Source organism: Nelumbo lutea, chromosome 6 (genome assembly GCF_056320005.1).
Source record: "Nelumbo lutea isolate HS-2025 chromosome 6, American lotus-T2T, whole genome shotgun sequence".
NCBI lineage: Eukaryota > Viridiplantae > Streptophyta > Magnoliopsida > Proteales > Nelumbonaceae > Nelumbo > Nelumbo lutea.
In genome coordinates, this window is record NC_142689.1 from 19423385 (window position 1) to 19552213 (window position 128829).

A 128829-nucleotide genomic window follows, 5' to 3' on the forward strand; every position below is an offset into this window, starting at 1 on the left:
AAGTTTGATTTTCTCAATCCGAACCTGGCCTACATTGTAATATGATGCACTTGGGTTGGGCTCAGACCCAAGCCGGGCTTGGGTTAGTCAATAAATCTACTCTAAGATTATATATATATATCTGTGTGTGTGTATGGTTGAATTGATCTCAAACTTCCCAAGGATTAGGCCTGGACCCGACCCAAAAAAAACCCGATTTCTTAAATCCAAACCAACCCAAGGACCAAAAATCCAAGCCCAGCCCATATAAAATTTTGAACTGGATTGATTCGGGCTCAGATTGGGTCTGCCCAAATTGCACCCCTAGCGAGTAGCCCAAATTGCACGGACGGTGTGAGGATTGAATCTGGTCTCCCTCCAATATTGGAGAGAGTTTCACATGCCAATTTTAATTGACGTTCAAAAGTTAATTTACATGCTGACGATACATAGGGTTTTTATGCAATTTCCAAGTCTATCCTTATCTCACTATGATCAGTACCGCTAATATTGAAGACCTAGAACCAAATCGATAATTTTTAGACCTGACGATACATAAGATTCAATAGTGTCTATAATTTCTAGACGTAGAACCAAATGGACAATTAAGTTTGACTCAATAGACCCACTATATTAAATAAATAAAATAAATAGATACATTTAATATATAATATGTATAAAATATATAATTTATTTAATATTATGTATACATATTACGTGTACATAACTTGGATTGGCTTTGAACCGGTTTGGGACAGGGCAGAATCGGTTCTAAACTGATAATAATTGAGACACGATATATATCGAGACCTGGAACTGACCCGTTGGATTGGAATCAAAACCGACCCAATCGATTTAGGCCCGTCGGGTTGAACTCAACCCATTGACAGCCCTAGAGATTACTCAATTATATGAATCACACTTAAAAAAAAAGCTGAAAAGACATGGTACCAAAAGAGTTTTTGGCTATCAAAACCCACTCCTAAATTTTGATAAATATCATCTCATTAGAGAAAATCTATGGTGCAGGAAAAACATGCTATTAGAAGAGTTTTTGACCAATCAAAAGCCATCCATGAATTTTGATAAATAACCCCTAATTGACTACCATGTTCATGATATCAATTGATTGATCCAAAAGTTTTTAGATATGATATTTTTCTGATACCATTGATTGACCATAAGATTTTTTTGCTATCATGTGTTTCTCGTATCATAGTTGAACCCAGTAAACTTTAACGGGAAACACAAATACAGTAACAGCTTTAATAACATTTGAGAAGGACCAGGACTATATACTTCTTAGGTTCACATATGCTGTGACCCTCTTACCATGGCTTCATGTTTCAACACTTTGTTCCCATGTAAGGCAAGTTAGTGATGAAAATTAAAGATAAAGTTTACCTCTTATAAATTTTTATTGGTTTTCTGGTTTTATTTATCAAAATCTCTTCCTATAAAAATAATGTTCTTTATATTTTGATAGATTCCTACACTAAAAATTTATAAAAAAAATCTATACTACTAAAAAGACATGATACCAAAATACAGCAACATAAAACCACTCATCTTAAGCCATACTGCAGTTAACTTTATCAATAAACAAAATAAATAACATTCCCTTTACCCCTTCATAGTTCAAACAATCTTTACACATCGAGATTAAGGGGGCTCAGAGCGTATTTTCAAAAATAGCTGTACACATATTGCAATAATAGTAAAAATGATTCAAAGAGCAGCGTGCATCATCAAACCACCTAGAAACTAAACAAATTCACTGGTTACACTCACTCCTGTAAAGCCAAATCTATTTGCAAATTAACCTGACTCAAGCATGTAAAACCAGCTTTTCTATGCAATGCTGGTCACCACGCAATAGTGACAACAAAAGATCCAAATGGCTGCTAACACAACACAACTGATTAAGACACATCTACTTCGAATGCTTACTTCTGTATTACAATTGTCCAGATTAGCGATTTGCCCCGCTCATCGGCTCATGTGCGTCAATCGCTCCCGAAACCATGTTTCTGGGCTTTGTGTTAAGTTCCCGTTTGACCCCATTGGGTCTGGGATTTAGGGATCCAACTTGGGTGGGCCTAACCTAAGCCTGGACCAATTTAGCCTATAATTTTACACGGTTTGGGTTTCAATATTTAGCCCTCAAGCTCGGCTTGGGCCCAAAACTGACATTTTCTTTGTTTAATTTTTTGGGCTGTGTCTGGGCCTAGCCATTAGGTAGTCCGAGGCCAGCCTATACCCGGTCCAAAGCTTAGCTTGATTATACACTTACATACATAGATTTCATACATGTATAAACACATATAGGTCAATTTTCATTATGGGCTGATTTACCAACTGAAACCTGACCTGGACCCAAATGCATTAAATTTCCTTGCAGGTTGAGCCCAGATTAGGCATATTAGGCTTGAGTTTGAGCTCAGACACTAGATTCAATTCTTAAAATTGGGCCTGAATTGATCTTAAAGCTAGCCCAGCCCACCCGACTTGCACCACTACTGGGATTGGATATTTACATGTGGTCGAAGAGTTTTGGCTACTCTTTATTTTTCTCCACTGAAGGTAGGAAAACCAAGATATTCTGAGGCCCAACCCTGTCATTGATTATCTTGTCATCCTGATTCTTGCATGTGATTTTACATGCAAGTGCAACAACTATTGGAGCACATAGATGACCACTCCAACGATGTTATTTAAACTATTTCTTTGAATTAATTATGCACAAGGATAAGCACTTTCTTCTCAACAATAACATATGGGAATAAAAGGAAAATAAGCAAGGCATTTTAATCAAACTTCTTATTCCCACTTTGTTATAAGGACGGAGAAATCAACTGCAAGCGTTTATTCACAATCTTTGTGGAAAAAGAAAATCAACTCCACCTAGCCATTGCCATCTCTCTTGAAACCTAGTTTTTATTTTGATCATTTTCTCCAATTTTTTTTTTCTATATTTCTTTTTATTATTACTAGTAAATGTGTACGTGGGAGATTGTTATGAAAATGATTAAAGTATGAAGAATTAAAAAGATTTCAAGACTTATGTAATATCATATATTCACAATGGCTAGTTAAGTGTGGTCATTTTCTCTGTTACTCAACAAAATGATTTTATCCTGTTTCCCCTTACGGATAAGGACTGAAAATTTTGTACATCAAATAAGAAACAGGTGGGCATCATATCACTCTAAAAGAAGGCAACTGCACTCTTTGCTGAATTAAAGACAGACCCGGAGAAGGGAGGAGGAGATTTCAGCACTATATGAAGATCCATTATTTTGCCCTCAAATATCTAGATGAAAAATGCAGATTCCAACTTCACAGGTAGGTATGGTTTTTGTTGTCAAGAATGTACATGGCAATATGGAATCTGTCTATACATATTCCAACTCCAAAAGTGGAGGTAGTGGAGGTACAGTACATATACCTATTCATGTCTAGAAATCTGACTTGGGAAGAAAAACAACAAGAACTAAGGGTTCTTAAATGAATTTTATTGTAAATTAAAATAAGTGCAATTAAATCATTTTAGAATGTAACTCTACTGTGAAAAAAGAGAGATTTTGGCTTGTAAGCTTAGCCTTGTAATGTGAATAAAGAAGGTTTTCATCATCTTATATATCCTTTGGTTAATCAATTACAAAGAAGCAATTTAATCCAAATAAAACAGTTTAAAAGGCAGTTTGTTTTGATCAAGTGAAAACATTTCAGATAAAAAGAGCAATAGTGCAAACACAACCTAATAGGACCAACATTTGGAGAAAGAAATGATATGTGCAGAAATGTAAATTAAACAAATTCGGATTCAAAAAATGATATGTACAGAATATATTTCATTAAATTGCCCTTCTCATCAACAAAATTATGCCCATCAAAGAACTCAACGAACTGAATAACATCCTCCAGCCTCCTCTTGAAATCAATGTATGCTTGAGAATATCGCTGATGCTTCTGACTGCAAAATCATTTCAATAACATCTGTTAAGTGCACTTTCCCTAATACATCTGTTAAGGGTTGGTGTTCACCATGTGGGAGTAGATTTTGATTGATTTCAAAAATAAAATTAAGCACATTGATAAACATCCTCAAAATATTAAAAAATCATAAAAAATGCATCCATGACCAAAGTAAAGCAGAAATCAAACAATAATGCCCTGAAATGAAGTTAAATTAAATCCAAGTATAACGTAGAAAGAGTTAAGTGTGTTGGTAACTACATTACATCCTTAACTGGAACCACTTGCCAGAATTCAACGTTTCAGGTTCATATATATATGGATATCAAATAGTACTGGTAAATCTACAAAGCCATAAAAAAATCACAACTTTGTGTTCTCGGTTCATGCACACAACTGAATGTATGTTTTATACATAGAGGCATGATAACTAATATAATGCCATTCAATTAGGTTCATAGGCCCTTTCCTTTCTACCAGGATGAAGTCTACAACTTCATTCTCAGTTATCTATAGACTTTGTCTATTGGTAGTCTCTGTTGAGTGTTGGAGGCAAGTCTCTACCAGGCATATCTCTCACTTGGTAACGGTTTCCACCTTGCATGCCTCCCATGTGCATGTTTGGTGCATAGCTATTCTAAAAATCTCTGTTTGGCATTTCCCTGCTCTAGTAAGGCATACCTCCACTGTCAGGTTGTGAAAGCCTCTAGGCGGCAAGCTTCCCATGTTGTTGGGCACATTGGAGTACCTTGCATTCGGGGCCATACCTCCCATATTTGGCATGGTTTTCTACACCAGTGGCTTTCCTCCCATATCAGGCATAGGGTTCTGAGCTTCACGCAGTTAGGTGGCATACCTCCCATATTTGGCATGGGGTTTTGAGCATCACAGTTCTTGGAAATCACGGTTTTGCATATTTTCTCTTCTCCTCTCAAATTTACGGGGTTTGCCATTGCACCTACATCTCTCATTTTCCCGTGCATTATTTCTTACCCACTCCTTATGTTAATCCCAAACACTGTATAAGAAATAATCAACAGTATGTTAATCCCAAATAGCAAACCCCTAACACCATCCATCTCCTAGTTGCGGAAAATTAAGTTAGAAAAATTGCGAATGACAAGGAACCAGAGTGATACACTTTTAATTTTACCATTGACTTATTATTGGTAGAATCCAATTATCAGGAAGGCCGGAAAAGACAATACCAAAAGCTATGGGTTTAGCAAATCTGTCTGTTTCCTAGAAAATTCAAACACGATGGTAATCAACTTACACTGCCTTTATCTCTCTACTGTTATGGATGTTGTTCTCAAATGTTGAAGGAGCATCCCAAAGATAAATATACAAGGATTACAAGTATAAGCATTTACTAATGTGTGAGAATATGCAATACTTCACAAATGCATGCATAAGGTACCTTGTTTCAGTTTTCCAGAACATGTCTTTCAATTGACTGACATATTTCCAAACTCAAAACAGGTGAAAATCAAACATGAAAGACAAAACAGTATCATACCAGAACCCACCGTACCTGATTTAGCGCGATCTGACTGCTCCCAACTGGAGGTGATCTGACTTTCAGACGGACGGTGGACTGAACTTGCAAGGATATCAGAGTATCCGGGGGTGCTAACCCGGCGAGGTCGCTCCGATGCTTAAGTTAGTAGGCTAGTAGCGAGCTAAAATGGCTTTGAAAATAGAGAGAGCTTGAGAGCAGGAAATCACGCATACCTTGCACCCCCGGGGGGTGAAGCATTTATATAATAGAGTTCTCGCGGGCTTCGCGGAGTAGCTCCGGAATCCTCGTCACAATGAGATCCGTTTCCGCGATAATGGGAGATAGTGCTGCCAACTTATAGGATTTATTGAGTCCACCCGAATTGGTCGGGGGAGATAAGGCTAGCTGTTACGCGGCGTGATCCCGTGAACTCCGGGAACCGTCGGAGGGATTTTCAGGATCCTCACAGTGGCACGTCGGTATCCCCGAGCTGACGCCTTTAAGTCCCAAACTGGACTGAATATTGAAGTGCCTTGGCATCGAAGTGTTCTTGTTGCGATCTGGTATCGAGGCGATCTCATTTCGGGGTGACCTTGTCTCGAGATTACTTTAGCCCGGGGTAGATGGGTAACCGAGATTGTTTTGCTGCGGATTGATCACGTTGAGCTATCATCTACTAGTCAGGCCGTGTCCACGTGTCCCCCTGTTACGAGGTCGGACCAAATCTCTGCATAAATTCAAGTAAAATGCTTAGTATTATATTGCAAATTCAAGCAAGAGCATACCCTTGAAAGAAAATCATGGCCTGCACCTCTTGCAGCCACTGTAAAACTGCAACTACTAAATCATTTTGGCCTGGACGAGGACAGAGAACAAAATTCACTCTAGGCATTATGGGGTTCTGCAATTTCGGTGTTCCTTACAATGTGAATGTGGCTTCATATAAGAAATGAAAGTTACATAGAACAATAGAATGAACATACCATAAATTAATTATTCTGAACTCTTGAATTTCTGTAACTTTGAAAGCTGTTAGCGTGAATAACACAAAGGTTGGTGTCTTCAAACAACACTACCAAATAAGCCTCCGCAGCCTCCTACAAGGCACCAACTGCGTTGCTCTAGAACCTCAGCTTAGTTTTGAAGTCCTGAGCGATCTCACGAATGAGCCTCTGGAATGAAAGCTTTCGTATCAAAAGCTCGATACTCTTCTAGTACTTCCTGATTTCCCTCAGAGCCACCATTCCCCAATGTGAATGCTCAAACGTCTTCGTCCACGATTGTGGTCCCAGAAAGCAATATTCATTGCAGTCAAAAGTTCAAAACCGAACGTGGGAGCGTCGAAGTGGAAACGTTGAAGGTGTCTACTATACTCAGGAGTTGCAAGTTATTCAGAAGTGGAATAGCTTGTGAGAGATGAAACCGTCTGAGTTTGTGGGAGAGAGAGGGTACTGAAGTGGGAGATAAATCCACTTGAACAAAAGGTAGTCAGAAGTGGAATAACTTCTGCTTCTGAGAGATGATACCATTCGAGTTTGTGGGAGATAGAACCTTGTTTTTTTAGTTTCTATTAGAATGGGAGTAAATTACATATATGCCTTCTGTATGCCCTTTCTATGCATAGACAGGTGAGGGTAGAAACTGTCCAATGAAAATTCTAGAATCTGAGGCTATTCGCTTTTCTAGAACTAATATAAATATAGATACATGACCCTAAAATGATGTCTCTGGTTTAGAAACGGATTGAACATTAGCTAAAGAGGTAAAATCACCCATGTATTTTATTTAATACCACCATCTAGCTGAAAATCAAATAGCCCAGACCTGGCCTGAATTTTGTTTACCTGGGCCCTGTGCAGAACTAGGCTAGCGAGTACCTAGCAGGGCTGGAGTGAGCTTCCTGAGTTTGTTCCCTTATTCCCCAAAAATTTGGCCTTATGACTTGCGAGATGATGCTTCCGGTCAAAATGCAAATATTTAGGAGACGAGAAGAGCTATGGGTTTCTCTACAAGGCATACCTAGGGTGCAGTCGTTCTGCTCCATAGGGATGACAAAGCAATAGAATTCACTACATATCTCTGGTGCCAGGAGACTGAATTTCTGTTTGTTAAGGATGAAATAAGCTTTATTTCTCTTCCCCTGTTAGCAGAATCTCTAGTTCTGAAACATTGCTATCTTAGGTGCCGTCAGGCAAATCATTTTAGGAAGATCTTGTGATAGTCTAGATGGTTAAAAGATGTAATGAGCTTTTGGGGTTTTTTTTTTAAAGATTTAAAGATTTAAATCATTTAATAAATATCCTAATTTGCCATATTCAACAGAGCTGTGAAGTAAAAGATTTTAGGGGCATAAAGCGCCATAATCAAAGTGCTGTGTAATAAAAGATTTTAGGTGCATAAAGAAAGGAAGCTTCAAATGAAGCTTTTAGGATTTTGACCATTTTGAGCTTCTATGAGCTTTTTAGGGCATACGAAAAGACTTATCAAACACCTCCTCAATTGTTAAGAAGCTAGGTGAGTGATCATGGATCCTTGACATGTTGTTTGCAGAAGAAAGATGGAATCAGCAGACAAATTCATTTTGATTCAATTGTATTACATTTATTCAATTCTGATGAATGTTTCTCTTTTACTTGTAGGGGAAGTAACTTTGCGGCTTACCGAGCAGCTCAAATGGGGTTTTCTTGTGATGGAGTTTTTTTTTTTTTGACTCAACCTAGTTTTGTTCTGTCTAGGCTTGCTTGAATTTTTGTTATCAATATGGAAACCAACATTTGAAATCAAGGAAACATTATTTATATAATTTCGTTTTAACCCCTTTTCTTATAAGATTCTTTTTTTTTTTTTAATAAGAACAGAAAGGTACTACACAAGCTCACAAGCCTGGGGCAGCACGTCCCTAGAAATCATAAGGTAAGTAAACTATAAATCCTTTGGGATAGAACCCGTATAGATAGATAAGGAATCTTAGTTGTTGGAGAACGCTTCTTTACAATTCTTACTTAAACTGCCTTTGTTTGCAGTGTAAAATGTCACTGTGGTTTAGTTTTGTCGGCATTTGAATGTAGTGTAAAATGTTGTTATCAGTTTGGTTTTATCAACGTTTGGATGGAGATTAGGTTTACATTCTAAATCGATGTAAAAGCTTATATCAATAATCACTTTTTTCGATGATCACTTTTTCAATAATTTAGAAAATTTCAAATAATTCAGTGTAAGAAAAACTCTTTCGATGGAGTTTTACATCAACAAGGTTTTCGCTGCAAACAAACACAACCTTAGAAACTGAAAGGGAGAAAGAACTAAGGAAATATTTATTTTATTCATTTCGTTCATCATTTTCTCAAACCTTTGACATCTTCTGTCGTTCGGCAATCCAGAAATCAGAACCGGGAAGCCTAAGTTTGAAAGTCAATTTATAGTACTTTAAAACCTCTTATATATGAAAGGGCCGCTGAAGCACACACAAATTGGTTGCAAGTTTCAACATCCGGAGGCCCTCGTCGTTAAGGCTATGAGACGACGGTCCAACTCAACTACCGAAACTGATTTGATTTAATAATCATACCTAGACCCTAGTGGTGTGTTGTGGACTTCCAAGTTCCGGCAGTGTACTATGTCTTGGTCTTATACGGCGGATCAGGTGGAGCAATACGAGGTCATATCGATGGAATTTGACCGTCCTTGTATTATTATTTTAATATTTATAGAATTGGACCTTTTTTATGTGTTCAAATTCACTGAAAAGAAACAAAGATGTAGTGGTCCATCCAAGGAGATATATATATATATATATGTGAAAATTCTCAATCATTGTACATTTGCTTGAGTAATGATTTGGTCCTTGAACTTTAAAATACAATAATCCAGTATTCAAATTTTCAAAATGTGACAATTTAGCATCTCAACTTTTAAAATGTGATAATCTAATATCTGTCGTTAATCAATTGTTAAGTGGCATTTGAAAATTTAAAAATATCCTTCAAATACCATCTAATTCTCTTTATCAACCATCCAAACATTGACAAAAAACTGAATAGTCCCAAATCCTAGCTTCATCTATTCAAAAAAGTTGGTAATTGTTTAGAAGAATCTAGAATTTGGGACTGTTCATTTTATTGTCATGTTTGAATGGTTGATAAAGAGAATTAGATGGCATTCTTAGGGCATTTTTTACTTTTCAAATGTCACTTAATGGCTGATTAACGGACTGTTTAACGATAAATACTGAATTGTCACATTTTGAAAATTCGAATACTGGATTGTCACATTTTGAAAATTCGAATACTGGATTGTCACATTTTAAAGTTTGGGAACCAAATTATCACTCGAGCATGACTGGTTCCCTTGTCACCAGGTCTGATCCAACTCTTTTTTAAACCAAGTAACCAAGTATTAATTAAAACATTTTCCTCATATGCTTATGCTTGGCTTAAAAAAATGTTGGATCAGACCTGGTGACCGGGGAATCGGTCATACATTGGCTCTGTATTCGGTTTTTGATCCCAATAATCAGGGTTTGGACCAAACAGTTGGACTATTTGACCAGTGGTCAAAGCGGTTTTATTTTCAGATTGATTTTTAAAACCATGAGAAAGAGTGTTTATGAAAAGGAAATAACACTTTGAAAAAATAGATGTACAAAAGCAAAGAGAAGAATCAGGTAGGCAGGGAGTAAAAACAGCTTGTTTCTGACTAACCATTTAAAGATGTGATTATTAATTATAAAAATTGGAGGGTGTAAAATTTCTCTGAATTATCTTTATACTCCAAAAGTCAGATCTTCTATGTAATGTTGATTGTTGAATGGTAGAATGGGCATTAGAATTCCCCTTCGTCATCCCGGATTAAAAGTATTCAATACATTGAAGTTTACATCTAATCTTGGAATGTTAACACGGATAGAAAGTTTGGAACTCAGCTAAGTAAGAGGAAATTATTCTCGAAAGAAATTAAAAGAAGTACTTTTCTTAATATATAGAGGGAGATGAGTAGGCTGTGGAGATGGGAAATAAATATATCTCTAACCAATGGTGGTCTGCCAAGGCAATTATTGGCATCATATTAAAAATTAGGGGTGTAAGTCTGGCCGGTTGGATTAGGTTTAAAGTCAATCCATGCCTAACCCTAAGAATAGAGTTCAAGGCCCAAATCTGAGGTCAAGCCTAACCTAACCAATTTGGATCCAGCCCGTATTCAAAATTGATGCGATCGAGTTGGGTTTGGGTGTGGATTGTGGAATGGAATTGGATTGGTCAATCAGCCATACTAAAATTTGACATATATGTCTTTATTTATGTACTAGTAAATATGTATATGTATTTGCACGTGACAGTATCTCCAAGACAAAATTAATTATAATTCATGAACAGTTTTTGAATAATTATAAGTGGACAGTTTTTGGAGTGAGAGTAAAAGACATATATGTACTCTTTATGCCCCTTGTATGCTGCTTAGATAAAGGGGTAGAAAATGTCTAATAAAAATTTCAGTAAAGAGGGACATTCGCTCTTTTATAAATAGTATAGTATATGTTTTCTGCTCAGTTCGAACTTGAAGCTTCCCTTATAAGGATTCAGCCATTCAGGAGCAGGAAGGGGTGCATATTATCTGTAAAAGTCTATTACCAAATTGCAGTGGATTCTGACCTGTAATATATATAAGTTCTACTATATTGCAGAAAACCACTTTTTCAGTATAATATTGAGTAATCCCAGAACTTACAGTGAGTATAATGGTTATTTCTTTTAATGAATATCTAGTCAATCTCTCTCTCTCTAAGCCAAAATGACGTATGACTATGACCGTTTCATGACAATTTTGTGAGGATGACAATCAAGCGAAAATAAGTCGTTTGATATAATTTTTCAAGTTTAATATTAATAAAAATAATATATTTAAAAATTTTTAAAAATAGATTAATTTTTTAAAAATAATATCAATAAAGAGCAAAAACACTGTTTATCTTCTTTTTCTTGCCATTTGTTTCCTAGAGCCATCGTCCGCCTGTCACCGTCTACTGCCGCCGGCCACCACCTGCCATCGCTGTTCATTGTCGCCTGCCGCCGCCACCTCTGTCTCCACCCATCTTCTGCAATGTTGTCGGAGGTGGGCGAAGGTGGTAGCATTGGACAGAGAAACCACCAGCGCTACCATTGCCACCTCTGCCTTTAACCACCTTCGACAGCGTTGCTGGAGGCGGAGGCGGTGGCTCTGGTAAACAAATGGAAAGAAGAAGAAGATGAACAGTATTTTTGTTCTTTATTGATATTATTTTTAAAAAAGTTAACCTATTTTTAATTTTTTTTAAATATATTACTTTTATTGATATTAAACTTCAAAAGTTGCCCTTATATGCTATTACCCCTATTTTTTTCTTTATTATGGTTAAAGAAATGATTTCAGCACCCACTGATGTATATAATACTGAAGAGAATTATTCCATATAGTTGGGATAAGGCTTGAATGATGATGATGATGATGATGTTCTATTAATTATCTAAAATAATATATTAATTCAGATATTTATCGAATCAAGTGAGTTAATATCCGAATTGGGTTTGATTATTGTGAAATTTCGAATCCATACTTGAGTTTGAAGATTTTTTTATTTACACTCCCACTCAATCGCCCACATAAGCAGCATAACTTTAAAGAAAAATTAGTGCAAACTTAATTCATTAGTAGAATTAATATCATAATTTTATAATAATTTTCCTTGGAAAAGAAACTCGGGGTCCATTATTTATAGAAAAAAAAAAGAAAAAAATTAGGCTCAGTTTGGAAAGAGTATAAATAAAAATATGTATTGTGTAAATACATACAAAGCAATACAAAATACAAGGTTTTGCACTATAAATATTTGTATTTACACTCCTTCCAAACTGAGCCTTAATGTCCATTTGGTTTGCAATCAGAATCAAAGCATGAATCAAAGTTGGTTAGAAATTTAGAATGGATTTTCATTCACTAGGGAGGGGAGGGAATGGCCATTCCCTCAAATGGGAGAATGTTATTCTATCAAGAATGTAAATCAGATTCTTGTTCTGCCCAACCAAATGATTAGGAGAATGTGAACCAGATTCTCATTCTGCCCAACCAAATAATCAGAATCTAAATGACTAATTCCAGACCCCACATTCCTACAAACCAAACAGACCTTTGATCTGAAGTGGTTAAGATAGAGAAAGGGTGTGCCTGGAATGTGCCCCAATTACCACTCACCAATAAAATAAGTTGGATTCCTTAATTGACTATGTCCAATACAAAGAGATAAGGGTTGACGTCTATTTGCATAGTTTCTCACAAGTATGACCGTAATGGTTGGATGGCCAGGTCAGGCATACCTAACCGGCCGCTATAAAATTAAAATCAATGATGCTGTGTGCTCGGGGCCGCTGGAAAACTGGGGGTGAATCGATCGATCCGTGAAGTAAAACATGGGCGACGAATTGAGTGAAAGGTGATCCATGCATGTTTGTTTATTCTTGACGATTTGTTACTTCACTTCACCCTCGTCACCTTTCAACGTTGGCTTACTCTCTCCTTCTTATCTTAATATCCTTTTCTGTTTATTTGTGAACATTGAACAAATACTCAAATTTCTTTTCTTTCCTTCTCTTTTGCAGTTTTGCGGCATCTAAAAGAAAAAGTCCACACGTTACACGTACCTTTATTGTTCTACTGAAAGAGTTCTGACCTTCTTACATGTACAAAGCTTGCAGAGTATACTTTCTGGTTGTGGTTGACAAGGAGCTCCATATATCACGAGATTCACGCTTACGCCAATCTTCTGTGTCTCGCTCTGCCCTCCAATAAACCCATCAGTTCCAGAACTCCAACAAGCCAAAAGCCCTTTATATCGACGAGGACCTTCTCCGGCTTTTGATCTCTAGCTATGAAAATCCTTTGCGATATTCATTAATTCCTTTCTTTTTCTAGTTTTCAATTTCAATCAAGTCCTTACTATTGCAGCTGGTAGCTGATCTGATCGGATCGTTGTGTGGTTGAAACTTGAAAGCATGAGAAACAAGGCAGCTGCAAGCAACGAGAGCAAGCTCATCCGCTGCATCAAGGCACCCCTTAGAATTCTTCGCAAGGCCAGGGATTTCTATGTCCGAAGCATGAATGATTGTGCCAACCGAGTCAGTTATGGTAGCGTCATGGGTTGCCCTACAGGAACAATCTCCACCCTGCCAAGGAGCTTCAGTGTGAACTCGTCCAGATCCAACGAAGACGACGACCTCCGTGAATTGATTCGGGTTGCCTCCAAGAGGAGCCTGGAGAATAAGATTGAGATGGAGCTCCAGCAACAGCAGCAGATGGCTAGAGGGGTACCCAGGAGTTTTAGCGTAGGAATTGGGCGAATCGATGAAGATAAGCCTTGTAATTTCGACGAAGACTTCAAGGTGAAGACTCATTTGTTGTATCCAAGAAGTAGAAGCTATGCTGTTACAAGGAGGCCTGGAGTCTTCGTTTAATGGCTAGTACAAAATTTGAATGTGCTAAAGACTCAAACATCAAGTAAATCCAAAAGGGTGCTACGGACACTTTTCTTGTGAAATACGCCTTTTAAAGAGAAAGAGATTCATGGAACAGAGATACTTCTTTGGTTGAGATTTATTTGCAGTTGAATTATTTGTTAATTGAGGTGCTTTTTTTCTCCACCTAAATTTATTCCTTTTGGAGATCAAACCGTATCTAATTCAAGAATCAAGCCTTTATTCGTAATGGGGTAATCCATCCCCCAACCCTGGTATAAGGTGCAGGCGGGATTCGATCCCAAGCCCAAAACTGTAGTGTGTACTAAGGTCAGTAAGGTGTTGTGTTGCTGTTGTATGGTTGAGGAATAGAAATTGAGAAAGATTTTCTACCTTAAACTTTATGAGAATTGCTATTTTTTACCTAAAACATCCAATTTAGTTTATTACACAAACAATCTGGATCTCCTACTCACAAAAATTGTATCCACACCTACCCATAATACACTAAATCTGTACATTGGGAACATCTCCCCATGATAACCCAACCTAGCAGATGAGAAGCCAGGAAATTCTGATGAAAGATGCTAGGAGAAGCGTTCCCCCCTCCCAGCACTAGTAATGATACATCGGCCACCTCAGTAATTTGGGCCGCCGAGAGCAATGAATCTGTTATATTGGAATTGCCAATTAGAGCTTTGAAAGACCATTTAAGAACTCATCAACCCTCAATTGTATTCCTCTATGAAACTAAAAATTAGTTCACAAGGACTGCGGATACCCTTGTAAATAGCGGGGTTTCATAACATGTTTGTTTTGGAGCCCACTGGTATTGCTGGTGGTACTATTATTATTGCGTGGGAAAGTGGAATTGTGGTCCAAATTATCTCCTCTCATGCAGAGAATCATTTACCATCATAGTTATTCCCAGCTTAAATGATACTTGGAGATGTAGCTCTCTTTACAGCGACCCTGACCGCAGAAATAGAAGGATGGTTTGGGGTACTATCCGTCAAATTTCCCAAAATGTTAACTACCCCTGGCTCATATGTGGCGATTTTAATGCCATTTCCAGCCTCTCCGAGAAGGATTGCGGGTTCACCTCTTACTCTTATGAAATACAGGATTTCAATGCCTTGATACATGACTATGCACTAATGGGTTTGGGGGTAGTTGGTTCTCCATTTACTTGGTGACGGCCTCAATTCAATGGTGTCAAAAGTACCCAGAAGCATTAATTTTCAATGAAATTACACATGGCTTAGACCACGGGCCTATCCCCAAGATGTGGCAAGGATATCATCCTTTCTATTTCCAAGCCATGTGGTTAGACCACCCATAGTCTCTCTCTGAAGCATGGAACAACAACCATTGTAGAAGACCTATCCAAGGAACTTACGTAGGTGAAAGACTAAGTATTTTCAGAGAAAAGGTCAAAATTTGGAACAGAACCACTTTCGGCTATCTCAAGGACAGGATCATGACCATTAAACAGGAAATCAAGAACCTCCAATCTCAAGACACGTACAACAACGACATGGAGAAGATGCTTCACGCTCAGCTCGCAAGAGAGTTGAAAAGAGAAGAAACATTATGGCAACAAAATTCAAAAATTCAGTGGTTGAAAGGAGATAACAACACCAAATTTTTTCATTTTTTTATACAACTACAATTATCAGAAGGTAGAGGAACATAATTCATTGCATTAAGAAACAAGATCAGCCATGGGTTTTACTCGGAGGGAGAAATTCAAAAGGTAATTGTTGACTACTTCATTGATTTGTTTACTTGGGCTAACCCAAATCTTGGCAATGGTATTCCACAAGGCCCTTGGACCTGATGCCTACCTTGTTATTTTCTTCCAACACTATTGGGCGACTATTGGTGAAGATTTTATCCATGAGTGAAAAAATTGGTTCCAAGAAAAGAAGATTCTAAAATCAGTTAATTTTTCAAGCACAAGTCTAATTCCCAAATTGTCCCTGCCCAGAGGATATGTCTCAATACAGGCCTATAAGCCTCATAAATGTGGCTTATTAGGTGTTTGCCAAATGCCTTGTGAATAGGCTGCGAGATTGTCTTCTTTAGATTATTGATCAAAGCCAGTATGCCTTTGTGAATAACTGTCTTATCATTGACAACATTATGTTGCCACACAAGGCGTTTCATTCCCTTCGTACTAGAACAAAAGGTAAACATTTCTTTATGGGAATTAAAATGGACCTAAACAAGGCATATGATTGCCTTGAATGGCAATGCATTGGGGAAGTGCTAGGAAAGTTAGGCCTGAATCAGCATTGGAGGGACCTAATTCACAATTGCTTGTCTTTAGTGGAGTTCACTTTCAATGTCCCCCTATATTTTCAACCTTGATGCCCAGGCTCTTTCATCAGCTATTTCAGAAGCAATCGAGGAGGGCTCTCTCACTCCCATGAAGATCAAAAGGTCTACTGTGCCCATTTCTCAACTCTATTATGTAGATGATTTTCTTTTTTTCTTTAAGCAGATATTCCAAATGCAGTAAAATTGAAATAGATCCTCACCAGATATAGTGAAGCCTCATGTCAGACCATCAACTTAAGCAGATCAGAGTTAATTTTCAGCCGAAACACCCCTCACAGATTCAGACATATCATTGAAGAATTCTGGGTATGAAAGTTTTCTCAGGTGTTTCAAAATACCTAGGACTCCCAACTCAGATTGAGAGAAATAAAACAGCTGTGTTTGCTAATATAGTGGACCGAACATGTGGTAAAGTCAAGGGTTGGAAGCGGGCTTCGCTCTCGTAGGCAGGGCGTGAAACTTTAATTAAAGCAGTGGCTACACTAACTCCTCTATTCACAATGAGCAACTTCAAAACCCCCCCTTAAGATCTATGAAAAATTAAATTCTCAAATGGCAAGTTTCTTCTGGGGCCAGAGGCTGGATGAGAATCGCATCCATTGGTTAAGTTGGGGTTCTCTTTATGCTGCAAAATCTAGAGGAGGCTTGGGTTTCAGACGGTTAAACCTCTTTAACTAGGCACTACTGGTGGCCCATCAGGTTGGCGTTTATTACAGGAAGAATCCTCAGCTTGGGTTGCTACGATCAAAAGCATATACTATCCCCACAATTCCCTCCTCTAGGATATACTATCCTCAGCTGGGGATGGACAAGTGCACTTTATGGACTCGAGGCCTTGTTCAGAGGGTAGGAAGTGGAAGAAAGGTTGACCCATGGACAGATCCTTGAGTTCCCAACTTGTCGGACTATAAAATTACTTCAATAAAGCCTCCAAATTGTAATGTCAACACCATTAAGGATCTGATTTTAGATGAGCCTAGACGCTAGAATACCCAATTGATCATATCTTTGTTTAGTAGAAGGGAGTGCTAGAATATCATTAATATTCCTCTAGGATTGAATGAACCAGAAGATAAACTCATCTTGAGGTTTACTTCTGATGGAAAGTATATTGTAAGATCTGGTTATCACTTGGCCTGGAATTCGGATGAAGAAAGAACTCCAAGTAGACAACAACTGGTGGCTTGTAATGATCACAGCGATCAAATCAAGATGTGGAAGCACTTGTGGAAGTTGAAAGCCCTAATGAAAATCAAAAACTTCATATGGCGTGCATGTCTAAATGCCTTGGCTGTTAACAAGTCTCTTCATCAAAGAAAATTAAAGACAGTAGCCTCTATCAAATTTGCTAGAATGCTGAAGAAGATGCTTTGCATTGCTTGGTGTTGTGTGATTCTGCTAAAGCAGTTTGGACTGCCTCCACAGTAAACATTAGACCTCAAAACTCTTGTGCAAGAAACTTCGGTGAGTGGCTACTTTGGATGGTTCAAGTAAATAGAGATGTGCCCATTAATGAAGAAGTTTGGTTACTCCAGGTGGCTATCCTATGTTGGAAATTTTGGACTGCAAGGAACAATTTTGTTTTCAAGAATTGCCGCCCCTGTCCAATCCAAACTTGTCGGCAAGTTAATGCACTCATGGTAGAATGTTTGGAAGTCTTTGGTGATGGGAACTCCTCCCCTGAGGCAGACATCTAATCGGCTCCACTATTGGAATCCACCTCCACTAGAGCGGATAAAGATTAATTGTGATGCTAGTTTTCACCCTCATTCATCGATAGCAACTGCAGTTTGTGTGGCATATGGGAAAAGATTGTCCTGCGACTTTGCTTTGCGCGCGAAAGCTCTAGCAATTAGGCTGGCTTGTGAGAAGATTAGTAGATACAACCTCTCGAGGGTAATCATAAAATCAGACTCCTTACAGGCTATTTCCTTCATCAATGATCCTGATATGGCCCGTTTTTCTCCCTTTGTTGCGATCTGGAGCGATACTATTAGCTTGACTCTTAATAGCTCTGCTATTTTTACCTATGTTAATTGTGAGGCAAATTCTCTAGCCCACGACCTAGCTTCCTCCTTGGCCTGGGATGTGGGTACCTCTGACAGTGTTTCTGTACTTCCTTATTAATGAGATCTTCTTAGTTACTAAAAAAAAAAAAAAGTGCCCAAATAACCAAATTGATGTATGCTTTTCTATTAATTACTTATCAAATTTCCTTGTAATTTATGGGTTATACAATAACGTTTTTTAAATGGAAGAAACTTTTCTATTTAATATTGTAACTATATCACTAGATCGATCGTTGATTCTATCCACCTCAAACTATAGAAAGATCACAAGCTTTTTTCATTTCTCTTTCATCCTTTATTCTTCACCACGTGGCAAAGGCAACAGTTCGCTACAAACAATACACCCAAGGCAAGAGAGCACTAAAGGAACCAGCGATCCGAACTCCCTACTAGGAGCCCAAACTCACTACTGGGAACCCGAACTCTCCCTTAGGCCCCAAGCACCTCACCGAGCTGTCCTGCCTTATAGCAGTTCGAAACACACCTCACCGAACTGGCCTGCCTCAAAACAGTTCGGGACACACCCCACCGAACTGGCCTGCCCAATGGCAATTCAGGACATACCTCCGAACTCGAGACTTCGCCTTGCTCACCACTCCAGCACTTCGCCTATAGGACGCCAAACCGAACAAACTGTACCATGCTTGACACCGAGAAGTTCGTACCCAGGGGCGACGCACCTGACTGACTTAGGATCTGACGCTTGACGGCCACACCTCAAACGGCCACCTACCATCGCCGCCTGACACCGCCATCTCCAGTTACAAAGACGGCCTGATAAGGAGCAGTGGCGGTTCTGTCCCAGCAGAAAGGATGACACCCAAACTGGCAGAAACAGAGATAATCATACCCGACCTAACAGAGGCCTCAGAGTGAGTGCACGAAGTGGTTATAAAAGGCCCCCTACCCCCAACAACAAGGTATGTGAACTTTGCATCATCTGGTATTTATCTTGCCTTTGGGAGAATACTAACTTGAGATTCGGAGTTATCTCATCGGTTTCCCCACGGAGTTCCCTCATCTTCTCCATTTCAGGCTCCCCGTTGCTCCAGCCAGAGGCAAAATCGTTGACAGCTAAGACCGGTCAGATTGCGCTCCATCAATTGGCGTCGTCTGTGGGAACGCTTCTAAAAGCCTCCCTCTAAATCTCTCTTACCTACTCTTCCAAAAAACTCCAACACCCATGGCTTCCTCCAACAATGTCGGACGTGGCACAGAAACGACCACCACCGGAGAGCAACTCCAAGTTCCCGTGGTGTGCATTGGGCAGTTCACCATCCCTCTTTCAGTGGATCGGATCCCCAGTTTGAATGTGCCACAAGCAGTGGCGCCCCTGAACCTTCTTCATTGAACACTCCTCTTCCACTCCCTATTGAGACAAACTTCGCTGAACCAACTGCTGTCCCACTGGCGACCCGCCAGAACCAGCTGGACGACCTAATGCAATGCATGTGAGCAATGCAAGACCAAATGCAACAATTCCAACAGCATCAGCTCCAGCAACACCAAGTCCTACACCACCTCTCCCAACACCATTATCAGTAGCAGTTCCCTCAGCTACCCCTAAACCACTCACTGTTTCCCCCCCCAGCACCCTGTCCCGAAGCCAGTTAAGGCCTCCCCTCAAGGTGGATGCCCTCACCGAGGAGAAGCTTCCCAACTCCATAACCCCCCTAACAACCAGGCCTCATCCCCAGGCCGAAAGCAAAGAAAAATCAACCCCGCCTCGCAGCTTGCAGGTGGGTCGGGAACCTCACCCACAAAGTCACACCGGCGCTCCAAGCCTGAGTTCCCACTCACGGAAAACCGGTTCAATGTCCTAGCAGCAGACCAACATTTCGGGCCCATCGAGCTCGGCAACACGAAGGCCAGCAGCGCCAGCACCAAGCCCGCTCAAAGAAGGCACCGGCGAAGTCGCCGAACTGCTACCCGTGTCTTACCTGAGCTCAAAGGCAAGGAAGAGATGAGCTTGGACGAGGTAAAAACTGTCCCAATTCTCTTAATTCCTTCCCCCTTTCATCAGAACTTCTGGCAGTCTCCATGCCTAGAGACTTCAAACTTCCATCTCTAGACAAGTATGATGGGTCATTTGACCCCAACGACCACGTCGATGCTTTCCAGTCACAAATGCACCTCACTAGGGCTGGTGAGTCATGCATGTGTGTGGCCTTTACCACCACCTTCAGGGGGGTGACCCGCACCTGGTACCGGAACCTAGCTCCCGGGTCAATAAGAAGTTGGGCCCAGTTCGTGCAGATCTTCACCGCACACTTTGTTACCAGCAAGCGGTGCCCCAAAACCGAGGAAAGTATCTTCGGGGTAATCCAGAGGGAAGGAGAATCCATCCGGAGCTACATCAAGCAGTTTAATGAAGCATGCTTACAGATACTGCAATTAGACCCCGCGGTACAGCTCGTGGTAGCCAAAAGAGGGGTAACGCACAAAGAGTTCAAATGGCATATGGTGGCCAGTCAGCCAGCAACCGTGGCCGATTTCTTCAAGCTCGCGCACAAGTTCATGATAACAGAGGAAGAAATCAACCAAAGAACCGAAGGCAGGGTCGAAAAAAGAAAAAGAGAAGGCGAGCCCTCCAACCCAGGCAACAGAAGAAGCCAGGCCCAAGAGGCAAAGCCAAGCCAGCCGTCCCGAGCTCCCTTAGTAGTTCAGACGGATTATACACCGTTGAACACAAGGCAGACTGAGATCTTGATGACGATCAAGGATGCCACCTCGCCTAAAGAGTAATCCAAACGAGAGAAATAAAAATATATACTGTAGTTTTCATAAAGATCACGATCATAGTACCGAACAATGTAATAATCTCCGAGACGAAATAGAGGGACTCATCCATCGCGGGTACTTGAGAAATTTTGTACATGACAATAATAATAAAGCAGGTCAACAAGGGGAGCACGGAAAGGATGCCCCCGATCCAGCAGCAGACCGACCGAAGCCTTGCAGCGACCTCCTCCAGAAGAGAGGCTAGTTCGGGGAACCATCCACATGATAGTGGGCGGTTCGGTGGTAGCAAGTTGCACTTCGGCTGCAGCACGGACGTTAGTTCGCGAGGCGGCCTGAGAAGAGCAGAATCCTCCAAAGAGGCCGAAGACGAAAGAACCAATCTTTTTCACAGAAGACGACGCGCGAGGTGTTCACTATCCCCACGATGATGCACTCGTCATAAAACTAAGGATCAGCGAATTCAAAGTCCGGCGCGTACTTGTGGACTCAGGCAGTTCGGTGGACATCCTCTTCTAATCGGCGTTCGACCAACTACAGTTGCAGAGAAGCAAGTTGAAGCCCGTGCACACTCCTCTGGTGGGCTTCAGCGGAGAGGAAGTCAGGCCCCTTGGGAAGATAACAGTACCTGTGGAAGTCGGCACATGGCCTTGCGCGGTAAGACTCAACCACGATTTCCTGGTGGTCGCGACCCCCTCCCCATACAACGCCATAATAGGGCGGCCAATTACGCATATTCTACGGGTAGTGGTCTCCACCTACTATCTGGCAATGAAGTTCCCCACGGACTTCGGTGTGAGGGTAGTGCGGGGCGACCAACTTGAGTCCCGCAAATGTTATGTTGCCGCCCTAAAGGGAACAACCAAGGCAGCCGACGACCTCGAACTTGAGCAACCTACGGAGCAGGGCGAGGAACGAGCTTCGCCCACTGAGGAAACGGTCGCGATCCTGACCTCGGCTACAGATCTGACGCGAACGCTACAGATCGGTGCTTCCGTCAAGGAGCCTCTATGAACTGAACTGGTGAGTTTCTTACTTCAAAATTTAGATATTTTTGCATGGTCCACAGCGGATATGCCCGGTATTGACCCTGGCCTTATAACTCACAAACTTAACACTGACCCTGTAGTCAAACCCATTAGACAAAAGAAACGCAACTTAGCCCCGGAGCGCTGGAGGGCGGTCGACGAAGAAGTCGAAAAGCTCCTCGTAGCGGACTTCATAAGGGAAGTTCATTACCCGAGCTGGGTAGCCAACCCAATGCTAGTGAAAAAAGCAAACGACAAGTGACGCATGTGCGTCAACTACACCAACCTGAACCGAGCTTGCCCAAAAGACTGCTTCCCCCTACCCCGAATTGACTGCCTAGTGGACGCGACCTCGGGACATGAGCTGCTAAGCTTTTTGGACGCCTACTCAAGCTACAACCTAATCAAGATGGACTAGTCCGACGACTAAAAAACCAGCTTCATAACCGAGTTCGGCCTGTACTGTTACAAGGTCATGCCCTTCGGACTAAAGAATGCTGGGGCAACCTTCCAAAGACTTGTAAATAAGCTTTTTCGACCCTTAATTGGCACGAAAATAGAATGTTATGTAGACGACATGGTCGTCAAAATACAATTCTCGCAGGAATTAATAAAAGACTTAGATTTTGTCTTCCAAATTCTGCGTCAATATAGAATGAGACTGAACCCAAACAAGTGTTTCTTCGGTGTCACCTCGGGTAGGTTTCTAGGGTACATTGTCAACCGGCGCGGTATTTAGGGCAACCTAGACAAGATAAAGGCCATCCTAGATATGAGACCACCCCGAAAAGTAAAAGAGGTTCAAAGGTTAAACGGCCGCATAGCCGCTTTGAGCCACTTCATGTCCAAATTGGCAGACCACTGTCTGCCTTTCTTTAAGGCAATCAAAGGCAAAGGGTTCGAATGGACCCGAGATTTCCAGCTCGCGTTCGTCGAGCTAAAGACCTACCTCGCCACTATGCCAACCTTAGCCATACCCGAGGAGGGCGAGGTCTTAGAAATGTACCTCTCGGCGAGCGACGAGGTGGTCAGTTCAGTACTAATAAAGGAAGTAGATCGGGTCCAGTGGCCCATCTATTATGTTAGTAAAATTCTACAGGGAGTAGAGACAAGATACCCGCAGAAAGAAAAAATAGTGTACGCACTAGTGATTTCAGCTCGAAAACTCCGCCCGTATTTCCAGGCTCACATCGTCGTCGTCTTGACTGACAAACCTCTGAGACAAGTCTTGCTCAAGCCCGAGGTTTCCGGTCGACTGACGAAGTGGGCCATTGAGCTCAGTGAGTATGACCTCCAGTACAAACCATGGATTGCCATTAAGGCCCAAGCCTTAGCAGATTTTATCGCCGAGTGCACATTCAGCCTCGAAGCCCCTGAGCAGATTGAGCCCGAGATCCCTAGTTCGGGTGAACCTGGAGCTCCCAAGCCAATAGAGTCTGAACCCCGTGAAGTGGCAGCCAGTGTGGCATCTCTCCTGGTTAGGCCAAGCGTGAACTGGGATGAGGAGCCCTGGATCCTTCACGTAGATGGCTCCTCGAACCAACAGGGCAGCGGGGCTGGAATAGTCTTATGTGGCCCGGGTGGCACAAAATTGGAATATGCACTATGCTTTGAGTTCGCGGCATCCAACAACAAGGCAGAGTATGAGGCACTGATAGCCGGGCTGAACCTAGTGCAAAAGGTAAGAGCAAAGCACATAGTCATCTGCAGTGATTCCCAGCTTGTGGTCAACCAAGTTACGGGCGAGTACGAAGCACGCGAGCTCTCCATGATCGCATACTTAGCGAAAGTAAAAGAGGCCTTGCTCAACTTCCAGTCACACTTCATTGTGTACATAGAGGACTTACCTCGGCCTAGTATTCTCGGTGGGGCAGAGGAGGTCGCTCTCGTCCTCGAAGCATAACCGAGCTGGATCGACCCACTCGCGAGCTTCTTGCTAGACAGAACCCTCCTTGCGGACCGCAATGCAGCCAAAAGGGTGCAGCACCAGACAGCCAAATACGTCATAAATGACGAACGGTTGTACCGACAGTCCTACACGCTCCCCTACTTGCGTTGCCTGCGACCTACCAAAGCCGAGCTCATACTCTGTGACACTCATGAAGGTCTGTGCAGCGGTCACCTGGGGGGCAGAGCACTCGCCCAAAAGGCACTTTAACAAGGATACTATTGGCCAACGATGAAGGTAGAGGCTGTCGAGCTCGTCAGAAAATGCGACAAGTGTCAGAAGCACGCCAATATCCACCATCAGCCTACTTCCGACCTCAAATACCTCACCAGCCCATGGCCCTTTACGCAATGGGGTATCGACCTCCTGGGGCCATTCTCGCTAGTAACAGGTGGGAGAAAGTTCGTAGTAGTGGCAGTAGATTATTTCACAAAGTGGATAGAAGCTGAACCTCTGGCAACAGTTACAGCCCGAAACATATAGAACTTCTTTTGGAAGAACATAGTATGTCGCTTCGGGCTATCTCGGATACTGATCTCCAACAACGGCAAGCAGTTCGAGGATATCAAGTTCCAAGAATGGTGCCAGAATATGGGAATTCGTCAGAACTTCACATCAGTCGCGCACCCGCAAGCAAACGGTCAGACAGAGGTAATGAACAAAGCCATCCTACGCGGACTGAAAGCACGTCCAGACCGAGCTAAAGGGTTATGGGCGGACGAGTTACCAAGTGTTTTATGGACTCACCGGACTACAGAAAAAACCCCCACGGGAGAGACCCCCTTCAACCTCACCTACGGCATTGAAGCGGTAATCCCAGCAGAAATCGAAGTACCTACACTACGACTAGAAACATATGATGATCAAACAAATGAAGACGAGTTACGAACCAACCTCGACCTACTGGACGAGGTAAGAGACCTCACGCACATCCGGACAGCGACCTATCAGCAGCAGGTAGCTCGGTACTACAACGCCAGAGTAAAGAAGTGAAGCTTCCGAGTCGGTGACCTAGTTCTCCGTGAGATTATGGTGCCCGAACCCGGCATGGGCAAACTTGGACCAAATTGGGAAGGGCCCTATAGAGTAAAGAGAGCGCTCGGGGGGGCATACGAGCTCGAAACCTTGGAAGGCAAACAAGTATCCCAAGCGTGGAACATCGTTAACTTAAGGCAATATTATCTATAGACCGCCAAGTGGATGAAATCGCTACAAGAGCCTAAGGGCCAGGATGCCGAGCTAACAAGAGGAACCTCGGCATAGGCAAGCAAAGAAAAGGGCATATTATCAGTTCGGCAAAATATCAGTCAAGACTAAAGTGAAGCAAAGACTAAGTATTAAACACGGAAACAGGTTACGCGAGTGCAATAACCCGGGCAAGAAACAGATCAGGCATATTATCAGTTTGGCAAAGTATCAGTTCGGGAAAAAGAACAACACTTAACCAAAAAGACCATCTATTCCATTGCAAGAAAATAAAGAGTACATTAAAAAAAAATTTACAAGCCCGGAGCTACTTCTTCCTCATCAGAAGGCACTTCAACGACACCCGAAGGTCCTGCCTTGCCCTTGGAATCCGGCTCGCCATCAGCAGCGTTGGTCATCTCTTGAGTTATACGCGAAGTGGATATGACACTAATATCGAGATCGGGGTACATGTTCCGGATCATCCACCGGCTCAGTTTGAATCCCCTTTTGTAAGAATCCACCATCAGGTCGTCAAAGTGCGGCGAGGCGATGTAGTCCTCAATGGCCTTTTTCTTGGCATCTTCGGTACCTTGGGAAAAGATCTGTGTTTTCTCCCTTATGTCCTCCTGAAGATATTCGACCTGATGCTGTAGGTCCAGCCTCAGGTCCGGCATATGCTTCACGACCACCCCCATGGCCTCGGCATCCCTCTGAGACATCGCCTGCCTGGCCATAGCAACACGAGCAGCCTCTTCAACAGCATAGCGGCCGCCTCAGCAGCTCAGGTATTCGCCTCGACGGCACGAAAAGCCTCTTCGACAACTCGCGCCTGCCTCGAGCTCCTCTCCACCTGGGCCGCTAAGGTGTGAATAGAAGAGATCACCTACCAAAAGGAACAAGTGATTAACAACAACAAGAAGTATGAAAACAAAGAGGACCGACAAGAAATTTGACTTACCACTATAGCATGAGTTACGGCACGACAGGCGATCTGGTTCAAGGGAAGATTGGTCCACACCGCGATCTCCTCGGGGAAAGTGGCCTCCCTACTCTTTTGAAGAGCATAGTTCGGTGATAGCATGCTCCTGAACTCCCCTTGAGCACCCGAGCCCGAGGGCCCAGCTTGCGTATGAGCGGACCCAGAGTAGGCAGGAGCACTAGAGTAGGCGGGAGCACCCATGTGAGTGGTCTCGGCGTAAGGGGCCCCTGCTGCTTCCTGCATTGAAAGAGCCACCTCGGGCTCCCTAGGCGGATCCTCCGAAGTGTGGTCTGGAACTTGAGGCTCCTCATCCTGGGGCAGCTCGGTACGAGTTCGCTTGGCGACCCGCTTCCTCCTCTTCATGCCTTGGAACAGGCGCCCCCCGCGAGTCCTCTCTGAGTCCATCACACCTGTAGAAAAGAGTTTGGCATCAGAAAAAACGAAGGAACAAAGCGAACAAGAAACCTCTGAGCAAGGAACCTACCTGAACTCAGGCCGGCCGCAATAAGCTTGGCCTCCGTTAGGTACTGATGGCATTTTAACCCTTGCCGTGCCCATTGCCGGAGGCCCTTCACCGTCTCTTTATCGAGAGTGACACCAGAATCAGGGGCAGCCTCCCCCTACCAGGTCTAAAAAGGCCACCCTTGTGCACTTCGCACCCCGAAGTAGTCCCGCTTCCACGTCGGGACCTTGTTGGGAAGTTCTTACAGAAGCTCAAAACCTAGGCGAGGAGACAGGTAATACGCCCGCCTACCCCGGGGAAGAGAACCGGCTTGTTTCTTGAGCATTAAAATGGAGGAGAATATCTCCAAGTCTAAAGGGAAGCCCTATTCGCAAAAAAAGGGAGGCTATCCCCACCAAGTTCCGAATAGAGTTCGGATGAAGTTGGCCAACAGTAACGCCGAAGTGGTTTATGACCTCGACGATAAGGGGGTGGAGCCCCTTGGGCGTCATGGTCGAAGGACCAAACCAATCTAGCATCCGACCTCGACGAGAGGTAGACGCCAAATTGCCCGAAGCGGCTTGGCCTACGGGTTCGAGGTCATCCTCAAGTTCCACCTCAGGATCACTAAGGCCATCGGGGGATGCGACTCGGTTCGTACAACCTACATCAGACATACTTGAAGAATCGTCTGAGCTATCCAAGCTAGACATCGAGAAGAAAAGGTGGATTCAGAAAAGTACTCACCTGAAAAAAGTTTTGAAGGCTCCGTAAACTAGAACAAAGCAAAAAACTTTGAAGGCAAAATAACAAGCCCAAACGCAATCTGAAAGGCCTAGACGCGAGCTCAAGAAGCAAAATGTAGAAGTGACAAATCTACTGGGGTCCCCTACTATTTATACCCACAGTAACCGAGAATCAACAGTGCAGATCAGAGCCAATCCAATGGCTCGCATTTGTGCTGACCGCACGTCCCCTAAGACCGAGACGTGATTGGCACACGTCTTTCTGAAATTGACGAAATGTCGGTGCACGTCTTTCTGAACTAACGATGCACGTCTTTCTGAAACCGACGATGCGCCGTGCACGCCTTTCTATAACTGACAACTGCCAGCGCACGTCCCCTCGCCTTTCAAACGGCAGCGGTGTGCTTTTTTCAAAATCAAAAGACCTGCCGTCACGTCTCCCAGCGGTGCGCTTTTTTGAAATTTGAAATAAGCGCTTGCCGCCACACCTGTCAGCATTTGTAAGTAGGTAGGCGCATCTCCCGCCTTTTGGGACACTCAAGAAAACCGAAGAACCCTGACAATGCACCTCGCGCTATCAAGATCCGAAGTACGGGACAAATCCACTTACCACCTCGCGAAAACTCCCCGCGCCAGGGCAGGACCCTTGGCACGAGGAGTGGGGGGCAATTAATGATGGAAGATTTGGCTCGACCATGTAATTACGCAACACGTGGCAAAGGCAACAACTCGCTACAAACAGCACGCCCAAGGCAAGAGCACTAAAGGAACCAGCGGTCCGAACTCCCTACTAGGAGCCTGAATTCACTGCTGGGAACCCGAACTCTCCCTTAGGCCCCAAGCACCTCACCAAGCTGGCCTACCTTATAGCAATTCGGTACACACCTCACCGAACTGGCCTACCTTAAAACAGTTCGGGACACACCCCATCGAACTGGCCTGCCTTAAAACAGTTTGGGACACACCCCACCAAACTGGCCTGCCTTAAAACAGTTTGGGACACACCCCACCGAACTGGCCTTCCCTATGGCAATTCAGGACATACCTGCAAACTCGAAACTTCGCCTCGGTCACCACTCCAGCATTTCGCCTCCATGACGCCAAACTGAACAAACCGTACCATGCCTGACACCGAGGAAGTTCGTACCCAGGGGCGGCACACCTGACTGACTTGGGATCTGACGCTTGACGGCCGCACCTCAAACGGCCACTTGCCACCGCCGCCTGAGACCGCCATCTCTAGTTACAGAGATGGCTCGACAAGGAGCAATGGCGGTTCTGTCCCAGCAAAAAAGATGACACTCGAACTGGCAGAAACAAAGATAATCATACCCGACCTGACAGAGGCCTCGGAGTGAGTGCGCGAAGTGGTTATAAAAGGCCCCCTACCCCCAACAATAAGGTATGTGAACTTTGCGCCATTTGGTATTTATCTTGCCTTTGAGAGAATACTAACTTGAGTGTCGGAGTTATCATATCGGGTTTCCCCTAGAATTCCCTCATCTTCTCCGTTTCAGACTCCCCGTTGCTCCAGTTAGAAGCAAAATCGTTGACAGCTAAGACCGACCGGATTGCACTCCATCAATTATTATTAAAAAAAAAAGCTAATGTATTTTTTTTCTAATCCTGCCTTTCTTCTTTCCGCTTACGATCTTATAGAACTATTTCCATTTCTCTTTTTGGGATTCTTGCATCTAAAACCCTACAACATTGGCCATGGTCGCACGATGCTATGCTTAATGCTTCTCGAGGCAGATTTTTTAGGGCAATAATCAGAATTTTTAGCATCGGTAGAATCTATGTCACTTTTTTTCTTATAGGTTTCCCTTAGGCCTTAGCACAAAGTGCGGGAGGCATCTCATTTTCTAAAGCATTGGCTCCCATTTTGCAAGAAATTTAGAGTGGAGCCGAGATCACCGGACGCTTATTTTTACACAACACCTGAACCACTTGATGCCATCTAGGTCAAGGAGTTCATATCTTTTTAGATTCCTCAACAAGGGACGAATATACAATTACATTGTTGAAATAGGAAAAGAAGGTAAGATTTCGACACAAGTTGTTTCCATTAACTGAACTCAGAGTGGACGAATATACATTTAGAGGCTCCCAGGCGGAATAAATGCCTCTCTAACACATTAAAGAAGGCAACTTCATTTCTTTGTTTATTGTTTATTGAGGCTCTTTGTTATGCTTCCTTTATTACAATTTTACCCCTCATATTTGGTGACTGTGATTCCCATAAAGGAAGACTTAAATCTTATTACTTGTTGGTCATGAATTATGGTCAAAGTGATTCAATCATATTTCCAAGTAAGCTCATGAATAAATCTAAAGTGGTTATTCAAGATTCATTAATTTGTAAATTTGTTCTTATTTGCCACTAAGAATTATTCAAGATTTTTCTCCTACTTAAACAATTGAACCTCTATTGGAAATTCCTTTTAATTTTTCATACTTTAATCATTATCATAACAACCTCACATGCACACTTACTAGTATATATATATATATATATATATATATAATGTTGCAATACACTTTGTTCACAAATTTATATTGATCAACTAAGCGGAAACACAATACTAAGCAAACACCTCCTAAGTTTCCAATAAAGAGAGATTCTTTTTATATCCTAATTACCACTATTAATTTTGTGTGCTAATTACTACTAAGGACCCGTTTGCTTTTCGGTAAGTTATTTACCCGGGTAAGTGCATTTACCCATGTTCTTTTATTTTTCAGGTAAATAATACAATAACCAATGTTTTAAAAACTGACCTAGAACCAGAACCATTCTCGCCACCGGTTTTCAAGTCAACAGTTCGATCGTTCGGTTCGAACGGATTACCTGTTCTAACAAAAAGATTAAAAAATAAATAAATAAATAATTAAAATAAAAATGGTCAAAAACCATTAAACGGGTCAAATGGGTCGATAGTTCAATCACCTGGGTCAATGGGTCATTCACCAATTCAATGGTTTTTGGTTGGGGATCGGGTTTAGGGTAAGACGTAACCAATTACCTGACTGGTTTCCTGTGCAAATGGTTTGACCGTCTGGATCAACAATCGTTCGAAAACATTAACAATAATTGTTTTATCCATAAAAAGTCTTTGTTAAAGGAGACATTTTTATCCCATCAAAGATTTGAGGTTTAGAGCCAATGGGATTTGGGAGAAGAAAAGAATCCGGATGAGTTGGTGTGACTTGTAAGGAGAAAACCCGGATTCTTTGGTAGAGTTTACACCAAGAATTGAGAAAACCCACACAAGAAACCACTTGAATCGGTTGATTGAAGAACCCAATTGCCATGCGCTACTGGTATATATTGATTATGGTAGGGGTCAGGATTCTTTGATACACCAGTAGCGCTTGGCAATTGGGTTCTTCAATCAACCGATTCAAGTGGTTTCCTGTGTGGGGAGTGGGGACTGATTACCGTTTATTCTATTTGCGATTGTTTAGGTTTTTTGTCAGAAAGCTGGGTCCTAACGTCTACCAACTCGTGGTAGATAAATGCGATATTTTCGCGAAAACCCTCTTTTTTTAATTTCAAAATCATAATTTTTAATATTTTTATAAATAAAAATAAAAAACTGAACTAAAAAATATAAATTAAATATAAAATAGTATATATTATATCTAAAATATAATTATACATTGTTCATCGATAAAATGTATATATATATATATATATATAAATATGGTGTGACTCATTCGGTTTTATATATGTACTTAAACCATAATTTTCAAATCTGCTATCTTTTCTCTTTTAAGTTTTAAACTTGTCTTCAAGTTTCCGATACATATACATAACCACTTCAAGTTTCGGGTGCAGACCAAGCCAAATGCAAGTTTGAGAACCCCTCAAACAAGACGGTTTTCCCAATTTTCTATAATAGCTAATTGGCTTCTCCAACTCGGACGAGGGGTGATCATGGGCCGGGGCTAGCCTGGGCTTAACTCCTGGGTTAAGGTCTACAGCCTGGGCCGGGTCAGGCGTTGGGTCAGAGTCACAAGATTAATAATATGTCAGTCATCCAATCTGGATGGAAAACCAAGCTTTTCTTAATTCAATAATTTATATATTTTATATCAGACCTAATTTAATTAAGATTTCATAAAAGAAGCCCATAAATTTCTACCACTTAAGTGGATTTCAAACAAAAAAAAAAAAAAGGAAAGAAAAGATGAGGTGACCTCCATCTAAATTTTGATCATGTTTATAACAATTAATTGACTTTCCTGCCAATTGAATGGTGACTCATGGGGATTCAGGGGTAAATTAAATACTAAAAAAAAATCGTATGGATATTAACACCAAACGAAATATACCATAATTGCAGCACCTGATTTTGGTTTTGGATATTGGGCAATTGACATATTACTATAACATTGTTTTGCTCCATATTACATCATGGTCTAATTCACTTTAGGGGTGATAATTTCAAACCCAACCCACTGAACCTATTCAGCTGGATCTCCTGCAAGATGGAACACCCCATTCAATTCAATAGAATTGCAATCAGGGTCTTTTTCTGTGCCGCTAGATTCAGTTTTCTCTCTAATAGCTTTAGCCTTAATTAAGCAACCCAACTTTGTCTATGTAAACATGGATCCAGTGCTGTCAGAATAGTGCAAGCTACAAGAACACTTGTCAGGATAAACTCGTTTGGTTTAGGGCATGTTTGCAGCATCTCAGGGAAGAACTCTAAAGCCTCAATTAAACAATCCACCCAAAGACAACCAATGAAGTTTTCAAAGAAGCCATCTTTACCAAAAACTGAAAACAAAATCATTGAACACAACCTTATTTACCTGTACAAGACCTGTACTCATTGTGCTCCAAGAGACTACATCTCTTTCCGGCATTGCATCAGACAATTCTTTAGGGTCCGTTTGGTTCGCAACCAGAATCGGAATTGGAATTGGAATGGTCCATTCCCGGCATCTGTTTGGTTCACTCAGGAATCGGAATTCTGATTCCTGATGTTTGGTTCAACTAGAAGCTAGAATCGAAATCAGCCAAAGTTTCCAATTCTGCCCCTGTTAAAAGAACCTCAAAAACGTTCACTAATTATATACTTTCAACATATACACATTGGGAATTCATGTAATTAAACCGTTTCTGTCATAAGAACTTCCATCTGATGACATGTTTAAAATCAAATCATCCTCGCTAGCAATTATGATTTATGAATTATATCTAATAAAACATGAACAAATTCATGGTAGTGCAACACAGTACCTAAATATTGCATCAAACAAGAACAGAACTCACGAAAACAAAATTGCCATGCCACTTGAATGATTTTCCATTGGAGAAGTGCATGTTTGCTATTAGGATGAGGACAGGGGCATAATGGAAGCCACTATCATCAAATAAGCCTTCAGTCGAGCCTAACCCCTAAAAGTTTGGCAGTGAGCTCCCATGCAACAATTGCAGCAGCATTTGCAGGAAATGCTCTTGCTAATGTGGGACCAATGCCAGTGTAGCATCCTTTAATTCCCTTCATCCTGTATATCTACAGAAACAGGCCTGATAAGAATGTGCCATAAGGTGGTTTGAACATCCAGGACTCTAGGGGGAGGAAAAGAACTACATATTACCGAGCTCAGTGTGCAAAATGGATTTCTACTAGAAGTTGAATTGGGTGCAGTCTGAATAACAGTCTTTGCCACATCAAAGGGTAGAACCACGGACCAGTACTGTCAAGAAGACCAAATATTGTGAAATCCAGTCTCATATGATTCTTATATGCATTAAGTTGTCAAGTACTTACTGCAACACCACCAAGCCCACCAGTGATTGTACAAATCCCTGCATCAATCAATATATTTGGCAGATGGCTATAGACAGATGAAGCAGAATTCACTTGCATGTACATGTAGTAACGTGTATACTCGTAAGTGCTGAAGAAGATCATATTTCCAACAGATTCTCTCAATAAAGTTGCAGTACCTCCACGAAATATACCCTTAAGCTGAGAATATAGATGACAATAAGTACCAATTACATCATTCTCCATGTTTCAAAGTAAACAGAGATATTATCTTACCCCCTCACTCTTTATTGTTTTAACAGCACAATCAAGAGGACTACTGTATTTGTCACATTTACCAACCAGCGAATCAGTCCCTTGAACTTGCATCCTACATGGAAGATCTCAATGTCACATGCAGAGATATGGCCAACAGACAATTGAAATACAGGAGGGCAGCAATTCACCTAAGCTGATTATAGCTCCGCCATAAGCTGCTGAAGGAATGATAAACTGAAGTTGTGGCTTACTGCTATTCAGTTCTCCCTTCACAAACAAGACATAGTACAAGTGTTTAACTAACCAGGGATTAAAATTAACTTTTGTAAGTAAAAATATATGCAACATCAACTAATGAGGTTATAGCCTGCAACAACTTGTTTCGGTGTTGAAAAAAATCATTGAACAGCATATTCAATCACTCTGACAGAGAAAAACCTGAAGTGATATTTTGGTTTGGGAATAAATGCCAAAAAGAATTGAACTTTCAACTGCCACTCCAATAAAAGAAGAAGTTGCACCTCGATATAGTCCTCTAACCTGTAAAATAACATAACCACACTTCATTATTTAGAATCAAAATTATGGAAAAGGTTTAGGTTTCTCAACTATATTACAAATTCACAGATACAAGTACTGTTTAGACCATCTGACCTGAATTGAACCACTAGATGCAGATGCACTAATAGCAAACACCCCCCCCCCCCCAAAAAAAATGAAAAGAAATAGATTCAGAGATATCAAATCAATGCAGTACAGCTTGTTTAAAATGAGATGGAACCCCCTTCTTAACAACAATACTGGTATTTTTCTCTATTAATGAATATCGTGGTAAATGTTTACAAAACTCTAATATGCTATTAGTTTTCTACCAAAAATAATAATAATAATAATATGCTATTAGCTAAACTTAGGAAGACAGCAGGAGAGGCAAAATGCTCACATCTTGGCAGGAAAATATCACTCAGTTGAATCTATCACCCACAAGATTTCTACTCAATTTCCATATAGAAGGTCTGCAGAGGACACTGGCAAAGTTACCTCATATGCTCAAGTTGACTAACAAGAACAGATAAAATGACTGCATATACACTGCTTGTTATCCCAATTGACTCAGATATCTCAAAATGAGTGAACACGTAGGAAGCGGATTGTGTAGTCAGTGACACAAGAGGAAGCATTATAACGATAACCAAGCCTCCAATTACCTGTCAAGGAAGAAATACAATTTTTAAATGTTACACTATCAGCTGGATGTTGCTGAAAATAACTTATCAGAAATCACTTAAAAATGAAAAGAAAGACAAAAAAAGAAAAGAAGAATAGTATACTATCTATGCTAGAAATAATAGTATTTCCCCTTCATTTCCTGTAAAAGGGAGCAATAAGAGCAGGTTGTGCTTCTATTTGCTAGTATTTAGACAGAGTTCTGTTTCACCTTTATAGATGCTAAGGTGCTTGGACCTTGCATGGGCACAACTTGAAGCAAGCTTCTGCCCTGGAAACCAAAAGACAAGTCATAAGGAAAGACAAATACCAACAGCATGTGAAATTGTATACTATCTATGCTGCATATACAAAGAGTTCAAGCCACAATAAGGAAAGACAAACCACTTTATTTGAGAATTTTCCTTTTTTCTGTTGCTTCTCCTGTGGATTGAATCGTAAGTACTTGTTAAATCCTGAATTCCTGAGTTTTATTGTAAGAGAATTCTAGTAAAATTTCAGCCTCAGTCTGGAGTGAAACAAAATTAACACATATCAAATAGTCAAGTTTAAGACAGCATGTACACATCATTATATTCGTACCATAATTTGACTATTGAATCATAGTTATACATCATTATCCATTAACAGCTTAGGGGTGATTGCTTGGTGGAATGGTAATATCATGAGTGAGAGAATATGAGATCAAGCCCAAGAGTGGTTGCTTAATGCAAAAGATGCTAGAGGCTAGGTCCATATCCAGCCCACCCCTCCCAAGGTCCCAGATAGCTGGGACCACAATTGGGCAACGGCTTTCCTCTATAAATCTAGCTACATCATTGTTTATTTTAAGCAACTTTACAGAAAATGATTTTATTACGGATCATCCCCCAAGCTTAGACCCTAAATTCCTCATTCCAAGAGATTAAAAGTTCCCATTAATTCTGTTAATACATGGATGGCAAAGAATATTTGTTTCCTTGGTGAACAGATGAACAATAGGAAAACTTAGTAGGAAAGCTTCAAAGGGAATGCTGTTACCAAACTACCAATATTTGACAAATATGGTGGTGCAGACAAGTGCTATACCCAGAATTCTCATGTATATTAAGAAGAAATATTTCAAATTACTCCGCATACAAAATAATTATTAACTATTATTATTATCTGGTCATCTCTGGTCCCCCTGTACAATGGCCTAAACAAGGTAAAGAATGGGGAGATCTGCAAGCTGTAGCAAGGGTGTAGATGGAAATACTGTCATTTGGAAAAAATCTTCAGATGATTCATGTATCTCTGGTCAGGATGAGTTTAGACTTGAATTGTGCATTGACTCTGATGACCCAAATTATGCCAAATTGCTATTTTTTTTGGAAATGCCAAATTCCTCACCGATTGCCTGGTGTAAAAAAACCGTTAATGGTAGCAGTGAAGTAGATCGATCCCAAAAATGAGTTAGTGAGAAATAAAAAAAGAAGGAAGAAAGAGGAAGAGGAGGAGAGGAAGAAGAAGATTCAATCAGCGGGCGGTTGATTTCGAAGGAGGAGGAGGATAATGGTTTAGCAGTGGTCTTGCCTCGCCGGAGGTTGGTTCGGCCTTCTGTTTGGCGATGGAGTTCTTCTTTTCAAAAAAATAAAAATAGATATTCATATCCGGAATGGGAATTGCATTCCCTGGGGAGGGGTCGAGAATGGCCATTCGCCCATACGAGGGATTTCCATTCCGCCTAGAATGGAAATGGGATTTCGATTCCGTCAAACCAAACATTTGGAATCGAAATGGATCATTCCGATTTCGATTCTGGACCCTTACTCCTGCGAACCAAATAGACCCCGAATCATGTCTCCGGATCTTGCATAGCCATCAATCATTAAATTTCAAGAAAAAAAAATGAAACCCACAATTGCTATCACATTAAAAGTTTTGAGACCCAAAATAAAAGCAGGAAAAGAACGCAATCCTTAATTAAGAAAGGTCCTAAAAAAAATGGGCATTGAATTTGTACCGCCGATTTGGAGTTCAGGGTATAACTCTGACTTTGGAACCATACAAGAAGTTACCGCCGTTGATTCCACGCCATTGGACGTTGGTTGCGCAGGGGTTTCGTCAGTGGTTGGCTCACTGACCAGGGCTAGAGCTCTGAATGAGAGAGCATGGGAGGGGAGTTCGACAGAGGCTTCCAAAGTGCAGTTTTTTGGTCTGTTAGTGTCGGGTTCAACCGGACGAATCGCCGTTAACGGCATTCACACGCTATTTCTAAAATAAATCGAAAGAGACGACGTGTTTGCCTCTGATTGGAGGGAGCCGATGCGTCTTTTTCATCGTCATCCATGTAATTTGGGATGTGTGGTCGTAGTTCTTTGCGGGGAGAGAAGGGGAGGTTAACTTATTGATGCATCAAAGTGAACTCAGGTCCAATGGCATCCATTGTCACCGCTGTTAACGGATGCGAGGTTGCTTTATCCTCTGCTGATGGAGGAGGATATGGCGCCAGGCCAGCAACATTGTTTAGAAGGAGAGGGTTTTTCTTATCTGTCATGTTTGCACCGTCGACGGCCGCTGTTGCAGCTCCCCAAGTCAACGACTCCAGGACTGAGCTTCTTCAAAGTAAATATGTTATCCTTACTAATTCCTTGTTTCTCTATTTCTGCTTCGTCATACTAACTAGCAACTCGCAATCTAAACATTATCAGGATATCTGAAGAAATCAAAGGAGAACAGGGCCAAAAATGAGAAAGAGGTAACCACGCTACTTCCTGTGATGGTTATCGTTTCTGTTGAATGTATAGGTTCTTTCAGTTGAAACAAGTAATTCATTGATGAACAACTGTGATGGTTATTGTTTCTGTATGTATGCGATCCCCTGTTAGTAGAGGCTGGATGATTATTACAAGCGAAACTACAAGGACTATTTCGAATTCTTGGAAGGGTCCATCAAGGCAAAGAAAGACAAACTCTCAGAAGCCGAGAAAGGAATTCTCGACTGGCTTCAGACCAACAAATGATTGCCGATTCCATCGTAGTGCGGCACTGGTGTCCTTCAAATCAAATTAAATGGTTTCCTCTTTCTCTTGTTCAGCTTTGAGGGAATGAAGAAGTAACTGGATATGCATTATTCTAGTTCTTTCCGTGCCCTCCTTATTGAAGGTCCTGGTGGGAAAACTCTTTTAGCTTGCTGAAAGTGTGGCACTGGTGCCTGTTACCATTCCTATTCTTCCAAGTGGGGTTTTGTATTACATATTAATAGTAAGTAAAATAGAACTTTATACTTGTGCAAACGGTAGACATAGCTTTAAATGTAACAAATATTAGGACTGAATTGCTGGATTTTCCTTTATTCGTTTTACCTCCCACCATCCAGAATTGAAAGCATAGACCATTCATTTTTTTTCGAAAAGCTCTTTCTTTTTCCTTGGTTTTTTGCTCTCAGCAGAAAAGATTTGGTCTTGAAAGATACCAAGAACAAACTAGACATAGAAGGAAATTTATGTTACTTATCTGAGAAATAAAAAAGAGAAAAGAGGATCCATCTTGAGAGTCATGAGGATGCATAGAAAAAGCTCAACGAATAGAATCATCAATAGTTGTCATGGTATTAATGCAAGTCTAGGTGATATGAGTGCCTATTTGGTTAGAACACCTGGCAAAATGATTCTACATTAACAATGCGTGGTTAATTTTAGCACACTTATATTAATATCTAAAAACCAACTTAGAGGCTGATGAGCCGTTTTTCCCTCTAGGCGGGACAGTCATTAGTTCAGCCATATGGGGTCAATGGGTCAAACCTGTGACATCATGACAAGGAAAATAAAGTCATACAAAAAACCTATAACCTGTTGAATGGATCACTGGATCATCTGTTTGGGTTGATGGGTCATTGACCAAGTGAATGATTTTATTCATATTGTGGTTAAAGGTCAGTCAGAACTGGAATTGTTATTGGGTCACCAGTTGACTAGCTGAGTCAATAATGGATTGAAAACATTAGTTTATCTAGGTTTTGTTTTGCAATGAAATAGCTTATTTTGGTTCCCTAATTGAAGTAGCAAGTAGCAAAAAATCAAAGTGATTTAACACGAAAGAGTCAAAAGTTAACAGTAAAATGAAAGCAACATCAACTGGAGCCAAGGCCACCTGTTGTGTTAGTCCAAGAGGGAGATATAGGGAGAATGTCTATGTATGACCTTATATGTGTTTATGAGTTAGACACCAATCAAAAACAGAATGTTTGTATTGACTATAATGGAAGAAAAACGAACAAAACAGAGGTATGGAATGGAGCTATACAGGGTGGGGAGATGTTGCTTTATTTTACTACTAAATGAGAGACGATACATTGTAAAATATACCTAAAGTTATGTCCAATACCCAGATCAGTTGACACTCTATTTTGGAATGATTGTGCTTTCATTAGCCGACAGATTTAGAGAGAAGTAGAAGAAGCAGCTTCTTGCAAAGATTAAACACAACACACTCCCATTGCTATCATGGTGGTGGTTCTTATTCTAAACCCGTTTTCTGGCTCTCCAAATAAAAAATTGGTCATTTGCAATTTCCCTTTACTATTAGAGCTGCAACTTTTAGAGGGTGTTCTTTTTTTGGATTTTGAGAGGAGGAAAGTTGGTCAATAGGATTTTGATTCTCATTGAACAAGAAACCCATGTTCATTTTTTAAATTTATGTGAAAACTAGTAAAAGTTTATTTTCTTAGGTATCACTTATCCGGATAAGTAATACCCATCTCCTAGGTAGATAGATTAACTTTCCCATCTAGGAAAAAATTGCTAATACTTGAATAGGATAAAAATATCCTTTTTAATAATAAAATTCTAATAGCTAAGATTATCATTACCTTATTTACATGAAAAATAAAAGAATATGGGTAAGTGACTTACCAAAAATCAAACGGGTTATTAATGGCCCGATTTCTCATTTGTACACTGCTCAGGCCCATTCAAATTATGACAACCTCAACCCGAGCCCACCCAAGTTGCATTCCTGTTTCACTTGTACCTTTATTTATACGATGCCACATAGCATAGTCTAGGTGATGCCTTCAATGATGTCATAAAATCTTGTTTTCGTGGGTGATTTGTTTCTTTCCTTCTAGGCTTCATTAATATTACAAACCAGGAAAATGCATGGAATGCCAGATCATCAAGCAGGTGTCGTGAGAGCGAAGCATCTAAAATCACTGAATATAACTTAAACATCATGGTTTTTAAAACTGAACCAGTCAGGGTCCGGTTATCGGTTCAAAGGATTTGATCGTTTGACCTAAATGGTTGGTTCGCTCTAACAAAAAAATAAATTGAAAAACGGTCAAAACCGTTCAAATGATTAACCGGCCGATTCAATGGTTTGCTGACCAAAATCAACGGTTTTGGGAAAAAAACGGTTTTGAGGAAAAATGGAACCGATCAAGTGACTGGTCTGGTTTTGAAAATCATGTTAAACATATAAGCCACTTCAACACTTTTGAAGGAAAAAGTTTATTTACTCAGGTAAGTGTAATTATTTGGGTAAGTGTTTTTGGGAAACATTACCTTGGTATATGTATTTTTCCATATTCTTTTATTTCCCAAATAAAAACAGGAAATGACCAATTTAACTATAAAAATCCATTATTAAAAGAGATGTTTTGTCCCATTCAAGTGTTGGAAACTTTCCCCCCAAGTGCGAAAGTTATTTACCCACATAGGAAATGAATAATCCGGGAAAATAAACTTTCCCTTATCCCTACATTAATCTGAAAAAAGAAACATGGGATTCTTGATCTATGGAAACCAAAACCTCATTAACCAATTTTTCCCCCTCTCAAAATCCAAAAAAAAGAACACCCCCTTAGATTACATTTAATGATACAATTTGATTCATAACTTTATCCCCAATCTTGACAGCCATTTTAATCTTGAGGTTAAAAGTTATCCAAAACCATAAACTCTTCTCTTCAATATCGACAGCCATTTTAATCGAGCTACATATCCCAAATGGGTGTCATGGCAACACAATCTGCGATATTCCCCAATTGGCATCGAACAGTTAATTAGAGCTGTAAATATGAAAGAACGAAATTCATCGATGCATGTTTGAGTTGTGTAAGGTATACCAGGACCTAATTCATTGATGTGGGCCATATAGTAGTATACCAACATTTGACTTTTGATCTAAGGCCATTTAATTGGCAAATCCAACTCTTAATAGAGGGGAATATTCATTTATCCTCACCTCACAAAATTTTATTTCTGAAAATAGTGTAGTGGGGTAATTGCTGCCAATACAAGGGGATATAGTGTTATAAATGGGGTATTGGAAGTTTTATATTGTTTTGCATAGGAAAAAGTTAAAATTTGTGGGGTGGGTTTCAGTGAGGTTCCCCTTAATATAAGGGATGGTTTCATACCATTGAAGACATTTCAAGTATGAATACCACTATATAAGTGCATTTTTAGTTTAATAATGTTTTGAGTTAAAATCAGGGTTTTCAAAACTGAACTGGACTGGATGGTCAGACTGGAAAAACCAGAAACCAGTCATTTGATCGGTTCTGTTTTTTCCTAAAACTGTTTTTTTTCTTAAAATCGTTGATTTTGGTCAATAAACCGTTGAACCAGTTGGTTAACTGTTCGAATGATATTGACCGTTTTTCAAAATTTTTTATTATTTTTTGCCAGAACGGGCCAATCGGTCGGATCAGACCATTGGAACCAGTAACCGGACTCCTGACCGATTCGGTCACCAGTTCGTTTTTAAAAACCATCGTTAAAAAATCTGTGCTATTAAATAGTATTCATGCCAGAGGCGTTTCAATAAATATTAATTTGATGTTTCCTGTTTTAAGAAGCAAAATCTCAACCTTGACTGTGCTAATATAGTGCTGACGTGTATGAAAACCACACGTTTTTCACCATGCAAAAATCAAGTAGTGTTTCAACTCAGAAGTTGTCCACATCATGGTTATGAGGTAGTTCGTTGGATTCCAAATGAATTCAAAGTGTGGTCAACATGAAATGAATTTAACTCATTAACTGTGAAAAGTAAATGGATTTCCTATTAGGAATAGAGGGGCATCTAGGTTAGATTGAAGTTCAATTTTGACACGGAAATGTGGATTAGCTTGTAGAGGTTATATATATATATATATATATATATATATATATATATATATATTTGGAATCGATGCCAATTTCTTAGATATCGGTGGTACATTATTGATTATTTTGGTGTTTGGCTGGCCAATATTTGAAGATTGATAAATTGGTCAAGAAAACAATGGTCAAAATTAAGTTGAAAAGAGAATTCAGCAAATTTGATAATTCCTCTTTTAAGGTCAGTTCTGATTATTTTTGGATGATCTGACATCTGCTGTGGATTGGGAGAGAGAGTTTCCATTGATTACGGATTTCTGCAAAAATTGTCGATTTCTGAAAACCAGCTGAGACGACAGCAATGGACACCGCATTGCTCAATAATGCAACATTTCTATGATTTTTTGCGCTAAGGACAAGGTAGGGTCCACTAATAAGACAGAAGTTGGATGTATCTTTCCTTCCACAGTCCCACGTTCCTCTCTCCGCGCGAGTTGTATGAATGAAGGCTGGATGGGGAATGAGTCGTTTATTAATTAGGGTAATTGGATGTATCTTTCCTTCCACAGTCCCACGTTCCTCTCTCCGCGCGAGTTGTATGAATGAAGGCTGGATGGGGAATGAGTCGTTTATTAATTAGGGTAAATCTCTTAAACACCCCTATTGTTTAGCTTAATGACACGTAGTATCCTTACTGTTTACCTATTCTCTTGCGGTACCTTTAAGTTTTCTGACAATTGTCGAATTTCTCCTCTGTTGTTATTCAACTGTTGGGTCCCGTTTACATATGATACTACATGATTGATACTTTTTTCCATAATTCCCAAACTACCCTTTTATAGTCGAAAATACTCTTTTGATTTTAGTTCGGGCTCGTTGGCTATGTCAACACTGAACCGATTGGACCTATCACCAACATTGGAACTAAGGCTCACCGACATCCAGTTGCCAATCACCGGCATTGATTGTCAGCGTCGACATCATCGGTGCAGTGGATTTTTCGTAGAGTAGGTTATCAGTCACTGGCGTCCTCTTACAAAACAGTGACCCCATGGATTGAAACCTGTTTTAACTTGTAGTGTCAGCAGCGGCGGCACCGTCGTTGGTGACCCCAAAAGGGTTTTGAAACCCACAGTGTGGGGGAGGAGAGAGAAGAATAGTAGTGGGATTTCGATTTCAAATAGATGTAGTCATTAACTATCATTTGTTCAAAGAAATGCCCAGCCCCCCACGGCACGCCCAACCCCCACCTAGCCCCCTAGCCCCCACCTAGCACGCCCAACCCGCCCAGCCCCTACCCGGCATGCCCAATCCCCCCAGCCCCCCGCCCCGTGCACGTCCAGCCCGCGTAGCCACCCAACCCCCACCTAGCATGCCTAGCCCACCCAACCCCCACCCAGCACGCCCAACCCGCGCAGCCCCCACCCCCCTTCCACCCCATATGCCCAGTCACCCGTATGTGACCTCTAATATGTTCTAATGATTGCAGGTACAACAACTGTGAGTGGGCACCATGAATGTGGTGTGTCCATGCAATGGAGAGTGTGTCATAGTCGTGGCTAGGCATGGAAAGCCTGAGAACGTTGAACGATAGTTTTATGGGTGACACTACTATGTATGTAAGTTATCAGTTAGATAATTTTGTTGTAGTTTTTCCAACATGGTCTATGTTTAATAACATGTATTTGTTGTAGTTTGCCCCCAATAAATAATGCAAATTTTTCTTATGTAAAGATGAAGCAATGATGTGTCCCTGTTGGGCTATGCCGAGTGTTCACATCAAAAAAGCTTAGTAGCCAAGGAAAACGGTTCTGGGTGTGCACAAAGCCTCAGGTAAGAAAAAAAAATGTTATTCCATAATTATTTTGTTCAATGACTTATGAAAATTCATTTTTTTTTGTAGGATGCAGGTGGTTGTAAATTCTTTTCATGGGTAACACTGGTGGATAGTGTAACTATGAAGGTAGATGATGGTTCAGGACTTTCTAGAATAAATGAAAGGTCATCTATGGACATTGGATGAAGTAGTAGCAGTTGTACAATCTGAAAAATGATAGTTTAGATAGGATGTTCGAATTTTGTGATAAGTTATTGAAGCGTATCAAGGACTAGTAGCAGTTGTACTCTCTCTCTCTCTCTCTCATATGTTTTATCAAACATTGAAGGTGTCTACTTAATCAAGTAGTTGTGAAAGATTCATGAACTAGTAGCACCTTTTTTCATATATAGATTGATTTCATAACTAGTTCTATAACATGCACAAAACCAATTCAACACTGTTAAACATGGCAAGTTGGTGGGCTAGACATGTACAGAATGTCTACTACAATGTATTTACCCCTGCATTGAAATTAATGCAAGGACTGTCAAATTTAGCATTCATGGGTGGGGCAATCATGTTTCTACTACAATTGTGTCATTGGTGGGCCAGTCAAGTTTCTGCTACAATGTAGAGCAACAACCTTTCCTCCTTGCTCAACTAAAGGAATAGCACCCGACCCAGTCAAATACATTAAATCAATATATTCAAAAATAGACTATCAGTTATGAAATCAGTCTATTCAAATTGTTCTCTCCACCCTATTAGTTATGAAATCGTGACCAAGTTAGACTATTAGTTATGAAATCAGTATTCAGTATATTCAAAGATAGACTATCAATTATGAAATCAGTCCATTTAGTTTGGGTTTCAACTAAATCAAACACCTGCATCCATATGCAAGATGATATGAAGAACCTGTATCAACTGAAGCAAACACTCACATCAAACCCAACTTGCATCCATATGCATTAGATCTAAGGAATTCAAATGAATTCCAAAGAATTCCAAAAAGTAAGAACTGTATCAACTGTATCAATACACAAGTTCTATAACCAGTAACAAGTCCATATGCTCTCTCCTACACCATTGTTCCAAAGTTCAAAATATAATCACTAACAAGTTTCGTGTCAAAATATATCAAAGTTCAAAAAAAAGTTGTGTTCCTTTGCCTCTCATGGTTGGGAGTATCTCAAATCCTGGCTACTCTGTTCCTCTACCTACACACACCAATTAGAATGAAAGTCGGTACAAATTTCAGCTGACATACTAAATTGTTATGATAAAACAAAAAAATGTCCTCACTTGTCTTCCTAATGAAACAATGTCTGGATGTTGCAAGTTCCCCGTGTCAACTCTACCACCTATACCTCCACTAATAGACCTTCCCCTCCCCCTCCCCCTTGTTCTACCACCCCTATCAGACATTCCACTTGCACTACCACTTGCTGCTCCTGATGATGAGCTAGCAACAACTTGTGTAGAAATAGCCCCTCTCTTGGGTGGCAAAACTTTCCTTCTTGCAGACTGGGTATGATCATGATCAGCAACATGCCTCTACCCTACACATCAAATACCCTAATTAGTACACAGTACACAAGTAAAATACCATTCATAACTTCATTTATGTTGAGTCTTGAGTGATTTTTTTACCATTGGAGTCTCTCTCTATTCATATTCGGAGGAAGGGCTCTACAATTCCTTTTGTTGTGCCCTGTTAAACCACAAATGGAACACCTGACTGTCTTCCATTCTAGTGGGGCTCGGTATAATGGGGTTGCTTCATCCTCTTCTCTTTTTCTCATGGTTGAGGGTCGACCTGGCCTCCTCCTCACTATGGGAGGTGTAACTGGGTGGTGTTGCACTTGTCGCCAGTATTTCTATCCTGGGAGAGCATGAATAAAATGATTGTACACCTGTTCATATGTTGCCTTGTGGAAGGCCTTGTCACATAGGTCCTCTACCCTACTTCTTGTAAAGGTAAGCACTGCAAGTAGATGAGCACATGGTAGGCCATTTATATCCCAAACCTTACATATACATGACATTAAATCCATCTTGGTGACATTTTCAACCAAGTCAGCTATAGTATTTGAAATCATATTGCCCTTATTGGAAAACCCTAACAGACTTGTTCAAACACAATAAGTAAGTACATATACAATGAACTGCTCAAGCCAAAAACACAAGTATATGAGAAATAAACATCACCTAGCTTCCCTTGTTCTCTTGTCAATGATTGAATGCACTTTAGGCAACAGATCATACCTAAGTACAGTGGATGCCTTGTGTTTATAGTAAATCTTCTGCATCCATTTTTTCCTTATGTCCTCCAGCATTTCAACAATCAGCATTGCTCTGGCCTCCTCAATCCACGCATTAAATGTCTCTGTCCAGTTGTTTGTTATCTCATTCGACTTAACTAATGGGTCAAACCCATGCTTGGACCATGTGTCGGGGGGATCCTACTAAGCCATTCAAATGCATCTCTGGACATTTGATTACTTCCATGTAATGAACAAAGTTAGACTGGGTATATGATTTCCTAGCAGCCCATACAACATCCTTCAATGGTTTTTCCTTGAATAGATTTTTGAAGTTGCTATATAGATGACGTAGACAGAACCCATGATTTGCACCAGGCATGCAACATGATACTGCTTCAACAATGCCCTACAAACAAACATCACATTTGTTAGTGCTATTTGTAATCAAAACAAAGGAAATTATGCATTAACTCAACCAAACAATATATATATATATACCTTTTGCCTATCCAACATAAATGTCCACCTGTGTGGGTCATCAATACCTAGAGCATCTCTTAACTCAACCAAGAACCATGTCCAACTGTCTCTGCTTTCAGCTTCCACCATAGAATATGCAATAGGAAAATTTTCATTATTGCCATCAATCCCTACAGCTGTGAGTATTATACCCCCTATTGCACCAGTTTTGGTGTGGCAACCATCCAGTTGAATTATCTTTCTGCAACCATCCAAGAACCATACCCCTTGGACTTGCAAGGCATATGAATACTCTCTTGGAAACCCCATATGTGTTTTCTTTTGAGTCAAGTGGGGCATGCAGTTTCACAACAGACCTAGGGTTGCTTGCAAGCAAGGTTGTACAGTACTGAGGGAGTATTGCATATGAATCTGCCAAGGATCCCCTGATCCTATCAACAACCTTAAGCTTGGCCCTATGTACTTTCCTCCATGTCACATCTATCACAAACATTCTTCTAATTTCAGACCTAAGCACACCCATGTATTTGTTGCCTCCCTATTTGTAGTCACCCTAATACAACTATGTGTATTGATGTAACCGTTTCTGGTCACATACCAATTTTTAGTGGTGTATCAATTTTTTTGGCTAAGTACCTCGTCATTTGACATGTTCCCAAGAGAGGATGGTGGAGCTCCCTGGTGTAGTGCAACCCGGTTGCCCTCTGCATGAGGTGATCTCCTCTCCTTTGTAGGCGGCGGGAGTTGAGGGACCTGTGAGAACTCCATCTTTTCCTCATCTTTGTAGGCGGCGGGAGTTGAGGAACCTGCGAGAATTGAATCAGAGGACCCGTGGGTATTTTCCCGGCGGGGACTCTCCGATGCTTAAATTAGCATTCTAATTGTAGGGAGCTTGGAGAGAAATGAGAGAGCTAGAGAGCAGAGATTACCTCGATTTTTTTCACTCTCTCCCCCTTGTCTTTGGGGGTCGGAGTCCTTATATAGTGGTGTCCTGTCAAATCAAGTGCAACAGCCTCTGTCAAGTCAGGCGTAACCGCCTCTGTCTCTCTACCACAGCCATTACTGCCAGAGCTGAGGTGGCAGGTGCAGGCGGCTGCTGCAGAGTATGGCTCTGCCAGTCAAGGGACAATTCTCAGGACTGGCAGGCACGGCGCCGCCTAGCGAGAGACGAGGGCGTAGGTCTCCGGATCTATCAGGTATGGTTGTCAGGCAGGAGATCTTCCTACGATACACCGAGCTGCCCCTAAGTGTCGAGCTGCCTATGCCAAACTACCTGTAAGCGCCAAGTTGCCCCTAAGTGGCGAGCTCTTCGAAAGACGCCAAGCTGCCTGCGGAGTGGCCAGCTACCTGTGGCGAGCTGCCCCTAGCTATACCGAGCTCCTCGAGCTATGCCAAGTGGCTTGTGGCGAGATTTGTCGAGCTGCCTGTGGCGACCCATGCCGAGCTCTGTAAGTGGCGAGCTCTGCCGAGCTACCCGAGCTTCCGGAACTGCCCAATTGTCAAGAGGCTGCACTTGGTTTGCATGAGGTGCCAGGTGTCACAATTTCACTGGAGGGCCAAATCTGCCCTCATCATGTATCATTGAGGGTCTTAACTATGAAGTTGCCTCCATCATGGCTAAGGGAGGCATGAATCTTCCAGCCACAGTCAACTACAGCGCACACTCCAATAAACCTACACTTCTCATTTTTCTTTCTTTTAATCTCTATACCCTCCACCACACAATATTGTCTTAGTGTTTGCTTAAACTCTTTCACATTGGGAAACTCCATACCAACCCGAAAATCTTGGTATGGAAAAGTCAAACTCCAGTGTATTGCCCCTCTCCCTTGGACTATCATAATCACTAGTAGGCTCATAGTCAGACAAATCAGCACTACCACCATCATGTACACCCTCGTTGCCATCATCCTCATCCAAACCCTCATGATCCCCACCATCATCATCTTCCCCACCATCTTCATCCGAATAATCATCACCATCATCTTCCTAGTAAGCATCACAATCATCATACAAACCCTTAAATTTCCCATCATCAACATCATGATGATCATCCAACCCCTCATCAATGCCATGGCTATGACCAGCAACATCATCATCATCAACTACATAACAATCAACATCATCATCATCATCTTGCATTTGTTCCTTTACCTTGCCACTGCACCCATCATCCATACTAATACACTTGGCTTCTGTATAAGTAACATATAATATTATCTTATGGAGGTCCCCATGGATAGCAAATATGTCCATCGCATCATTTTCACAACCAAGAACACCTAATGCTCCTCTAAATCCTAACTTGGTATCCTATAATTGATAGTTACAATGCTTCCAAGAGGTATAGCAACCAATGAACAAAAGTCATTCAAGATGTCTAGATAGCATATTCTATCACTATCCACATTATCCACATGTCCAACTTGACTATTTACGTATGATAACTTCTCATCTATGGACTTCCAATGGCCACCATAATTGATGATGAACATGTATCTACTCCCATCCATCACCTACATCATAGACAGGGATAACTATAGTTACAACATAAGCTACACAATAAGTACACAACAAGCTACACAATAAGATACACCCTAAAGACCATAACCTACAAAATAAGCTAACCACAACTGAAAACATAAGCTACACTATGAGCAAGAACAATTCCAATCATGGGACCTACACTTGAAACAATGTTTCATACATTGGTATTGACAGATTCATGCTGAAATAGTGTTTCAGACATTTTGTCAAGCACTTGGACCCACGTGTTGATCCCATGTGTATGAATTAAAGCAGACACATGGGTCCCAACACACCACATATACCCAAATCTGCGAGTGGTCCCCCAAAACCTCCAAGTGCCATTTTACCCAGATTTGTCAATGAATCTCTGTGAGTGGTCCCCAAAAACCTAGCTAAAAAACACATAAAAAGTTGGGTCATACCTCTGTGATGACAGAAAACGCAGGCTATCTTAGTGAAAGTTGTAAGAAAAATATTTGAATCCCATTGCAAAACGGTAAAAATTTGTAAGAAAAATATTCCAAGAGCAACTAGCTCAGAGAAATGACAAATGTCATCCCTCCCTCAAAAAAACAAGACTGAAATGCATGTTTTTCATACAAACCTATTGTGCACCGCCATACAACTTGCCGGATTTTGCAGCGGAAATCGTGGAAGATGACTGTGGTTCTTCTCCGCACAAACATTGATGTATTTTTCTCCAATGACGATGATAAGTAGTGTTCGGGTGAGAATAATACTTTAATCTCTCCCTCATTAAGGGAGGGCAAAAACATAATTTGAAAAATAGTGCAAAATGGGTTCGATATGAGTGAGAGTTAACGGAAGGGTAAAAACATAAAATCATCTTTTCTGTCCTGATTTAACGATAATGACAATTATCAGAAAACTTAAGGGTACCGCAAGACAATAGCTAAACAGTAAGGGTACCGCGTGTTATTAGGCCAAACAATAAGGGGGTGTTTAAGAGATTTACCCTATTAATTATTAGCTAGTAATTCCTACCTCCCATATGCCAATTGCTTGATTGAGTAGCAATTCCTCCCACTACATGTACTCAATCAAGCAATTAACCTTAGCCAAGTGTAACCTACATTTTAGCATGGTTTTTAAAATTGATCTAGTGATTGAACCGGTTAGGGGTTCAGTTATCGGGTAAAACGGTCTAATCATTCGAACCGAACGCTTGGCCCATTCTGACAGAAAAATATAAAAATAAAAGAAAATTCAAAAAAATAAAAATGGTCAAAGCCGTTCGAACGGTTAACCACCCGGTTTAGCGGTTCGCTGACCAAAATCAACGGTTTTGGGGGGAAATCCGGTTTTTGGGGAAAACAAAGACCGGTTCCTAGTTTTTCTGGTCCGACCGTCCAGTCTAGTATAGTTTTGAAAACCATGCATTTTAGGCCCCATTTGTTTTTTAAAAGGAGCAATTTTGTTCCATTAAGTGTTGGGTAACTTACCCACTTGAGAGATTGGATCACTTACACACGTAAATTGAAAAAAAAAAAAAAATAGAACATACAAAGACCCTCCCGTACTATGGGTTAGTGGCAAAGACCCCTTTTGCATTTTTTTTTTTTTTTGCGACAAAGACCATAAAAAAAAGTCCAACGCCACGTACTGTGCCAACATATTCCCTCCACTTTCACATTGGCTAATTTGATTTGGTGGGATCTTGAACCAATGCATCAAATTAGCTAACCTTATAAACGCCTTTCTGGGGTTACTATCCATTGTTGAGGATTTGTTCCATGGTAATTGGTGAGGTCCACTTGACATTAACAGGTTTAAGAGGTTGAACTTCTAGAAATTTTTCTTCTACCTACTTTGGGTGACTTTCAGTAGTTGACATAGCCTCTAGCGTCAGAATCTAATGGTTGATGTTCATCTCATCACTCTGGCCCCGGGCCTCGCTTACGCGTAACTGTAGTCTAACTTCCTTTGGGGCTTTAATAAGTTGACATGCATAACCTCTGACGTCAAAACTTAGAAGCAAGCCAATGAGCCAGAGCAGTGGGATGCTTTGCAACTTTGAATCGTTTAGGCTATGTTTGGTTTGAAGGAAAAAGTAAAGAAAGGAAAGGAAAGGCAAGAAAATCCACACAAGGAAAAGGTTTTTCTACCTTTACCTACTTTTTCCTTTAAACCAAACATAACTTTAAGGAAAATTTGAATATAGATGAATTTCTACGAATGTTTAATCTGCCATGTACAAATATATATATATATATATATCTTATTCTAAATGCATTGACGAAACATCACCTAAAACCAAATCAAAGTCTCCACAAAATCTGGAAATCGATTAAGAACCGACAAGAGGATTATAGCTTTAGCTTGTATCTCCACTAGTTCATCCTCCTAATAAGTTTATTGATATAATGTTCCTGATTTCCAGCATCCAGCATCCCCACCTTCAACATAATGGTTTCTCTTCTTCTTCAAGCCGCTAGATGGAGCACTCAACTTGAATGACCAAAAAAAATTGTTTGCCTCCTTGAAGTGGGGCCCTACTGTACTGATCTCATGGATCCGATCTTCCATGTATATGATCCTATACTTTCCTAGGGCCTGTTCAATTATATATAGAATTATAGTCAAAGCAATCTAATGTCTATTCAACCCTATGCAACACATTCATAGTTTCTTTGTTGACTTTCAAAAACACACCATTAAAAATCTGTCTCAAACGGTGGGTGCATTGCATTGATACCATGGATACGAATAATGAACAGCAATTTGGCTTCTGGATTAATATAGAAATCATCTTTCAGCTTGGCCTCGCGCTTCAATTTGATTAGCTCTTTCTCCTGTTCCTGGTATTCTTTAACATATTGTTCAGTCCTCTTGAAGATGAGTTTTCGGTTTTCAACTTTAACTCAATTATACTCCACCAAGGAACAAGCTTATATCCATCCTTCACCATTCATTGATTACCTATTGTCTTGATCACCAGTTCATAATCCCGTTACGAAACTGCAGACTCGTCTATGAAACCACCAAGATCTCAAGCTGCTTATGTTGCGCTGTGCGAGAATGGTAACTGATTGGTTGTGTGGGTTGCAGAGTTTTTGAGACACTCCCCGTCTGGAACCTTTGTTCATCATCGCCCTTTCGGTGTCCATCTAGTCCTCTCACTGCAAATCCTTCTAATGTCCAATAGCACCCCTATACAGTGAGATGAAGAATATGGTTTAGGCTATATCTGCCGGTTCCTGGGGACACCAAGGAGGCAGCAGAGGATGATGTGTTATCTGATGGGACGGCGGTGAAATGTTGTTGACGAATTAAAGAAAATGTAAAATAAATTAGAAAGGGGTAGTTTAGACATTTAAAAAAATGTAAACAGCCAGATGAGAATCTTTTTTAAAGTTAATTGACAAGTGCTAAGAGGGGGGTCTTTATCTAACAGCCAAAGTTAAGGGAGACTTTATAAGAAAAAGAAAAAAACGCAGGGGTCTTTGTCACTTACCCGACCCCATAATAATAATAATAAGACGGGGGAATCATTGTAATTTAACCTAAATATTTTGATAAATGGAAACCAAAGAGTCATTGATTAACTTTCCCCGAGGGAGGGTCCTTACAGTTTGTATTGAAAGTTTACCCCATGTGCTGGTGTATGATCATGTCCTCTCTCAAGTGGCAGCTTATATACTCACCACTAATCACGAGCACAATTCTCGATCAAAATGGAGCGAGAAGGAAAGAGTGGATAAGGACCAACAGGCAACAGCTATTTCTGGCTCTACCCAAGTAAGCGACACCCAATTGCAGTTGGGCTTTGGCAATCGGCAACATCTGGACTGGATTCTGGTCTCCGGACAGCATTGAGACAAGGGAATGATATAAAAACACACCCACGACTTGAAGTAGAAATAAATAATCAACCCTTCTTTGTTTAAGCCCAAAAGAGAGAGAGAGAGAGGGTCCGAACTCGCGAGATTCATTCCTTTAATTGACTGGAAATAGAATTAATTAAGAGAATGAAGAAAACAAATAATTGTAAACAACACAAAGCCCAGTGAAAGCAAACAGCCTCAAACTAAGTACATAAACAAATAGTAAAAACAAAACACAATTAAACAAATACATAGACCACATTCTACTAAAACAGGATGCATGTTTTATTTGGTGAATATATTAATTAGTAAGATCTCAAGACAGGATCTCTGAAGCTTTATTGAGGTCCTGGACTGGAAGTAGGGGTGACATACTTCTATATTGGGCATTATATTTTTTCCATACATATATCCCTTCACCCTCGTCTTGACTTCCTATCGAGTATGGGCTACCAATCCACCCTATCCTACCTATTTGTCTTATCTAATCTTCTTACATGATGCATGCACAGAAAAGATAAAACCTAAGTTTTACCTTTCTTTTTATAATTAAATTAAAATAAATACATATTATCCATATGGGTCTCGCTCGCAGTATCACTTCAAATATTGCGGTGGTCTTAGCTTCATAGAACATGGTAATAAGTCTTTTTCAAAACATGGTTCTTAAGTCCACCTTTGGAGACAACTTCAATTGAAAAAATGAAGAATTAAAAACTGTTGACACAAATATTCAGTAATTGCACAAAATATTTGAATCAGATGATCTCAGATAACATTATGGTGGTGCCTGGATGGATGACCCTTTTCTGATGAAAAACGAGAGTTTATATTGGGTTTCATTCTCATCACAAGAATTTTCAACTAATCCGAAATACATTTTAATTACGCTCATATTTGGTTCTTAGCTCCCGGTGCGGCATGAAGCAGTACTCCTGTCCAGCGTTTTGTTGGATACTAGGCATGGTATCTGCAGTTCTGTTGTTCATAGCATATACAAGTACTCTCTCTCTCTCTCTCTCTCTCTCTCTCTCTCTCTCTCTCTCGTACACAGACATACACACAGACATAGATGAGTTCGTTCAGAGAAGTAAGTCAATAAAGAATTTGACGAATACAACTAGACCGCAGTAGTAGCTAGATTTGAATGCATAAGATTAACAAGAAACCTATCTAAACCACGGCTCTCATTTACAACCTTCATTCAAGACAAGAGATTAAATTAGATTTAATAAAAAAGGAAAAGATGAAAGATTTATTTTTTCTTCTTTTGCTCTCAGGTTGTTCCCCACTGCGTGGACGGGTAAAGAAAAAGAAGGTTACAACAAGGAACATAATCCCTTTGAGATCTATAGTTTGTTCTTCTTTTACAATCCTCCCATCTCTTTCTGAGCAACAGCAGCTACAGCAGAACAAGGTAGAAGATAAGATATTACCATATCTCATTTTCACTCTCTCCTCTGCAAGCAACCTGTGAACAGAGAGAAGCAGAGAGAACAGATCCAGGAATTGAATAGTTGTATCAATGAAATTTCTTGTATGAGTTTATGACCAGTGAAAGTAAAAGCCAAAAGAGACCCGGTGACTTACTTCTTTAGATGAAGTAGTTTTCCCGTGGTGAGTGGACTTTAAGAAACCAAATTGCTCCTGGAATCTTGACGTCCCCTGCGACTCTCACAGGAGGGGAAAGTGTTAGAGAGAAGAGTAGGAGACATTGAGGAGGAAACCAATAATAAGAAGAGAGTAAGAAAGAAGAAACCCAGACAGAGAGGAAGCTGGGTACCTGAAAATGAGTTGCAGAGAAGCCTTGCGAGAAATCCAAGAGATCCTCCATCGCATCTTGGCTGTTGGAGGGAGCCAAATTGTTCTACAGAAACAAGTCAAGAACCAATCAAAGAAAAATTATTCCTAATAACAAGTGAGTGAAAAGGGAAATAATGTTAATGATAGAGATTCGTAGACAGCTTTCAAAAGCAATCTATTACTCTAACTATTGTTTCTTTTTCTTTTCCTTTTAACTAATACAGTTCTTGCTCTAGAGCCTAGACTTGCCTCGGAGAAGTTGAAAACAGGAGAGCTAGCAGTGTCATCACGAAATGATAATGGATGCTGTTGCTGTTGACGTTGGTCTAATTTTCTTCTTTTTCCACTCTTGTTAGCTAATACATCAGCCGGAGAAGCAGAAGAAAAGCACCCATTTTCTTCAAAATAGTCATCATCTTCAAGGAAATGCGGAGGCCCAGAAGATGCATCCGAAACCATAGATAAATCCTTTTCTTCATCCCCTTCTTCTGTTTCTTCTTTTCTAAAATCTTGACCAAAGAAATCGATTTCATCACGAAGCCCGCAACATCTTTTGTAAGGATTTGTAGAAAGAGAGGAGTGGTCTAAATACATAGTCCAACCAGATTCACACCCACTACTGCACTCTGAAGAAGCCAAGCCACTCATTCTTAGCTCCTCTTCAGAGAACACCCGAATGAGTTTTCTCCTATTAGCTAGCAGCTCCGTTATTTACAAGAAGCCGCGAACTAGATGAGATGAGATCGAAGTGAAATGGAAATAGATTCTGAATTACTACTATTTCTTCGTCTCCTCTCCTCTTCTTCCTCTCTGACTTTGTAAGTAGAAGAAGACTAGAGAGAGAAAAACCAATCGAATCACACCCAAATCCTAGGCAATTTTTGTCCTAACCCGCCTTTCTGTTCGCCAACTTATTTATCCTTTATTATTATTATTTTTTAATCTCTCTCTCCCTCTCTTTTTCTTTTTTAATCTCCTAATGGAAATGGCCAATGGATGCATCAATGTTACCACTTGGGTCGGTGTTTCTTAATTCTTATGCGAGAGACGAGGGAGGGGATTAGATGACTGTGCAATGGAAGCTTTGAGATGAAGATGGAGCCCAACGCCTTCACATGCAATACAGCGAGGCACTGTGTACGCTCTAAACAGGGGAGGGCACACGTCCATAATTATTTCAAATCCCGTGAACAGAATGGTTACCCAGGGTTTATATGGGTCTCACCGTTTCTTGTCCCCTATTAGAGTATGGACTATACTACAGTGCAGTAATAGCAGTAATAGACTAATAACCATTCTCTATTTCTCTCTCTCTCTCCTCTCAGAGAGATCCTTGGAATTAATTGTTTGGTTGAATAATTGTACTCAACAACAATAATGTAGTAATGTCAAAGCATTTGGGTACTTCACACTTTCACAGTAACGTGGATTCTTTTAAGATGGTTTCCGGACATGTTAGCTATTTACATGGGGCCTGATGGAATAGACCCGGGTTCTACATTCAAGGCCGTATTGGCCGGTGTAACAACCACTGTTTAGGAATAATTTATTGGAGAAAGCCAATAGCCGTACATGCAAATAAGCAACCGAACACGAGTCTACATGCAAACACAACAAATATAATAAATATTCTAATCCAACTAACTACTGGTTTTACTTCATATTTGCCTGCACATCTCACTTCCTTCTAACTCTTCCCAATAACAATACTTTTCAAAGCCTGATTGTTCTTTCTCTTTTACTTATGGAGGTCATTTGGATGAAAAAAGTAGAGTTAATGTCATGTTTGGGAGTGTTTAAAAATAAGTATTTATTTGGGTTGGGATTAATATTATTAAGCACTTATTTTGGTATTTGGAAAATAAGCTCCAAATAAGTGCTTATTTAAAAAAAAATAAGGATTTATTTTTTAAACCCAAATTTCTAACTTTTTAAGTGCTTATACAATAATCACTTATTCATTTTTTTTTTCTTTCAAAATTATTCTTAGTTGAATTTTATAAAAGTATTTTTTTTAAGTGCTTTTATAAAAATACTTTCAAAAAATGTTTATATTAAAGTTCTTTCATGTTCATTAAAGTGCTTTTGTACAAGTACTTTTACTCAAGTGTTTTTATAAAAGTGGTTTCGTAAAAATGTGTTTATAAAAGTATTTTTATAAGGGTATATTTTAAAAAATTGAAAGAAAATGAAAGACAAAATAGTCACAAATGCTTATTTAAGTATTTATTGAAGAAAAAGACTAACAAACATCCAATGTGTAATAAGTGCTTATTTTTTAAAATAAGCACTTGAAAAAGTTAGGTGTCAAATATAAATAAGTGCTTATTCGAATAAACACTTGTTTTTAACATAAACACTCCCAAACATGGCCTAAGTGGGTTCAATTTGGAGAGCTTCTATATAGGATTACACCTGTTCTTATTGGACTTCAAATTCCATCTTCTATTGGAATTGAAAAAAAAAAATACATGGGTGGATATTTTTATATCTAAATTATTCCAAATCTATTCTTTCATTCCAAACACAACCTTATGCCTCGAGTATCAAACCAATAGAAAAATCTTACCAAAAAAAAGAAAAAAAAGCATAGTACGAATATGGCAGGTTAATAATTTAAAATTTTACTCTGATTCAATATTTTTATAGAATTGTATTTATATTCAGTTGGAGTGATTTAACAAAAAAATTCAAACTATTTTGACCGAGTTGATCAAAACTTATTGAACCTTTAATAATTTAAGGAATCCTGATACAGAGATAGTACAATTGATATGCATTTGAATTTGCAGTGCAAATTAATCCAATTGATAGAAGCCAAACACACTGTGTGGTGGAGTAATAAATAATGAATTAATTAGTCAATCTACAACTTTTGTAATGATAAGCCCTTTTATATGTGGAAACTATTGTTAACTGCATTTATTGTACAACTTATGGTGATGTAATGCATGCATCCTACTTCCTCCTCATGAGCATAAACATTGGTAAATTATTTAATTTTCCTGTTTTGGTCATTTCTACTCTACCCCATTTTCTATCATGTAGATTGATGATGTGGCAAGTTAAAAATAAGTTGTTATCGTAAGGAAGACGAAGCTCAGGTTGGCACCGTGATCATTCATTGAATCCATGTAGGTGGCTTAAGAAAAATGAACCCATGTAGGACAAAAAGTTTGCCGTAGAATAATAAATGACATGATTTGGTAATATAGCTTTCCCCAAATCAAGGTTTGTGCTAGACAATGGTTGCCACAAGTAGAGCTGTGGAATCTTTCATCTGTTTTGGATGATTTTAGGCCCTGGCTTTATGCATTTAAATACCAAAACAAATTAAGGTCGTTAGTACAACAATGATTTCTTGGTGAGGATTACATGGCCTTACATATCAAGTGGAAAATTGAAATATTGCTTTAGTTTGTTTAGAATTTAATGGATTAACTGAGCTACCTCTTCCCAGTTATCCCCATGGAGAAGTGTCTAGCTATCACTTTCTTCCTGTTAGATAATAAAATCTTATTTAGGGATTTCATCTAACAGCTTAAGTTTTAGGTGGAACGGTTTATTGAGATGATACTAGAGTATATGTTTAATTCCATTGGCATTTAGACAGAGGCCATTTATTGTTTTAAGTATTTATCTATACTATTTTAATTTAAACGTTTTTCACTTTAAATGCTTTTTTTAACATCATTTTAAATGATTTTTGCTTTTCACTTTAAATTAACACCCACAAAAGCATGCCATATCAGCATTCCGTTTCAAGAAATGTTGGGGCATTAGGAAAACAAAAATTTGGCATTCCCCAAATGTTCCATGCACAAAAATCAAAGCATTTCAGTTTCTTAGTGTTTATTTGATAAATGATAAAATCAAATAGTGATTTCAAATGTAATAAACGCCAACACCTATGTGACATTTGTGACAGTATTTTTTCAATAAAAATCCACAGAACCAAACATCACCTAAGTGGTCTTGTATTTAATTCTTATCAGCTCCATTACAATTAATTAAATTTCTTATAAGATATGAATCAGCTTGTACTTATCCACATTTCATACTGAATACAAACCTTATTTAAATTCCTCTACCTTTTCTTTCAAACCAAACACAACCTTAATCAATACACACTTAGAACAGATTTCAGTGGCTTTGGGTCCCTGCCGTTCAAGCTCATCAATCCACTTTGTTCAATTTATGGGCCCAATTAAAAGATTGGACAGGATTACATTGTCTTGGCCACTTAACTGATTGAATATGTTTAATGGCCAGCAATGCAAGGTACAAGAATTTAAAGGAAAAAAGAAAACAAAAAAAGAGTCCATTAATTGGACGGTACGAATGATCTAATCAAGCATTTTACGGTCTCCATGGACGAAGGAATTTGGACCCAAAAGGATATGATTAACCATTTTCCTAACATATACGATATGCCTCACCCTGTGAGCTGGGATAACTTGACATGTGATCAGCACCCATAGATGTAGGCCCACCTTTTCATGGGTTTCGTTTGGATAAGTGCCTAAACCAAAAAGATCAGCACGACCACATGACCTTTTAACGAGTGAATGATTGGTTTTGACCCAGTTAAGCTAACTGCATGGTGGGACTGATTCTAAGGTAAATTTCGATGTAATGGATGTATGACACTTGACAAGTTAAATTGCATACGGGTCCTGGTTCTGGAGCCCCAGACCCACGCCTCTGCCATCAAGTTTGCTCCCTACTCCGTACTCCGTACTGTCTTGTTTTTGTATTGTAGAGATGGACAAGACTGGGCCGAGGGAAACAAAAGTTGGTTGTCCTTGCACCAACTTGATCAATTATGGCCGTTGTTTGAGCAACAAATCTTTTTCTCTCTCTCTCTGAGTCTCAAGTCTTGTTATTATTCGTATAAATTTATTTATATTTAAAGTAAACATACGAATAAAATGCTTACAGTTGGAAATTGGAATGTGAACTTGCACACACATACAAATATGCATGCACGTGCGCTCGCACGCACCTCAAATCTGAAATGCTCTCTACAGTTCCCTATAAAAGTATAAAACTATCATCTCCCCCACTCGTGTGTTGGGATGCTGCTTCCAATGGAAAATGCTGCGCACCATCAGACGACCAGAACCTGCAGCCTCAATTTCGATGCTGAACACATGTTGAACAAGTAAAGGTATTTTTAGGGATGTCAATGGCAATGGGTCATGTTTCCCTCAAAACGGGCAAACCATAACGGGTTTATCACTTAACCCAACCCCAGACATAAGACTTCCTATGTATTTTGGTCGAGTTCGGATCACCTGCCAACGAAACACATCCCAACCCCATCAACATGATCTGACACTGCATCTTATGCATGATAAGTCTAATTTATTTTTTTTTTAAGTGAGTATCAATCTCATTGTGAGATGTACGATGTTACATTATGTGGATAGGGATAGAAACGTATTTTGTTGGTCAGACCCGATTCAATTTTGATCATATAACCCGATATGGCCAAATATTCCATTCCAATCATATATCGTAATTCGTAAGCCTGCATCTTCAATTCATTAGTTATGTCAAGGGCCACGACGGACGCAACCTTGTGGAAAGCCACCTTCAACTCCATCTCAAGCTAGGAAATTTTGTCTTGGTGCCTATCAACTATCAACGAGGGCTATGGCTTCATCTCTCTCTGGTCGAAGCTGATCTCTTTCTGCTATAAGCTTCTCCATCTCTGAAAACTCAGGCACATTATTCCTTTCGACTGAAGACAATCTGACATCAAACAACTTGGTCTTATATCACATCGACCTCGAAAGAGGGGGGGCATGTGATGTGATACGATCAAACACTTCGTTCTAATCATGTTGTGACAGGGTAGCCTCGTCTTACCATAGACCTCGGAGGACAATTACGAAATTTCACCTACGGGCTTAATGGCACGTTCACCTCTAATCATTACAACCTCAACCAAGTACTCAGGCTCGTTAAATGGTAGGGTAACGCTTAGCCACATGGTCACCAGCCTTAATGAAGTAAGTCAAACAATGCAGGCTGACGTGAGGAGGCATTATCAACCTCATTAATCTGACATCCAATCAGCATCTGCTTATAAGCACGTTGGGAACAAGTGTGTCTCTTCTGACCTTGGCACTCTTGTTTTTACATTGCTCTCTCACTCCGTCTTCTTCATCACCTTGGTTAATTTGACTGTCCAAGTCTTTGCCCTTGAAGATCACAGGGGCCTCTAACATTAGTTGGGAATAAGTCTTTGCCCTTGAATCTTCACCATCTGGGACAAGGAATCTTTGAATTTTTCATGCCCCTAGGTAACAACCTAAAATATATCTAATTTAGAGATGTTTTAAAAATAGGATTTTAGGAATTTGGGATATTTCAAAAATTGGATTGTAGCAATTCAGGAGTACTATGAAAATGGAATTATGGGATCTTAGGATTTTTAAATTTGGGAGAAATTTAAAGGTATTTTAGAAATTAATATTAAACCTAGAAATACTCTACTAATTTACCATCAGGTTTGGAGCAGGTTGGAAGAATTATGAGCAAATTCTGTTCCCGCCCCATCCCCAATTTAGGACAAAAATGTTTTCCATATCCCCATTTAAAATTGGGGAAAACCCGCTCCGTTCAGATCAAGCCCATTAAGAGAAAATTGCCATCCCTAGTGTTGTTGGCTTTAGATAAATACTGAGATGTGATTATGTAAGGCAACAGTTTTGAGGCTGCAAATTCAATATACTTATTATTAGACCCAAATTTGATTTAAATTAGAGCATATAAACAAATCAAATTTGTATCAACCAATATCAATTACTTTCTACAGTAGTCTAGGATAGAATAATAGTAGAATCCAAAACCGTGGTTTTGGGTTGCGGATCAATTTGAACAGTGGACCCAATCTACGTTAGTCAATGAACCAGGCTTGGGTTGGATCCCAATGTATATATTAAAACCAATCTGAACAGTATGAATGGTTCAACATTGAATTGAACCAGTTCAGAATGGTTCAAAATATTCATAGGATTGGATTGAACCTAATCCATCAGTAATGGACTAAGGGGCAGAGCTAGGAGCCATAGCCCCCCCTAATTTCTGGGTCCCTTTCCCACGCCCCAACCTAATGATTGGCTATCCACCTTCCCCTAATTCACTCTAGGTCTTGCCCCTTATAAAAATGTCCTCGCTCCGCCCCTGAATGAACTCATATTAGACCAGATCGGTGACAGTCTTACCTGAATTGAATTGACAGAAACACACATACAAAATTAAGCGAAAAACAATGGTGCCTTAGTTTCCTTTTTGGGTACAAAAGGAGAGTTAAATCCAGAGAGGGACGGCCCTCCCAACTCCCAAACTGTGAAAAGGAAGACGGCGAAGTTGATATTGATGGAAAGAAACTAAGTTTATCCACAAACTATTTCTCTCCCAAAAATAAAAACTTGTAGATATTCAGCTATCACAATTCCAAAAAAGATATCAACAAAAACAATCATAATCCAAGCAAAGAGAGGCGCACGATATTTAACGTGGAAAACCCCTCCAATGTGAAAGGTAAAAAACCACGGGGCCAAGGAGACTCAACCAAAAATCTCCACTAATAACTTGAGGTAACAATTACAGCAACTCAAACACCACAATATGTTCATAAACTTAGAGCAAATACAGATTCTCAAACATACAAACGAGAATACCAAAAGTGGTGAAAAATAACAGTTAGAAAAACTCATAAACGCGGCTAATGTTCAGGCCACAACATGGAGACTTTCACTACTCCAAATCAGATCTCCACCGTTCAGATCGTAGGTCTATAAGTTTCGAACAATCCCACCAAATTTCAGCCAAATCGAACTACAAATGACCCTTGATCAGAGTAATTGATGAAGACTGCCGCGAGATGTTTTCTTTTCCCGAACAACTACAAGTTGCTTCTGTTCGACCTCAAATATCTGGCGATTTAGAGCTCCGGTCAAAGATCCGACCGTTCAGAATGCAGAAAAATGAGTCATCCACTTACTATCCAAATTTTTACTCGATCAGACGGTGGATCGGAAGGTTCTGACCATCTGATGAACTCTGCACACTAAGAAATCTGCACAGTATTTCGATTTCTCTCTTTTCTACTCTCTCTTCAACACACTACGCGCAAAAAAAGGATCTAACCCTAGTTTTTATTTTTCTTTTTTGAAAAACAAAAAAAAATAGTTGGCCGAAGGAGAGTGGGCTATAATATGGGTCAATATCCCATAATGGGCTAGGCCCAACAATTCTCCCCCTCCAGCCCATGAGAGAAGGGAGGCACTTCAAAAAAACAACTATGCAAATTTAAGGCCGGCTACTCCGACACACAGTTCAAGCTTCTCTCGAAGCACCACTTTTTTCATCATGTCAGCAGCATTTTTGTCAGTGTGAATCTTTTCAAGTTCAATCAACTTGGAGTTCAAAACATCTCGAATCCAATGATATCTTACATCAATATGCTTCGATCTATTATGAAATATTGGATTCTTACCAAGATGAATAGCACTCTGACTATCACAATATAAGACATACCTCTGTTGAGTGAAACTAAGTTCATGCACAAACTTTTTCATCCACAACAACTCCTTACATGCTTTAGTAATAGCGATGAACTCAGCCTCAGTCGTAGACAATGCAATACACTTCTACAACCTAGACTGCCAAGCCACAGCTCCCCCTGTAAAAGTAATCAAATAACCAGAAGTAGACTTTCTAAAATCAACATCCCCAGCCATGTCTGAATCTGTAAAACTACAAAGAATAGGTTTCCCAACTCCAAAACAGAGTTTTAAACTAGAAATACCCCGGAGATATCTCAATATTCACTTTACAGCAGTCCAATGTTCTCTACCTGGATTGGATAGAAAACGACTAACAACACCAACTACATGAGCTATATCAGGCCTTGTGCAAACCATTGCATAGATTAAACTTCCTACTACAAAAGCATAAGGAATACGTTGCATTTCTCCTTTTTCTTTATCACTAGAAGGAGCGTGTCTAGTACTAAGCTTAAAGTGTAAAACAAGAGGTGTACTTACCACTTTAGCCTTATCCATATAAAACCGCTAAAGTATTTTCTCAATATACTTCTCTTGAAATAACTACAACTTCTTGGCCTCTCTGTCACGAGTAATCTGCATGCCAAGTATATGTCTTGCTAGTCCCAAGTCTTTCATTGCAAAAGACTTACTAAGCTCATTTTTTAACCTGTCAATTCTAGAACAGTAATGATCAACAATCAACATGTCATCAACATAGAGTAATAAAATGATGAAATCATTATCAGAAAACTTCTGCACAAAAACACAATGGTCTGAGGTTGTCTTCTTGAATCCCTGTTGGATCATAACAGATTCAAGCTTCTTGTACCATTGTCTCGGGGCTTGTTTCAACCAATATAGACTTTTCTTCAATCTGCAGACATAGTCTTCTTTACCCTTCACCATGAAACCTTCTGGTTGGTCCATGTAAATTTCCTCCTCCAAATCACCGTGAAGGAAAATAGTTTTTACATCCATCTGCTCAACCTCTAAATCAAGACTAGCTGCCAAACCAAGAACAACTCGAATAAAAGACATTTTGACAACAGGCGAGAAAATCTCCTCAAGGTCAATTCCCTTTTTCTGACGATAGTCTTTGACAACTAATCTAACTTTGTATTGTGGATTAGAAGTATTCTCCTTAGTCTTTAACCTGTAAACCCACCGATTTTGAAAAGCTTTCCTGTCCTTAGGCAACTTGACTAGCTCAAAAGTATGTTGTCAACCAAAGATTTCATCTCATCATTCATAGCGACAACCCATTCTTTCTTGTGCTTAGACTCCATAGCCTCTTTGTAGCAATTAGGTTCTCCCCCATCAGTGAGAAGCACATATTCATTAGACGAATAGTGAGTAGAGGGAATATGCTGTCTAGAAGATCTTCTAAGTGGGGCAACATGTTCACCAATAGCACCAATAGCAGAAGCATCAATATCATCAGCAGCATCATCATAATTATCATCAACCAAATCATCATGAATATGATTCTGGCCATCATCATGGTTACCAAACTCAGCTACACTGGGCGTATGTGTTTAGGAACTGGATTAAGATCAACCAATCCATCAGTATTTGAAGACTTTGATTTCTCTGCCTTATCAATATCCTCAATGGTCTGATCCTCCATAAAAATAACATCACGATTTCTTACAAGCTTCTTTTCAACTAGATCGTACAATCTATAGTCAAATTCATCATGACCATAGCCAATGAAGATACATTGTCTTGTCTTGACATCTAACTTGGACCTTTCATCTTTTGGCACATGCATAAATGCTTTACATCCAAAGACACATTAGTGGTCATAGGATACATCTTTTTCGTACCACACCCTATCAGGAACATCAGCTTGCAAAGTAACAACAGGAGATAAATTAATAACATGTGCAGCAGTATATAAAGCCTCACCCCAAAAAGATCCAGGCAACTTTGCTTCTGAAAGCAAACATCTAACTCTCTCCATCAACGTCATGTTCATCCTCTCTACCAGGCCATTAAGCTGAGGAGTCTTAGGGGGCGTCTTCTGGTGTCTAATGCCCTGTTGCCTACAGTACTCATCAAATGGTCCACAATATTCACCACCATTATCAGTGCGAATACATTTCAGTTTCTTCCCTGTTTCCCTCTCAACAAAAGCCTGAAACTGCTTAAAGACACCAAGTACCTGGTCTTTACTCTTCAAGACATAAACCCAAAGTTTCCTTAAATGATCATCAATAAAAGTAACAAAATAAAGTGCACCACCAAATGTTTTTGTCTTCATCGGACCACAGAGATCTAAGTGCACCAACTCAAGCAACTCTGATTTCCTAGAGGGAGGATGGCTCTTGAAAGAGACTCTATTTTGTTTCCCAGCCAAGCAATGAGCATACTTTTCTAACCTTGCACCTTTCAAACCTTAAAGTAGATTCTTCCTGGCCAAACAATCAAGTCCCTTCTCATTGATGTGGCTTAGTCTTTTGTGCCATAACACTAATGAGTTATCACACTCAACTGCATTCACACCATCAATGGAAACTGAAGTCTTGGTCCAGTATAGACCAGAACACTTCTTTCCACATGCCACAACCAAAGAAATTTTCGAGAGTTTCCATTGTCCATTACCAAAGGTACTAACATAACCATCATCATCAAGAACATTGGTAGAAATCAGATGCAATCGAATGTATAGTGCATGTCTGACATTTTTCAAAATCAATTCAGTCCCATTACTTGTTTTTAGATAAATAGTGCCAATGCCAATCACCATTGACAAACCATTATTACCCATCTTTAAAACCCCATAATCATCTGGAGTATAAGATGTGAAAAAATCATTTTTCGATGTAACATGAAAACAGGCACCACTGTCAACAATCCAACTTGTCTCATCACAAGCAACATTAATCAAATTCTCATCACAGACAATCACAAGATCACCTGCAGTGGTGGTGGCAACACGATCTTCATTGTCATTATCTTTATTTTGTTGCTTACCTTTGTTACCTTTATTGTCATTCTTCAACTGAAAACAAAATCTTTTGATATGTCCCTTTTTACCACAATAGTTGCATTCAAGGTTTTTGTACTTAGACCTTGATTTGCTTCTAGCCTTATTTTTACCTTTGTTACCTTATCCTCGGTCTCTATCATTGCTTCTCCCCCTGTTTTCAGTAATCAAAACCTTTGATTGAGAAGAGGGTGCTTGCTGAGTTCATCGTCTGACTTCTTCATTCAAAACAATAGCTTTTACACATTCCAAGGTCACTACACCACCAGGGGTAGAACTGGACAAAGTCACGCGCAAATTTTCCCAAGAGTCAAGTAGAGTATTAAGCAAATAAAGTCCCAAAATTTCACCTTCAAATTTAATACCCATGTCGGACAATTGATCAAAGCACCCCTGAAATTCACTTATGTGATCAAAAATAGGAGTACCTTCCTTGTACCTCAAATTCATAGTCTGTTTCAATAGAAATAATTTATTGTTCCCAGATTTAGAGGCATACAAAGTCTCAAGTTTACCCCACAAGGTTCTAGCATGTGAATCATTAGCAATATGATTCAAAACATTATCATCTACCCATTGTCGAATAAAGCCACAAACCATCTCATGCTCAAAAGCCCATTCTTCATCAGATTTATTTTCAAGTTTTTGAGTAGAAAAAACTAGTAAATGTAACTTTTTCACAAATAGTAAATCCTTCATTTTTCCTCTCCACTTGTGGTAATTGGTGCCATTCAAACTAATCATTCTACCATAATTAGGCTCCATCATACAACCGAACAAATCCACAAACAAATAACCTGACTCTGATACCACTTTGATGGGAAGAAACTAAGTTTATCCACAAACTATTTCTCTCCCAAAAATAAAAACTTGTAAATATTCAACTATCACAATTCCAAGCAAGATATCAACAAAAACAATCATAAGCCAAGCAAAGAGAGACACACGATATTTAACGTGAAAAACCCCTCTAATGTGAAAGGTAAAAAACCACGGGGCCAAGGAGACCCAACCAAAAATCTCCACTAATAACTTGAGGTAATAATTACAGCAACTCAAACACCATAATATGCTCACAAACTTAGAGCAAATACAGATTCTCAAACATACAAATGTGAATACCAAAAGTTGTGAAAAATAACAGTAAAAAAAACCCACAAATGCGGCTACTGTTCAGGCCACAACATGGAGACCTTCACTACTCCAAATTAGATCTCCACCGTTTAGATCGTAGGTCTATAATTTTGAACAATCCCACCAAATTTCAGCCAAATCGAACCACAAATGACCATTGATCAGAGTAATTGATGAAGACTACCGCGAGATGTTTTCTTTTCCCGAACAACTACGAGTTGCTTCTGTTCGACCTCAAATAACCGGCAATTCAGAGCTCCGATTAAAGATCCGACCGTTCAGAATGAAGAAAAATGAGTCGGCCACTTACTATCCAAATTTCTACTCGATCGGACGGTGGATCGGAAAGTTCCGGCTGTTTGATGAACTATGCGCACTAAGAAATCTGCACAATATTTCGATTTCTCTCTTTTCCTCTCTCTTCAACACACTACGCGCAAAAAATGATCTAACCCTAATTTTTGTTTTTCTTTTTTGAAAAGCGAAAAAAAAAGGAAAAAACAGTTAGCTGAAGGAGAGTGAACTATAATATGAGTCCATATCCCATAATGGTTTGGGCCAAGAAGATATCCCGCGTGCTACGATCTATGCACTCTTCCTCTCAGTCTACACTCTATTTGCCAGCCAGTCCGCAACTGCGTTACAAGCGAAACGCCTTCAATCACTAGAGATGAAAAGAATCGTTGAGAGAATGCATTTTTGTTTTTTCATTTTTTCAAAATAATTTCTAACTGTACAACCATATCCACAATGGCAACATGTGTTTTTTAGAATGCATGCATTTCAGATTTACTGGGAGGTCTCATTTGACCTCACAGCACCATCATAGTGACAAACAACTCCCAATACTTTAAAAAGTTAAATCATTCAATAGGTTGGGCTGAATTATTTATTTATAATCCAGTGATTGCTAAGATGCTTTTTTTTCAGTGTCTTCGATCTTTCAATCCTATGATGATGTCATATCAAGTTACAGAGCTAGGCCTTAACATGCGTTGTCCCTAGATTTGGGTAGTTGGTACAGCTGCTCCTAAAAGCTTTGTCACGTAAGACTTGAAAGGAATAAGAGATGGTAGCTTCTCCAACCAAGAAAAAAATAATAATAAAATTGTAAGAATAAGAGGAAAGGATATACAAGAACTGCCCCTTCTTTTGCCTCATCCTTTTCAATTCCAGTGAGTAGTCATGTAAATGTCAATAGGTACTACTTGTCAATGGAGGATTGGAATTTTTCCAATCCTCCGTTGACCCTGTGTATTGGCATCAATATTCACCCTGTGTATTGGCATCAATTCCTTAATATTTATTGGAATGAACTGAACGATAATAAAAACCCCAATTTCAAAATTAAGAAATAGAATGAAAGGAAAAGTAAAAAAAAAAAACAACACAAGATAGAAGAAAATTTATAAGAGGACAAAGTAGAAGTTTCCAATTGGCCACAGACTGCCGGAGTACCATATTAGGTTGGAGATTAAAGATAACGATTAAAGGGGTAAAATATGAAAACCTCCCCTGAAGTTTTTAAAATCATAATAACTTTCTCTGAGGTTTCATTTTAGCAAAACATCCCCTGTAATTTTACAAAAAAATGCAGTTTCCCTTCCATTTTTTGCCCCATTAATGGAGACTTTAAAGTTACAAAATTGCTCTTACAATTTGGGATTTTTTTTTAATTAAGGGTAAAATAGGTACCTTTAAAAAATTAGTGCATTAGGCCAATGTTGTCCGTCCAGGACAATAAGAAAAGGGAGATAGCTTTAGGTTTTTACAATCCTACGGGGAGGGGGAGGGGGGGTTGTGAAAGTGAAACCTCAAGAGAGGGTTTTGTGATTATCCGAAACCTCAAGGGAGGATTTTGTGATAATCCGAAACCTCAAGGGAGGTTTTTATATTTTACCCTTATCAAAGATTAATTTTACATTTCAATCTCCGTCAAAGGCTTTTTCATTTTGGCTCCTTTTAATTTAAAATGGAGTATTTTTTGTAGAGATTTTGTTAGTATTAATAGCAATAGCATCCACTCTTGTTTATATTTTTCGAGGAAGGAGTACAAAACTTTATAATTTGTATTATTTTGTATATATTTGCACTGTATATATTTATATTTATACTCCTTCCAAACTGACCTAAAAAGACAAAAGCAAAAATGCAAAACGTAAAATAACATTCAATTGTTTTACTTTTTATTTTATAATTGAATAAAAACAATTATGCTTTCATTCAAATTCAAAAGATGCAGCCATTCTTTTATGTTCTATTATAATGTCAATATTCAGCAAGGAAAACTTTGGAGTTTTGTTTGTAAAATTTTTCGAATTTTTTGATGGAATAAAATAAAAAAAAAATTATTGCCTAGACTGGAAAGTTTTTCTAGAGGTACTTATATCTCAAAAATCCTGGACATATTCCCATTCCAAGAAGACCCCTACCCTCACCAAATGTATTAATTGATACAAAGTAGTTGCTGATGACTGAATGATGAATGAGAGTGACAAGGGGTTTGCTTAATTACCTATAAATTAGAGGGAGAGGAGGAAGAGAGAATGTCGAGGGCAATCTACCATAGAAATTAAAATGCTCAAATTCAACCTGAAATATGATTGCAATGGGGTGGTTTCACTATAGGAGAATAGTGAACTTTGCCAAGAAACTATAGCAACATGGAGACTACCAAACTCTAAAGACTAAAGCTATTATATATATGCGGTCCCACTTTGCATATTCCATCCACCTGAACATTGAATGCCTGCTTTGTGGTCATCCACATCCAAAATAAGAGGTTTTTTTGGTAGTAGCTAAAGCCGCTGAATTGAATGACTTATTGTTTTTTCTTTTCCAGTTTTTTCTAAAAGCTGAATGGTATGTTGTATTGATTAATGTAGATTGGGTATTTGGTCATACGACCATTTTATCCACTACTCAATATGTCATTCAATATATATAACCATTGCAGCAGTTATCAAAAGTGATTTCTTATTCTTATTTTCTCTATTACTATAAGGGCATGCGATATGCTACGTGTAAATACGAAGGATAAAAATATAAGTGAGCGCTATATAATTAAATTTAATTTTTTATGATATGCATCAAAACCAATGCAAATATCAATTTTATATAAAAATAGATAGATATCATAAGAAGGTGGTTATGCTTTAAATCATTTATTGCATTTGCATCACATTTCAGAATAAGGGGAAACAATTAAAATACCAAATCATATGTAACTGTGAAAATTAAAAGAGAGAGAGAATTAAAATACATCGATGGCAAATACCATTTTCAATGGTAAAAGTCTTCCTAAACGTTCCATCCAATAGTAATAATCTGTGATGCTTTGATTTTGATAAGTCATGTCTGTCCCAGCTCACAAATAACCATTCTCTATGTGACCCCAGTCATGACAAATTAGAATCGACTTGCTTTGAGTAAGTTCCCTTGCTTGCTAACTTAATTGCCGAGAGGTGTGCACTCTATATCATAGCTGATACCCGTCTTTGGAGATCGAAAACTTCACCATTCCCTACTAACAATAATGCTTGAAGAAATGGAGAAACTAATCAAAGGCACCAACCCTACACAAGGAACAGAATTAAGAATCGATGTTAGAACAGAAATGTGCAAAAGCCCTCTTTTGACAAGTGAAATAGACTTCGGTGTGGTAATCAAACGGAAAAATGTTACCGTTGGCAAGGGTGGAAGTTAACTACAGCGAGTCTGGGGATCAGGAATCAGTTCAAGTTGGAGGTTGGTGAATCACTCCTATTGTGTTAGCCGTTAGGGGGTGCAGGGTGGCTGCAGTTAGTTCAAGGCAAGCAATTTTTATGGTTAAGAGGATGGAGGTATCTTTGAATTTAAATGAGATTGTACAATTTTTATTTGATTAAATATCACAATTTTTTTTTTTAATTTGATTGTTCTTTAATTATAAATACAAAAATGTAATTTAAACAATCATTTTTTTTTCTTTATTCAACTCTTCTCATCAAGTCTTATATTTAAGATATTAACTTCAATTAACATTTATTAAATCCTATTTTTATTAGAATATCCATATTTTGAATTTAATCATTCTATAATAATTTTAAGGACATAAAATATAATTTGAATTATTACATTTTTTCTTATTCAATTTTCCTCTCATGCAACTGCAACTGGATGGGCCATAAAGCCAGAAAGAGACATTGTGAATAAGGTATCTTTATTTTGGATGTCCTCCTCGGAGGATTAAAGAGCTCGCTGGGCGATGCCCTTAGACTTCAAAACTGTGCTCCACAATCGCCAACATGTATATCTGAGGGTGCAATAAAAACGCATTTCGTATTTATCATTGGGAGATATTCTCAATGCAAAATTTAGATGTGTTGTGGGGCACAGATGTAAATGCAGCCTGTTTTCTTCCTTTGTTAATATATTGTTTTTGCTAAAAAAAAGTCACGACAGATTGCAAATTTTTTTGAAGTCTGAATTGCAAGAAACTCTGGTTGAAATTGGGGTTGAGGAAGATGGTAAAGCAGTGTGTGTGGCGAATACTTCACATCAGCCCCATGAAAGGGTGCTCCATAATGTGGCAGAGCACATCTCAGTCGTATATTGAAAATATTTCCCGATAACGTCTCATCATTTCTTATATTATCATCAAGAGTTGATTCTCAACACACGGCTGGAATGTAAACTCGTGTATGACTAGAAATGATTTGCTAGTCGTTGTCGAATGATTGAGGTTTTAATCGCTGAATTGACGGGTCAATTTTACCGTACCGAAGTAAGGCCCATTTCAGGTGTTAGATCCAAACGGACATTCATTTCTCCTTTTCTACTCAAAAGCCTCTATTCAATGCCCAGGTGGTTCAAAGTGGTTTATTGCTGTACAGTTTGCATCAGAAGGCATAAACCAACGCAAAATATTAAAATTAATAATTATTTTTTTATTGCAATCTACCAAAAAATTATTTAATGCAACGAGTTTATGCAACTCTTCTGCACACGAGAAATATCCAAGAGTTGCATTTGCTGGCATTCCTCCTTGTTTTGTACTCTTTTACTACAGATTACACTATGTTTGGTTTAAAGGAAAAAATAGAGAAAGGATGGAAAAGACAAAAATTAAGACAAAAGTTGTAAAGATTTTCTTATCGTTTTCCTTTTTTCCCTACATTTTCCTTCAAACCAACCATAGCCATAAGGCTGAATGACGAGACATGACTAACATTCTTTTTTCTTCACTAAGCCCCCGTGAAGCAGTAGTTCTTATTGCAACCCAATCCTATTTGCTATATTATATACAGGTGACCTAATTAGGGGTGTCAATGAATTGGATTCGAGTTGGATTTTATTCAAATCAAAATCAATTTAAATAGGTTGAATGGTCTAATAAATAATATTAAATTGGATTAGTCTAAATTTAATAATTCAAAATATTTATTAGATTGGATTGGACCTGATCCATTCATAATGATTTTATATTAGACTGAGTCAGATTGAATTAATATCTAATTTATTCATAAAATTTAAGAATAGGGGTGTCAAAGAAACAGGTTTGAGTTGAATATATCACTAATCCATTGACAGTCCTAGACCTAGTGTAATTCTGGTCCATTTACGTCTACTTGAACGCTTGCTTGAGGCCTTAACTCTTAAGGCTCAGTTTGGAAGGAATACAAATGTAAATGTGTAGGGTGCAAAATCCTATATTTTATATGTATTTGCATTGTACGTATTTACATTTATACTCTTTTCAAACTGAGCCTAAGGGTCTTTAGATAACAGAGAAAGTGACTGAAATAATTTAATGTTTTGAAAAGTAATATATTCCTAATTACCCATATATGGCCAGGGATGCAACTGTGAAAATCGGGTACCCCATTCAAAGAATTTACTTCGGGCTATCGGGGTGAGCCCATTCAAATTTTCGTAAATCTTCAACCAGGGCCTGCGAGAGTTGCATCTCACCTCAACGACACATCGAAAGGTTTTGAATTGTTTGTTTTGTGAGAAAGTTGCTTACAATTTCTCACAATAACATGACGAAATACTGGGTCAGTGCTTGGGGATTTAGGAACATGTCGAGCCCCAACTGTCCATGTCTCCGTCAGATCAGATGGGACGGACAATGGCTGGTTGGCTGGGCCTCACCCATACTCAGTATTGGCAAAGCAAGTTCCAGCAATGCCGGCTCAAGAATTGGTGTTTGGCAATGATTTAGCAAGACAAGACGCAGACGGAGGCAAAGAGCCAAAGACAAAAGCGAAAGAAATGAAATTGTTTTATGGTAAATGACTAATAGATAGCCGTCACTGGACACTGGACAGAGGAGAGGGAGGTTGCGAGCTGGATTTTCTGCCCACAGATACGCTACCAATATATTTCCACAATAGTCTAGCCAAAACCAAGGAACTGTTCAAAATAATACATCTGAATCTGCAGTTCCGATCAGGTAAACACAGCATTGTAAGCATGTCCAATCAGTTATGCATAACATTGTAAGTATGTTTAATGAATTTTTTGACACCTATCCCTTAAAATACTTCCAATCTACCCTTGAAAAAGATTAAAAATAGTTTTTGATAATTGTCAGAATATTTATCAAATACTCATTGAATATGCTCTCTATGTTGTACCTTTTAGATCCGTTCCCCCTGATCTGATACAAAATTCTTTTTAGCTTTTTATTTATTTATTTTATCCAAAACTAATCGGCGTTCGGTCATGGACCTCCCTATCCCCTGAAACTTGTCAAACCCCCAAAAGCCCCTAGAACATGTTCCCATGAACAACAATTGAGATGCTCCCATGTATGGCTGTAGTGTGTTGTGGATAACTTTTTGGGTAGCAGATAATGTATTGGGATTAATAGTTATTCATATTTAATTGGATTAAAAGAAAGGAAAATAGGATGGGGTTAGTAGGAGATCTTAACTCTTCCCATATGATTTACCTTACTTTTGCCTCATGGAAGGATGATGTGGAATACCTAAAGATCTCAAGCATCTACTTGTAGGAGACCCTACAGCCTCTGGAATACATTTTCAGTCTGTCTACGGGTGTCAACTGGATTGGATTTGTTCCAATCCGATCTAGTCCAATGTCAGTTTATTATAAATGGATCAGGTCCAATCTAATCCATTGAATATTTTGGACTGGCCCAGTTCAACTCCTGGAATGTTTAATACGTTTCAAATTCGTTTTGATTTAGATTGGTTTTAACCTAAACCCAGTTCATTAACACTTATATTCTTAACTTATATCAATGTAAGATTAAATATTAGCTTAATCTAACCCAATCCAATATAAATTTATTACGGATAAACCGGGTCCAATCTAATTTAATAAATATTTTGAACTAGATTAATCCAATCCAATATGTCTTATTAATCCGTTCAACCCATCCAAATTGATTTTGGACGAGATGGATTCCAATCAAAACCGGTCCATTGACACCCTTAAGTCTGTCCAAATTGATTTTTTGTTTTACCAAAATTAATATTATACTGTTAAATATTTTAATATCTTAACAAAGTTAACCAAAGAAATTTTGGATATAGAAAATGTATGTAAATGCTACAAAAGTTTGAAGGTGTCGTCACCCCCTAAAATGCCATATTTTGTCGTGCTGCCGACTTGACTACATACATAGAGAATGACCAAAAACAAACATTAAACCCCTGATAATCTTTTTCTTTTTGTTTGGTACAGTGGTATCGTGTTTTGTGTTGATTAATATAAATTTGTGGGATATATTTTTTTATTTGAAATGCTTTCAAAATGTTTTCAATTGATGAATAGAAATTGTATTTCTATTTAAAACGTCATATTTCATGTTTCTCAGCCATATGCATTTTTTTTAGTTGAAATGACATTTATAAATAATGTGATAGCGCATATTTTTCATAAATCTGTATTGATCAATCCAACATGCAACAATTATACAACGCCATTGTATCAAATGCACCCAAAGTGCCCCAGCAATCTTAACTTTGATTTCATGTCATGGGTCTCATGAGGATCGAAGAAGGAACAGGAGTTCTTTTTTATCTTTGGAAAAAGTTAAAAAGACTGATGCATTGGCACCAAATATGCTACAAAGGCCCATTTACCAACTTGATAGTGTGTTTTTGCAATAAATATTGAACCCTATACTAAAGTCATCTTCATTTATTTAGGTAAAACCTATCCATATCTTAGGTGAATAAGTAATTTTCTCATGTGGGGAAAAATGTATAAAATATAATTGGAAAATTTTGTCCATTTTAATATTAACTTTTTATAAATAAAAAAATCATTATAATACTTATAGGAATCAAAAGATCATGGATAAATAAATTTAATTGGATAAAGTGAACGAGTGAGAGAGAAAGGTTTTTATACTTTGAAATCCACAAAAAATTGGGAAGGATTAACAAAGTTGTGTTTGGATTTAAAATTAGAGCCAAGGTGAAGCAGTGACCAAGGGTAGAGAATGATTTCTGATCTATCACTTCCGTATTTCAACACCTATGAGGGGAAGAATTGTCAAGGTATCTGCTTTTCACACCAAATTCACAGTATGTCCCACCCGCACATTAGAAACATCTTCCAAAGTTTTACTCTCTGAAGAGCAAATCCCGATTCAAGAGAGCAGTCCCCATCCACTTCAAAAGCTAAAAGGCTCAGATTTGCTCTTCAAAACTGGGCCTCACAGTCCTCGCATTGGTGCATTGAGAACATCTCCCCATTCAAATACAAAGATGCTCCTCATGTGCAGCTAAAGAGATGTGTAGTGGGTGTAAGGATCGATTTTGTGAGTAGCAAATCCAAACTTGAGAGAAAGTGAGGGATTATGACTTTTGGAGTTTGGATCTATTCCTCATAGAGCACTCCTCACACCAATGTGTCCAAATCAGGGGATGTGGCTGTATGCTATTATTCATGGGAGATGTTCCCAATACACAATAGGATGCGGCTGAGGTGGGTGTGAGGAGTGCTCTAAGGAGCAAATCTTAATTTATAACGTTGTACACAACTGCAGCATGGAATCCAAATCAAGTGCTCGCAGAGCACTCCTCACAATATGTTTCAGCCACATATTGAGAATATCTCCCGTACTTTGTAACGTTATTCATAGGAGATATTCTCAATACATGGTGGGATGGAGCTGTGAGAGCAGTGTAAAGTACCCTACGTTGAGGAGCAAATCTTGATTCTACTACATGGCTTCATCCTGCCGAGAGTGGTATCAACCAAAAGTTTAGGCGCTTCACAGTCATGTATGTATTTGGTTCCGTAGGCATTTATAAATGGAGTGTTAATTGCTATAAATGTTTATTTGAAAAACTTACTTTAAATGTTTATTATTTTTATTGTCTGGTTGGACATTTTAGATAACACCTCGTAAAATTGCTTTCCACATCAGCTTAAATATGCCACATAAGTATTTAGTTTTAACAAATGTTAAGCATTGGGGGAATTTCAAATTTTTGTTTCCCTCAATCCTCATTCATATAAATTCAAACATTAGTGTTTATTTGATAAATTTTAGTTTGATATATAATAAACACCAATGTGCATGTACTGCTAATTAACTACATATTTCTAAAACATGCCCACGAAATCATACATAATCCATATCTTCGTGTTGATATGAAATTTATCACGAAACTGGAGAGTCCCACGTGGTGGGACCCATCTTCCAAATGGATTTATCACGTAAGCCAAGATTATCTACAACCGACCGTACACGTCATATTGCAACCACTGACCCTGTCGTTTGATCTTATTGCCGCTCATAATAATGGGTGTACGGCGCCGTGTGTCCAATTCTCTATGGATTCAACGACTCAATCAGGTACGAACCTTTCCACGTTAAGATATTTTGGTCCAGGGCCCCAAATGTATCCATCCATCCAATCCAGCACGTTTTGTAATTGATTGCATACGTGTGTATACGTATATATTTTAGATCAAACGTCCTCCAATCATTCAATCCATCCACATGAGACAAAAAATACAGCTGAGGGGTCGCTGTTGCTACCTTTCCATTGCATCGTCAACACAATCGAACAAAAATATCTAATTATGTGCTTATTCCGTTTACGTTTATTAACGTTATGTTTGATTTACTGTTCTAAGTATTATTTTTTTAATTCTTGTTCATTCTAAATGACAATGAATAACAATAGTGTTTGGTTACAAAATTATTGTGATAGATTATAATTTTTTTAGAATAAAAAATCAGCCCATAACATAAAAATTGAGTAATTTCTAGCATAAAAAATAATCATGTTTCATCTTGTTCATTTCATTCTTAGTGAAAACTCTACCTATAAAATTGTTGTCATAGATATTTACTTTTGCAAAAGAAATTTTACAAAAGTATTTTTATAAAAGTAAATTTATGAAAAGTATTTTTGCAAAAATAAAATACTTTTACAAAAGTACTTTAGCAAAACAATTTTACAAAAGTAATTTTATGGAAGTACTTTTATAAAAGTAATTTTATGGAAATACTTTTATGAAAGCACTTTTGCGAAAGTTCTTTTATAAAAGCACTTTTATGAATGCACTTTTACAAAAGAACTTTTACGAAAGTACTTTTATGAAAACACTTTTTAAGGAAATAATTTTATAAAACATCCATGCCAACCGGTAGACATGTTCATGGGTCGAGCCGCGCTGGGCTTTTACTCTTTATTAACAGAAAAATTTTAGGCCCGAGCCCGAGCCCGGCCCTAATAAAAATCCCGAAGCCCGACCTAATAAAAGAAATTCAAAATTTTCCCTATTAAAATGGACATTATCTATTTTAATTCAGATGTTTTTTCTCCTATTTAAATGAACAATGGGCCTACAAGTGAATCAACAACCTTCTTAAATCAAAAAAATTATTCAAATGGACATCACATAGGGTTTTTACTTAGGTTTAACTATATGTCAGGCCGTCGGGCTCGGGCCATGCTATTTTGGCAAAGCCCAAGCCCGGTTCGAATTTTATGCAGGCCGAGCTTTTTGGCCTGAGGTTAAGCCTGCGGGCCAAAAAGCCTGTTCAAGCCCGTCCGGGGGCCGGCCTGTCGGGCCACCCGGCCCATGAATAGGTCTACCAACCGGTAAACATTAACTGATTGGAGACCTAAGCTGGCAGTTTATGAATACTGACATAATTTTTTTTTCTTTTGAAGAATAAAAATAAGGAACATAGGACACTTGTGAGTCTGAAAAGAATTCATTCTTAGGAAAAAAGTGTTTGGTTCATAATAATATTCTCATTTTGCCTACTTTTACCCATTCTTGTCCATTTTAGAATTTCATCTTGGGCAAAAATGAAAAAGAATGAGAATTGAACCAAAAATGGCCTAAGTAACGCTACCACATAGTCACTCCATCAACAAAGTTTTCATTAATTGCATTCATATATATCGATGTTTGCAAATTCTGTGCACCTCTCCCTTTTTCTAGAGCTTCTTGAAATGGGTAGGTGTTTACTGGCACTTTGCTGATGTGGTGCCTAATAGTGCATATGTGTTATAAACGCCCTCATTAATTGTTTTTCTCAATTTTGCAACCATACAAGTACAAAACGTTTACTCAATAAATGTAAATGGAGCCAAACACCCTCTAAGTGTGCGCTATTTTTTTTTTTTTTTGAGAGGGGAAAGTTGATAATAGATGTTGGTTCCCATTAACTAAGAATCTTATGTTCTTTTTTCAAGTTTATATAGGGACAGGTAAAGTTTATTTTCCCGGTAAGTAATATACATCTCTTAGCTGGGTAAATAACTTTTCCACCCAAGCGGAAATTTGCTAATACTTGAATGGGACTAATGTGCACATTTTAATAATGGATTTTTATGACTAAAATGGCCATTGCTTTATGTAACATGAGTAAATGCATTTACCCAGGTAAGTGTTTCCTAGGAAAAACTTACCCAAGTACTGCATTTACCCAGGTAAATAATTTACCAAAAAATGAATGGGACCTAAAAGAAAAGCCAGTCTAAAACGAGGTTTCGGGTCTGGGGAGGGATGGATTACACCAATGCTTTCAAAATTGGATCGGATCAAACAGTTGGATCGAAAAAACTGGGAACCGATCACTTGATCGGTTCTGCTTTACCCCAAAACTGCTATTTGGCCAGAAACGATTGATTTGGTCAATGAACCGCAGACTCTGTCAATCAAACCGTCAGTCTAAAATGAGGTTTCGGGTCTGGGGAGGGATGGATTACACCAATGCTTTCAAAATTGGATCGGATCAGACAGTTGGATCGAAAAAACTGGGAACCGATCACTTGATCGATTCTGCTTTACCCCAAAACTGCTATTTGGCCAGAAATGATTGATTTGGTCAATGAACCGCAGACTCTGTCAATCAAACCGTCAAACTGTTTGAACCAGAAATGAATTTTGGCAGTATTTTGGGTTTTTTTTTTAATTTTTAATTTTTTTTTGTCAAAGTTGGTTGTCTGTTCAGACCAGACAGTCAGACTATTTAACCTTGTAACATGAGTAAATGCATTTACCCAGGTAAGTGTTTCCTAGGAAAAACTTACCCAAGTACTGCATTTACCCAGGTAAATAATTTACCAAAAAATGAATGGGACCTAAAAGAAAAGCCAGTCTAAAACGAGGTTCCGGGTCTGGGGAGGGATGGATTACACCAATGCTTTCAAAATTGGATCGGATCAGACAGTTGGATCGAAAAAACTGGGAACCGATCACTTGATCGGTTCTGCTTTACCCCAAAACTGCTATTTGGCCAGAAACGATTGATTTGGTCAATGAACCGCAGACTCTGTCAATCAAACCGTCAAACTGTTTGAACCAGGAACGATTTTTGACAGTATTTTGGGTTTTTTTTTTAATTTTTAATTTTTTTTTTTTTGTCAAAGTTGACTGTCTGTTCGGACCAGATAGTCAGACAGTAACGGACCTAGAACGGTTCCTTGTTGGGTGCAGTTCTAAAAACCTTAGATTACACATCCTTACCCTTACACTGTTAAGATTTGAATCCTTGTCGTAAAAGCCCAATTACCTTTACTTACCCTGTTCAATTCCCATTACAAAATTAACTTACAAAAAACAAAGCAAAAAACATGGAGAAAAACAAGACCTACCATCTAATTCTTGCTCAAGGCAAACCAAGCCGATCTCCATGGATTAGTCTTTGGGTTTTGATCTGATAAATTAAATCCAATTTTCAAAGAACCAGACCAGGCATCGACCTGGTAAAGGCAGAGGTTCACGGGTCAAAGGTTCGATTGAGGTCAAACTATGCTGATATAATAAATAAAATTCAAAAAATTTATTGAATATGAATGATAATTAATCCAAAATAGAAATAAGTGCTTCAAACTTTTTAAGACAATATGTCCCACAATGAAAGCAAATACATCAAGAATCCAATAAAGTTCACCACTCAATCCTAATTATAATCACCATCATCATAAAGGCATTTCAAGAAATATCAATTCAAAAATTTTAATGCATATATGATAAACTAAAATTGATTTCAATTTTCAGCTATTTTAGTATCACATTACCATTATTACTATTCTAAATTTAATTCCAATTTTCAGCTATTTCAATATCAATATGGCCTAAATTCAAAATATGAAATCAGTTAATTCAAAGTTTAAATTTCTATTTCAAGATTTCAAGAGGGCTTAGGCTAACCTGCAAGACTGAACAACTAGTTGTGTATCTTGGTTGAATTTGGTGGACTAAAAGCCAGAAGCAAAGATCAAATTTCAAGCGTAAAGCAAAAACCAAACATGTAACAAAACTAATAATGATTAATTAATTTCAAGTTCAAGAATTAAGAAAAATAAATATTAAAAATAAAATGGCTAAATGTTGCAGAAATCATATTCAAACTTAAAGAATAAGAAATCAAATTCAGGCGGTGGGAGGAGGAGGAAGAGGAGGAGAAGGAAAGAAGGAAGAAGATTAGGAGAGGGTAGTGAAATGAACAGAGCACTGCCGTCGCTACCCAAGAGAAGAAGAAGAAGAAGAAGAAGAAAGACTAAAAGAGGGGAGAGACTAGTGTTAGTGGTGAGGTGCTGGTGGTGGTGGCTGGAGTCGTTGGACTTAGAGTAGGTTTGAAGAGGAAGAAGAGAATCAGAGATCGATCCCAGAGGGTTCATTTTTGGCTGGAATTGGGATTTTTTGATTGGACCTTAGGGGCTGTTTGGCCTGATTTTAAGGTTTTTTTTTTGTCTTTTTGTACTAAAAATGAGAATGTTAAAAAACTGGTCGATAATGCAAAACCGGGACCAGTTTTCTAGTTCTCCGATTGAACCGGTCGGGCAAATAGTTTTTCATGGTTTTTTGAACATACCAGTTTTAGGGGTATGTCTGGACCAGTCAGGGGCCAGGTCATGGTTCAACCGGTTGGTTTGGTTTGGTTTTTAGAACATTGATTAAATCAAGCTGATTATTATAGATATCAAGGGGTAGGGGTGTTCATGGTTTGGTTAACCGAACCATGGGGCATTTTTTTTAACCGAACTGGTAGTACTAGGTTTTGGAAAACCGGTAACCAAAACCAGTTGGTTCGCTTCGTTGATTTTTCAGTTTTTAGTTTTTACAATATATTATAAAAATATGTATAAATATATGATAAAAATATAAATGTATATAAAATATTATATTTTAAATAATAAATAATATATTACAAGTATAAATAAATATATATATATATATATGTATAATGCATATTTATTAATTTATAATATATAAAAAATGTAATATATATAATATACATAAACATATATAAAATATATACAAATATATGTATATCGGTCAGTTCGGTTAACTACCAGTTTTTATATTGGTTAACCAAAACTAAACCAGTGCCTTCGATTTTTTAAAAACACCGAACCAATTGATTCGGTTAACCGATTTTTCAGTTCAGTTTCAATTGGTTCGATTTTTTGGTTGTTTTTTGCTCACCCCTATCAAGAGGGCCATCATCAATACCAGCATTTGCAAGAGAGCCAATTGGTTTATTAGCTTTTCTGACTGTGAAGAAAGCTTACATTCAAACCCCCTTCATAGATCTCTAATTTTAGTCAAACAGCAATGGATGATCAAGGGAGAGTTACAGTCGTTTCCATTCATACTAAATTACTCTGAAGTAAAGAAAGGGTCAAAATGATAAAATCTTACATCATGATGCTAGTAAAATATTTCAGCAGCTCAAAAACAGTTTCCATTAAAGGTTCTTTTCCATCAACCTTCCAACTTGGGATTCATTATGCACGATATTTACCATTGCTGTTGAGTCAGAATATAGTGCTACATCTTTTTATATTCATACTTAAAGCCCGTTGAAGTCCAAGAATGAGAGCCCACCACCCTGTATTCAAGTTGCTTTGAGTGGTCATCCTGCTGCATAAATAAGCTTCATTTCATCATTGAAAATGGCAAACACCCATAGATGTATTTTCAAAGTATGGCTTGAAGCCTGTACAAATCTTGTATGATTTTCATATCTTTCTATTCATTTCCATACCTTTTCCTTCAAACCAAACACAGCCTAAATGCTGTAAGTTGATGGTGTTTAAACACAAGCCATTACACTAGCTTAAATTACTGATTCGTGTCAATTGGTGAGCCTAGCCCAAAAATAATATAAATGTAAGATGACGTCCCATGAGCCCAATTGTGTTGGATCATGGATCGGGCCTGGACCTTGGTTTCATCCTAGCCTAGATTTTATAAAAGCCCATGATCAATCCCCTCTAATGACAAATTGACGATGTATTGGTGCTATTGCTTTTACCGCCAGTACCAGCAGATGATAAATCCCCCCCACCCCAACACAAGTAATATGATAAAAGGAAAAAAGAAAACTCAAGCAAATAACCCTTATTATTAGTTAAGTCATTTGACATTTCTTGCTTATTAGGATCTATTAACTTCACTACAATCGGCACCCAACTATTTATGTTTGAATAAAAGGTATGCCTTCTCTCCTATTAGGATCTCTTAACCACATCCTTTTTTCTTGTCCCCTTAGAGCGTTGGCTTGCATTAAATCATTTATTACTGACACTTTAATTGGTCTTTGATGCACATGACCAAACCATTTCTATTGATCTTTGCTCATTTTATCAACTATTGGGCTATCCTAGGTTCCAACAACAAGTTTTGGGGGGGGAACGGAACCGATCAAGTGACCGGTTCCCAGTTTTCCGGTCCGACCATCTGGTCCGGTCTGGTTTTGAAAACCATGATTAGAAAAATTGAAGGAAAACCCTCAATTTGTGCAACTTATTGAGACTTTCTTGTAAGAAGCTGCTTCGAGAGGAAGCTGGACATGAGTATGTTGGAGGGGACATTCTTGAGCCAAGGGAAGCTGATATATTTACCACGTTTTTGGTATTGGTTGTGCTTCCTTTAGTTACCTATATCTTACTTGGAAAGTGGAATGAGTTTGAAAAGGAGTGGATAAGCTTGTTAGCTTAGTTGGCAGCCAAAGGGGCCTTCCATGCAAAGGCAATGTCTAGCTGCTGCTGCTGCCTGCATTATTCCTATCAACGTTTTTGAACCATCGTTGATTCAGACGATTAAACCGTTTGGCCCAAGAACCGTTCAGGCAATAGGTTTCATTTTACCCAAAACTTGGGATCTGGTCAAAACCTGTTGAAAAAGTTAATAAACTATTGATTCGGGTGGTCGAATCATCGACCTGTCAACCTATTCAATGATATTTTACTATTTTTTTTTATTTTTTAATTTATTTTTAATTTTTCTGTCAGAATGACCCATCTGTTCGAATTAGACAGTCGGACCATTGACCCAAAAAACAATACCTAGAAAGGTTCCGTTTCTGGGTCGTTTTTTAAAACATTGATTCCTATTGTTCCATCTTCAAAGGTTGGTTTCATGAGTGTGCAAGATGCTTTGGTCTGGCTACAGCCACTGCTCCCTATGCAAATCTTTTAGATGCTAGATGGTTTCGTGCTCTGATAAGCTCTACTCCCATTTTAGGGCTATTTACTATACAGGATTGCGTATACTTGAATCCTGATTACTTGTATAATACATTTTTTTTTCAAGTAAATCAATCATATGTTATCTCAAAAAATTAAAAATATTTGCTCAAGAAGAGTATGTTTTAGGGATAACTCAAGACTTTTTCACCATTATGCATACTGCAACCCGTCAAGTGAACCCTTCCATGAATATCCATGCACAAAACTGCAATGGTGTCTCAGAGACTGGAATTATGAAAATAATTAATGGGCTTAAAGAAGTCGCCCAAAGTTCCTAGGCAGAGTGTCAGGGGCTATTAGTGATGTACATTTGTAAAGTTTTTTCAATGTTTAGTCAAAGATTTATCTTCTAGAGGTCTTTTAAATTTGTGGGAACTGGTAGTGTTGTATTCAATTTCCCTCTACTTAAAGTCTTGACCATGAAGTTAGAACGCAAAATTCAATAAGTAGAGAAATCTATGTTAAACTTTTGCAAGTAATAGAAGATAAACATTATTGTTGACAACAAAGATGGAGATGAAAATTATCCTCCATACTCAGACAAGAGCTGGTAGAAACTTGTGTGAAGACCGCTACAGCACTTGGTTGAATTTGAATATATTGATGTCTTACGTACAATTTTATCTAGCTGTTATCATCATCCTTGCATGGTGTTTAAAAAAAAAAAGAAAAGAGAACAATTGAAGAAAGACCAGCTTATCTATTGGTACTTAATTGGTATTCGTGCAAAAGATTAATTAACTTCAATTGGTATTCATGTAATTCATTGCGTATATCTTCTATTGGATCTAAAGTCTGAAACCATATATAACTCTACCTAGGATTAAGGGTTCTCTTTAATTTGTCATTTCTTATCATGCTTTATTAATTCTTCTGTTGCTAATGCCGTGTTGCAATACTTGACTTACACAAAGCCCCTGCTTTGAAAATCACATTCAAGAACCTGTATGTGATTGGCTTGCTTCTCTTATTATCAATGTCCCTAAGGTTGCGTTTGGTAGAAGTGCAAATCTGAGTCGTTGCAAATTTGTATTTTGGTTCAGATTTGCATTCATTTGATAAACAATAAAAAATACATCAATTTTCGATGCAAAAATGTATATGTCGTTGCAAATTTGTATTTTGGTTCAGATTTGCATTCATTTGATAAACAATAAAAAATGCATCAATCTTTGATGCAAAAATGTATATACATTCGAATTTAAATCGAAAATAAGAGAGAATTTTGTTTTAAAAAAATAGAAGTAAAATTTGTTATATTTGTCGATCTATGTAAATGGAAGATAGTTTTTGCATTCATTCGCACGTGAAAGAGAAAAAACCCTGGAAGAAGAGAGAGAAAGGTTCTGAGCTTCAATAAAGGGATCACCATCTCTACTTTCGATTTCTGAAAATGACTTGCTTTGATCTATTGATCTCTTAAATTTTGTTTTTTTTTTTCATTTCGAGGTCGCTTATCTTCTCACCGAATCTCTATCTTGAACTGCGTTTTCTTTTCACGGTTCTTGTGTTTTCTATTGGGGATTTACCTGACACAGTTCTCATTAGAAATAACAATTCATGAGTAAGCAATTCTCGTCTTGTCCCAAAGTTCGAGATAGAACTACACTGGAAACTCATTCATCCGATTCCAATCCTTTCTGAAATGCTTTGTAGAGATGAAATAAAGGGAACTATTTTCATTACTTCACATGGCATCCAATTGTGCAATTTCCTTTTTCTCGACAAAACTATGCTTATTTCGATGTTCTTGCTACAGGCTCATGCTCTTGAAAATTAAATCAAAGTTTGGAACTGTTGGATTTTAATCTCATAAGAGGTTAAATCCAATGGGTTTGATTGGTCAATTACATGAGAAATTGCACCTATACACTTGTTTGAAAAAATCAGTTTTTCTCTTACAAAATCCAGATTTGAATTTGTCCCACATTGGAAAATTATAAGTTTTGTTTTCAGTTTTTCAATAGGAGTTGATTTACACTCCTTAGAATTAGTAGAGGAGAGTATGGGGATTCGATAATGCGCAACGTGCGTGTGCGTTGTGCGGCGCAATAAGATGCTTTAGAGGCGCACTTTGCTCACACCCGCGTGGTTCGCAATAACACGCTTTAGAGGCGCGTGTTGAGAGAAATTCTCAACTTCTACAACTAATCTACTCTGACATCTGTGAACTCAATGGTGTATTAACTAAAGGAGATAAGAGATACTTCATAACATTTATAGATGATTTTTCTAGGTACATGTTGTTAAAAGTTAATGCACCCTTAAACAGAATAGTTTCTAAAGTTAATAACAAATGCCCATTTGAATTATGGACAAGAAGAAAGTCTAATTTAGCATATCTAAAAGTGTGGGGGTAAAAGAAGAAATGACACAACTATAACACCTACAATAGGACTTAAAAGAAGTCAAAGACAAAGAACAGATAAACACTTAGGTTCAGATTTTATCTCTACTCAGTCAATTGTATTTTTGGTTGAGGCTGATAGAGAGAAGATTTTAAATAAGATACATATTGTCCTAAACATTGAAAATGATCCAAAAACCTATAGTGAGTCCATGACCTCTAGAAATGTTGCCTTTTGGAAGAAAGCTATAAATGATGAAATGGATTCAATAATGTCAAATACCACATGGGTACTAGTAGACCTGACTCTATGATCAAAACCAATAAAATGTAAATAGGTGTTTAGAAAAAAATATAATATTGATGGAACTGTACAAACTTTTAAGGTTAGATTGGTAGCAAAATGATTTAGTTAAAAGAAATGGATTGATTACTTTGACACCTATGCACCAGTGGCTAGAACAACTTCCATTAGAACACTCATAGCATTGACATTCATTTATCACTTATTTGTTCACCAAATTGATGTTAAAACTACTTTCTTAAATGGTGATTTAAATGAAGAGGTTTATATGGAACAACCAGAAGGATTTGTTCTTCCTGGAAACGAGAAAAAAGTCTGTAAAGTGGTTAAATCACCATATGAATTAAAACAAACACCTAAACAGTGGCATGAGAAATTTGATTCTTGCATCCTACCTTTTGGTTTTAAACATAATAGTGCTGATAGATGTATCTACTCTAAATTCACTGAAAATTATGGAGTAATTGTATGTCTTTATGTTGATGATATGCTTATTGTGGGTACGAATATGATTGGCATAAATGAAACTAAAAATTACTTATCATTTGTCTTCAAAATGAAAGATTTAGGAGAAGTAGATACCATCTTGAGAATAAAAGTTAAAAAGCATAGTAGAGGCTATGCATTAAGCCAATCACATTGTATTGAGAAAGTACTAGAGAAATTTAAGCATTTTGGGTTTAAAGAATATAACATGTCATATGATTCTGATATAAAGCTAGTAGAAAATACTGGTAGAGCAATTGCACAACTTGAGTATGCAAGTGCAGTAAGGAGCTTGATGTATGCTATGCTTTGTACCAGACCTGATATTGCATTTGCAGTAAGTAAACTCAGTCAATTTATAAGTAATCCCGGTGTAGAGCACTAGAAGGCAATTGGGAGAGTTCTTGGGTATCTCAAGAGATCCTTGGAATTTGACTTGTTTTATTGTGATTATCCAGTTGTACTAGAAGGGTACACTGATGCAAGTTGGATTACCGGTAATGGAGATAACAAGTCCGCATCTGGATGGATTTTCGTCATTGGTGGAGGTGCAATCTCTTGGGCATCCAAAAGACAAACTTGTATATCTCACTAAACCATGGAATCCGAATTCATAGCCTTAGCGCCTATTGGAAAAGAAGCTGAATGGATTATGAATTTATTATTGGATATAAAACTTTGGCCTAGTCCTATGCCTCCAATTTCTATTTACTGTGACAGTGAGGCAACTCTGTCAAGGGCCTATAGTGGTACCTACAATGGTAAGTCCAGACATATAAGTCTAAGACATGAATTTGTTAGTCAATTGATTCAAGATGGTGCCATCACTATAACCTATGTGAGGTCAAGTAAAAACTTGGCTGGTTCTCTTACCAAGGGCTTGGCCAGAGAATTTGTAAGAATGACAACCAAAGATATGAGATTAAAACCCTTTACTTAGTCACCTGTATGGTAACCTAACCTGAACTGAAAACCATCAGTATTGGGTTTAATGGGTAACAACAAGTTATAGCAGTGTGACTGTTAGCACTGACATTGAGAAATTTCCCATCACATCATAAACAGTGATGTCCGTTATGATGTGAGGTTGAGATCAACTCTTAATGAAGTTCTGAAATGTGTCAAATAACGGAGCACATAGTGGAACTTCACCTATGCAAACATAGAAGTGGTGTCGCTTCTCATGAGGGTTTGGGTTTGCTCTCGCGATTGTTCATGAAACCAGGAAAGAAGCACATGGCCATAACAATGCTGAGCAAAACTTGAAACTCTTGCAAAGACTGAACATTTTTGTGTGTATAGTTGTCTCCGGTCTATCTTGAGAGTACTTGGTTTAAGGTCTTACCACTAATAACTTTAACAAGGCTCTAAGATAACTATACTAACAAGAGGTTTAAGTTGATAAACACATTTTGTATGCATAACTATGTCATAGTAGTTTGGATTTGAGAGAACTATGTAATTGATCAGTCAATGTGGGGGATTGTTGGATTTTAATCTCATAAGAGATTAAAGCTAATGGGTTTGATTGGTCAATTACATGAGAAATTGCACCTGTACACTTGTTTGAAAAAATCAGTTTTTCTCTTACAAAACCCAGTTTTGAACTTGTCCCACATTGGAAAATTATAAATTTTGTTTTCAGTTTTTCAATAGACGTGCGTGTGTGCGGTGCAATAAGGCGCTTTAGAGGCGCACTTTGCTCGCACTTCGCGCGCACCCGCGTGGCTCGCGATGAACGGCTATGGTTTTGGTGCGTTGATGACCGTTGATGACCATTGATGAGATCAACGGTCACGATTCGATTGGGTGTGATCAAGAGGCACAATTCAAAGTTAACAGTCACCAATTGTTAACTACTTTTTAAACAGTCACAATGTTTGAAATTGTGACTTTTCAAGGTGCCTTCTCTAAACCAGCACAATTCATACCTCTTCACAAATTATTTAAGGAGCATGAATCAGACTCCAAATCACACAATTTCAAAATTCACTCTCTCTCTCTCTCTCTCTCTCTCTCTCTCTCTCTCTCTGTTCGGTGTGCTACAGTCTCACAGAAGGTTTCTTTGGAGACTCTTCAACTTTATTGGTCGCAGATTCTCGCCCAAGGCTCTGTTGTATCCTGGGAATGAATTTGCCTGTAACCCAACAGCAAATTTAGTAAAACTGAGTGGGGGCAAATAACGCTCTAAAGACAGTATCTTCAAACGCGCCTCAAAGCTTCTCCTCCAAAGTTACAGTGACCCTATTCTTCCCCAACAGGAACTACGGCGATTTTGTCGTACTACAGGTTCTGTTGCTCTTGCTCCTGTAAGCTTCATCATCTCATTATCATCCTCATCTTTTGTAATTTTCCAATTTCAAGGAAATCCTTCCTGTTATTCTGACTAATATAATTTTGTAATCTTGGCCATAGTTGAAGCTGAGCCAACCAAACCCAGACGAGCTGGGATATGCTGATTCTATTTCGGTAGAGGAGGTTGGTGGTGTTCGGGTGTTTTCCATTATTCATAAGTGCTATTATTGAAGGCTTTTTTTTTTTTCGGTTTTATCCTCTCTTTACCTTCAATATATGTATTTCCTCAATTGATAGGTAACGGTTGTGAAAAACGATGAGGGTGGAAAGTGGTTTACGGGAAAGTATTGACAGTATACTAGATGACCTTGAAAGAGCAGTTGATGGTGTAAATACATATAAGGTATTCATGCTTCGCATTTTCTTTTGGCACATGAACCTTGTAGCAGAATTTAAACGTTGACGACAATAAAAAATGAATTCTGCTGCTCAACCTGTTTTCATCAGCTTTTGGATCAATGATAATTTCTCTGTCTCAGGCTATGTGCAGGGACAGTCGCATAATCCCTGGGGCTGCAGCAAATGAAATTGAGTTGGCAAGAAGACTGAAAGAGTTCTCTTTTAAGGAGACAGGGTAACTCTTACTTTCTCTTCCTTTTCCCTTTGTCAGTTACCTTCATAGCCATAACTCTTGGATTCTCTTACATGAAATTGGTTCCAGTGGTTTTATATTATCTATGAGATGTCTTGAACTCGTTGTTGTCTGTCATGGAAATTCAAAACTAAATTTTTTGATGTTTCTCACGGAAAGAATCACATTAGTGAAAACAAGGATATGGAATGCAGGTTGATACTACTATCTTTATGGTATCAAAACACACTTCTTTTCTCTTGTTCAATATTTCAGCATTGAACAGAAAACTGCTCATGTTACATCACACATTGGTGAATGTTTACTTTTTTTTTCTGTACATTGAAAATGTCACATTCTTCTATGGTTATGATTTTTATGCCTCTGTTGTTTTCCATGTCCTGTATAGTTGCTGAAGTTAAGGTACTTCTGCTTGCAGATTAGATTAGTATGCTATTGCAAAGTTTGCTGAAAGCTTTGAGATGGTACCTAAAACTTTGGCTCAGAATGCTGGGCTGAATGCAATGGAGATCATTTCCACCCTTTATGCAGATCATGCAGCTAGAAAGACAAAAGTGGGTATTGACTTGGAGGAAGGTGTTTGCAAGGATGTAACTGCTATGGATATTTGGGACCTCCATGTGACCAAGTGAGCACTTCATATTGTCTATTTCCTAGAACCATTTCTATATCTTACCATGTAACTTTTTTCATTGTGGAGTATCATCCATGTGTTGGTAATAATGTTTTGTCAAATGCTTCTTGGGGTTTGGACTCGGATACAACTTGGTCAAATAGGCTTTGAAGGTCCAGTAATAAATATCTTGTTGGGCACATTTGAACGGAACATTAAACTACCAATTTTTATCTTTATTCTGCGTGGTTCAACTCCCGTTAGGTTGTTCAACTCTTCTCCTAAATAAGTTTTGTTTATTGATGGTGATTAACAACAACCAGGTTAGATCTTATAGTATTATATGTTAGAACTGATATGAAGGGTGAATAAGGTGCAAATTGAAATAATGCTTTGTAGTTTCTTCCACCAGGAGAGCTGGAAACCATCCACGTTATTTTAGGATTAGGATTTAGAATGATTTAAGCATGTTTATAAAGATTTATAGTGTTCCTCCATTTTTGTTTCTGTATATTAGTTGCTACTGATTATACTGGAATCATGACTTAATCATCTTTGTTGGATATGTTGACAGGTTCTTTGCCCTCAAATATGCGGCAGATGCTGCCTGCACTGTGCTTCGGGTAGACCAGGTAATCTCATGTATTACTGAGAATTTTCATCCCCTAGATACCTTGCTGCAGAGATCACCTGATAATGCATTAGCACTTGGTAAATTTTTAAGACTGCCTATTGTGATTACAGATTATAATGGAAAAACCAGCGGGTGGTCCAAAGAGAGATCAGCCTGCAGCGATGGACGAGGATTAGCTTTTGACAAGGTAATTAATCTCTACAATCGGGTGCCATGTGAAATATTGAAAATAGTTCTGTTCTGGGTCTTGTAGCCTTTCTAAGTACAGGATGATTTCTCCAACTGGATTTTCTTCTGGGTCTGGTTTCCTTGAAGTGTGCTTCATTTTTAATGGGAAATCAGTGCGATTTGGTGCTGGAAAGGATGAACCTCTGCACCTCTAAGGAAGGGCATGTTGGGAGCGGTCCTTGCTGCAGATTGAAGAGAATCTACAAGAGGAAGGGGGTGAAAATCATGGATAGAGGTCAGAATTCTCTGGAGGACAGAGGTGAATCAAATTCTTTGGAAGTAGGCTTGGTCAAAAAGGCGTCAGGATTAGTTTCAACTAAACAAAAAAATTGAAGTCTCGCCAGGGGAGGAGGAGAAAGGAATAAGATAAAGTTTCTGAAGGGAATGGAGGTGAAGAGAATGAAGTTGGGAAGGAGGACGTGGGGGAGGTGACTGTTGGGGAAAGGCCAAAGATTGGGAGATTTGAATGTACATTTCCAGATAACTAGGGAGAGACATCCATGTGTTAAGCCGAATAGGTGCTTCAGATCTATGCGGGTCTGATTCCAATGTTGGAGCGTGTTAGGCCTATTTATTAGATGATTTATGTCACTAATTTTTTTTGTTCTTTACAGGATGCCCGGGCTGTTAATTCTATGCCTTTTGGAAGCTCCATAGTTCCTATTCAAAAAGAATAGTCGTTGTATTTGCATTGATCTTGGAGCTTGTTATTTTTTATATTTGTTTAATGATGGGAGTAGCTGGAACACCATGTGGTAGCAAGAAACAATTGTATTTGCATTGATAGAAATGCCAAACATCCACAAAAATTGTATCCTTATTTGCGTCTGTCAAAACAAATGCGCTGAGTGCAAAGTGGGTATGTAAATCTTGAACCACTTTGCACTCACATGAACCAAACATTTTTGTTTTGCACTCTACAAATTTGCATTTGTACTCCAAGGCTTAGTTTGGAAAGAGTACAAATACAAATTTGTAGAGTGCAAAAACTTATATTTTGTATTATTTTGTATGTATTTGTAGTATACATATTTGTATTTGTACTCCTTCCAAACTGAGTCTCACTCCCTGTAATGGTTTTCCATTTACAAAATTAAATGATGCTAGGATCTGTTTGTTGTGGCATTTAAGAATGTTGAAACAGGAAATAATAAATGATGCTAGGATCTGTTTTTATGATGAATATTTAATGGTGCTTATAATTGCCATTATAGAGGTTTTTTATTAGGGGGCATTCTTTTTTTGGATTTTGAGAGGTGAGGAAATTGGACAATGGGATTTTGATTCCCATTGACCAAGAATCCTATTTTCTTTTTTTTTTTTTTTAGATTTATGTGAGGATCGGGGAAAGTTTATTTTCCTAGGTACCACTTACCTGTATAAGTGATACCCATCTCCTAAGTGGATAAATAACTTTCCCACCTTGGGGGAAGTTGCCAATACTTGAATGAGACAAAAATGCCCATTGTAGTAATAGATTTCTATGACTAAAATGGTCATTGGCTTATTTACATGGGAAATAAAAGAACATGGGTAAATGTAGTTACCCACCGTAAAGCGAACTGGGACTTGGTGTCATTTAAAAGGGAATTGCCATTGAAATTTATAAAAAATGCCACTATTTAATGTCATTTGTGGCATTTAGAACCACCACTAATGAAGGAAAGAAAATGTCATTAAAAGTAGATTTCAGTGGCATTTTAATAAGTGCCACTAAGGCCTCGTTCGCTTTTCGACCCGGGTAAATGCAATTACTTGAGTAAGTTTTTGCTGAGAAGCATTTACCCGGGTAAGCGCATTTACCCATGTTCTTTTATTTCTCAGGTAAATAATGCAATGACCATTTTAGCCATAAAATCTATTATTAAAAGGGATATTTTTGTCCCATTCAAGTGTTTGGCAATTTTCCCTCTAGGTGGAAAAGCTATTTACCCACATAAATTTGAAAAAAACAGAATTAATTAGTGGCACATAATGAAAAATGTGATTATATGCTCTCTAATGGCATTTTTACCCATCTTTAATTGCATTTACAAACATTGCTAAATCCCAACGTTGTAGTGTCCAATGAATAATGTAGATGAGATACATCCACTTCCAAAGGATGAAAGGAGTACCTAAAGGCCCTCCTTAATTTACATTGAAAATTTTAAACTTTTAGGCAGTTTTCCAAAAGCCAATTAGATCATATGGGAACCAGAAAGACTGAGAAAACTGAAAATTAAGATTATTTTGGTCAGGTAATTAATTGACTGTCAATCCAGGCAATAAATTGATACGCTTGATATTCAAAAGTTGAGTTTGGAGTGTTTAATATCAATCACTTTGATATTCTATTTTTTATTTTTTTTATTCTTATAACTTTTAGATATATTAATTAAGATGAATACTAACATTTAAATTTATTAAATAGGCCTAACTCAATATTCAACATATCTGTGACCTACTGATATATATCGTACGATATGCATCGATACGGTTGTGATAGTTTTTGAATCTTAATCAAAACTTTTTTTTTTTGTTTATACAACATATATAAGAGACCTGACTCTCCTATAAGAACTAGAGAAAGCAATTCTTGCCACTTAAATTAAATTTGGGTTATTACTCTTTAATTTGAATTCGATGATGTGGGCTGCTTCAGTTCAATTGGAGGTACTGACGAGGAAGTTCCAACGTGTTTTGATTTATTGGATGTAATTTCCTTCAGTGGGGTTATCATTATCTTATCTACGGTTGTCAACAGGTTAGGTCTGCATTGGGGTAGGGTGGTCCCAGTCTTTAATAAAGACAAAATTATAGATTCAAAGCAGTCTCAATTAATAATTAATCTGGATAATTGGGTCTGATTATTTATTTATTCAAATAATTTTTTAAAATTTAAAATTTGATATTATAACCTTAATAAAAATGATAATAAAATACTAAATTATTTATATGTTAATTAAACATTTTTAACTAATATTATCTATTAAATTTATCATTTCAAACATAAAATATAATAAAAAGTATAATAAAATTAGCTTGAAAACAAAATCATTTTCTTCCCTCCCTATTGTCTTATTGGTGGGTAAGCAATTCAATCATTTAGTGTCAAATGAGTTAATAAATAATGTCATAATTAAATAATAAAAAAATTAAAATATATAATATATATAATATAAAAAATAAAAAAGAATTAGGCATATCTCTAATATTGTTTATTCATTAATTATACTAAACAAAAATATGTACGAAATGTAAGAAGTATTTTTAGTAATGATGAAAATGGAATGTCAATTTTAAAATCAACCTACAAATGAAATGATATCATAGACAAATAATAAAATTATTAAAAATAAAAAAAGAACACAAAGAATAAAAAAAAAATAGAGAAATTTTGGGTACATATCTAATGTTATATATTTATAAAAATTAAAAATATTGGGTACATCTCTAACATTATACATTCATTATATCAAACAAAAATAAGTTTTATACATAAGAAATAATTTTACCAATGATGGAAATGTAATACAAAATTTAATGTTACAAATAATCAAAAGAATATGTAAAAAGTATATAGTAATTATGTAAAACAAAAATTAGTTGTGACAAGTACAAATTATTTATAAAATATAGATGAGTATATAATTTAAAACTGATTCAAAAGCAAATCTATTTTCTTATCTAGATGGTGGGTCAATGATCCAACTTTTCAAATAAACTCATGATATCATAATTAAATAATAAATATTTAAAAAAAGATAGAACACAAAAAATGAAAAAGTACAGAATTTTCTAATGTTATATATTCATCATATAAAAAAATAATTGTAAAATAAAATATATTTTTATTTATGATAGAAATGGAATACAAATTTAATAATAATAATAATAATAATAATAATAATAATAATAATAATTGTTATTGTGATTTAAAATTTTCATGTGCAACACACATGCACATTTACTACAAGCATTTAAGTCTTTTTAATCATATTGTTACTTTTGTTAATTTTCAATTTCTATCTTAACTATGATATATCTAAATTCAAGTAGTTAATATGAAGAAAAATTTCTCACGTGCTTAATTACTAATGATCGCCCTAGAACCAGAACCAACATAATTGATTCAATTCAAGTGGAGCGGTCAGGCAGAACTGACCCATTGATAGCCTACTCTTACAGTCTTACCAATAAAAGGTGTATATGCACAAAATTAATTCCTATAACATAGATCAACTGAATTGAATCAAACAAAATTTTCTCAAAACTGGATTGGGCGTGCTTCAAGATGATTGAAATTAATGTGAACTCGGTCCATTGTAAACTATTACTTATTAGAGAATTTCCAAACAATGGTCATGCATGAATTGTAATCAATAGGGGTGTAAATGGTATTGGAAAGTCCAATTTCAAATTTGAGATTCAACATACTCAAATCAAATTCAGATGATTCAAATATCCTATTCATACCGAGTAGTAAATCGGATTCGAATTCAGATATGACCTGATTCGATTCGATAAATATCCGAATTCGACCAATTATTTAATTATATAAAATATTTAAATGTCTTATATAATTTATATATATATATATAATAATTAAATTATATAATATATTTATATATTTATATATTTTATATAAATAATCGGATTTGAATTCGAATATTAATTTTTAATATCCATCGAATGTCGAATCAAATTCAGATATCGCATTTTCTAATCAGATCGAATTCGAATTCAATCCGTTTACACCCCTACTAATCCAGTTCTTAAAATACGGATTAGACAAGTAAAAGAAAAATAGGTTAAAATCTTTTGCTTGGTAGTTGCTTCAGGTTGATTAATGAGCATAATTAGGGTTAATTTCTCACTATGCTCCCCGAACAAAAATTGCACTTAAGGTTCTTTTTAACTTGAACTGAAACCCTTTCAAGTAAAGATGATGAAATCACTTTTCTAGTTCAAACTTCTTTTCTAGTTCAAACTTCTTTTCTTGTTGAGATAAATGATAACGATTAAGCTATATGCATCTTCTATATATGCTGCAAAGCTATATAATATTACATGGCCTACGTTAGAGAAAGAGATATATAGGCAGTGATAATGTTCTAAATTCTAATAACTTACATACCAGTTGGAATTTTGGGAAATTTAATAAAACTTAAGCATTAATTAAGTATTAATTATGAAGCAAATACATCAGAACGATGGTAGTTCCAACCCTTTTCAGTGAAACTACTATAAGTTACAAAGAGAGGAACTATAAACTAATGAAATTAAGCCCACAGTTTACATCACAAGCAAATAACGGAGATCGGTGCCTTGGATAAGCCTAGCTAGCCTACCTCCTAATACTGGTTTTGGGACGGCTGCAAGCCTGCAACTCTGGTTAAATCATCAGGTTGTGTTTTTGTTGTTGACCTTGGAAGATTCATTCACCAATCACAAACATACATTGTACATATTGGGATTTCTGCCACGTGCTAATCTTATGTTTATAGACCATCCTTTCAGTCTACAATAGCCCCCAGATTCCTCTATCGAAGAAGAACCCATTTTAAATTCATAATTAAAAAATTGATCAATACTTAAAAAAGTAAGTAACAATGCAACAATAATTTCCAAAGTGTAGAGAAAGGCTTCTTTTCTAATTTCCAAGTAGGAGGTAACCACCCATATGAAAGATGAAAGAAAAAGAAAAAAGAGGCCAAAGGTGATAACTGATAAGATCATCAATCGATAAAAACTCAGAAGTAATGAGAAATGAGAAAAGTTCAGAAGAGAGATAAAAAAATAGAGAGAGAGAGAGAGAGAGTCAAGGCTGAAAGCTCTCTCCTATGATGAAGAGAGAGAACATGTGAACCCGTTTCCCACATTATTTTAATATTCTCTCTTAAATATTGAGCTTGCTTGAGGAAAATCTAACACAAGGTCGCTTTCAGTTGCAATATATTTAGTCCAGATTATTTCGTATTTGTTTGCACGTCCTCTATAAACTATACAACTGCCCATCTGTCAACATGACGCCCCATATTAAAACCCACCCCTTCTGAGTTTTGCCTCTACCTTCTCCCTTCAAATTCATCCCCAATTCGTTCTCCCCTCCGGCGACTCTCACTTCTCTCTCCGAGGATCCCTCTTAAATTCCTGCGTCACCATGGATAAATCGCTCTTGTAGGCTTGTGGACATCGTGGAGGAATCAAGGGTTCGGATTAGCTGATATATATCCGCCACAGGAGATCACCAATTAATTCAAGTATTCGGCTGTGATCATGGATGGTAGATTCAGCAACCCTTTTCTTAGCGAGCAAGAAGACGCACGAAATATGCCGGAGAGAGTCACAGAGTTGCCCTTCTCCGCCATGTTCAACGACGGGAAAATCTCTGCTACGTCGTCCACGAAGAAGAGGTTAGTAGTTCAAAAGTACTAGAGCCCATTCAACGGTGTTCTTTTGCCGGAATTGCGTCCGATTCCGGTGAGGTAAAGAGCTTCTATGTTTTGTTTTCTCTGAACATTATGTGCATAATTGAAGAAGAGATTTCTTCTTTTCTCCTCTATTTCTCTATCCTTCCTACAGTAGGCGGGCTGTACAGAAGAGGGTGGTGTCCGTGCCGATCGGGGACGTTGATGGGTCTCGGCTCAAGGGGGAGACAGCTCCACCGTCCGATTCGTGGGCCTGGAGGAAGTATGGACAGAAGCCCATCAAGGGTTCTCCCTATCCCAGGTAAGCTTCAAGCAGCTCAGCCTGAGCCCCAACTCCATCTTCTCTTCCAAAGCTCTTCTTCGGTTTTTTCATTCTCGGTCGGATCTGATTGATCCATGTCGAGCTCATCACAGCTACGAGACTTTCTCTAGTTTTTTAATTTCCTAGGAGAATATACATGTTAACAAATCAGTACCCCTTCCCTCCAAAATGAGCAAAAACAGTGAAAAACTGTTAGTTTCAGTAGGCTTTTAGCTTACTGAAATTCGAAGCAGTCGACCCGGAGTTCCGGTGCATCGTAGAAAGAAACCTTATTAAAAAACTAACATATGCGGGTATCATGGATCTTGTTAACCTGAGCCCACGAATTCCCTGGTGGGAGTCACTGTCTCAGTAACTTCTCCGGGTTGCTTTCTTCCGCCGCCGTAAGGGAGCAAGAGAAACACAGCTGGGATGACGTGACTCGGTTGCTCACTCGAGCGGCGGCTCATGTTAGCATGGACGTGATTATGCTAAGATGAGCCGGTGGTTTGATTTAGATTACATGGTTGAGATGGATTAATCGCTGTTTGTGTTTGTTTAATCTCTCGCAGAGGATATTATCGATGCAGCAGTTCGAAGGGCTGCCCGGCGAGGAAACAAGTGGAGAGGAGCCGCGTTGACCCCACGATGCTCGTTATAACGTACGCCTGTGAGCACAACCACCCATGGCCGGCGTCCAGGAATTCTAATTCTAACCCCAGCTCCGCCACCGGAGCCACCACTTTCGCCAATTCCAGCGACGCCGCCGGGGCCACAACTACCAACAGCGGCGGCAGTAGCCCCGCCTCCGCCACTACCGAGACTACTTCAATTTCAACCCCCAAATTCCCGCCAGAAGAACCGACCGTCTTCACGGGCCAACCGGAAATTGAACCGGACGAGAATAATTTCGGTGATCTGGGCGAGGAACCAATGATGAGCAGCGATGATTTTAGCTGGTTTCCCCACGTGACATCCTACTCCCCCACCGTCCTCGAAAGCTCGATTTGCGCGGGAAGCAATAACGGGGACGCTGACATGGCAATGATTTTGCAGATGAGAGAAGAAGACGAGTCGCTGTTCTCCGACCTCGGCGAGTTGCCGGAGTGTTCGTCGTTTGTTTTCCGGCGAGGGGTTTTCGAGCAAGATGAGGAGAAGTGCAGCTTGAGGGCGGCTCCTGTGTGGGGGAGTACAGGATAAGGCCCTGCACATCCGATCCATTTCAACTCTTCCCGGATTCGGGTCAGAGTATTATAATCAGTTGATAGTGCGTATCGTGCGCGGTGCGCCACAAGATACAAAAATTTTTCGAAATTCTTTTCTTGCGTTGATTTTGGTGTAAAATTATAAATAAATTAAGGAAATAAAAAAGAAGGGGATATTTAATGAAGTGGATTCATCATAGCCGTCCGTTCCCAACGGATCCCTTCTAACCTCACAATCAGAAATTCTTTTTTTCTCTCTTGATAGCAGCAAGATGATTCGAAGGTTCGGATTGGGCGTGTAATAGCTTAAAAGGGTGGGGCCTGCTTGTTTAGCCAGGAGACCGAAAATCTTACTTTGTCCACTTTTAGCGATTGGCGTCGTAAGATGCAACTTTTGCAGTATATGGTACAAATAAAAAGGGAAATTTTTCGATTAATATCCGTACTTTGCCTCTAGTGATAATTTTATCTGCCACATTTCAATATCCGAATTTTCGTTATAACGGACCGTCAGCCAGTTTCATTACTTAACATTATGTACGGATTAAATAATTAAAAAATACTAAAATTATTCTTTTGATATTTTTCAGATTATTTTATTCTTTTTTTTTAAATAAACAAAAGAGGAAAATTTTGACTCCCCGACATGCTCAATTGCTTCCTCCAGTTTATCCGATTAATTAAAAAAAATACAACTATAACATCATCTTGCAAAAAAGTTCATAAAATGTTCAAGTAAAAACATAAAAAGAAAGATAAGGAAAAGAGAATTCTATTTCTCTTTCTTAAGTCAAACCTTTATATTCTGGTGAATAGTGAAGTGAGGGTTCAGGTTGAGACTTATCAGTTGATGCAGTGGCAGAGGGTACTAATGTCGTCGACGGCGAGATGGCAAATCTCGATCTTGGGATTCACAGTCAGGGCTTTGTTAAGCTCCAACATGAAATCTCTGTAATACCTGACATATTTGTGGAGTGGTGCATCTAACGAATTGGTGGAACCACTATGACCCATTTCAGAAGGCAGAATGGAACTTATCGATAATTGTTTTCTAAATTGAAACTTATAGGAGTGTAATGTTGTAGAACTGCGAAATTGAGAAGTTGCAGAGAGAATGAGGATTGAGTCATGTCACTTTGCCATTCTCCTTAAAATCGCATTTACCCCTACGGTATAGTATGGTGATTGAAAATCGGTCACCAAGATAAAACAGCCTACAAGCCACTAGTAGATGTGTAATCGTTTACCAGATCTCTGTGAATTACAAAGAATTGATGCTCAAATTGATAGAGAAGACTGTCGAAAATGTCGGTGTGTGAAAACTGAGTCAACTAACACTCATTTTATAGTATTTTCGATCACTAGAATAGAACAATGCACCTATTTGAAGAGACGAAAGAGAAGAAAAAACGTTTAAAAAATTAAATTCAAATTTTAAAAGTCAAACGATTTGGCTCGGCTCAACGCACAAGTAAAAAGCACCCCAACCCTCCCTCACATGTATGGAATATATATAATGTTTTCCTCCTATAGGCCCTACAGAGCAAAACTATAAATGTACCCCACCTCTTATGAGTCCCTTTCCATACACTCAAGAGTGGGAATAAGAAAAAACAGTTCAAAAACAAGAGAGAGGAGAAAGATTCTTGAAATTTTAAATCTCCCTCCAAAAGTGTTATCATACCCAATTACACCCCCAACCTTCACCAGTTGTATCAACCTCCTATGGCAGTTCAGATGGTTGTCCTTGTGTCCATGTCCACAAATATGAAATCGAGCATTCCATGATAGTTTCCATGTAACTTGTACTACTACGGACATTCAAACCTCAATACAGAAAACGCTATGGAGAGAAAAAGAGTGTATCGAGTTACGTAGAAAATGATTCAAAATGATAAAATTTTGCATCATAATCAAATAAAGTCGATAAAACAACCCTTCTTGTAATAAGTTATATAAAAAATGATAATAACAAAATAGAAAAAAAAAAAAAAAAACCTTGTTTGTCTTCTCCATCACCGGCAACAAAAAGTGGTCTTTTCCAACAATCATAAGATTAAAAACACTTCTAACAGCGGCAAATGTGTTCTATTCTGGTGACATTTTCCCAGATAAGTGAAGAAGATCTGTGTATGACGCTCTCCGGATAATTTCTAACTGATTTCAGCATTTCCAGCGTCATATTCTGCTTATCAGCATCGGCGGGGAGAACTAGTCTCTTCGGATTGTTAGGGCACAGAGCGGTGAACAGTGGTTCACAATTGAGAGAAAAGCTATTATCGTTGAAGGTCATCTTTATAATTTTGAAAACGTATAACGAATTGTGGTATTTTAAATTTAGGGACTAAATTGGCATCAGATCTAAGATACTAATAATAGAGAACTTTCCCAAATAAAACAATATAAAGGGAAACTCCTTTTTCAGCATGCCAGCAAACCACTCTCTCCAATATATAGAACAATCCAGAAAAGCAGAAAGTGTAACTCATGAGACTGCAAACGATTGAGCTGCATCTGAAGCCAACCGAACGGTGAAGCCAAGCGTCTTTATGTTTGTATTAGAGATATTAGAGGATAAAAAAATGTACCAGTACATTTTTTATTTACCCAAACAGCTTGTTTTATAAGAAACGGAGTTTAAATTTTATATACAGTTCTCTTGAAATTGAGAAAGAGATCGCTTTGAATGCAAGTACATGATTGTAGTTGGGCACATTAAATAAACATTAAGAGAGAGAGAGAGAACGGGGGGCAGGGGGACACAATTGGACTATATATGAACGAATCAAATGGGATGAGATACAGGTAGATTCAATTTTGATTCAAATTTCGAATTGATTTTTACCCATTAGATTAATGTCCGATTCAAATTGAATTCGGATTGTAATTTTGAATACTATAAATAGGTTAAACTAAAAATGATAAAAATGGTATATAGTATTTATAAAATAAACTAAAAATGGCTTTAATATTATATTTTATGAATGAAATTAACTGAAAATTATTTATATAAAACTTGAATCTATAAAGATTTAGAAAAAAAAAAACATAACATTTAAACCAACCTTTATAACATAAGTATATGTATTTAAATTAAAACAAATCGAATCACCCTTAATGGGATCAAATTATACTTCGAATTTGGACCATGGGAAGCCATTTTCAGCCTCATAACCCAATTGGCCAGGTAACTAACTATATAGGAAAGAAGATTATAGCAAAGCTAACCAACTAATAAGCTAAAGAGAAAATTTGTTAATTAAGTTGTGGAATCTTAATAAGTTAGTCCATTTATTATAGTTGACTTCGAGCTACAATAGTAAATTGCTCCTCCATTCACAACTGTTTTTGTCAACGGTTTTGGATCAGCACACATGGTAGTCTCCGGCCAGGATAAGGAGGGTTGTAATTACTCCGACCGTTTCCAGTGAGGACTGAGGAGAATCTTCATTTCTTAAAACCGTCATTTATAATTTTTTTATTATTATTAGCTGTCAAATTTTAAATTAAACCCACAATAATTCGGTATTAATAAAAGCAATGGTTCCGGATGCAGCAACACATTATTTAGCAAAGCAAGTGACGTAACCATTTGTCTGGTGCCTCGCTTTGCCAGGTTTGCCTTATCCATTCGAGCTTTGCGGGCCGACGATAAAGAAGGTGGTAAATAAAAATAAATAAATATTTCAGTACACCGTGAGCAAATTTGTTAAGCTATGTCACTTATTAATGTGGAACATAGAATAGGAAAGTGGTCCCGACCATAACAGGTGTCATGTGGAATTATAAGTATTGTTTTGTTGGGAAATGGTACTGTTATATAGCGGTATTTTCGAAAAAACAGCAATAGTTTTGATTAACCTTTTTAACATTGATCTATATTATTCAACATTCAAGATGATGTTACATCATTATATCGTTTGCATTAATGCATCATTTTCCTATAAAACATTGAATTTGGTGTTGCTTCAAACCATACATTTTAGATATCAAAGGCATGGTCGGGAGCAATGTTTTTTTTTCTAGAAAAACAATACCAATCAAAAAGGTATTGTTTGAAGCACCATTTACTCTGATGTGGCACCTAAGTGGCCCTGTTTTCCCATAGAACATAATTGATGCCAAACATTGCCTTAATAATCAGTTAATAACGTCAGTCTAATGAGAAACGTGGAGAGAGATCTACCGATAGACTCCGGATCTCCTGCCCACAACTCTACTCATGTCTAATCACAACACCTATGCATAATATTATGTAAGAGGGTGAGATGTTCCTGTCACTGCAATGTTATGTAGGTAGATGTGGGTAGGAGATCCAAACTCACACCGATAAGATAATTTGGAAGCCTACCCGAGTGCCACAAAACATGATCCAGGAATAGGAGATTCCAGACCTAGTCCCAATACAAGGTCCAACAACCGGTCCAAACAGTCATTTGCAACCATGTATTAGGAACATCTCCTTCGTCCTTCATGGCGAGATGTTCTCAATGTACATCTACAATGGCCGTTAGTGATTGTATTGGATCGGGTCTCTCTTTCTAATAGGGGTGTAATGAGTTGGGTTTAAACTCAAACCAAGCTTAATCCTAAGAATTGGACCTAAAGCCTAAGCCCGAGGCCAAGTTTAAATTGTTAAATCCAGGCTTAGGCTGAAGTGAAATTTGATGCATTTGGATTGGACTCCGGCACTAATCGCAGGTTGGTCGATCAGTCCACATCAAATTTTAATATAAACGTTATATATGCATATATGCATATATATAGCTTATCAAAAGAAAAAAAAAAAACAAAATACATGTGTTTTTATATATATAGGAGAGCCAACTTCATTATGACTCGAAAGATTTAAAAAAACAAAAACAAAAATCTTTAACTTTTATATCCAAGTGAGGCACATAGCGGACCTGAAGTTGGACCTAGAGCATTAGGTTGAGTACCTCCAGAATGATATCAGGGAGAAGACTCAGATCTTCTCTCAGGCCATTGAGGAGGCGAAGGTGAAAGCCGTCGAGGATTACATCGCTTCGCCGCGCTTTGACGATATGATGGTGGACTCGTACAGAAAGGGTTTCAAGCTGAGTCGATGGATGATAAGGAACACGAACCCTGAGCTCAATATTAGTGCCATAACCACTTTGCGCATCACCCCGAAAATGGCTGCTATAGCTGATGATGATGCGGATTCCGAAAATGAAGCGGGACCTTCGGGTATTGTCGAAGTCCCTTCTGAAGGTGAGGAAGATTGACCTCTGGGCTTGTGAGCTCGTTTGTGTTTTTTGTTTTTGTTTTTCTTTTTCTTTTTCTTTTTAAACATTGTAAAGAAAACATTTAGCAATGAAGTACTTTTTCTGTTCAAGTGTTGTGCAAATATTCTCCTTTTGCCAAAGTGACTATGTGCCCGATCTATTCTCCACCCGGGCTATGCACCTCGGGATCCATACTTGTGCAGATTGCTTTCATTGATGAGGTGCCGAGGTCATCTTTAGCTCGGTATTCTGGCCCTTTCGGTGCCGAGGTCCTTGTTAGCTCAGCATTCTGGGCCTTAGGGTGCTGAGGTCTTTGTTAGCTCGGCATTTTGGCCCTTAGGCTCTGGTAGTGGCCCATGGCCTGCTTAGTTTGATAATTTATAGGTAAAATCATCTTATGTTGACGATGTTCCATGCCTGGGGTATCTGTTTACCCTCCAGGGTCTCAAGTTCGTATGTTCCCCCGAGTATTCTCTTAAATCGGTAGGGTCCTTCCCAGTTCGGCCCGAGTTTGCCAACGCCAGGCTCAAGTACCATGATCTTGCGGAGGACCAGGTCGCCGATGCGAAAGTTTCGTTTCTTAACTATGCCATTGTAGTACCGAGCTACCCTTTACTGGTATGTTGTAGTTCTAATGTATGCGAGGTCCCTCACCTCGTCAAGTAGGTCGAGGTTGGTACGTAACTCATCGTTATTAGTATTGTCGCCGTATGCTTCCAACCGAAGTGAGGGGATTTTGATTTCGACCGGGATGACTGATTCCGTGCCATAGGTGAGATTGAAGGGATTTTCTCCAGTGGCGGTCTTCTCTATAGTTCGGTATGCCCATAGGACGCTGGGCAGCTTGTCTGCCCATAACCCTTTAGCTCGATTTAGACTGGCTTTTAGTCCGCGGAGGATAGCTCTGTTCGTGACTTTTGCCTGACTGTTTGCTTGTGGGTGCGCAACTGACGTGAATTTTTGTCAGATCCCCATGCCTTGGCACCACTCTTGGAATTTGATGTCCTCGAACTACTTGTCGTTGTCGGTTGTCGGAGATCAGCACCCGAGGTAGCCCGAAGCGGCACACTATGTTCTCCTATAAGAAGTTCTGGACGTTTCGAGCTGTGATGGTTACGAGAGTTTCAGCTTCAACCCACTTGGTGAAGTAGTCTACTGCCACTACTAGGAACTTCCTTCCTCCTGTTGCTAGCGAGAATGGCCTGAGTAGGTCGATACCCCATTGTGCGAAGGGCCATGGGCTGGTGAGGTACTTGAGGTCGGCAGCGGGCTGATGGTGAATATTGGCTTGCTTTTGGCACTTCTTGCACTTCCTGATTAGCCTGATGACGTCTGCTTTCATTGTTGGCCAATAGTACCCCTGTTGTAGTGCCTTCTGAGCGACGCCCCTGCCCCTAGGTGTCCACCACATAGGCCTTCATGAATGTCATGGAGTACGAGCTCAGCTTCAGGAGGTTGCAAGCAACGCAGGTAGGAGAGCGTGTAGGATCTTCGGTACAGTCGTCCATCTATCATGACGTACTTGGCTGCCTGACACTCTACCCTCCTAGCGGCGTTGCATTCTGCGGGGAGGGTTCCATGTAGCAAGAAGCTCGCGAGTGGATCAATCCAGCTCGTTTTTGCTTGGGCGACAGGAGCGACCTCCTCTGCCCCCCGGAGAATGCTAGGCCGAGGTAACTCCTCTATGTACACAGTTCTCATGGTGTTGTCACTGGTGCTGGCTAGCCGGGACAAGGTGTCGGCCTCAATGTTCTCTGACCTCGGGATTTGCTTGATGAAGTGTGACTAGAAGCTAAGTAGTGCCTCTTTTACCTTTTCCAAGTAGGCGATCATAGCTGACTCGCGGGCTTCGTATTCCCTTGTAACTTGGTTGACCACGAGCTGGGAATCGCTACAGATAACTATGTGTTTTGCCTTTACCTCTTGCGCCAGAGCTAGCCATGCTATCAACACCCCGTATTCTGCCTCATTGTTGGATGTCGCGAACTTGAAGCGTAGCGCGTACTCCAGTTTTGTGCCACTCGGACCGCGAAGAGCTACACTGACTCCGTTGCCCTGTTGATTTGAGGAGCCACCAATGTGAAGGATCCAGGGTTCTTCATCCCAGTTCGCGCTCGACCTAACCAAGAGAGATACTGAACTGGGTGTGACCTCACGGGGCTCGGACTCAATTGGCCTAGGAGCACCAAGCTTGCCCGAACTGGGGGCCTTGTGCTCAACCGGGCTAAGGACCTTGGAGCTGAACGTGCATTCTGCAACGAAATCCGCCAAGGCTTGGGCTTTGATAGCGGTTCGGGATTTATACTAGAGATCGTATTCGTTGAGTTCGATGGCCCACTTCGTCAATCGTCCAAAGACCTCGGGCCTGAGTAATACTTGCCTCAAGGGTTTGTCGGTGAGGATGATGATGGTATGAGCTTGGAAATACGGGTGGAGTTTGCGGGCCGCAATGACCAATGCATAGTAGATGGGTCATTGGACCTGATCTGCTTCCTTTATCAATACCGAACTGACCACTTCGTTGCTGGCCGAGAGGTACAGTTCTAAAACATCGCCCTCTTCGGGTCGGGTCAACACCAGGATGCTGGCGAGGTATTTCTTGAGCTCATCAAATGCGAGCTGGCAGTTCGGGTTCCACTCAAACCCTTTGCCTTTTATTGCCTTGAAGAAGGGCAAGCAACGGTCTGCTGACTTAGACATGAAACGACTCAGAGTGGCTATCCTGCCATTTAGCCTCTGAACATCTTTTACTTTTTGGGGTGGTTTCATATCTAGGATGGCCTTTATTTTGTCTAGGTTGCCCTCAATACCGCGCGGTTGACGATGTACCCTATGAACTTACCCGATGTGACACCGAAGACACACTTGTTTGGGTTTAGTTTCATGCTAAATTGAGGCAGAATTTGAAAGACGGAATGCAAGTCTTGTATTAATTCATGTGAAAATTGTGTCTTGACAACCATGTCGTCTACATAACATTCTATCTTCATGCCAATTAAGGGCTGAAACAGCTTATTCATGAGCCTTTGAAAGGTTGCCCCAGCATTTTTCAGTCCGAAGGGCATAACCTTGTAACAGTATAGGCCGAACTCGGTTATGAATGTGGTTTTTTCCTCGTCGAACAGGTCCATCCTGATTTTGGCTGTAGCCCGAGTTGGCATCCAGAAAGCTTAGCAACTCGTGTCCCGAGGTCACGTCCACTAGGCGGTCGATCCTGGGGAGGGGGAAGCAATCTTTTGGGCAAGCTCGGTTCAGGTCGGTGTAGTCGACGCACATGCGCCACTTGCCGTTTGCCTTTTTTACCAGAACTGGGTTGGCTACCCAGCTCGGGTAATGAACTTCCCTTATGAAGTCTGCTGCGAGGAGCTTCTCGACCTCCTCATCGACTGCCCTCCAGCGTTCTGGGGCTAGGTTGCGTTTCTTCTGTCTAATGGGTCTGACTATAGGGTTAGAATTGAGCTTGTGAGTTATGAGCATAGCGTCTATGCCGGGCATTTCTGCCACAAACCAAGCGAAAACATCTAAGTTACTGAGTAAGAAGCGTACCAGCTCATATTGCAGGGGTTCTTCAAGGGATGCTCCAACTCGAAGTAATTTGGCGAGGTCCTTTGCCGATACAGAGATGGGAACAGTTTCCTCTGTTGGTGCAGCTCGCTCCTCGTTCTGTTCCATAGGTCGCTCCAGTTCGACATCGCTGGCTACCTTGGCCTTTCCCTTGAGGGCGGCAACGTAGCACTTGCGGGACTCAAGCTGGTCACCCTACACTCCCCGATGCCGAAGTCCATTGGGAACTTCATGGCCAAATAGTAAGTGGACATCACAGCTTTTAAAGCGTGGGTGATCAGCCGACCTACTATTGCATTGTAGGGGGAGGGGGTCGCGACCACCAAGAAATCGTGACTGAGTCTTACCGTGCTAGGCCACATGCCGACATCCATAAGTACTGTGACCATTGGGAACTTCATGGCCAAATAGTAAGTGGACACCACAGCTTTTAAAGCGTGGGTGATCAGCCGACCTACTATTGCATTGTAGGGGGTTGGGGTCGCGACCACCAAGAAATCGTGACTGAGTCTTACCGTGCTAGGCCACATGCCGACATCCACAGGTACTGTGACCTTTCCCTGGGGTCTGACCTCTTCTCCGCTGAAGCCGACAAGCAGGGTGTTCGCGGGCTTCAAGTCACTCTCTCAGAACTGGAGCTTGTCGAAGACCGCTTTAAAGAGGATGTCTGTCAAACTGCCGGAGTCAATGAGTACCCGCCGGACTTCAAAGTCGTTGATCTTCATCTTTATGACAAGTGCATCATCGTGGGGATAGTGGACCCCGCGTGCATCATCTTCGATGAAGAATATGGGGTCTTCCGTCCTAGGCCGCTTTGGGGATTTTGTTCTTCTCTGGCGGCCTCCCGGCTAGATGCCCGAGTTGCTTCCGAGGTGCATCCTACAATGATTGACCCTCCAATGATCACGTGGATTGTTCCCCGAACTGGTCTTTCCTCCGGGGGCTGCTTCTGTGGTTCGGCTGGTCAGCTGCTGGACTCGGGAGCATCTCTATTGTGCTCTCCCTACTGACATGTCTTATTACTATTATTATTATTATTATTGTTATTATTTTGTACAAAATTTCGTAGGTACCCGCGACGAATAAGCTCCTCTATCCCATCACAGAGATTATTACAATGCTCGGTGATGAGGACAAGTTTGGCCCTCCAGTGAAATTGTGACACGTGGCACCTCGTGACAACTAGGCAAACACCCATGCAACAACTTACCAAGTTGGTGACCCACCCAGGCATCGGTCTGGCCGGCCTGGCATGACCTGCATGCGGCCTACACGCGTCCTGCGCGCTGCCTGGCACGGCCTGGAGTGACCTGCATGGCCTGGAATGACCTGCGTGTGGCCTGCGTGACCTGCGCGACCTGGCCGACCTGGATCAGCCTGGCACATGATCCGACATGGCCGACCTAGCCGCCCATAAGACGCCCACCGATAAACTCGGCATGCATACCCCATGAGCTCGGTAGCTCACCATGGAGCTCGCCAAGGAGCTCAGTAGCTCACCAAAGATCTCGCCAAAGAGCCATGCAGCTCGGCAGAACTCGCCACAAGCAGCTCGGCATAGATCCCCCGGGCAGCTCGCCACTTGTAGGGTAGCTCGGTACACGAGTAGTTTGGCGTATCACAAGAAGATCTCCTGCCTGACAACCTAGCCTAGATACCAACCGGCCGACTGACACAGGCGCCGACCTAACAACTTGGCCCAAACATTGACCCGCCGACTGATGCAGGCGTCGCCCTGACAACCTGTCCCAAGCGCCGACCTGGCCGCCTGACACAAGCGCCAGCCTGACGACCTCGAGGAGTTCACCACCATACCCCAGTTCTGATGGGATGTGATGAGTCTTGCCGTTTGGAGGCTTTTCACCCACCTAACTCGCGAGGACTTCGATATATAAAGACCTCACCTCATTTCTCCAATATCATCTTCAAAGCTCTCTACAATCAAAGTGCTAACTTAAGCGTCGGAGAGCCCCCGATGGGAAAATACCCCTGGGTCCTCTGATTTAGTTCTCGCATGTCCCTCAGCTCCCGCCGCCTACAAAGAGGAGGAAAAGGTGGAGTTCTCGCAGGTCCCTCAACCTCGTCGCCTACAAAGAGGAGGAAAAGATGGAGTTCTCGCAGGTCCCTCAGCTCCCATTGCCTACAAAGGAAAGAAGACCACCTCATGCAGAGGGCAGTCGGGTTGCACTGCACCAGGGAGCTCTCCACTAGGTAGCTCTCCACTAGGGAGCTCGCCACTAGGCAGTTCGCCACCAGGGAGCTCGCCACCAGGTAGCTCTCCACCAAGGAGCTCGCCACCAGGCAGTTCGCCACCAGGGAGCTTGCCACCAAGCAGTTCGCCACCAGGGAGCTTGCCACCAGGCAGTTCACCACCAGGTAGCTCGCCACCAGGCAGTTCGTCACTGGGCAGTTCACCACCAGGGAGCTCGCCACCAGGCAGTTCACCCCCAAGCAGTTCTCCACCAGGCAGTTCACCACCAAGTAGCTCATCACCAAGGCATGTCACCACCGGGTCAAATAACGAGGTACTTAGCCAAAAAATTTATACACCACAAAAAATGGTATGTGACTAGAAACGGTTACATCACTCGGTGCTATGATCGTGGTCCCTATGGAAGCTGCAATACAAGTTTTTATTCCTCTCATTCGGGTTTCCCTTCAGACGAGGTGGCCACTTCACATACAAGGCATCTTTGATCGTCATTAAGATCTCGGCCCGCTTCGCCTTTAAAGGCGTGTAGTCCACCCGACCTGCTAAGGGAGCTCGGAACGGCTGGCTTGGCTTCGGCCCTCGAGCTGGGTCTCTCTTTCTCCTATCATCTAAGTTGGAGGGCTCGCCTTCCCTCTTCCTTTTTTCGATCCCGTCTTCAGTCCTTTGGTTGATCTTCTCCTCTGTTCTTATGAATTTGTCCACGAGCTTGAGGAACTCGGCTACAGTCGCAGGCTGGTTGACTTCCATGTGCCACCTAAACTCCTTGTGTGTCACACCCCTCTTGGCTACCGCAAGTTGTACCACGAGGTCTAGGCGTGGTATCTGCAAGCATGCGTCATTGAACCATTTGATATAGCCCCGGATGGACTCTCCTTCCTTCTGGACTAATCCGAGGAGGCTCTCGGTGCGGGGGCACCGCTTGCTAGTAACAAAGTGCACGGTGAAGATCTGCACGAACTGGGTCCAGCTTCTTATCGACCCGAGGGCCAGGTTCCTATACCAAGTGCGGGCTACTCCCCTAAAGGTTGTAGTGAACGCCACACACATACAAGACTCACTGGCCCTTGCCAGGTGCATCTGGGACTGGAAAACATCGACATGGTCATTGGGGTCAAAAGACCCGTCATACTTGTCTAGAGGAGGGAGTTTGAAATCCTTGGGCATGGGGACTGCAAGGAGTTCTGATGATAGGGAGAAGGGACTGAAAGAATAGGGGCAACTTTTACCTCATCTGAGCTTGTTTCTTCTTTAACTCGGAGCTCGGGTAGGATTCAGGTGGTAGTTCGATGACTTCGTCGGCATCTTCGTTGCTACTTAGAGGGCCTAGTGTTGGCGCTACTTGCCTCGGCGCTGGTAGTCCACTGCCAGGATGCCAAACTGGTTCTCTATGAAAGGGAGCTCGCACTTAGAGTGCCGAGGTGCTGACTTGACTGGCAAGGAGGTTCCCGATCCGCCGGTGAGCTACAAGGTGGGGGTGATTAGCCTTTCCCTCCTGCTCGGGGATGAGGCCTGGCTCTTGGAGGGGTCCTGGAGTTGGGAGGCCCCTCCTCGGTGAAGGCGCCCACCCTGAGGGGAGGGCTTGGCTAGCTTCGGTGCAGGGTGCCGAGGTGGGAGCTGTGGTTGGTTCAGAGGCAGTTGGGGGAACTGCTGTTGATAGTGATACTAAGAAATGTGGTGCAGTACTTGCTGCTGATGGAGCTGATGTTGCTGGAATTGCTGCATTTGGGCTTGCATTGCCCGCATGCACTGCATCAAGTCATTGAATTGGTTTTGGCTAGTCGCGAGAGGGACGGCAGTAGGTTTAGCGAAAGTTGTCTCGATAGGGAGGGGAAGGGGAACATTCACAGGTGCCACCATGCTTGGTGCATTGACGCTAGGGATTTCGTCCGTCGAGAGGGGGACGATGAATTGTCTGATGCATACAGTGGTGGTCTGAGGGTGTTCCCCTACAACATTCAAATCGGCGTTGTGCCTATTGCTGCTGGAGGAAGCCATGGAAGCTAAGGTTTCTTCGAGAAAGAGAGTTAAAGGATAAAGGAGGCCTTTTGAAAGTTTCCCACAAACGGCGCCAAATGATGGTGCACAATCCGATCGGTCCTAACTGCCGGTTACCTCACTTCTGACGAGATTGGAGGTGCTTGAAACAATGAAGAAAATGGAGACTTTTGGGGAGGAACCCAGTTGGAACACTCCGAAGCTCAAGTTAGTGCTCTTCAAAAGGCAAGGGAAATGAGGAATTCTAAGACCAGAAAGCGCAAGAATCACATACCTCCTTCCTTGGGAGATGGGGGTCTTTTACAATCACCCTGTACACTTACTTCCATACCTCTGCCAGTTCGGGTATCATTACCTCCGCCAGATCGGGTATCATTTCCTCTACCAGATCGGGTGTCATAACCTCCACTACCAGTTGCCAATTCGGGTGTCATAACCTCCATTGTTCCTTGTCAGGGCCGTTTCTGCCACGTCTGAGATGGCGGTGGCAGGTGGCCGTTGGAGGGCGGCTGTCATGTGTCGGACCCCTAATCAGTCAGGTGCGTCGCCTCCTTGTACGGGCTTCCTGGGCGTCAGGTACAGTTGTTCAGTCAGGCGACTTGGAGCTGAAGTGGTGTGCAAGGTGGTCTTGAGTTCGAATAGAAGTATGGCCCGAACTGCCCCTGGGTGGGCAGTTCGGGTTTTTTGCCTTTTATGCTCCTTGTAAGGCTCAAGACCTCGAAGGGAGAGCTCGGGTTCCTCCTTGGGGATCTTGGGACTCTTCAACTCGGAGCTCAGGTTTGTAGGTTCCCCCTTTGGGGGAGCTCAAGACTTTTTTCTTGGGAATTCGGGTTGAGGGCCCGCTACTGTGCCGAGCTGGCGCTTCTGCCAGGTCACTCTCGGTTGCTTCCACATGTCATATGGCCAAGGGGTCGGGTCAAATCTCCCTCCATCACATACATATAGCTTATCAAAAGAAAAAAAAAACATGCATTTGTATATATATAAGAGAGCCAACCTCATTATGACTCGAAAGATTTAAAAACAAAAAAAACAAAAATCTTTAACTTTTATATCCAAGCCCGGCCAAGGATCCTAAAATCGTAGCCCAAATCATGTAAAATTATACATTAGGTCAATTCAAGCTCGAGTTGGATACACCCAGGTTGTACCTTTAGCAAGTTGGACCAAATTAGGTCAGTTCAGGATAATCAAAATCCAACCCAAGCTGTGAGATGCCACGTCTGAGATGGCGGTGGCAGGTGGCCGTTGGAGGGCGGCTGTCATGTGTCGGACCCCTAATCAGTCAGGTGCGTCGCCTCCTTGTACGGGCTTCCTGGGCGTCAGGTATAGTTGTTCAGTCAGGCGACTTGGAGCTGAAGTGGTGTGCAAGGTGGTCTTGAGTTCGAATAGAAGTATGGCCCGAACTGCCCCTGGGTGGGCAGTTCGGTTTTTTTGCCTTTTATGCTCCTTGTAAGGCTCAAGACCTCGGAGGGAGAGCTCGGGTTCCTCCTTGGGGATCTTGGGACTCTTCAACTCGGAGCTCAGGTTTGTTGGTTCCCCCTTTGGGGGAGCTCAAGACTTTTTTCCCAGGAATTCGGGTTGTGGGCCCGCTACTGTGTCGAGCTGGCGCTTCTACCAGGTCACTCTCGGTTGCTTCCACGTGTCGTATGGCCAAGGGGTCAGGTCAAATCTCCCTCCATCACATACATATAGCTTATCAAAAGAAAAAAAAACATGCATTTGTATATATATAAGAGAGCCAACCTCATTATGACTCGAAAGATTTAAAAAAAAAACAAAAATCTTTAACTTTTATATCCAAGCCCGGCCAAGGACCCTAAAATCGTAGCCCAAATCATGTAAAATTATACATTAGCTCAATTCAAGCTCGAGTTGGATACACCCAGGTTGCACCTTTAGCAAGTTGGACCAAATTAGGTCAGTTCAGGATAATCAAAATCCAACCCAAGCTGTGGGATGCCACGTCTGAGATGGCAGTGGCAGGTGGCCGTTGGAGGGCGGCTGTCATGTGTCGGACCCCTAATCAGTCAGGTGTGTCGCCTCCTTGTACGGGCTTCCTGGGCGTCAGGTACAGTTGTTCAGTCAGGCGACTTGGAGCTGAAGTGGTGTGCAAGGTGGTCTTGAGTTCGAATAGAAGTATGGCCCGAACTGCCCCTGGGTGGGCAGTTCGGGTTTTTTGCCTTTTATGCTCCTTGTAAGGCTCAAGACTTCGGAGGGAGAGCTCGGGTTCCTCCTTGGGGATCTTGGGACTCTTCAACTCGGAGCTCAGGTTTGTTGGTTCCCCCCTTTGGGGGAGCTCAAGACTTTTTTCCTGGGAATTCGGGTTGTGGGCCCGCTACTGTGCCGAGCTGGCGCTTCTGCCAGGTCACTCTCGGTTGCTTCCACATGTCGTATGGCCAAGGGGTCGGGTCAAATCTCCCTCCATCACATACATATAGCTTATCAAAAGAAAAAAAAAACATGCATTTGTATATATATAAGAGAGCCAACCTCATTATGACTCGAAAGATTAAAAAAAAAAAAAAATCTTTAACTTTTATATCCAAGCCCGGCCAAGGACCCTAAAATCATAGCCCAAATCATGTAAAATTATACATTAGGTCAATTCAAGCTCGAGTTGGATACACCCAGGTTGCACCTTTAGCAAGTTGGACCAAATTAGGTCAGTTGAGGATAATCAAAATCCAACCCAAGGTGTGGGATGCCACGTCTGAGATGGCGGTGGCAGGTGGCCGTTGGAGGGCGGCTGTCATGTGTCGGACCCCTAATCAGTCAGTCAGGTGCGTCGCCTCCTTGTACGGGCTTCCTGGGCGTCAGGTACAGTTGTTCAGTCAGGCGACTTGGAGCTGAAGTGGTGTGCAAGGTGGTCTTGAGTTCGAATAGAAGTATGGCCCGAACTGCCCCTGGGTGGGCAGTTCGGGTTTTTTGCCTTTTATGCTCCTTGTAAGGCTCAAGACCTCGGAGGGAGAGCTCGGGTTCCTCCTTGGGGATCTTGGGACTCTTCAACTCGGAGCTCAGGTTTGTTGGTTCCCCCTTTGGGGGAGCTCAAGACTTTTTTCCCGGGAATTCGGGTTGTGGGCCCGCTACTGTGCCGAGCTGGCGCTTCTGCCAGGTCACTCTCGGTTGCTTCCACGTGTCGTATGGCCAAGGGGTTGGGTCAAATCTCCCTCCATCACATACATATAGCTTATCAAAAGAAAAAAAAAACATGCATTTGTATATATATAAGAGAGCCAACCTCATTATGACTCGAAAGATTTAAAAAAAAAAAACAAAAATCTTTAACTTTTATATCCAAGCAGGGCCAAGGACCCTAAAATCGTAGCCCAAATCATGTAAAATTATACATTAGCTCAATTCAAGCTCGAGTTGGATACACCCAGGTTGCACCTTTAGCAAGTTGGACCAAATTAGGTCAGTTGAGGATAATCAAAATCCAACCCAAGTTGTGGGATGCCACGTCTGAGATGGCGGTGGCAGGTGGCCGTTGGAGGGCGGCTGTCATGTGTCGGACCCCTAATCAGTCAGGTGCGTCGCCTCCTTGTACGGGCTTCCTGGGCGTCAGGTACAGTTGTTCAGTCAGGCGACTTGGAGTTGAAGTGGTGTGCAAGGTGGTCTTGAGTTCGAATAGAAGTATGGCCCGAACTGCCCCTGGGTGGGCAGTTCGGGTTTTTTGCCTTTTATGCTCCTTGTAAGGCTCAAGACCTCGGAGGGAGAGCTCGGGTTCCTCCTTGGGGATCTTGGGACTCTTCAACTCGGAGCTCAGGTTTGTTGGTTCCCCCTTTGGGGGAGCTCAAGACTTTTTTCCCGGGAATTCGGGTTGTGGGCCCGCTACTGTGCCGAGCTGGCGCTTCTGCCAGGTCACTCTCGGTTGCTTCCACGTGTCGTATGGCCAAGGGGTTGGGTCAAATCTCCCTCCATCACATACATATAGCTTATCAAAAGAAAAAAAAAACATGCATTTGTATATATATAAGAGAGCCAACCTCATTATGACTCGAAAGATTTAAAAAAAAAAAACAAAAATCTTTAACTTTTATATCCAAGCAGGGCCAAGGACCCTAAAATCGTAGCCCAAATCATGTAAAATTATACATTAGCTCAATTCAAGCTCGAGTTGGATACACCCAGGTTGCACCTTTAGCAAGTTGGACCAAATTAGGTCAGTTGAGGATAATCAAAATCCAACCCAAGTTGTGGGATGCCACGTCTGAGATGGCGGTGGCAGGTGGCCGTTGGAGGGCGGCTGTCATGTGTCGGACCCCTAATCAGTCAGGTGCGTCGCCTCCTTGTACGGGCTTCCTGGGCGTCAGGTACAGTTGTTCAGTCAGGCGACTTGGAGCTGAAGTGGTGTGCAAGGTGGTCTTGAGTTCGAATAGAAGTATGGCCCGAACTGCCCCTGGGTGGGCAGTTCGGGTTTTTTGCCTTTTATGCTCCTTGTAAGGCTCAAGACCTCGGAGGGAGAGCTCGGGTTCCTCCTTGGGGATCTTGGGACTCTTCAACTCGGAGCTCAGGTTTGTAGGTTCCCCCTTTGGGGGAGCTCAAGACTTTTTTCCTGGGAATTCGGGTTGTGGGCCCGCTACTGTGCCGAGCTGGCGCTTCTGCCAGGTCACTCTCGGTTGCTTCCACGTGTCGTATGGCCAAGGGGTCGGGTCAAATCTCCCTCCATCACATACATATAGCTTATCAAAAGAAAAAAAAACATGCATTTGTATATATATAAGAGAGCCAACCTCATTATGACTCGAAAGATTAAAAAAAAAAAAAAATCTTTAACTTTTATATCCAAGCCCGGCCAAGGACCCTAAAATCGTAGCCCAAATCATGTAAAATTATACATTAGGTCAATTCAAGCTCGAGTTGGATACACCCAGGTTGCACCTTTAGCAAGTTGGACCAAATTAGGTCAGTTGAGGATAATCAAAATCCAACCCAAGCTGTGGGATGCCAGCCCTAACCCTACTTTTCCTTCAAACCAAACACAAATTCAATTAGCCCTGTTTCTCTATTTCCTTTTACTAAGGTTATATTTGGTTTGAAGGAAAATATAGGAAAAGGAACGGAAAGATAAGAAAACCTTTAACCCTGTGTTTCCCTTACTTTCCTTACTTTTTCCTTCGGCAGAGAAGTTTTGGCATTATTACATGTAAAAAGATACAGTCGTCATAATTTTGACTATGACATTAAAAAGATGTAATACCGAAAAAAAAAGGAAAAAAAGAAAAAAAAATGCTAACCAATGAAATGGTATTTATCCAAATCCATACAAATAATTACGTATACACATTCATGCCTTAAGCATGACGGGTATATACATAAATGAAGCAAAACCGGGTTGAATTATATTTGTCAATAACTCAAGCCTAACCTGACTCAAGGTTAATAAAGATTCATACATTTCAACCCAACCCCAACCCGAAGTTGAACCCGTCCCAACTTTCCGGCCCAAATTGATTACGTAATACCATACATCATTATCAGTGGCGGTTCCTTGTTGTTGACTGTTCAAAGATGGTACAGTCCGTTTCGTTGCATCCAATTGGACTGAATGGTTTACAAGGAAAAGAACACGCTCTAGATAAGGCCGTTCCAAGTGTTAATAATTTAATCTATTTTTGTCTGAAGTAGGTTAAGTAAGACTCACGTATTACTAAGTTCTCTGTACACAGGGAATGGAATGGTGTTGCTATTGGCAGAGTTGGAACTTAGAGTCAGAATCAATGAATCAGTTTCGGGAATTGTTCGAGTACAACTCGGAATAAATGACAAAGAATAAGACAAAATGTAAAATATGAGTCAAATTCAGTTTTTAGTTATTTTGTTTTCATTAGACATACAGTTTTCCAGGCAAAATATGACATTTTTATTAAATATATGTAAAAAATAATACAAATACATTTTAAATTTATATATGTTTATAAAATTCAAAAACCTATTTATTCCTGTACCACATGTTTTTCCTGCATATGAAAAATATGCAAGTTGGGATATTTACTTTTTTTGATAAATTAAAAATCTATTTAATTAAAGAGAGTCAGCAATAGCAAGGTCTAGCCAACTAAGAATATTCTCCCATCTACAAAAAAAGTTTGAAGTATACAATTTGGGATATTTACATTAGAATAAAAAAAGGCGTAAATGTGTATGTTATATACGCATCATCATCACATAAAATGAAGGGCATAAAATAAAATTAAAGATCTTAATCAGGTTTAAGAAAAATGTATTGGAACCATTAAAACATTATTACATCATATGCCAGAAATCTAGAATATGTCTTTGTAGATAGGTGTAATATCTCTGAGTTCATATGGTCATCTTCACAATATTTCTAGATAAGTGTGCAACTTGGGCAGGTTGGGTCGGGTTGAAGGTCAACCTAGGCCCAACCCTCAAGATGCAAACCTTGGGTTTGGACCTGGCCCAACCTGAGGTTAAGCCCAAGTTTATTAATCTAGGCCGAATCCAAGTTTAACCTAATACAATTCAGGTTGGACTTGAGCACGGGTTTTATCCAGTCAGATTAGTCATGTTTGGGCAGGTTGATTTGGTTTGAAAGAATTTATGTATATATTTTTACATATTTATTTTTTATTAAACTTTATAACTCAATCTAAGAATTAAGAGTAGAATTAATTAAAAACATGTACAAATTTCATTTACAAATGTTTATGTACATACTTTATACATGGCACATGTATACACAATTAGAAAAAAAAAAAAGATATTTTATATAAATAAGATACACATATGTATATATTTTTTTTGGCAGGCTCGGGTTGTGTCAAGAATGAATTGGGTTGGGCCGGGCTTGGGTTTGGGCTACCCAAGGCCTCAACCCAAGTTTAGGTATTCTCAAAATGATGTGGTGGGTCAAGATAGGCCAGAAAGGAAATAAACATTTATTGAATAAACACTTAAAATTAAGCTCAAATTTTGGACTTCTTAAATAAGTGTTTATTCTATTTTAGACTTATTTATCAAACGCAAATAAGTGCTTATTGGTATGGTTCCAGTCCAAAATAAGTACTTATTAGTATAGTCCTAAATGCAAATAAAAACTTAGTTTTAAGCACTCCTAAACTTAATCTAAGATAAATTTGAAGAGCATACAATAATACGGAAAGAGAAGGTTATTACCCAATATTAGTCCCAACTATGAATCTTGGGAGGTCCCAACCCGTCAGCCTTTTTGTATTTTTTTATATTTTTATTTTGCATAAGTGACCACTGGCTCAAGCTCTTGTTTTCACGCTTGTCAGCTTACAACCTAGCAATTAGAGCTGCAAACAGTATCCTTATCCAAATTTAAATTCAAATTTAACCTGGTTTAGGTTGATTTAAATTTATATATATAACTGACTCAAATGAATAGTTGGACATTCTTTGTATAAAAATTGACTCAAATAAGCTAGGAACATATACCTGAGAAGGTTTTTTCATTACATTGGAGCACCTGAAATACGAAAAATGAGAGAAAACTGAGAAGTAAAGAAACATCACATGTTCCATCGCTGCAACGTGGTGCCCCTATTCCACTCCTATTTCTTTGTCTCAAACAGAGAGAGACGGAAGCAAAAGTACTTGCAAGATTTACTTATTTTTAATAGTAAGCAGAGACTCAACTACCGAATTGAAGACACCAAAATTTGATGTGCAGCATCTGAAACATAACATTTCATAATGAGAGAGTGTGTGTGAGTAAAATGCAAGAAATGATCAGTCGAACCCATGATTCGGTCACTTCTCTATCACAATACTTTTGAGGATAGTCAGGTCATGTTTTATGGGAAGAAAACATCTCTTGCAAAGCTTTAGGAATATTGAAACTTTAATTCAGTTAGTTTTCAAAAACACCTACTTACCTCTGTTTCTCCAAAGCTGCCGATTTGAGGAAAGATTAATAGGCATAATTAAGATTGCAGGAAAAGAAGCATTATCAAGTGAATATAATGTTTGTTGTATTGTGTAAAAAGTTAAAAGAAAAATAAAGGATCATCTTACAATTTGATCTAACGATGCTGCATTTGAATAGGACTGTGATGAGAATGAAGTAGATGTTGAGAAGAGGAAGAAGACGCAGGAAGAGGCAAGATAGAAGGTTGTTCACGAAAGTTAGGTTGATGGTAGCATGAAAACAGGAAACTCAAAAGTGGATAATCCATGATGGAATGAGAGAGAGAGAGAGAGAGAGAGAGAGAGAGAGAGAATAATTGGACTGGGCATGCTGAGGTATCAAAATGAGAGAGGGAGAAGGGAGTGATGAGGTGGCTTCATGAGAGAGCAAAGAAAACACACATGAGAGGGGATGAGAGTTCTCGAACGGAAAAGGCTGAGGCCACCTATGTGGCACCTTCTACTTTAGTATATATATATATAGATAGTAGCTATCAGTAAACTTCGTTTGAATATTATATTTTTATTAAAGGGTCGTTAATTCAAGTTTCATACAAGTTAATTTCAGCATATTTTATTCCGGATATCCTATATCAAAGTCATTTTTAATTCTTTGTTAAAAATTAATATATAATATTTTCATTATTTTTAGTTTAATATACTATTCAATATCTTATTACAATCAGAATTCAATTTGATTCAAAATAAATCTAACTAATAAGACTCCAATTTGAATATGAACAAATCAAATGATTCTTAGGATACAACAATAACTGCTTTTCTTATGTGTACAATGCATATACATATAAAATATTACACAATACAAGATTTTGCACTACATTTTTGTATTTATACTCTTTTTAAATTGATCTTTGAAAAAGTACAAACACAAATATATACAATAAAATACATACAGAATACAAGATTTTTCACTCTACATCAAGACAGTCTCCAAATAGGGCAGAGCTAGAGGTAGGTATTTTTGAGGATTTTTCATCCAATTAATGGCTTTGAATTGTTCTGTTTTGCTTTAATTACTTCCTGTTGAAAAATGAGTGAGAATAAAGGTGTAAATTGATTATATTCACCCAACTTTTTCCTGTTTCTTGTCATACATTTGGAGAGATGAATGGAACAAAGATCATTGGATTTTTTTTTTCATCCGGGTATTTCCATTCTAACCTATTATATAATTAGTTTAGGTGCCTTCTAATGGTAATGGTTCAATAGAAGGAATTATTGTCTTTGAATTTTTTTGAAATAGACCTAGTTACATTGATTGGTTTTTAGGCAGCTGGTGCAGGCTTGTGGCTTCTAATTGGAAGCCTCGTAGGGGTTGCAGTAGTGGTACTTATACTAACATGGATTTTATTAAAGAGATCGATGAAATGAAATGTTTTAACTTTTAACAGGAAAACATGATAAATACCTTAAATCATTTATAAAATTGTTGTAGATTTACTTCTTGCTTACTTTGTCAGAATCAAAACAGCCACCTAAGAAATCTGACTGCCTAAAATTCTTGAAGGGGAAGAAGATATCAGTGGTTTTATGCTCCACTAGTTGAATTTTACTATGAAAACTGCTAGGCAGTAATATATATTCAAAAGTTACATATATGCATATATGTTGTATTGGGCTATATTTTTTATAATTAGGGGTGGCAATTTTTCATCAAACCTGTTGGGTATACCTAACCCACCCAGTATCTAACTCATTCATCTATTTAAATGGGTTGGATTGTGGATAACCATTGGATTAACCATTATAGACACAAGTATTAATTCCTTAGTCTTTTTTTTATTTTCTTCATTTGAATTAAATAATTTGTAATTAATGCATTAATTTTCTATTAATTATTGATTAAATTTAGTTTTATCTTGAATTAACACACTTCACCCAACATAAATCCAAATCAATTTGACCCAAGTCTGGACCAATTCAACGTGGTCTGACCCGATCCAGCATCTACCAATATGGGTCAACCCGAATCCGAAATAGACCCCGGGTGGGATGGCTCCAGTACCACTTGCTTTGCCCGATTTGGGTCATCCGGTCCAACTAGTATTCACATAGCCTGACCCGACACAAGTCATTCCGGGTCGACCCAAATCCAAAATAACCCCCAGGTGGGATAGTTCAATACTGGTTGCTTTGTCCAGTTTGGGTTGTCCGGTCCAACCAACACTCACACAACCCGACCCAATCAAGGTTGACCCAAATCTGAAAATGGTTCTGGATGGGATGGTTCAGTGCCCGCATGCTTTGCCCAGCCTGGACCGTCTGGTCTAACCAATAACCACACAACTCGACCTGATTTACTTACATTGACCCGCTTTAGGTCAGTTGGTTTGGTCCTAAACCTGTGCACAAACTTGATATAGGTCGGTCCAAGTCAATCAACCATCAACTAAACAAGCCTGGTCCGGTCCAATCAGACTAATCCAAATCTAAATGGTTCAACCACCCTTGATGTGATTAGCTCTAAGATAACTCAATTAGATAGTTCAAGTTGGTCGGACCGGTTTGAACCTAAGTGGTTCGATCAAACCCGAAATCCGGACATAGTCAAATGGCTTCATCACTTGTTTAAAAATAACATGCATATAATACGAATTGAACCTTCTCTACTTGTGTAAATAATAACTACTGTTACCACCAAACTATGACCAACTTATTTGTTAAAAGAGAGTTGATTTGTTTTTTAAGTATATAAATATAAGATTAATGGGTTTGGGCGGATTGAATTGAATTAAAGCCGGTTTGAATTGAACCCAACCCATTCAATTTTATATAACTGAGTCATTAATGGGTTGACGGATTAGATAGATTGAATTGAAGCTCAATCCAAATCAAACCCAACCCAACCCAACCCGCCCAATTGCCACCGCTATTCATGACTCTTGACCGTGCTGGGTTTTTCCATCAATTTTTTATAGTTTTAGTACATTAGTTATTTGAATTTTAGCTAAATGTAAATTGGCAACTTGGCATCTACATTTGTAGTGTCATGGTACCAATCTATGGACCAGCTTCCATCTGTCATGGTGCATTTTGAAAGAAAGAAATCAGAGAATATTTTATGGAAAACACATGTAAAAGTTTCCTACTATAATGCTAGCTACTAATAAATGGAAAAGAACTGTACTTGGACAGACATCACAACCTTCTGCAGAGATCAAGCTACAATTTTTCCGCAGAGATGAAGGCACGGCTCGCATAGGATTGGAGAAGGTAAAATTAAAAAACCTAAATTAAGCATTTGATCATCTAGAAAGTTTATTTTCATTATCTAGGACATTATTTGACTTAGCTTACCTGGGGCATTCTTTTAGTCACCTCAGTTGCATACACCAAGTGATGGGAGATTCTTATTTATTTATTTTGGTAAAAGTGATGGAAAATTCAATCACCATGTTATCAATGTATTAGATCACTAAGAGATGTAAGGTATTAATTTCAGACATGAAAATCAAAATTCAAGACTAAAAGTGCCTACAGTACTCTACAAATACTATTTGTAAATCTGTAAATTTATAAATCAAGTATTTCACAAAGTTCTTTCCCTCATAAAATTTAGCTCAGAGAACTTTACTACATTGCAAAACAAAAGACAAAATAGAAAGGAACACATAAGCCAATAAACCATTTGTAAACACAGAAATCAATACATCACCATAGAAATCCTGATACAATAAAAATTTATAAATCAAAATGATATGAAGGCTATGTTTGGTTAATTGGTTTAAAGGAAAAAGTAGGAAAAGGTAAAAAACTTTTACAAACGTGGTATGGGTTTCCTTACCTTTTCTTTTCTTTTCCTATTTTTTCCTTTAAACCAAACACAATCTTAAAATGAAGAACAAGGAAAGGAAAAGAAAGACAAAAAGCAGAGTTCAAGTCAACTCAGATCCAACACATACACACACATATCAAATCTAACAAGGGGGCGCCCCACAATGCCACCTTGTGTATGTTCCCAATAAAAGGTCGGGATGTATTGTGGGGCATTGTGGGGTGCTGATGTGCACTCTAGACCATGGTTTTTAAGATCAAACCGATCAGGGGTCCGATTACTGGTTTGAACAGTCTGACCATTTGACCCGAACAGCTGGCCCATTCTGGCAAAAAAAATTAAAAATTAAAAATTTGAAAAATGGTCAAAACCGTTCAAACGGTTCAAACGGTTAACCAGCCAATTCAGCGGTTTGCTGACCAAAATCAACAGTTTTGGGGAAAAATGGAACCGATTAGGTGACCGGTTCTTGGTTTTTCCGGTCTGACCGTCCGGTTTTGAAAACCATGCTCTAGACTACAACGTTTTACAAATTTTACTAGCTAGGAATTAGACCTAGAGATGGCAAGCGCTCCCATTCCCAAGGTTCTCCTCATATCTGGTTACCTGATGCCGCTCATGGGTAGGGGTGGATTTGAGCTAAGTCGAGTCGAATAGTTAATTATTCGTGCTCATCTCATCAAGGTAGTACGAGGTTCGAGCTTAGTTCGAGCTAGAACTTTGAGTTTGAGCTCAGCTCGAGTCAAAAGCTTGTAAGCTCGAGCTCAATTTGAGAAAATTGTTTTATAAAAAATAAAAACTTTATATATAAATTTTTTTATTTGATATTTAAAAAATTAAGAACTATAATAATTAGTTATTATTATATATAAAAATAAAAATATTATATCTATAATATTTTTATTATATATATTATTTTCTATAATAATTATTATTATTATCTTATTTTTATTTTTATTATTATATGTATGTAGCTATTCGAGCTCGACTCGATTAATAAACGAACATGTAAATTGGACTCAAACTTAGCTTGAATCGAACTTTTCATAAGCTGAGCTCGAATAGCTCATGAAGAGCTCGACTCATGGTCGCCCCTACTCGTGGGTAGACCTGTTCATGGGCCGGGTGGCCCGACCCCCGGACAGGCTTGAACATGCTTATAGGCCCGCGGGCTTAAATTCATGCCAAAAAGCCCGGTCTGCAATAAATGTGATTATGTCCATTCGAATAAATTTTTTGATTTAAGAATGTAAATTTGTGTTTTAAAATATAAAAGAAAGGGAAAAATACCATCTTGTAGGCCCATTGTTCATTTAAATAGAAAAAAATACTATCTTAATTTTTTATTCTAATTTGAATAGGGAAAATTATTTTTTTTCAATTAGGTCAGGCTTCGGACTCGGGCTCGGGTTTCAGGCTTTTTACCAGGGCCGGGCTTGGGCCCAAGTTATAGGCCAGTTGGTCGGGCCGGGCTCGGGCTCGGGCCTAATATATTTTCATTAGTAACAAGTGAAAGCCCGACCCGAACACGACCCGCCCTGGCCCATGAATAGGTCTACTCGTGGGTATGGGCACCACAAGTTATCTCTTTAATGCTTCTTAAGCATTCAAGTTTGGTTTAAGCCCTAAGATCTAGTGAAAGAAAAAACAACAAAATTCTGAGATTTGGTTTATACTACGAATTGATGTATAAAAGCAGATCAAAATAGCAGATCCAATGCATACGAGTATAGATTGAGGTTTTAATGTGACATGCCTCAAAACTAAGCTTAACGAACTCCAATAGTGATGCTCAAGCTATGTATTTCACAATCTGATGAACTGAAGGTGAAAACACAATAGTTGTAACACACAAAACAGTAAAAAAATCTATGGAAATTAATTGACAAAAACTAGAAAGAAAACGAAGAGAACTAACTTAATTTTACCTTCTTGTAGCTGGAAATTTGTTTGTTGCGTGAAACTTTGACCTTTGAAACGCTGCTCCAAGTTCAACTACCATCGAAATCGAAAGGAGACGGGATGAACTTGCTTGTCTTATTTTCACTCTCCTTTTTATTGATGCAAATTCCGTGTTAGTTTTTTAAGCAAATTTGCATCCATACGGAATGCAAAATATCGATGGAAAATCAATTTTGCTCTTCCAATAATGATAAATTAAATATTAAACAAACAGTTTCAAACTTGAACTGGGTACAAATTTTGCACCCAATCAAGATTTGCACTGCAACCAAATATAGCCTTATGAAAAGAGTATAAATACAAATATGTATGGTCTAAGTACACACAAAATACAAAATTTTTCACTCAAGATATTTATATTTGTACTCCTTAAAACTGGGCCTTAATTTTCAGTATTAAAACAATTTCATAAATAAATTTTTCCAGTGTGTAGTGAGGTTTGTCTGAACTTCATCTTATAATCTTTTATTTTTCAGTTAGGGAAAAAATAAAACAGTTTTTACAAGTTTTTTTCTCACATCTACGTTAATACAATGGGCAAAGTTCAATCCTGAAAAAAAGAAAAAAAAAAAAAAAAAAAAGAAGCCTCACTCCGGAAGTCACCTAGGTTCTAAATTTATTTTATTTTATTTAGAGAATCATGGTTCAGATAAGAGGAAAAAGAGGGTGAATTTCTGATGGTCCACACCTAGGATCAATAGATGGAACTTGATGCATTAATAAGTTCTAACGCTTTCCAACACTAGGATATAAAAATAAGTTTATCTTTTTTCTAAGGGAAATTGTTTAAAACTCACCATGAGTTTTCAACATTTCTCTTAAATCCATCACAACTTTTTAAAATGTCTAAAACTCACAATGTCAATAAGTTTTTATTTTCCAAAACTCACCTTCCGTTAGTGTACCGTTAGTTCTTCCTTACAGAGGTGTCCATGTCAGCATAAATAACAATTTTCATAACTAAATTACACTTGAATGGTGTGTTAGAGGAAAAATGGTCTTTTCAGTTTTCAATTATATTGTTTTTTTTTTGCATTTTTAGTGTTAATGTTATAATTTCCAGGCTTTTTATACTCTCTGTTTTTTTTTACATTTTCTATTTTCTACAATCTATAAATTTTCCTGTATTTTTTTATTATTTATTTGCAATTTCTGTGTTTTTTGTATTTTTTTGTGTTTTTTTTACATTTTTTATTTTCTGATTTTGTTTTTCAATTTATATAGTTTCTATAATTTGAAAATAATTTTTTATTTTGTTTGAAATTTCTATAATTGTTTATATTTCTTTTTATAATTTCTATGTTTTTATGTATTTTATATTTGAAATATTTTTTGAACTTTTTTCAATCTTTTCATGACTAAATATTAAAATGGTAATATATTAACACCCGTTTTCTAATCTTTCTAATTCACACCAAGTAGACAGAAATGATAATTTAATTATCACACACACTCTAAGTAGGATAAATACTTGTATTTTTATTCCCTCTTATATTATGACATTAGAATTTGATTTTCAGATGGCACCAGTAATCAAGTGATCCCTAAGTGCCACGTGGCTACTTGAGTTATTTGTAGTTTGAGTAAAGGTGTCTCGCTCCAATAGGTTTTGTCTCAACAATTTTCTTTAGTATTGTTGTTCCCTCGAGCTTTTATTAGGGCCTAAGTCATTGTCCAATTTGAAGAATTCCGAGTTTTCAACTACATTGGGCTCTGCATCAAAGCATCAAAGTAGGTTTCTCCACTGATGAATCGGCTGTGTTCTGTCAAATTCATCAGAGGGTTATCCAACAAATTCCATTTCTTTGCTGCTTGGGATCAAATTCCTCTTCAGTCTCCACTTTTACTGCCCAATCCTGATCTCAGAGTGCCTATAAGAAAAATGGCTATGTCTAAAGTCTTTAATTTCAATTGGGATATCAAAGAACAATTGAACTGTCAGAATTTCAAATATTGATTATTTAATGGAATTTTCTTCTTTCAGCTAAATAGAAAATAACAAAAATAGAAAATCAAATGAAGAAAGAGGAAGAAGAAAACGTTAAGTAATTTACGAATCTTTTTTGCTTGTCTGGTAGGTTCTAGAGAAAAGGAATAAAGAAAAAGGGAACTTTTGTTACTTGATTCTAGACGTATTTATTTTCTGAGAACCATTGTAGAGAGAGAAACTTAATGTAGAAAGTAGAAACGAGTACCAACAATTTGTCAGTGGGCAACGGGCGTTATTCCCTCATCACGCTCCCATGTCTGAATGTAGCATTACTAATGGTGGAGTATCGGTGGTGGGGACAAGTAGGGTGAACAAGCAATGTTTTCAAAATCGAATTGGACCTGATGGTTAGACTGAAAAATCAGGAACTGGTCAGGTGACTGGTACGGTTTCAGTCTAAAATTGGTTTTTGGCCAAAAATCGTTAATTTGCTCAATAAATTACTGATACGGGTGGTTAAACTGTCGATCCACTTACCTGGATAATAATTTTTTATTTTTTTTTTATTTTTTTGTCAGAA

The 128829-nt window shown here is 39.2% G+C and overlaps 4 protein-coding genes, 1 long non-coding RNA gene and 1 pseudogene across 5 annotated transcripts; 3 read left to right on the top strand and 3 right to left on the bottom strand.

The window, feature by feature from the left end:
* The first annotated feature begins 12706 nt into the window (after positions 1 to 12706).
* On the top strand, positions 12707 to 14342 carry LOC148847753 (uncharacterized). Its single transcript, XR_016101038.1, has 2 exons — positions 12707 to 12920; positions 13087 to 14342. It is a non-coding gene; the product is annotated as an uncharacterized LOC148847753 (long non-coding RNA).
* An 18189-nt stretch (positions 14343 to 32531) lies between these two features.
* Positions 32532 to 36894, bottom strand: LOC148847754 (mitochondrial arginine transporter BAC1-like). The gene is given in 8 exon segments (XM_088947948.1): positions 32532 to 32948; positions 33034 to 33132; positions 33207 to 33407; positions 33483 to 33731; positions 33903 to 34004; positions 34903 to 34962; positions 35076 to 35154; positions 36676 to 36894. Coding segments are annotated over 6 exon segments (819 nt in total). The 5' UTR covers positions 34936 to 34962; positions 35076 to 35154; positions 36676 to 36894; the 3' UTR covers positions 32532 to 32813.
* On the top strand, positions 36752 to 38007 carry LOC148847755 (photosystem I reaction center subunit N). Its single transcript, XM_088947949.1, has 3 exons — positions 36752 to 37277; positions 37364 to 37410; positions 37544 to 38007. The coding sequence occupies exons 1-3, from the start codon at positions 37088 to 37090 to the stop codon at positions 37673 to 37675; spliced, it is 369 nt and encodes a 122-aa protein (XP_088804075.1). The 5' UTR covers positions 36752 to 37087; the 3' UTR covers positions 37676 to 38007.
* Positions 38008 to 51207: 13200 nt separating this feature from the next.
* Positions 51208 to 51984, bottom strand: LOC148847756 (large ribosomal subunit protein uL30y pseudogene; annotated as a pseudogene).
* Positions 51985 to 53778: 1794 nt separating this feature from the next.
* Positions 53779 to 55690, bottom strand: LOC148847757 (protein SOB FIVE-LIKE 5-like). The gene is made up of 4 exons (XM_088952258.1): positions 54754 to 55690; positions 54485 to 54568; positions 54292 to 54366; positions 53779 to 54172 (listed from the first exon to the last, which is right to left on the bottom strand). Exons 1-4 carry the CDS (start codon positions 55150 to 55152, stop codon positions 54134 to 54136), a joined length of 597 nt encoding a protein of 198 aa, XP_088808384.1. The 5' UTR covers positions 55153 to 55690; the 3' UTR covers positions 53779 to 54133.
* A 41698-nt stretch (positions 55691 to 97388) lies between these two features.
* Positions 97389 to 99827, top strand: LOC148847758 (putative WRKY transcription factor 65). The gene is made up of 3 exons (XM_088948498.1): positions 97389 to 98121; positions 98291 to 98437; positions 99010 to 99827. Exons 1-3 carry the CDS (start codon positions 97985 to 97987, stop codon positions 99635 to 99637), a joined length of 912 nt encoding a protein of 303 aa, XP_088804624.1. The 5' UTR covers positions 97389 to 97984; the 3' UTR covers positions 99638 to 99827.
* Positions 99828 to 128829: the final 29002 nt, after the last annotated feature.

Bases quoted from the DNA above. Each gene is read 5' to 3' on its own strand.
- LOC148847757 (XM_088952258.1), bottom strand. From the start codon at position 55,152: ATGAGTGGCTTGGCTTCTTCAGAGTGCAGTAGTGGGTGTGAATCTGGT. The intron at 54,367-54,484 runs GTACCCAGCTTC...TGAGAGTCGCAG, and splicing joins TCTCTGCAACTCATTTTCAG to GGGACGTCAAGATTCCAGGA. The intron at 54,173-54,291 runs GTAAGTCACCGG...CTCTGTTCACAG, and splicing joins AAACTACTTCATCTAAAGAA to GTTGCTTGCAGAGGAGAGAG.
- LOC148847758 (XM_088948498.1), top strand. From the start codon at position 97,985: ATGGATGGTAGATTCAGCAACCCTTTTCTTAGCGAGCAAGAAGACGCA. The intron at 98,122-98,290 runs GTTAGTAGTTCA...TCCTTCCTACAG, and splicing joins ACGTCGTCCACGAAGAAGAG to TAGGCGGGCTGTACAGAAGA. The intron at 98,438-99,009 runs GTAAGCTTCAAG...AATCTCTCGCAG, and splicing joins AAGGGTTCTCCCTATCCCAG to AGGATATTATCGATGCAGCA.
- LOC148847755 (XM_088947949.1), top strand. From the start codon at position 37,088: ATGGCATCCATTGTCACCGCTGTTAACGGATGCGAGGTTGCTTTATCC. The intron at 37,278-37,363 runs GTAAATATGTTA...AAACATTATCAG, and splicing joins CAGGACTGAGCTTCTTCAAA to GATATCTGAAGAAATCAAAG. The intron at 37,411-37,543 runs GTAACCACGCTA...CCCTGTTAGTAG, and splicing joins GGGCCAAAAATGAGAAAGAG to AGGCTGGATGATTATTACAA.